General features: G+C 41.5%; 5 protein-coding genes and 1 long non-coding RNA gene across 9 annotated transcripts in view; all 6 read right to left on the minus strand.

Moving 5' to 3' along the window:
* The window catches only part of rorb (RAR-related orphan receptor B), a 22,252-nt gene extending 16,292 nt beyond the window's left edge, over positions 1-5,960 (minus strand). Inside the window, exon 1 of the mRNA XM_086110945.1 lies at positions 5,665-5,960. Coding sequence (XP_085967071.1) covers positions 5,665-5,671 — 7 coding nt within the window. The 5' untranslated portion in view covers positions 5,672-5,960. The remainder of the gene's footprint in view (positions 1-5,664) is intronic.
* A 56,516-nt stretch (positions 5,961-62,476) lies between these two features.
* On the minus strand, positions 62,477-80,255 carry slc33a2 (solute carrier family 33 member 2). The gene is made up of 6 exons (XM_086112259.1): positions 80,114-80,255; positions 78,960-79,751; positions 70,934-71,081; positions 68,521-68,621; positions 67,249-67,358; positions 62,477-64,550 (listed from the first exon to the last, which is right to left on the minus strand). Exons 2-6 carry the CDS (start codon positions 79,657-79,659, stop codon positions 64,344-64,346), a joined length of 1,266 nt encoding a protein of 421 aa, XP_085968385.1. The 5' UTR covers positions 79,660-79,751; positions 80,114-80,255; the 3' UTR covers positions 62,477-64,343.
* Positions 80,256-80,958: 703 nt separating this feature from the next.
* anxa1a (annexin A1a) lies at positions 80,959-87,014 on the minus strand. The gene is made up of 12 exons (XM_086111295.1): positions 86,909-87,014; positions 86,334-86,414; positions 85,521-85,611; positions 85,133-85,227; positions 84,325-84,438; positions 83,933-84,023; positions 82,459-82,538; positions 82,059-82,203; positions 81,882-81,977; positions 81,731-81,789; positions 81,526-81,648; positions 80,959-81,422 (listed from the first exon to the last, which is right to left on the minus strand). Exons 2-12 carry the CDS (start codon positions 86,391-86,393, stop codon positions 81,363-81,365), a joined length of 1,014 nt encoding a protein of 337 aa, XP_085967421.1. The 5' UTR covers positions 86,394-86,414; positions 86,909-87,014; the 3' UTR covers positions 80,959-81,362.
* Positions 87,015-87,120: 106 nt separating this feature from the next.
* Positions 87,121-94,932, minus strand: LOC147205002 (uncharacterized). Of its 3 annotated transcripts, none has more exons than XR_015100923.1 (3): positions 94,824-94,932; positions 93,886-93,992; positions 87,121-87,805 (listed from the first exon to the last, which is right to left on the minus strand). It is a non-coding gene; the product is annotated as an uncharacterized LOC147205002 (long non-coding RNA). The 3 variants fall into 3 exon arrangements; XR_015100924.1 differs by lacking the exon at positions 94,824-94,932 and adding an exon at positions 94,142-94,366 and having other exon boundaries at positions 93,892-93,992; XR_015100922.1 differs by having other exon boundaries at positions 87,122-87,805; positions 93,892-93,992.
* A 2,106-nt stretch (positions 94,933-97,038) lies between these two features.
* Positions 97,039-107,032, minus strand: tmc2b (transmembrane channel-like 2b). Of its 2 annotated transcripts, XM_086111462.1 has the most exons (21): positions 106,987-107,032; positions 106,859-106,900; positions 105,990-106,392; positions 105,634-105,639; positions 104,990-105,136; positions 103,852-103,942; positions 103,674-103,755; positions 103,481-103,587; positions 103,308-103,406; positions 102,226-102,368; positions 102,004-102,151; positions 101,495-101,689; positions 101,200-101,379; positions 100,388-100,546; positions 100,169-100,297; positions 99,708-99,775; positions 99,388-99,627; positions 99,139-99,264; positions 98,480-98,558; positions 98,286-98,415; positions 97,039-98,198 (listed from the first exon to the last, which is right to left on the minus strand). In XM_086111462.1, exons 1-21 carry the CDS (start codon positions 107,030-107,032, stop codon positions 97,975-97,977), a joined length of 2,844 nt encoding a protein of 947 aa, XP_085967588.1. In that variant the 3' UTR covers positions 97,039-97,974. The 2 variants fall into 2 exon arrangements, with proteins under 2 accessions (XP_085967588.1, XP_085967587.1); XM_086111461.1 differs by lacking the exon at positions 105,634-105,639.
* Positions 107,033-112,122: 5,090 nt separating this feature from the next.
* On the minus strand, positions 112,123-121,487 carry tmc1 (transmembrane channel-like 1). Its single transcript, XM_086110845.1, has 19 exons — positions 121,454-121,487; positions 119,570-119,590; positions 118,301-118,736; positions 118,038-118,226; positions 117,870-117,960; positions 117,472-117,553; positions 117,257-117,363; positions 117,078-117,176; positions 116,866-117,008; positions 116,641-116,785; positions 116,351-116,545; positions 115,089-115,268; positions 114,868-115,017; positions 114,506-114,634; positions 114,333-114,400; positions 113,511-113,750; positions 113,320-113,445; positions 112,948-113,026; positions 112,123-112,257 (listed from the first exon to the last, which is right to left on the minus strand). Exons 1-19 carry the CDS (start codon positions 121,485-121,487, stop codon positions 112,123-112,125), a joined length of 2,649 nt encoding a protein of 882 aa, XP_085966971.1.
* Between the last annotated feature and the right edge of the window lie 409 nt (positions 121,488-121,896).

Genomic DNA, 121,896 nt, shown 5'->3' on the forward strand with positions numbered 1-121,896 from the left:
ATGGATGAATCCACAGTTCATGAAATTGCTCAAATTGCACAAAAAGTATAGAATCGTTAAGAGATTTAGCCAAGGTACTTTGGTTGAACTGTGTGATTTTTGTTCCCACTTGTGACTGTGAAAGCCATCTTCTTCCAGTAACTGTATCTTTTTACACTTGACTGCCTCAAGTTCGGGTTCTTCCACGCCGCTTGTGTGTTTATGTATTCCTGCGAGTGAAGCCAGAGCGAACGCGGGCATATAAATGAGAGGCCGTTGCAGTGTGTTTGAATGCACGCGTGTGCGTTTCTGTTTAAGTGCGAGAGCATGCGATGTGTGTGTCCTCTCTCAGGGATGGCCACTAATAGCTCGCCTCGGGCAACAATTTAACTCAGCCTAACAAGGTTCTCCCCAAAGTGGCCCCAGGGGCATCTCTCACAGAGGCAAATTGATCACAAAGACTCACACACACAGCCTGCTCTGCACTTCACCTGCTTTCTCTCTCTCTCTCTCCCTCTCTTTCCCTCTCTCGTGGCATGATTTAACAGAATACATTATCACCGTTAAATTGGAGTCGAGTGAGTAAAAGCAGCAGCGGTTTTGGTTTCATAATTCCATTCCCTTTACGAAGGAATGATAAGAGACCTCACGTCAACTGCTCTGGCAACTGCGTGTCCTTAGCAGTGGTTGTTCACCCGCGCGCACACACTGGCATGCACATTTGGGCTGGGCGAGGTTGCTCAAGAGAGAGCGATACAGAAAGAGAGAGAGGGGAGGATGAAGAGAAGGAGAGATAGTCCTAATAAGAACCTCTTCAACGGGATTACAAGCACTAAAACTGGCTAATCTTTGTCATTAAGAAAAGATGCAGTTGGCTAAGTCGAAGGCTTATTGTTGCGGCGTTGCAAGCTTTGCATCTGCCAACGCAACACCTTCAGTTAGTGGGAACATGCTTTTAGATTGCACGTGGCAACTAATTGTAATCGAGCTCGACTTCCTCCCTGAGGAAGATCAATTCTTCGATAAACAAATCACTTTTCTGCGCATCATACATACCTGTCAACTTTTCGGAGCGCCAACCTGTATAAACTACCAAAAAAATCCTTATAACATACCAAAGCATTTTATGTCAAAATAACGGCACAGAAAAAAACCCACGAAATTTTCAATGATATTTATTGTAGATCTCCATAATACAATGTCTGGTTAATGTCTAATCATCATTCTACTTAGTGGCATTACTGTGTTCAGAGTTGTATTCCGGAAATGAAAGCATTCGAGTAGACGAGCACCGTTCTGGGCAAAAGCAAACGGAACTACCTGTCGGGGGAGGGAAAAAAACAAAAAACGGAAATTTTCAGAATCCGTATGATTTGTGCGATACGGCCATATACGTAAGATTCACCACAAAATCCGTATGAACTATGGCTAAACCGTATGAGTTGACAGGTATGATCATATGACGAGGCTGTCTTATTTCCAATGTCTAGCTATGCATATTCCTAAAACGAGGCGGAAGTGTAACACTGACACAAACCTACAGTAAATGGAGTAATCTGATTTTGTGTTAGATAAGCAGCAGTTTCCTGGTGTGGACTTTGGATGCCACCGGTATGGGTGCAGGCAGGCGTTCGTTATTCACTGCTGAGGGCAACTCCGGTTTGCAAATGTGATCTGATCACAGTATCTGCATCAGCGTGTGGATGTCTACCATTTAGACTCAATGTCTATTTGGCACATCCAAATGAACTGCACATCCTCCACTTTAAGCACACTTTTGGCAGACGCACACGCATGCACGCGTACTTTATTATGTAACCTTAAGTCTTTTAATTGCTCTCCTTTCTTATCTCAATCTCATTCTCCCTCCCTCCCTTTCTTTTCCTTTTATCTCCCGATTTGAAATCCCCGCTTTCACATTTGTTCACCTCAAATCAGCTCTCCATCTCCAAGTGCAGAAAAGGAAATCATTTCACACATAATCTGGTCGAAATGAAGAGGAAAACAATAATCGCCATAACCCACCGTGCAGTCCTTCTTTTTCACCCTCTTATCGAGTATGATTAGCTGGCCACTTTTGCATTCATGTGATATTTCGGGTCTCATAACTTTTCCTCTTGATATCTCTTTGGACACGGTGGCAATGAAAAACAATAACAGCTGTTCAGCTGGTCTGCATGCAAGATCTTCTTCCAGTAAAACATTTGTGAATATGGAGCGCCTCAATCAAACTTCTGTCTAAATCTGAGAAAAATGATTTGGCTCCACAGAGACATACAGTACTTCCTTCACGGAGCAGTAAAATTGGCAGACGAGGACTTATGACTTCAAGGCAGATTTAGAGTTTAGGAGCGGTTCAGGTCTGAAAATCCCTCATGGCGTAGATAAAGTGGCTACACAAACTCAAGCGCGCCATATAGCCCACGCTTTGTGTGTATTAAGACTTAAAGAAAAAAGAGAGAGAGAATGAGGAAAGACGGGGGACACCGTTCGCCTCATATCCCCGAGATAGCGACGGCGGGATAAAACCAACATGAAGTCTGTGCTGAGCGCCTGCTAAACAAACACGAGCTATGATAGCGGCTCAGTGGGACTACAGGAGTGCCATCAGGCCATACGCACACAGACGCACACAGCGCGGTTGGGCAGAGGAGACTGCGGTATGCGTTAGCGAGTGTGTTGCCAGTGGGATATGAGCCCCACATGTGTGTGTGTGTGTGTGTGTGCGTTGCAACAGCATCCAAGCCGTAGCTCAGTCAGTAGGGCTGCGTTGAGGGATTAACAACGTGGCCTGCATGGGCTTGGGGTAATCTCTCCTCTCTTCTTACATAACACTCGCCATTAGTCAGCACAAACACACAATAAACAACACAATCGACACCGACCGAGTCCAACAAACAGACCACTCGGGGGCCCCGATAATAGCGCACATTGCGTTTTCCACAGTATGAAATTAATTTGGAGCAATGTGAATCAGTAATGGAATGAAAGTGGTCTTTCAAACTCGGAGTGGGTCCAGTGATCCCGGTTCAGCTGTTTTCTCACTTGAGATCTTTTTGTCCATTTGGATTGTCGGTCGGCCCGTACTTCCCACCTTGTATGAAAATATGAAAAAAGAGTCAACGGTTCACAATTCAGGATCACGCGATATGGTTGAAGCAGTGTCAGCTGAGTGATGCACCACAGATTTATCTGAACAGACTGCTTCCGTTGGATTTGATGAAAAATCGATCTCGGGATGCTTCGGAATCGGACGGATCAATGCGCAAACCTCCACGGCAAAACAGGATGGAACTAATTCTATTGGCATGAAGCCGTCATGCGTATTGTTTCAGTGTGTGTGCATGTGTGTGTATGTGTGTGTGCGTGTGCGTGCGCCTGTAGTGATGCTATCTATGTGTATGATTGCATGGGGAGAAAAACACGAGCCAATGGCATATTTTGCAATATCGACAGCATCGCCACACCTGTTGCGACACATCTGACCTCAGCTTGCCTTCACCTGACTCATGTACCGTTCCTCTCTTTTCGTCATCCTGAAGAAGTGCGGGAGATAGCGATTGACACTTATCGCCTATCCAGCGGATCAAATGCCGCTTTGACCGCCCCTCTCCCGCCCTCTCTCCGACCCCCACCACTTCAGCTATCGCATGGTGAACTCTTTGACCGAGGTGCATCGAGGTTGCACCGACGCTGCCTCGACGCTGCAGCAAATGAAAACATGCCCAACACGAAATGAATAAAACTAGTTTGTATTGTTATTATAATTTGTTTGGCTATACAAATGTGATGGGACATTGTGAGCTTCATTTACTTGCAACTTCATAATGAGGTTTTAGATGCAAATGAAAACGGTCAAGTATCAACTTGGTGCTAAATACAGATTTTCATTTTTAAAACATTTTTCAAAGCCACAATATAAAACATGCATTTCTAGAAATGCAAAAAAAAAAAAGGCCCAAATCATATTTTTGGATCAGTTCTTTTTTTCCCCGTTTTTGTTTTCCTGGCCTGAAAATTGGCGGACATCACATTCGGTCCGGAACTTCAGAAGTTGTGGCTACCGTTAAATGATAATTACCACGGCACATGAGAGGCCTCTATTTTTTATAACCTTGTGGTTGTGTGCACAGTTCTATGTAAGGGCAGCTGAGACACACACACAGGTTGAGAGTGGGGGGCGCGCTGCCCACACTGATTTAATTCTATCTGACAAAACCCTTTCGGGCGTGCAGAGGGAGAGAGGAAGATGGAGAGAGCTAGAGACGGAGAAAGAGGGGTGAGAGAGACGCTTCAGGGGCCTCCTCTGCTAACCATGGCTATAAAGTGAAAGCTGGAGCTTCCCGTAGAAACCCCCTGGAAGCCTCCCATGCACAAGCGTGGTCGCTATAATGCGAGGGGGGGGGGGGAACGCAAGGCGCACGACAGAGGAGTTTGGTCTTAAATGACAGAATGAGAGGTGGGCGATGTTTGTCTGTTTTATTTACTTTTTTGTTTTTGTTTTTCTGGCTCAGAGTTGTGGTGGCCTCAAGCAGCAGCCGAAAATGTTAAATGGCATCCAGACACATAAAATATGACAGCGAAAAGAAGACTTATGCAATAGATGCCGTTCTCGATGGCCATTTATATTGTTTGTCATGGAATTCAATCTTGCTGTGGTGATTCATTGTTCATTTTTCAATTGAACTGCAACATTAATGCAACGTTAATGCCACATATAATATGCACGATCACAGCAAATTATTCTGTTAGTATAGAAAATAAAAAGAATTACAATGGATTCTATTTATGTATAACACTCTACTCTTTTTACAGAGTTATTCAGCCTCGGGATATACAGTATATATTTTTTAACATTTTTCCTTAAACATTCACCGATTACACCAAGAATGATCGCATTTAATGGCTACCTATATCCGTACAAAATATTGTTGTCACCGTTAAAATGCTATTTGACATCATTGTTTTCGAAGACAAAATGCAGCAACGCATTTTCATAACGTTCAATGATGCAACTTCGTCTGAGCCTGAATTGCACAATACGTCTCACTATAAAACCAAATCTCCAAAGGGCCGTTAAACATTCCAAATAGGCCACACTGCAAATGTGCTTGAATTGGGAACAGTATACAACACTGTTTTAAATCTGACACTGTTCATGGAGGGGGGGAAAAGTAGGAACGTGCAAGCTTGTGCGTTTGTACGCGCGCGCGTGTGAGCGAGAGAGAGGGAGAGAGCGCCGACAACATGACATTGACGTTGATATTGAACATGCCGGCCACCTTGTAGAGAAATGGGTTAGTGGAGCTCACGGCAATTGGCCCTGGAACATCCCAAAAACTTTTTACACAACCTCGAATCAGCAAGGCAAACTGAAGACGAGTAAAAAGCATATTTCCTGTAACACCATCAGGCGGCAATTTCCGGCCGGCGAGCTGATGTGAATGGACTAAGGTGATTCATCAGACGCCACTTTTAATTTCCAATCGCTTTGCGCGTGGACTTGTTCACCTGCTCATTTGACACACGCAAATAAACTTTGACATACTTTCTTCATTTTGTATCGTGCTGAACCCGACTTCAAGCTAAAACAAACAAACAAAAAGACAACTTTCAAGGTCCAACGTGACATGGAGCAAATCACGCCAATCGGCGTTCGCGCGTGCGTGGAGTTGGTGCGCTTACCTCGCATGATGTTGCTGTTGCGCCTCACTTCCCAAAGCAGCAGTCATGAAGAAACAAACAGAAACACTGAAATAAAAAGGGGCGTCTCGGTGGGCAAGATCCTCTGTTTAAAATAATAACTAAAAGACTGTCGACGATCTGCGTCGACCACCGCTGGCTGCCCTGATTGGAGGCGGCTCGTGCGCTAAAAGCATCCCAGACGCAGGCGTGGGGAGGCGGACGGAGGTCGTTCGGCGTGTCGGTGGTTGCGCTCTGCTCTTGCGGTCGCTTTCATGACATTTGCGCTCTCACCTCGATGGGAGGGTTCCACTGTTTTCTGCCGGCTGAAGGAGGGAAGAGCGTGTTGTAGAAGCTTTGCCCGCCCGCTCGGATTGGACCCGAGCGCTTTCGGCCCCTCCCACTCTCTCCCGCTCAGCCTGCAGCCGACAAGCGCGCGCGCACACGCGTAAGCACACGCACGCAAGCTTGAGCGCACTCCGACGCTAACACTTGACATTTAATCAGCCCAGTACAATATACTGGTGGTTGTTTTCAAACATGCAAAAAAAAAAAAAAAAAGTGTGTCAACCCTTTATCATGTCCAGATTTTCCGACTCCATGATTTAAAAAGAGACTCGTGTTGATCTGGCTTATCAGGTAATTGTGAAAAAGTTAAGATCACAACATGTTTCGTTGGCTCAAGTACAGGAGCTGTATGAAACATTTCTGCCTTTAAAAAGTAAATAATATTCACTTTTGAGTGAATGGATAAACATATTAAACACCATGCTTCTTAGTTTAATGAGCACAATATTGCTCTGCGTCGTAGTGTGAGAGCACGTCCCAAAAGCTAAATATAAAAGACCAACGTCTTGGGCACTTAGAATGACAGCTGTTTTGTGACCAAGAGTCAACGATGCATCTTAATTGTGATTGTCAACTTAAAGTACAATTGAGACACTATTAAAAAGTTGTTGAAGACAACAAGAACGGAATACTGTAGTAGAAGTGGTTATGTACTGTACACGGAGCTTAATGATCTTACTGTATGTCACAGAAAGAAGAGCAGCTCCGATGACACGGCTTGTCTCAGGTATTCCTTGGGGATGGCTTTCAGGGTGGGGTCTTCTACTTCCTCTGAGAAATACTCAAATACTGACCTGGCAACCGGACGATATACAACCTCAACAACTGACACTGTCGGCTTGAGGTGATTTTAACCGTGCTCATTGTGATTTTGGCCCATTGTATCTTTAACTAACAAATTCTCACCACCAGGAATTCGTGATCCTCATTACCATATCAAGTCAAGTACAGCTTTATTGTCAAATGCGCTATATGTGCAACATACAGCACGGATGAAATTTCTTCCCTCTCAACCAGACAACAAGACAACAACAGGAGCCGCTGCGGTATATATAGTGACCAACGGTTGTCCCACTGGGGTTCAAATTTGCAAAGTAAGCATTAACATTGTTTTCTCCGTGCTAATTAAGGAAAAGGGGGAGATAATATGAGATGGATGACAAGGCCCAATATGTGTTTCCAGCTTCAGTAACCTCCGCCACCAGGTCTCCCTCGAGCCCACACAGACGCCTGGTGACTTCCATGGGGTTTGAAGTAAATGTGAAGCAAAGTTAAGAAAATAGTCAATCATGCAGGTGCAGAAATGAGTGTGTGTCTGTTCTGAAACAATCTCCCTCTGTCAGGCTGGGTTAGCATCAGGCCTGGTTCAATGTCTGCCATTGGAGTAGTTGTGTGAGAGCTAACACTGTGGATGCTTATGGCAGTCTGTGCGAGGTAGCAAAGAGGCAGGTGTGGGTTGGAGGCACTTTCAACCCCACTCTCTTAGCCTCTTTAGCTGTGGCCCATGGAGGGAGAGAGATAGATAGAGAGAGAGAGAGAGAGAGACACACACACACACACACACACACACACACTCACACAACCAATGAGAGAGCGAAACTGCCCCGAGCGCATCTCCACTGACCTACATTTTATCTGTCGCTTTTTTTCCACTCCTCCTTTTTCATCCTTTATTTCTCCCATACCAACAGCTCCATAATTGTGATGTAATGACTAAAGCAAGCGTGATAAAATCCCAGACTGGTCAGGATGAAATGCCCCTTCAAGACAGGCAGACAGTGAAAGACAGCAACGGGGAGGGGTTAATCGTTAGTTCTTTAAAATCAAATGATCCCATTTTTCTAAAGGGATTTTTTAAAAATTGTCCTTATTTGTTCTGTGCGCTGTACGAACTTCAATGAATGTGAACATAGGTGAGTCCATGAAAAGGGATTACACCCTATTTGAAACCAGAACCATGAGCGACAATTGGCAATTTACTTTAAATGTGTCCAAGAGTGTAAATTGTGTTGTGAAAGTGAACATAGAGGCAGGACGTCATGAGGTCTGGAGTGTCCATATGGTGGTAAGAGGGAGGAAGGGAGCAGGAGAAGCAGACGGGGCCATGCCTAAGGGCCCAACTTGGAGGAGGAGAAAAGTGCATTCTGCATAGAGATGCAATCTCAGATCCAATTGCTCTGCCTTCATATTCCTTTGCCTGCTTCTTTTCCCCTTTTTTTAATACACTATATGTAACTTATTTGTCCTCAACCTCCATCTCAATCTCTGGAAGAGCAGAATTATTTATTGGTTCCGCTATCTTTCTTATACAGTTTGATGGTGCTTTAGTCCAAAAAATGTGAGGCAAACCCAACTCTTAAAAATAACTCCCTTGACTTGACTTTTCCATAGTCAAGGAGTCCAGATTAGTGCACAGGTAAAAGCACTGGGCCCCAGGTATGCTGCAGGACCTCCATTGAAAAAAAAAAAAGTCATTTAATTTTAAATTGTTGGCAAGCATCGGGGTGTTGGGGCGGGGGCGGGAGCGGGGGGGGGGGGGGGTGGAACCGATCTCAGGTGACATCAGGACGCCCTGGACTGGTCAATCACTGGGCACATAGACACACAATCAGTTGCGCTCACATTTACACTGTCAGAAAGTAAACTCACGCGGTTCAGTGCTTTATTCATTTTGTAGTGAATCAATCATAAAGCAGATTTTTAAGTGATGTTTTTTTTTTTTAGTTTTTCATTTTTTAATTCGTTTTTAGTTTATACGACCAAGCCGGAATTTAAAGTTGCACACCTTCGGTCTATTATCACATGTCGCCGAATGCCAGGCAGCACTCAGGTCTACTGGATGATATGCAACATAATTAGCAGCAAGAAGAAGGGGCAGAGAAGATCCCCAATTAGTACTGTCGTCCCCAGCAGTAACAGTCTTTGATTCAAAGAGCAGATATGAGAATTGTGTGCTCCGCTAGTATGTGTTGCTGCATCATCTGGTTGGAAGTCGCAGTTGGTTAAATGTTTCCAATTACGTTAAGATCTATTCTAATCATCTTATGCTTGTCTGTGGCTATAGAAAGCGGACTTTAATTCTGCGGAATGATATTGTTTGGTTGACAGTTTTGTGTTTCCATACGGGTATATAATGTTCAACTGGGGTGGGCTGAGAGCTTCGGAGGAGCAGGTGGAACAATTGTTTGAAATAGCTTCCAGGAAGATACTTCACTGTATACAGTAACTAATTGCACCATGTAATTTGTGTATAGCTGAAATGATGTGTGTGTGTGACTAATGTTCCTACTGTGACTACTGATGGCTTCTTGCCCGGCACAGGAAATGATGTTTTTAGAGCCCCAGAAATGAGTGTGGGAAATTATTCTGGGCACAATATAGCCTGAGCACCAAATTCTCGTTTGCGGCCACAAATAATTGTTGGTGGCCATGAATATTTGTGGCTCCGTACTGGACAGTTGGGGAAAGCAAATCAAGTGCTCCTTCCCTTGAAACGGTGATGTGGAGGTAGAGGCTGGGGCTAATGGACAGGGTGATGGAATGATTTCATTTTCCTTTAGGCTGGGGCTAAGTTTCAGAGCCATTTTGAAAAATCGGTGATTGCATGCTATGGACGAGAAGAGAATAAGAGTACACACTTGCTTGAAGGACAGCAGGTTTTTAAGGTCTCTAGCCAAAGTGCGCGCAAGTTGCTTTCCGAGATGTCAAAGGTTTTTCATGGGAATGATGTTAAACCCACAAATCAGTACTTAGTGCACACATTATACCTGCTGTGTAGTGCGACCGAAATGAATGAAAATTCATGTCCCAAGCTCTGCAGATACGGATGGATCAATGGAGCTCTTTTTGCCTTTCTTTTCAATGGGCACAGAGTTGGAAAAAAAATGTTGGTCACATCAATAAATTCATAATAGTTCTCATCTCAATTGAATTTACTTAACCACACGTTTAAAATGACAAATGCACTCATGAAAAGTGCACATCCACCAATAAAAAGCAACAATCATAAGATTAATACAAAAAACATATCGAATGATTAATTGGAACAAACATTTCCACACAAACAAATCAAAACCAAACATTATCTTTTTTTTTTTCTTTCACACAGCTCTTTTATTGGGTGCAGTTTAAGTGGTCTGAATGAGCTCCTTATTCATACCAATCAGTGTTGCCCTTGAATCGACCACCAGGAAGTTAACTTAAATATAATTAGATAAGTTTCCTCTTGAAAATAAGAAATTAGGCCACAGGTCTCTGAGGAATCATCGTCTCCAATCTGACATGTTCCGCTCAGCCTCTCCTTCTCCCACTGAAACAAGCAGGTGATTTTCTCTGCAAAGATACGGTAAAAACCCGTTCAGGAGTGGCAGAGTGACAGCACATGAGTTTGAATCGTATTCTTGTTTATGCAGGGATCCGCTTGAGAGCCTTTTGTACACGTGAATACATGACCATATACCTCGGTGATTTAAACACAAGGGTGTTTTGCAGGTGTCAAATACAAAGGCCTCATATAAGATGACATTGACACGTTGACATGTAAAGTGAGAACTCAGGGATAGAGAATGAGAGCCAAAGAGGGGAGAGACGTGAGACACAGCGAAGGAGGGGTAGATATTGACAATACACTTGAGAAATTTGCCAAGAGATACCACAAGTGACATAGGCAATTTCTCTGGAAAAATTACTTCATCATAATTTCAATCCCGAGAAGAATTGAAAGAAAAGCCCTCAAGGAGGAAGGCCAAGTCACCTTGAAAGGCATTAGAAGGAATGCCATAACCCCCCCCCCCCCCCCAACTCCCCACACTTCCTCTCTTCCACTCACTCACACTGAACAGGAGTTCAATTTAATGCATTAATACAAAATCTAAAAGCGATCCTTATGTCTTCCACTAAGGAAGTGACTGCAATTCATTCCCATGCGTGAATCACAGTTCAAATAAAGAGTACGGTACTGTGCAAATGTCATATTGGGGCACAGATAGCTTTGTTGTTTGACATATTAATACAGTCAGTGGTACTTGAAGGGTGGAGTGGATAAAGGAGCAGTAAATGCAAATGATTTTCACTTTTGAGTCGCTGTGGTTATGGTGTTTTCAAATTGGTAAAACATCATCGTCCTCATCATCTCAAAGATTTTGTAGCGCCACAGTAGAAAGATCCGTCGGTCTGTTATTAGCATCAACCCAATCAAAGCTTTAAAAAAAAACCTTTCATGTCTTTACCTCAGTGTCAATCGTCAGATTTTAATTGGATTTCTTCATTTTGAGATTTTTTTTCCCCACTGTTTGCCGTTAGGAAACGGAATCTAGTTTTACTTTGAGTCGTCATTTTCCTCTTCTTGTTCCTCTTAATACACAGTGTACAGTATATCTTTTCCTCAGTAGGCAGGCACGTCGAAAAATGTGTCTTTTGCCCGAGGCACTTTCTCAAAATAATTTAGTTGTCGTTATTTCTTAGCGAGAGCTTAATAAATGTTGGCGTGCAAATGGGGAGGAAATTGCTAACTGTGTGCGGCTTTCATGTTCAGGGCTACTTGATAGTTATGTTGATTTTCTGATGTGGTTCGTACTTGTATAAACTAACAGAGAATACAGCAATGGCTTTGCAAATCACATTCTTGATTTATTTATTCAATGGTGGGCAGCCCTGTCTGTGGGTATGGGGGTGTGACTGGTGCCTGCCCTAAATTCTTAGAGGTATAATTAAATGTCTTTTGACATTTCACAGACATTGTGGGTTTGGGTTACTACGGTTTGGACTTCAAAATGTTCGAATCACATTTTAGTCAGTGAATTTGAAATATTTATACACATCTAATGAAGAGGATAGTTCGAGCGTGTTCTTTTTTTCCCTCTCCCTACCCAGCGTTTTCCTTTCTGAATTCTGATTGTAATTTCCCCATTGCGGGACAAATAAAGGATATCTTATCTTATTCTCTTCATGGAATCACTGGGTCGATGTACAATAATCCCCTTCATCAAAACAAACAGATGTATCTTTTATAACTTTGTAGCCCTCTTAATACACAACCCTTGACCTTTAACCTCGGTCTATCTGTAGGTGTTCAGTTCAGGGGGAGGGGGCTTTTCTAGAAGACCAATAACGGGGCCCAGGAGGACGCCACCCAGAGATCCTCTTACTGTCTGCCACACAGGAGCAACACTAAGCACGATAATCTGGAAGGAGGGGATGGTAGGGTGGAGATGATTTTGTGTGTGTGTGTGTGTGTGTGTGCGCGTGTGTGCGTGCGCAATGATGATGCTGATGATGATGATGGTGTGGGGGTGGGTCTGGACGGCATGTTTTTAACCCCTCCCTCATCTCCATCCCCTCTGCTTAATCTGGAGTCTAGCATGTGGATTAGCACAGCACCACTGTTTGACACAACGCTACGTTTCCTACAGTGCCTGTAAGATTACGTCTTTAAGCAGTTTACGTTCACAGCTCAGTGAGAATATTGGAGTTAGCACATGGGCTAATGACATGTATTGCAATCAGCGCGCTTGTGCATGCTTCATTATCATCATTCACGTTGAAGCATTTAGGGACTGTGCTTTTTGGCATGGAGGCAGAGTGGGTATGGCAAAGCGTTTCCCATCCGATGCTCTGTTGTTTTTGATTTTTCCTCTTGGAGTTGATGCCCGATAGACCACCGGCACCACTTAGCCTGCACCACCCCACAAGCACACTCCGTCTCATCATGTTAATGCGATCATCACCTTTAGCGTTGGATGGATGATTTGACATCTCTCTTTGTTTGGGTCGAGGTAAAATGAGTCTGTTAGTCTGTTAATCCACGGGGATTAAGAAACAACAACAATCCCCCGTGGAGTGTGTGAGTTTTGGTTTTGTGTGAGCGAGAGAGTGAATGTGTGCACTTGCTTCTTACGGCGCGCGTCTTTGAGTTTTGACATCAGCTCTTCTTGGGCTCATATCTGAGCGCAAACTTCAGTATACCTCAGCACCGGTGCGAGATGTGGAGGGTGCTGATGTTGATGGTGCTGATGATGATGAGGAGGAGAAGAATGAATGATGGATGGGGTGGGGTGGGGGGGGTCAAAGGGTAGGAGAGTGTAGGGATTAGTTGATATTTCCCTGGCATTACGTACGCTTTGGCGAACATCTACTTAAGTCCTGCCTTATGCGCCGCTGTCTGGAACACACACACAAAAAGCCCTCTGTCCCATTCACACACACAAAGACTATTAGTACAGTCCAGCTCATCCTCTCAATGCGCAGAAGAAAAGAGAGAAAAACATGTTAAGTCTTTGTCCTCTTCTGTCTGGGCTCATTCATTCTCCCATCCATGGGAGGAAGAGTAATAGGGTGAAGAGAAAGGAAAAAATTGGAAAGACATAGATGATGATTTGTTCATTGCTCTTGTGGTCAAGTTACTTCAGAGTAACTCCAATGGACGCGTGTAAACCTTAACAAAAGGCATACGGTAAATTGTCCTGAAATTATCGTCAATAACCTCATGTTTGGTATCGATTATGATTGTTCTTACAAGACGTGGAACAATGGAAATATGTCAGGACGTCCTCAATTTAATTTTGGTTTGTGTTTGTTTTGTATTATTGGCACAACGTGATCTAACACTGCCTTTTTTTTTTAACTTTTGGAACTTTTTCATCCATTAAATATATAATCATTTGAAAATTGGTGGCTAGATGGATGCTAGATTTGCCAGTGTCAATTAATATACTGTCATTAAGTTTCTTTTCCGATTGGCTGTGGGAGCTGTGTGACATCATTGTTACTCATGTTTAATTTAGCAAATATGGTTTCATCCCCATAACAGACGACAGCAGGGTATACAAACCTCCACTGAAAAGGTCGTTGGTTTGAGCTCAATCCGCAATTAATCAGAATCTGAATCCGATTAATTGGCCAAGTATGCAAGAAACACACAAGGAACTCCCACTTACACACCGTTCAGTTATTTTCTTTCTCGATGGCGAAAATGACGAAGTGTGTATATAGACACACGTATCCAAACTGTATGTGTCGGCCCGTACGTGTGGCGCGCAACTCGCCGGAAATACACAAGAGGGAAACAATCATGGCAAAGCTCAGAGATGCAGCACAGCGGCACACTCAACGCCATCAACATCAACAGATTTTTTGTTTGTTGTTCTAGTTCTGGACAGTATATTGTGAAATTGGCACTCTGATAATTCAATTTTGACATTGCTTACCATGAATGACATAAAAAATTAGGTTTTATTTTAGAATCTATTTGCTTTTTTGCTTGCATATACGTGTGAGATGCTAAGCTCCTGTTTTGCCCTTATCCTTACTTTAAAAATCATGGCATTGAGAGGATTTAGGTCAAGGTTCGTATGTGAACAACAGCCTGTATACATTTTTATCTCTTGTGAGCTGTTTTATTTGGTGTACAAAAGTTTGAGTTGCCTGTCTCAGCTCTGGCATGCCAGGTTGCCAGTGTTGGCATCGGTTTGTTGAATCCTGGAATGCTCACAAAGTGCCAGGCACTTGCATTTTGATGCTCACTGTATTGGTTTAGCACTTTTTATTTGTGACAATTTGATGTAAAAGAAAACAATTACTGCAAACATGACTATGATGTCCTGCTAATAGGCAACTCTTCTCCTTGTGTCAATATTACAACATATATTGTGGGAAAAGGGATTCCCAATGTTTTGGGCACAGGTTGATGTCCAGCCAAGATTGCAGGGAAGCAGCTGACTGTTATGATGCAGAGAAAGGTTCATCCTTCACAAGGGTCTCAAGTTTTTCAAATAGATCCTTTGATGAAACAATGCCCAATTCAGTGCCACTTGATGTGAACCACTCGATAAAGTTGTGGAATTTACAGTTGCGTAGAGGGAGGACTGCAGTTGACTTCATGCATCATGCTTTTTTAGTACATATTGCGACAAAAAAAACAAAAAAACGGGTTGCCACTGTAAACCAAGAAAAACAAAATGTTTACTCACCAGCGAAACACACTCATGGAGTCTTGATGGCGGTTCAAACCGTTTTTGCATGGCTTTCATAGTTTTCCTGAACATTTTTGTATCACCTGTCTGCTGCATTTCAGTTTTGAGGTTTGTGTGTAATTAATCACGCTCACATTGCCAGTCTACATATTATTTACCACCAGTCGAGATTCATGTACGGAGATGGTTTGAAAGGAGAAATGCCGACATTTTGCATATGCAGCTGAGTTTAAGAGTTCATTAATTGTTTATTGATGACCGTTCTTCTTACTGGGGAAATCATTTTTAAATCATGTGAAATGTGCAACAATGAATATCATAATGAGGTCTGGGTAATAATAATGCGTTGGGATGTATGTTCTCGGTGCAGGCCTGCCCTGCGATACTGCAGCGATAATGGGATGTGTCTGCTATCTGCCACCTGGGATGGTTTTCTTCAATGGTCTCTCCTGAGTTTTTTTTTTTCCTATCCGTACTACTTAGACATCGCTCTCCTCACTTTACTTCACTAGCTGCCACTTTCAATATCTCCTCCCATCCCTTCCCCCTTTTAACTCATTCTGAATTATCCATAGCTGCATTGCTGCCTCGCTTCCCCCCCACCCCAGCCCACACCGATTCCCTGTCTGCACGTTTGCTCCCTCCGTCTCCCGTTCTATCGCTTCCCCATCCCTCAATTTATTCTCGTGCTCAGTGGCAGCCTTTCACTCCCCGCACTCTCATCTCTCGTGTCTTTCCCCCCTCCATCTTTCTCTCCATTCGCTCGCTCGTCCCCTCTCTCCCTGTTTTCCCTGCGTCTCTCGCTTAGTGTAACTGTAGGATATAGGTCAGCAGGACGGCTTGGCTGACTCGTGTCTAGACTCAGCCTCAGTCTTGGGGGCATGCAGTCACACAGTGGAGCACATTGACCAACGCAATCAGCGCACCGCGCTGGAGCGCCATTGACTGCCCTGCAGTGCGTGTGCATGCGTGTGTGGGCGCTCGGAGGCGAGCGCACGCTTAGGCTGAGGGGCAAAGTTCTTCTCAGGAGGCCTTGCTGCACGCCAGGCATTACCAAAGACATTAACACCATCTGTGAAGGAAAACAGTGGTAGAAATGTCAGCGCAAATGTCATTTCGTTGCGGGTTGATATTTCAACATGGACAAAGATGACCAGAGGCGCTACTTAGAATTTTAGAATTTCAGACATGCACAAATGCAAAGGCAACACGCAGGAAATACATTTTCTTGTGCTATTATTTGAGTACATTTGGGAACTGTGCAGGACGTGAAATGAAAATTTGATACGGCATGCGTGCAGCTGCCCGGGTTGAGTACACGGTAACCGCTGTAAAAAGGGGGTGGGGTCGGCAGCTGTATGGCGCTGGGTGCTGCAGGGTGCGACGTGCTGTGGGGAAGGGTACATGGGATGACGGTGTGTGCATGCGTACGTGTGTGTGTGTGTGTGTGTGTGTGTGTGTGTGTGTGTTAGGCCAATGATTCATTCAAGTGAGTATGTCATGGCCCGCCCCTCTCAGTCGGGCTGTGGTGCGGATGTGATCCCCCCTCTTTCTCCCTGGAAACTGAGTCAGTGCCCGCACCCAGACTGTAAGTTAGTTCCCTGTTTGCACACCCAATAAGGTTAGCTCTGTAGCACATACTGTATATCTATCTATCTATCTATCTATCTATCTATCTATCTATCTATCTATCTATCTATCTATCTATCTATCTATCTATCTATCTATCTATCTATCTATCTATCTATCAGTACATCTCTCATGATCTGCCTGGCAACAGTGGTGCCCCCCTTTTGTGACCTGCTGAAATATGGATAGAAGAGTCCCGTACTATTGAGAATTGTGTTTGTTGTCAGCAGTTTCAAAGAAAAGTGTGTCGACTTGTTTAGCGGTGGCATTTTGTGTGTATGAAGACAAATCCCATCTTTGATCTGCCTGCACTGTTACCCTACTCAAAGACCTTTGTTGCTATTTCATTCTTGCCATCTAATTTCACTGTAGTTGACTTTCTTTTCCCCCATTAGCATTAAGTTATTCAAGTAGTTAATTATATGGTCATTCTCTCGAAAGACCATTTCATAGGTTAAAAGTTAAAAATAGTTTCCATCTTGATGAAAGGATGATGTTATACCTGAATTATATACACACTGACCTGACATTTAATAAATAATATTCAAACAATTAGACAAATTAACAATTCTTTTCAATTTTCCAAGCTTACCATATCATCCAACAGCGTCCCCATACAGTAATCTGATACATGATGTAAATACACGGATACTGCACACACACACACACACACACACACACACACACACACACACACACACACACACACACACACACACGCAGAATGTGTAATCACACCTGGTTACATCATCCAGATAGTCTCTGTCAATATCAAGCAGTTTGGAAAATCAATCTTTTGTCTCAGTAGTTGACTATTTTTTTTTTTTACTCTCAAGTATATCTTGGTGTCAAAACCAATTTCATTATGTTCTGTCTGAGAGGGTGCCGACAAGCAGGGAATCTCATTACAAGGCATTATTAGGCAGGTACTCGATGTGGTTAGGATTACACAGCAGTGTTGCCTTGGCGCACGCTCCCACTAACGGTAGAACTGAAGGACGTTGCATTTGGTCAAACATATCACTCACATCCTCTCTTGGCGGAACAACAAACAATTTGACTTTCACGTTTTAATTTGGGTTTGTCAATTAATAAACTATGAAAGTCATTCAGTCATTATTATATGTATTGTGCATATTGTGGACCCAACTGGGTTGCATGTATGTACAAGATGAGTCAGGATTTTCTTAGACTGGTGTCAGAAAAGATGTTTCAAAACACTCCGCAAGTTTTCCCTTTCTATGTGTTCGACTGCAAGAGAAATCTTTAGAAAGGAAAACTTTGGAATTGAATTATCTCCTTTGTGACAACAGTCCTGGAACCTTTCTGACACACCATATGCGTATGTATGTATGTATGTATGTACACCGCATATGTATCTATGTGCATTTCAACATGAAATATGCTGATGTAACACCAACAGTAAACATCATCCTTCACTCCCCAATTACTTTTCCATCTCTACCTCCTCCTACTCTCATGTTGCCCCAGCCGCTAATGTCATTTCCCATCATGCCTTGCTCAAGCAACAAACATGACAACACGTCAGTGTGGTCGATCATGGATGTTTTACTGAGTGACTGGGTTATATAACCTTTACATTCTTTGTATTCATATTCATGCTTTTGCTCTCTTTGAAAGTTGCATGATTCATTTTAAATGAGAATTCTTTACACTTTTTTTCCAATTCAGCACATTAATTGCCTGAATGTTGTGTCATGTTCTGCGGATAACCAACATTAGTGGATGTAAAATTGTAATCTTTCTAACTTGTACCAAAACAAATTGATCTGTTCATTCATGAAAAGGCATCGGGCTCATGGGAAAGCCACAGCTGCATAAAATCAATGAGGGTCAATTTACACGCCAGCCATGGGCATTATCCATCCTACCATTAAAGCAAGAGTCACCTCTCTCGTCAGTGCACCTAATTATTCATCTCTATCATTTAGATCGCAACAATTCATTTGTTTCACCGCTGGTGTAGCTGCTTCAGTGAGATTACTGCTAAAATGTTGACGATGCTGATAATGTGATCTGATTTAAAGCGATGGTTCCCAACCACCGGGTTACATGGATGGATTGAGGAAAATAAATGAATCAATAAATACATACCCATTTTTGCAGAGCACATACTGTACGTTCTGATCGGGAATATACTCTGTGACGGCTGCTTGGGTTCAATTCCCACTGATTGAAATTGTGAACGGTTGTTTGTCTCTATGTGGCTTGTGATGGATGGAGACCAGTCTAGTGAAGTCTGCCTTTCACCCAAAGCCTGCTGGGATAGGCTTCAGCTGCCCCATTGACACTGTCAAATAATGAATGGACATTGTATTATTTTGTTCTCTGACTCGGTACATTCTATACACAGTGTTTCATTATTCGCAACCCAACTCTAGTGCAGATTTTTAGGACTGCGACCTGCACTGAGGTTTCCTGGAAAAGATACAGCGTAATTAAAAGTAAGAACAGTGTGTAGAGAAGGTCTTCAACTTAACTCCAGTTGTAGTCATTGTGCCCTGAAAGCAGGTTTGAAAGTTTATAATTACTGTATCATATAAGATACTTCACTTTAGCCCATCTATGGCAGTTCACATTATACGCTAGCATGAAGCTAGCGGACTTTCGTTGGATGACATTTATCGTATGGTTGAACATTTTGCTTGCTCAAATAGGCAATGTCTAATTTTATTTTGTGTTATGTGTCATTTAGCAGCAGTAGTAGTAGTAGTAGTAGTACTAATAGTAGTAGCAGCAATCATGCTTTGCGCCTTGTACGGTGCAAGCAACTGTGCAAGCAAAAGAGTGACACATAGGTGCTAAGAACACTTACAAAGTGTGTTTGAATCAGTTTAAATGTGTCTAAAGTGTGTGGGTATAAAACTGTTTAAAACAACATGGTCTCTCCATTTTGCATATTTGCTTCTATTGCGGGTCTGGAACATATCTCACTCAACTCAACTCAACTCTCAATTCAACTGTATTTATAGAGCACTATAAAATAACTACCACGGGATACAAAGTGCTGTACATGGAGCAAATATATAGATACCTGTATATACAATAATAAACAAGAAAACAATAAATTAATAACAAAGACAGTAGAAAGCACCAAACAGTAAAGCTAAGATCAAGTCTGAGTCATGCTGAGCCAAAAGCTAAAGAATACAAATGAGTTTTGAGACGAGTTTTAAAGATGGGCAGCGAGGGGTCTTGCCGAATGTTCAGTGGGAGGTCATTCCAAAGAGAGGGACCAGAAACGGAAAAGGCTCGTAAATGGGGGTTGACTGTATACAGTTCTTTCTGCTTTCACCACACCCATCATATGCGTCTATCCGTCCATCCTTCACACCCCCACAATCACAGTCGTACGAAACATTAAAGTCAAACTCAGACCATCTATATTTCATATAGCATTTTGCAACCATCAGATGAATAAATGATACGGTTAAAGTGGCCATCACCTCCGCATCAGCATATCACGGTGCGGCGGCCCATTTCTATGCTTTTCTCAATGGCGAGCGTGGCTGCGCGTTTGCGCGTGGGATCGATCTGCGGATGTGAGAGTGTATTCTCTGTATCCCAGTGTATTTCATTGTGCCGGCGTGGAGCATGCGCACGCTGTGTGAGCAAGGTTAGGTGTGTACCCTTAAAGGATTAATGAACGCTCGGCTGTGCCCCCGGCGTGAAAAAGAGCAACGCCGTTATATTCACCAGCTCACCATCACCTCTGTCCTCGACCATTATTACCTCCATAAAGACTCTCTTATATAATATGTTGGACCATTAATGGAAAATCACACTCCTCTCCAACAAAGAACAGACATATAATTACCAATGTGAATGGCACCCCTGCTCCTTATTCTTCCCCGGCAAGAGAGCATGAGAGTGCCACGGAAGGACAGAAAAAGAGGGCAAGAACTGAGAAAATTGAGAAGCATTTAGTGAAAGAGGATGTTTGAACCATAGGAGGGGACTAGCGTTAATAAGAACACATGAGGAGCGGAAATGGAGGATGCATCTCAGTTAATTCCGCTGAGGAAAACTGCATTTAGCCAATCAGTGTTTTTACAGAAAAGGAATACAATACCTCAGCCAATTAGGAAGTCGCCATATTATTATTATTCTTTTGAGCATCATGAAAAGAAATGATCTGTGGAGACGGATGAGGAAAATTAACCATTAGTCATGTTCCTGTTTGCTTTTGGTTTCAGTTATTGGCGGGAGTTGTGGGTGTTTTCCTCTGATGTCACACTTGTCACGTATTGCCATCAGTGGACAACTTAAGGACCGCTACACCGACAATTTACTGTCGGGTTACTTGCCTTGCTTGCAGCCCATGTACCAAGGGCTTATTGTCCAAAGACGTCTGATTCTTGCTCATGCTGTGGTTTGTCTTGTGTTGGAAGTAGTGTTCCTGTTAATTTTTTGTTGCTTATTTTTCCTCCCCATTTGATTTTTCTTGTCCTTTGGTGACAAGTTATTTGCATTATTTATTTCCTTGCCTTGTGCGAAGGCTTTTTGTTTGTTACATTTTCTCCTGGCTTTGTTCGTCGAGTGATCTAATTGGTACTTTGTTGGTTTTGCATAGGCTTTTCTGCCTGATTTTTTATTTTTATTTTTTATCTATAAGATTATTTTTGTCTTGGTCTACATTTGTGGGATCCATTTCTGTTCCAGATTATTCTGAACTGTAACAGAATAATGCACCATTTGAGTCTAACAGAGATCTTGAGTTGCCTTTATTATGAGCCTACTTACGAGTAAGGCGGCACCCGCGTGGGCAATGGCATTGGGTAAGAATAGGAAAATGACAAGCAGTGCTTCTCTGGACCTTAAAAGTCTGGCTGACTATAATGCAGCTCAGGTGTGTGCCGAAGGCTCCGCCCACCCCTGGCAGCACTAGGGGGGGGGGGGGGGGGGAGGGCACAGCACCGGGCATGAACGTAACATCACGTACAGACAACAATCCAGCTGAGTGGTTACGTAATAGTCTGACTCACAAATGTTTGTATTTCATTAACTTTGTGGCTAATTCGATAATTAACTAAACCAGTATATTAGTTGACACGCTAACTAAACTACAACTTACACTGACGACTAGGTTGTTTATTGACTTATCTTGACTACAAAATATAAACTACTATTACACTGATAACATCATCACGGTTATTGCCATCTATCTTGCGAAAAAAAATGGACATGATGGATTTCTCTCTCGGTGTAAAATAGGAACAATAGGAATTTAAAGGCTTCACAGTCAAAACCTAGACTTGAAACATGGATTCTCACCCACAAAAATGTTTTTACAGGGCCACTTCCTCCGGTTTCTTTGCTTGGCCACAGAATGAACATAAAGGTACTTTTGCGTACTATATTCATGTGCAGCATTTGCAGTACCTGTCCAATCTCCTGTGTTGCTTCCTGTTAATCTTTCAGGAGCGAAATATATTGATAATCCCTCATCCCATTTTCTCCTTTTTATTATCATGATTGTGTTTGGAAGTGTTCTGTGTCATATGGATAAGTGTTCATTTTTATCCCTCAAGAGAGTGCTTTTGTGCATTTTTCGAGCCCATCTCTCGGAGAAGCGCACCACACACACCCAAGCATGCAAGCAGAATTGTCAAGAATGTGTAATACAAATCAAACTTTTTTTATGAATTTCATGGGATTGTACAGGTGTATCTTTTCCATAATAAAAATGTCACACAGCTTCTTATTTGTATAGCAAACTGCACTGTCAAGGTACATGCAGTACATTAGTATTTCCATTCTTCCTTGCTTCCATCCATCCATTTTCGAGTGCGCTTATCATCACAAGGGTCGTGGAGTGCTGGAGTCTATCCCGGTTGTCTTCGAGCAGTAGGCGGGGGAACACCCTGAACTGGTTGCCAGCCAATCAGAGGGCTTCTTCCTTGCTTCGATTCCTTAAAATTACCTGATTGTCTCTATAGTGTTTGAGAGAGAACAAGGGGCCCCCGGTCACTGATGTCTGTGAGATTATCTCCATAGCAGACGGTCGAAACACAATCTCACTCTCCCTCACCAAAGGAAAGAAAAAAAGCAAAGGATGCAGAACATGTTGAGTACAAACATGAACTGCTCTTCTGTTAGTCAGTGACATTTTCTGTCACGGTGCTTTATTGAGTGTATGCGTGAGTAAACATGCCATTGGCAAAGGCACAACCATTCAAACATATTGCTCACATCCAGAAGATGGAACTAACAACAATTTGACTCACAGTGGGGGGCAGGTGCGTTTCTACATGTTTATATGTTAGTGTGTGTGTGTGTGTGCGTGTACTGTATGTGTAGGAATTTACATAATATTCATCCTCACCCCCCCCCCCCCCAAGCCTGTCCGCCTGTGTTTATTCATTGCCATGCATCCAAATGTTTATTATGGTGAACAGCAGTGTGCATGGCTGCATTATGACTCATTTGTGTGTTACAAATTCCCTCCTGAACACATCTAACCTTCATGGTTCAACTTCTGGGTGACTTCGTGTGTTAGTCAACACATGGACGTGGGGTACTGACCCCCCCCCCCCCCCCACCACCACCACCACTGTGTAAGTAGATGGAGGGGTGGTAGGTGATCAACACAGTGCCTATATGCTCACTTGCAAGAATTTGCTGTCTTTTCCTTTCTCTCAACATGTCCATTTTTTTTCCCAAGATGGCGCCCGAGTAGGCAGCCTTCGGCAAGTGCTCTTCAAGAGCCTTGCTTTTTTGTTCTTTTTTGGTATTTTTGTCTTTTGTTTTGTCACATGTTGTTTGTTGTTTCATCGTGTGGACCTGATATGGACTGTTTTCAGCGTTTTTTGGCCACGACATTCGTCAAAGGAGAAGTATCTGTGCTTGGTGGTTGCGCCTTCTCGGCAGCACGCCTGTACCAGCACAGATGTTGATTGGGAGGAATGTCGGCGCCATTGACTGTTGGTGCTGGACAGACCTGGGGTGCTTGTGTTTTTTGCGCCTGTAATGGGCAGCATTTTTCACAACCCCGTTTTGTTCAGTGGCTATGTCGGCGCTGTTGGACAGTCGGCGTTGGTGCGGCTGGATGGATGGCTGCTGAAGTTGAGGATGAGGAGAGAGGAGCGTTGGCGCAGAGCGCCGATGCGTATTTGGAACTGAGAGTCGCCGCTTGGAATTGAAATGGATTTCCATGGGACAGGAGAAGTGAACCAATCTCTTTTTTCGTCAATGGATGCTACAGCTTCTTGTTGACTTTGAAACTTAGCTTGTAGCCGACGTGTGCACATTTTGAGCATGACGTCTCTGATCCACTGGTTAAAGGACACTTTGATTCTCTCCTCTTTCATCTCAAACTGCTTCAAACAACAAAGCGTGTGGCGGAAAAGTGGTTAGGACTGCACGACTGTCCGTGTTTTATGTTTTGTGTTTATTATTTTACTTTATGTTAACTGTTTTGTGAAGCGCTTTGTTACAGCTGTCGCTGTGGTGAAAGCGCTATATAAATCAGCATGTATTGTATTGTATTTCCTGCAGCATCAAGAGAGTAAGTGAAAAAGAAGAATATGCTAAGCTGTCGGCCGTCATTAAGCAAAGAGACAGAGAAGTCATCTCAATTGGGATAGTGCTCTGTGTACATTATTGCATTTAATTAACGTCAACAGAATATTTGACTTCCCTCTTTTGGACCCTTTGTCCTCCCATTTCTTCGTGTCTTATTTGGATGAAGAAACATCAGCGATTAAAAATTTAAACATCATTTCCTAAATAATTGATCAAGGAGTGGCATATGTTAAATACGTGTTGAAAGCATGCATTAGATTTGTTTTGTATACAAATCAGCTGCAGGCATTCACCCTTAGGGGGGAAAATCGCAGCCTGGGAGAATTGGCAAATACTGATGGTTGTATTATTTAGATTGCATGGATGCTATTCTTTTGTAGCATCTGTTTATACCATGTGCGTTCGCGCTGGAAAGTAAGTTGGAATAGTGCAAGGTTAGAAAAGCGGTCGAAAAACATGTTGCTGGCGTAAATTGTGTATGACATTTTGAAATATTGAACAGGGTGCAACTTTTCTGGTTTTAATGCCAGTTGTAATTTGGGGTCTTTCTCTCTTTAGTGTTTGTACGTATATGCTTCTGCTAACCGTTCATTGAATTTATTTCACGGGACTTTAGGGTAATATGATGTGAAAGGTGAAATCACAAATTTCTGAATGGGTGGGACAGGCGGATAAAATAAGGCACAAACATTTGTTGATAGTTTATCGGTTCTATCAAAGGATCCGGATTATAAATGGTGCACAAATGGCATGAGCGACCTCTGAAATGCAGCATGTGGGGCATATGCAATGCACAGCTGAGGCTTTATCACTTTAATCACAAATGTTGCCAGTGTCATATTTGGCAATCTGAACTCCTGCCAACATTTGGTACCATCTGTGCCTACTTTAGCGGGACTGATGGATGGCAAATGGCTGAGACATTACGAACCTTATCAAGACGTTCGCCGTGAGCGACAAAGTGTTGAATTTTGAGTGAAAGTGAATACGATGGAAAGTAAAAGAAATAAGAATTGCTGTGAGGTTTGGGCTGGAGAGGGGGGGGGGGGATCCTCGCACTAACACAGATCATGATCATCATGTTGGCAGGATCTGAAAGATTACACACATCAATAGTTGATGAGTCTCTACAGAGTTGTGCTCAATTCCCTCTTCTATAAATTACTAAATAAGGGCATTTACATCACAGTGCCACTGCAAACTTTTTTTTCCTTTTCCCCACTCTTTCTTTTCATCTTTGCTCATTTTAACTTGGACGCAGCCCATTTGACCCTCGTGAACTCATGAGCGATGATAGAGACGAACGGAGAGAAAATTCCAGACAACATCTTCAGTGCTGTTTTAATTTGTGATTGAAGATAGACAGAAAGTGAGGAAGAGTGACTGAATGGAAAAGGAGACGTGGTAGACGCAAACACCTAAAAGACCGACATCATTAATAGATGTGGCCCGCCGATACACATGAATTATGCAACTTTTATATTCAAGAAAATTACAAACACAACCCATCGGGAAAGAATGGAAAGGAATCATTATCTGTCGACTTCAACCTTTGTACAATGCACCGAATTTTTAATTATTCATCTGCATAAACAAATAACACATGAATAAGGGAACTCTGTTCAAGCCACCCAAGCCACAGCAGTTGCGCAAACTTCTTCCGTAACTTTCTTTTTTCCCTGAGAGGATCTTGATGATGAACATCAGGAGAGATGATAATGATACGAGCGTAATGCTGAATTAATGCCTGGTCGTTTTGCTATTGGCTGGAATTAACCTTGAGATGAGCCCTTGGAAGAAATATGCTTTTTTTTTTTTTTAATGCTCTTGATATTTCTTTGTACTCCTCCCACCTATCCATCCACTCATTACAGTCTTCAATTAAATGTGCTAGGAAGACAAGCTCCTGACAGAAAACCCACGCAAGCACAAAGAGAACATGCAAATTCCAGGCAGAAAGGTCAGAGCCGAGATTCAAACCCAGAACCTCAGGGCACATATATCCACCATGTTGCGCCTTTGTTCTGCATATTTATAGACTGTTTTTTTTTTGTGATTGATGAAACCAGTCGATATGATAGGGTGTTGCACAGCAGTTGTGACACTGAGAACCTGCGGGGTTGGTTCCCTTGTTCAAGGGTGCCGTGGTTGCTGAAGCCATCCAGTGTGTTTCTCCAGCAACCAGTCCAAGTACAATGTTGCATTTTATTTTGTCTGGATTTTATATGCAAGTGTGTGTGTGTGTGTGTGTGTGTGTGTGCGTGTGCATGCTCAGAAAGCATTTTATGAAAGATTTTGATCAAAATACACATTGGAAGAGATGAAAGTTAAACAATCTGATTAAATAGGACTCCCATTTTTGCCTGCAAATCTTAAATGATACGTCACCATCACAGTTAAAGGCTTGTGGGGTTTGAGTTGGACACCACAGACACACACACACACACACACACATAGAGGCATCAGACCCATGAGAGCAGGACAGTGAATATGTCAGACAAGGTTAGAGTGGCTGTAGCTGAAGTGAGTGGAGGACAGGAGGACGCCCTGCAGTGACCACACAATGTTGCCCTTTGGGGTTCTGACTGAAAGTGAGCAACAGCACACACACATACACACACTTCCCTGTGTGCAAAGACTATACTGTAGTCACCTTCAACAGAGCATATGTTTCACATTGGAAATACGAAAAAAAAGAAAAAAAGAGGGGAGCCGCTAATTCAGGTACCGGTCATTCGTGCTGGCAGTGTGGTTGTGAGTGTGAACGGTTGACTGTTTCTACATGTACCGAGTGATGGAGCGACAATCACCCCAGGGTGGAGTCTTGTTTTTGCCTCAAGTCTCACGGGATAGATTCCAGATCCCTGCAAACCTGAGCAAGAATCAGTCGGCGGTACTGTTGAAACGAAACCTGCCATTCAGTCAAATATGTTGAAAACTTTATCCACGCACCCGACAGAAGAAGTTTTACTTAAAAAAAAATCCCGACACAGATTAATCAATCTTCAAACAATTACTTGAATCCACTCACATCAATTTGCCTGATCGACTGTCTGCTCAAATTGTATTCATCCGCTGTGTTTTGAGAATGTGAGTGTTTTGTTGTGAACTTTTACCGCGGTTAACTTTTCATATTTGTGGCAAGTAAGATTATTGAATAATGAGTTGCATGAGGCACATCCGCGACACGAATCATATTTTGCATTCAATTTTAGCGTAAGAGGTTTTAGGATCAATTGCCTAGGAAACAATCTAGGGTGTCGACCAAGTATGCTGGCCTGGGCTCCAGTTTGACCCTGGACTCGATCAAATATATTAATTCTGCTAGGACCAAGAGGATTTGAAATCCGAGCGTCCTGGATTAAATTATGTTTGACTCATAGGTTCCACTGTGTTTGTCTTCCTTCACGATTCGTGAAGCCAGCCAGGGTTCAGTCAGCATGGCAGAGTAGGAGGGGCACGTCCAGCTTTTGTCTCGGTGGAGAGCAGCAGTTGTGTGCTTCCTAATTGCTGTGGGCCAAAGAGACTCGGGGAGCCAATCAAAATGGTCAATGTCGAAAGATGAGCCAAAACTAATTTGTTAGCAATATACTTTCCTCCTCCAACTCTCTCTCCTCGCGTCCTCTCGGTCTCATGGTGCTAGTCAAAGGTTCATTTCAGTGCTGCTGTGGTCATGACCTCACTATTCCTCTGGAGCCTCACGCTGAGTTCATCTCTTGTGTCGCTTTGGTCACGACCCGGCTCAGAGAAATACCATGAGGGGAGCAGAAAGCCTGCCGAAATGTCAAGAATAGCAGGACTTTCTGTAGATCACATTCTGGGTGTCTTCATGGGACTTCAACTGCTTCCTTGAAAAGTGTGTATGCGTACATAAGTGGATATTTGTGCATGTGTTTTGGTGCGCATGTGGGACACCTGAGGGGTGTGAGAGTACAGCAGCTGCAGCCAGGGAGAACTCACATTAGCTTTAGGTTTCATTCTTGGTTTGTGCAGCTGGGATTGTGTGTGCGCGAGTGTGTCTGTGTGTGTGGGGGGGGGGGGCATGACATTGCATGCTTGCACATCAATGATCACGTTTGTTGTGCTATACACGTCCTCACGTTTCCTATTTCTCAATTACGGCCCATATATTATATACATGAGCTTTCTGTCAGAGCTCCTGATCAATAACTTGGAAATGCTGCTTCTGATACACACACACACACACACACACACACACACAAACACACACACACACACACACACACACACTGTACAACTATATACAACAATCAGCCCTCAAAATTACCATGAGACTGACATTTAAAACTCATTCACTCCCAATGACGTTTTTAAACGTCTTTTCAGACTTGGTCCAGAATTGGCTGGTACTGAATGAGTTTTAAGGCTGCCTAATCACAAAGCTGTATTTTTAATGTTTGTCGATCTGATTTTGTTGACCGCCTATTTAAATGAATATTTAAGTGACCCATTTGAGTTATCACTGTGTTCATATTTCCTATATACCAGAAGTAGCAAAAGTACTAACACTTTGAATGTACAGTAAGTAAAAGTATAGATATTTGTGGGGAAACAAAGACATTGGTAAAAGTAGTAGTGAAGCACAACTTCTGTACTTAAGAAAAAGTTTTTTTTATTTTTAATGTGCTGAGTACAGTGAAAATGTATGGTTTTAAACACATATTTGTCTCTATTGAATTCCTGTTTAAATTACTTGGCACAGCAGAAAAAAACACATTCCCACAAAGCAGTTTCCCTGTTTTAGAGATTGGTAAAATCCTGTTCGATTGTGAGTGGAAGTGTAATAAACCCAAACCTTGGTTTCCTATCCAATGTCAGATTTGCCACCGATTTGCTGTCACATTCTCTTTCTGTCCACTCAAATCAGGAAGCAGATAATTGCAATTGGAACTTTATTGACCTGGATGACAGCCATTTTTTTTAACTGCAAGTAATTGATTTGAAAGTAATCATGTAATGAAAAAAGAAATATGTTGAAGCCTGTTTTAAATGATCACTTGAAAGTGCCAATCTATTTTAATCTATCGACACCTTGGGAGAGCAGTGCTCCGTTTTTGTGTGGACTAATTGGATTTCAAGATTTATATTGAAAAAAGTCTAATTGGATATTCATCACATGGTGATGGTTGGGGGGGGGGGCGATCCAACGTGAACACATGCTCAAGCGCACGTCCCTCCCTGCAGGTAGGATTCCTTTAGCTGCACTTTCGTCTCGCTTGTGCCACTGGTGTCGCCACTGTGTTTTTCAAACATAAAGGAGGGCTTGACCACTTTGTCACGTTCAACTAACCCCGCTGCTTTGAAAAGATTACAAGCCATTTAAAAACCTGTTTCCACCTCATCACTGTCACTCTATCACTTCTCTATCAGCCGAGAGGGAGGGTGTCTATTGTTAGGTGGTCGAGGGTCCTCCCCGGGGTCGCCAGAGGTCAACACAGACACGGATGACCTTCGTTCAGGTCAGAACCCCTGGAAATCATCATAGAGTAGACTTTGCCATACAGGGAGAGCTTTAGAAAAGGAGGCAATTGAGATTTATGTCGCATTCTCTTGTATTATTTTTAGAGGTGGCAAACATTCACACTCTGCACAAAAGAGCTGACGCTTGTCAAATACGACTCTGATCAAAGTACTGATTCAACTTCTGAATTTAAAGTAAAACTCTTAACTCAGAATTATACTTAAGTACAAAAGTCTAAAGAAAAGTGACACTTCCTCCCAACATTTGTAATATTGACTCTCTTTCCATATTCAAAACCCAGCTCAAAACTCACCTATTCAGACTTGCTTATCCACCTTAAATCTTTCTTTCTTTCTTTATTATTTTATCTGTGGTTTTATTATTGCTCTTGGTTGTAAAGTGTCCCTGAGTGTTGTGAAAGGCGCTTGCAAATGTAATGTATTATTATTATTATTTATTTGTATTTTGATGTCATGTAAGCGATCTTTGCAGTCCTAAATTAGCAAGCAAACGTCCCATAGTCTTTGTGTGGAGATCCTTGAGTGTCAGTCATGAAAGGCAACAATGAAGCTGCCGCCAAAGGGCCTGAAGTGGAGGATGCATGCACGCTGCTCCCTGCAGAATGGCTGTTTAAATAAGATTAGTCTTGACAAGTGAACTTCAGCTGGTAAGAAGAACCCCTTTTTATCTGCAAAGCAAACATTAGAGACGCCCACCCGAATGAATACCTAACTCCAGAATTAGCATAAGAATAGCTCAGCTGAGAACACTCCTCATGCTTAAACTAACAGTGCAGGGCACACACACACCCACACAAATACACACATGCACGCACGCTCACACACACACACACACACACAAACGCATGTGCGCACACACACAACATCCACGCTAATGAGTAGTTTCACTGTTTGAGAATGTTGCCCAGTTAGGGGTGGCGGCCTTGGTGGCAGCGTCACCGTGACGATGAGCAAGAGGAATGTGGAGAAGCAGACAATATTGTTCCGCAGCGTCCATCCAAAACTCCCACAAGGTGTCCACCCCCCCTCCCCGCCCCATCTCCACCCCCACGCTTCTCTACATGCACACATATGAAATGAACATAAATTCTTGCGCCAGTCTTTGGAATAATCAACAATTCTAAAAAGGTAGGACTTGAGCGAACATCTTCATCACTCATCGTCACCGAAGCCTTTGAGACCCATCCTCCAAATTACCCACTCCCATGCGCTCGGGGCTTCAGAACCTCATGGGTGACACTCAGACCATCCAGCGCCAGACCCTGCTTTTCCCTCCACTGTTCCTCACAGCAGCCCCTCACACCAACAGGACCCCACCGGACGCCACAGAGCCACATGATGACCGGAGCTGCAGCAGGGTGCAGAAAGCAGGCCGTTGGTTCCCAGGACTGCTGAGCACTTGTCATGTAAATGAAGAAGTCACAACCAATTAGAGTAATTGCAGAGCGTCACCTCGTCTTCGCTACGGCGGCTGAGCCGAGGAGGGGCATGGGAGACAGGGGGAGACGAGGGAGGGTGGGGGGGTGGAAGTGAAGCAAGGCATGGTGACATCAAGGCGAAAAAGACGGTGCAAAAAATGAAAGAGGGACATTCTGTTGTTTTGTTTGTTTGATGGTCAGCATTTGTGCTTGAAATTTTCAGCAATTGAACCAACTAAATGCTGTGTGGAAATGGGAGATGAACTTTACACTGCTAAGATGCTTTTTGTTTAGTGCTTAAAATAACAGTCATTACATGCAATTTATGGATTACACTTCTAATGTAATTATGTGTACTATTTTTTTTTCCCATTAGGTGACCGTAATAGAGTCTGAAAATACTGTGTGCGCGTGTGTGCGTGTGTGTGTGTGTGCGTGTGTGTGTGTGTGTGTGTGTGTGTGTGTGTGTGTAGAGGGAGAGGATGAGTGAGTGTACCACAGCAGGTGGTAGGGGCTAATGGAACCCCCTCTGGCCTATCAAGAGTAGGGGGTTATGGTGCACGTGTGCGTGTGTTTGTGTGTGCATGTGTGCGCGCACGCATGTGTGAGCATATGATGTGTGTCTGAAAAAGAAAAGTAGCGAGAGCGCAAGTGTTCGCAAAAGAAAAAAAATTGACAAGTGTTTGCTTCTGAATAGCTTTAAATTGAAAAGAGTGACAATAACTTCTAATCATGTAATAGGTGAGGGACAATGAGAAAGAGAATCGAGAGTTTGACCCGAGGCTTCAATCTCCATCTCTGTGGTCAGTGTAATGTCATGCTTCTCGTTCAGCCATCCATCGCTCCTCCGTCCATGCTCAGTCTTTGGGATTTAGCGTGGAGCCTGAAGGCCTGAGGCATCCTATACGGCTTACAAAAACAAAGCATGGGCATTTACTATAAGGAGTGAGTGTGTGTGTGCGTGTGTGTGTGTGTGCGTGTGTGTGTGTAAGAGAGAGAGAGAGAGAGAGAGAGAGAGAAAGAGAGAGAGAGGGAGGGAGTGTGTTTTAATGTGTATGCCTGAATAAAAGCCACTTGTAATGTTCTACAGTCTCCCAAGAGGTCTAGACAGCTCCTTAAAGAGAACACTGCTTTTAGATGCCCCCTACCTCCTCCCCCAGCTCCTCCCACCTCTGCCTCAGAGAAGAACCCGATACTTCCCTCTAGAACGCATACAGTATTAGCAGTCGCTGCACATATACAGTAAAACGCATTTAAGATGTACAGTTGAAGCACATTGAAACGGTAACAAAAAGTCAAGAACAGCATCGTGTTACTCGCAACTGCTCAGTACTAGACTGGTTGGAACACACTCTGCTGCAAGAGGAACCCCAATGACTTACATGAAACCATATAAAGGTATACAGGTATACTGTACTGTATATATATATATCCATTTTCAACACCGCTTATCCTGAACAGGATCACGGGGAGTTGCTGGAGCCTATCCCAGCTGACTTTGGGCGGAAGGCAAACTACACTGTAAATGTAAATAATACTTTATTTGGTCGTTTGACAGCAGCAGTCAGGCCATTCCAGTGTTGAAAATGGTGAACCTTTTCATCTCTCCTGAACTCGATAACGTACAAAAGTAAAGACAAGATGGCATCAAGGTAAGGATATGTGACTTTCCGAAGAGGCCCTTAAGGCCCTTAGTCTTTTGAGTACAGGAAATACTTGCATGGTGTCTATATTGTATGGCTCCTGCTCCCTTGGCAAATCTTTATGTTCGTTCAAAACTGATTGCTGCCATTTTTGTATGTTCTATGTTGTGAAATCAAGAGTTTTAAAAAATGCACGGTGGCTGGCCCTTTGGAACGCAACCCACCAGAAATACACACGCAGAGATAAAGAAACATGTTGAAACTCAGACGCAACATCAGCAGCACACTTTAGGAGCGAGGAGAAAAGCTATTTTATTCATATGATGAGTGACATGAATGTAATCATGGATATTTTTGACTGTAGGAATGAAGAAGCGGAAATGATGTCCGTGCGTCGCGTTGACTGCAAATGGGGACATTCCACTCGATCACAATTAACACGTGTTCAGGGGTAACTCAGTCTGCTCACGCATGTAAACAGATTCTTCCGAATGTTTCAAAAAACTGAATTTTGACCTGAACCGGAATATTGACGGGAAGTAAGCGTAGTCCTTGTCACAATGAATTCAGAACAAGCTGCGTTAAACTCTGTAATTAGGTTATTTGATGATCTTTGTAAGAGCAGGATGGCCACAACTGTGGGGGATTTCAGACACCAGCCAAATTGAATGTCTCCTCTGAAGAAACAACATTGATAAAACAAATCTTTTACTTTTTTTTTTCTCAATATTTTGTACTCCCTCACGGGGGAAATTGAATTTACACTCTGCCTTGCTTGAGAGCAACTCAACATTTGAACAATTTCATTGTCTTCTGTTCCCTACCGATGACCGACTGTTAGTTCAACCACTAACTAAGAACTCATTTAACAACACACACACACACACACACACTATATTTCAATGCCCAACGCATGTGCGTGTTTCAGAGGCCTCTCCCAAAGAGGAGTGAAGATTCAAGATGCCGCCATTTAGGTCCTGAGACATTCATGCAAGTCAGCGCGCACACACCCAGACATATACACGCTTATGGTCTCGTGTACAGAACAAGTATTTCATTTCAAAATGTAAATGAAGTGCCCTATCACAATTAAAACCAAACCTTTGTGCAGACTTGACTTTAAGATAAATTGCAAAGAACTGCAACTTCTCCCTGCGTCTTAAGGCCCAGGAAACCACAGCGACGGTTGGTGTATGTATTTCTCCTCTTATGAATTATGAACGCAGTTAGCTCTTTTGTTTATGAATTATTTCTGATGGTTCTCCCTCCACAGAATTGTTGCTGGAACAAATGCATTTATGTGGTAACCAATCACATGATTACCTTTTTTATTTGCAAACACTCGTATTTTATTTAACATGAGTAGTCTGGGGTCGAACGCGAAACAAAACAGCTAATTTCGCAAACATGCTTTTCATTAGCAAGAAACAAATGTTTATTTTACCAACACTTTGTGGGAAGTCATGAATAAATATGGTGTTTGTCTCAGAGGTGAATAAAACAACAATCCAGAAGTGCAACAGACGAGATGGAGATGCAACAGAAGTGTTGACTGGTGGTTTGGTCCTCCGTGGAGTTTGAGTCACAGCGCAATGTTAAAAGATGTCTTCCATCTCTATTGGAAATTACTCTCACGAGTGAGAAAACAGACCTCAATTCTGACAGAAACAGATCGAGAAATGTATGATGGTGCAAGGGGGTTAATTTAGACAGGAGAGTTTAAAAAAAAATCAAAACAAAAACACAAGGGTCATGAATATGGAATTTGTGTTTCTTGTGGTTTAAATATTCATGAGATGACGATTAGTATGTCATAACGGCATTATCAGCTCCAGCAGCCAAAGATGGCGAAACTCAGGCTTGATTGATCTCATCAGGACATCATCAATAATGGATAACTTCAATCACTGGATAACAGGAGAATGCACACGCACGCACGCACACACACACACACACACACACACACACACACACACACACACACACACACACACACACACACACACAGCTGAAGATTCTTATACAATTATGACACAATCTGCAATTTAAACCTGTAGTTTGATCCGATTTAAATGCACCACTGTCGCACTGTGATTCTATCTTCTGACTCCTCAAAAATTAAATATTTAAAAGGGAAAGGAGAATTCTAACCTAAAACGACAGTGGTCAGTGCACCACAAGTTCAAAGCATGAAAAAAAGTCTTGATAGTGAGGTCATGACCCCAAAAAAACTTTTTAGATCATGTCATTAAACCTTTCATAACTGTTGAAGGTGTTTCCGTGCTTTGAGTCTCATCTACTTAACAGTCTCATCTAGGAACAATTAGCTGCAGGGAAGAGTAAAATAAATTAGACTACCGGTAAGAGGATTCATTTCGCTTCATTTTTACCACCAACAATAAGACCTGTGAAACTTGATTGCGATTAAAAAAAAATAAAAATCCTGTCATCTATTTAGCACTGGTCAAAAGAGATTGCTTTTTGTATCTTCCATATTTTTAGACACAAAATGATGAAAAAATGTCTATACTTTTTTCAAGCACATCAGGTTTTTGAGATACAAATGTATTTTTATTTTTTATGTTTTAAATTTGACTTGTCAAATCTTGCGCAATATGGATTTTAACATGCACTGCAATTTATAGCTATAATGTTTCAGGAAAAAAATTCCACCTGTCGGTGAACCTAGCCCTTAATTCAGAATTATTACAAAATATATACTGTATCACACATTATAATGATGATGATGAGGATGATGTTGATATATTGGTACACTCGCCTCACTTGTGTGCAGGCATCGTGGGACCATTTCCCGCTCATTGATGGTGTGGATGGTTGTTGGTCTGTGTCTGTGCCCTGCGACTGGCTGGTGACCAGTTCAGGTTGTGTCAACTGGAATAGCTGCATCACCACAAAATTGTCTGTATGTGAAGCTTTTCTGGAATGCAAAGAGAAAACGTTTTCTTGGTTTTTGTTGTTTAACTGTAGCTTACACTTCATCTGATCATTGATGGGAAATTTCAAACAAATGTATGCATATGTACAGAATGTACATATGCATAAAATTCCCTTCCAAGCTAATTTTTCCCTCTAAAGTGTTCCATCACTGTTTTGATGTTCCCTGAGTGTCTACGAGACTAACAAGCTAGACCAAACTACGGAAAGCTCAATTTTAGGTTCTTATGCCAACATCACTCTCCCTAAGGCCTCCAAGCACTCTTTCCCTTACCCCAACACACACACACACACACACACACACACACACACACACACACACACACACACACACACACACACACACGCACACACACACACACACACACACACACACACACACACACACACACGCTGAGTATAAAACATGTTTTACAGTCGCAATTAACATTAAAAATGAGACAGTGTTGTATGGACAGTATGATTGCATGCATGTTAAAAGTGAGTTGGGTGTCATCGGCATGTGCAGAAATACCTAATAAACATTCTTGGGTGTGCATTAAAAAAAAATGCTGTGGCATGTTTTTATTTTCAGAACCACAATCGATTGCGTCCATGGTGGTACAAAGCGTACAGTATGGATGAAGCTCTCTAATGGGAGGACAAGCTGTGTGAGGAAACAAAATGTCACCAGGCGGTCTGCACTCCCCTCCCAGCCATCTCCACACTCGGGCCATACTTAGCATTTAAAGCCTTCACCACCCCGCCCTGAAAAAGGCGTGCTAACATTTAGCAGTGGGGGAAGAGAGGTTACGGATGCACAGACGTGCCAGTGCCAGGCAGGCAGGCAGGCAGGCAAGCAGCCGGCAGGTTCCTCGGGCGCTCTAGTGGAGCCGTGGGGAAGTTTTTAATTCCTCCACCCTTATGGTTCATTTGTCCTCTCGATCCCCCATGTGAAGCTCGCCAATGACCACTCAAGTGTTCACTGCTGCTGAATTATTAAGAAGTGAGATAAGGAAGGAAGGAGGTGAAGGCGGAGGGAAGGGGAGAGAGGGAGGTGAGAGGATGACGATGAGGTGTGGTGATGTGGAGGAAAGGTGAGAGGTGGGAGGGGTGGAAGATGGGGGTAATAAAAGAAGGCGAGAAGAGCAAGGGGAACTGAGGCAGAGATGGAAGCCAAGTGAGAGAAGACAGGGGACTGTCAAAAGCTTGTACAATAACCACTTCAATATTACAATTATTTAATGTGCTCTGAAGGTGCACTGCTCTTAAGTAAGTCCTCACAAATGCTGCAACACGGGAAAACGGGAAAATATGATTCCTAAAAAGCTGCTCCATTATCATGATGCAAACTGAGTCAATTATGAGAGCAAACCAAATAAAGGCAACCTATTGGCTCTCAGTAAATCAGTAAACAAGCATCTGTAGAGTGTGCCCCCCACCTAGTGCCCGAGGACAGCTGGGATAGGATCCAGCATGCCCGCGACTCTCGTGAACATAAGCAGATTAGAAAATAAATTGATGGAATATGACACCAGATCGATCGGTGTGAACCCATGCATCCATCCATTTTCTAATCCACTTATCCTCACAGGGGTCGCGGGGTGTGCTGGGGCCCTACCCCAGCTGTCTTCGGGCAGTCGGCCAGCCAATCACATGTTGCACGTAGACAATGGTCCATTTACGATTTTGAATGTTCCATTAATCTACCATGCGTGTTTTTGGAATGTAGTACGAAACTGGAGTACCCGGAGAAAACCCGTACAGGCACGGGGAGAACATGCAAACTCCACACAGGAAGGCTGCAGCCGGAATCGAACCCTGCTCTGTGAGGTGGACGCTCTGACTAGTCACCCACCGGGCCGCCCCATGGTGTGAAGCGTTACATTTATTTTAGCATTGGTCAGTAACTTAGAATATTTACTTTTCATTCTGTAATTAAATTAGTTTGAATAATGTGTGCAAGCTTGTATAACATCCTGCATTTTTTTCCCCCGGATGTGCAACTAAAGTAAAAACACATTTCTAATTTTGCAGTCCTCTTGTGTACCAATTGTATAAGACATATCGTGATGTTCAGTGCATGGAGGGTTGAAAGATAATGCCCTGGCAGTGACCCATTACGTTTCACTGTACACTGAAGTCCTGCTATAGCATTTCTATTGTTACCGTGGGAGACCGGCAGGACCAGGTACCATGTCACACATTGATTTCACTACCGTACTCTGCTACTTTGTGCTGAGATAAGAACACAAGTGGGTCAGATGGTGAAAAAGTGACATGCACTGAGAGTTAACTGAGAACATGTAATACATACACACACACACTTTTACACACTTGCTATAGATTACATACAGGTCAGATTTATGGGAAAATTCCGTACTGCATGTTGCATGTTGTATAGTGCGCACCGGTCCATGTTTGTGGACAAAAAGCCAGACGATCACCACACTGACATGTTAATACATGGCAGATGAAGGTGGGTGATGATTAGTCTCGAAATGTGTTTATTTGCATGGGGGCTGCGAACCTCCTGGGGAGAAGCTAAAGAGATAGACCTCATACACACCCACACACACACACACATACACACTGCATCTCAGAGCAGGCAACAGTAAACCCTCGCAGATTTAATGAAAGGTTCGGATTATTCATTAATAACGAAAGAATGACAACATTACTGTGTGTGTGGGTGTTTGGGGCAAAACAGCGAGCGAGGGGGGAGTGAGGGGAGTTGAGGGCGGGGGATGGTTTCACAGTATTAGACAGTAATTAAATAATCATTTGCATTGCTCTCGTTTCCCCCCCCCCCCCCTTTTTTTTTCCTCCACCTTCTCCTGTAGTGATAGCGGTCACAACACCTGTCACAACTCATCACACTAACACTCGCACGCACGCCCCCCCCCCCCCCACACACACACACACGTGTGCACATGCACAATTATTCATATGCACTCATAAGTGAGTCTGTCGTACATGTGTCCGCAGATGGAAATGTCGATAAAACACACAAACAGGGTGCAATGAGTGAAAAGATTTGGGAGGCAAAGAGGTTGTCAAAACAATCCAAGCCCAGCCTTTAGTCTTCCTCATTTGACCTTTCGCTGTCATCACCTTTCCATGGTCCACCATGTTAGTTGCGGAACTTCTGTACCGCATGAAATGGAGCTGATTCACCACCCAGGTAGCTCCTTGATGTCTTGTAAACCATGAAAAAGCTGAATACTAACTTTGCAATAGCAAATCAATTCCTCAATCCTCAAATTTATCTGCATCCAAACCAAATTCAAAGGCACATCTAGTCCCAGGCAAAAATAAATCAATAAATTGCTCAAGCAGGATTTGTGATAAAGTAAAACCAAATAAAAAGAATCAACTAAATTTTAAACGCTTGCCTCACATTATTTACACACAAGTGAGAATAATCTATGAGACCAATCTGAATTGTGCCATGAAAGTAAACAGCAGGATTTAAGGATGATTACTGCATACAGTACAGTCAAAATTTGCTTGAGGGTCTACTTCATTCAAATTGTTCTCATTTCATTAAATTACATATAATTGAAACCATAAAATGTTTTTTGCTCCTTGTTTAGAGCAACTCACGCTCAAATCAGTTCTTGCATCCTCGAGCATCCTTTAAATTATGCTTACCTTGACAAGCAACTCTAGTATATTTTGTATAAGGCCTTTTTGGACGAAAAAAACAGCCATGTATAGTAAGGCATTTTCGCACGAAATTTTTTGCCGAAAAAAACGACCATGTATATAGTAAGGCGTTTTTAGCCGAAAAAAACGACCGCGTATAGTAAGGCATTTTTGGTCGAAAAAAAACGACCATGTATAGCCAGTCACTTTAGCCGAAAGAAACGAACATGATTGATAAAAAAAGAAAACTCCACTGCTCTATGTGCTGCTTTGGCTCAGTGGTAGAGTGATGGAGTGCCAACCCAGAGGTTGAGGGTTCGATCTCTGGTTGTTGCAACAATGTCTAATCTTTAACCACCATATACAACTTATTTTAGGAAAAACACAAAACAACCCACAGCTTCATTGTGGTGGGTTAGCTCAGTGGGAGAAAGCTAAAGTCCCAAATCCAGCGGTTGGGTGTTCGATTCCCAGTGTTTGCAACAAGGTCACATCTCTCTTTAACCACCATTTGCAGCTTTATTGAAGACAACACAAAACAAACAAGAATTTATGTGAAGGTGTGGCTCAGGGGTAGAGAAACCATGCCCAATACTTGCGGTTGAGTGTTCAATCCCCAGAGGTAGCAACCATATCCCTTTTTTCTTTGACCAGCATGATCAGTTAGGCTCATTGAAGTCATTTTTTGTATAGTATTTTTGTATATTTTTGGACAAAATATTTAGCCGAAAAAAACGACCATGTATAGTAAGGAGTTTTTAGCCGAAAAAAACGACCATGTATAGCAAGGCGTTTTTGGACAAAATCTTTAGCCGAAAAAAAACGACCATGTATAGTAAGGCGTTTTTAGCCGAAAAAAACGACCATGTACAGTAAGGCGTTTTTAGCCGGAAAAAAACCTACCATGTATAGTAAGGCGTTTTTAGCCGAAAAAAAAAGACCATGTATAGTAAGGCGTTTTTGGACAAAATTTTTAGCCGAAAAAAATGACCATGTATAGTAAGGCTGAGAACGCCTTACTATATACATGGTCCTTTTTTTCCGATAAAAACGCCTTACTATACATGGTCGTTTTTTTTTTCCGGCTAAAAACGCCTTACGACACATAGTCGTAATTTTTGGCTAAAAACAGTGAACTAGACATGTTCGTTTTTTTGGGTTAAAACGCCTTTTGACACATGGTCATGATTTTTGGCTATAAACGGCTGACTATATACATGGTCGTTTTTTTTTTCCGGCTAAAAACGCCTGACTATATACTTTATGGTCATCTTTTTCGGCTAAAAACGCCTTACTATACATGGTTGTTTTTTTGGGCTAAAAACGCCTTACTATACATGGTTATTTTTTTCGGCTAAAAACGTCTTACTATACATGGTCAATTTTTTCGGCTAAAAACGGCTTACTATACGTGGTCGTTTTTTTCGGCTTAAATTTTTGTCCAAAAATGCCTTACTATACATGGTCGTTTTTTTCGGTGAAAAATTTTGTCCAAAAATGCCTTACTATACATGGTCGTTTTTTTTTTTTTCGGCTAAAAACGCCTTACTATACATGGTCATTTTTTTCATCCAAAAAGGCCTTACTATACATGGTCTTTTTTTTCATCCAAAAACGCCTTACTATACATGGTCGTTTTTTTTTTCGGTCAAAAACGTCTTCCTATACATGGTCGTTTTTTTTCGGCGAAAATTTTTATCCAAAAATGCCTTACTATACATGGTCGTTTTTTTCATCCAAAAACGCCTTGCTATACATGGACGTTTTTTTTCAGCTAAAAATTTCGTCCAAAAACGCCTTACTGTACCTGGTCGTTTTTTTCGGCTAAAACTTGTGTCCAAAAATGCCTTACTATACATGGTCGTTTTTTTTTCATCAAAAAAGGCCTTACTATACATGGTCGTTTTTTTCGGCTAAAAATTTCGTCCAAACATGCCTCACTATACATGGTCATTTTTTTTCGTCCAAAAAGGCCTTACTATACATGATCGTTTTTTTCATCCAAAACGCCTTACTATACATGGTCGTTTTTTTTCGGTCAAAAACGCCTTACTATAACATGGTCGTTTTTTCCGGCTAAAAATTTTGTCCAAAAATGCCTTACTATACATGGTCATTTTTTTCATCCAAAAACGCCTTACTATACATGGTTGGGGTTTTTTCGGTCAAAAACGCCTTACTATACATGGTCGTTTTTTTTCCCGCTAAAAACGCCTTACTATACATAGTCATTTTTTTTCATCTAAAAAGGCCTATACATGGTCGTTTTTTTCGGCGAAAAATTTTGTCCAAAAACGCCTTGCTATACATGGACGTTTTTTTCAGCTAAAAATTTCTTCCAAAAACGCTTTACTGCACCTGGTCGTTTTTTTCGGTTTAAAACGCCTTACTATACATGGTCATTTTTTTCGTCCAAAAAGGCCTTACTATACATGGTCTTTTTTTTCATCCAAAAACGCCTTACTATACATGGTCGTTTTTTTTTTCGGTCAAAAACGTCTTCCTATACATGGTCGTTTTTTTTCGGCGAAAATTTTTATCCAAAAATGCCTTACTATACATGGTCGTTTTTTTCATCCAAAAACGCCTTGCTATACATGGACGTTTTTTTTCAGCTAAAAATTTCGTCCAAAAACGCCTTACTGTACCTGGTCGTTTTTTTCGGCTAAAACTTGTGTCCAAAAATGCCTTACTATACATGGTCGTTTTTTTTTCATCAAAAAAGGCCTTACTATACATGGTCGTTTTTTTCGGCTAAAAATTTCGTCCAAACATGCCTCACTATACATGGTCATTTTTTTTCGTCCAAAAAGGCCTTACTATACATGATCGTTTTTTTCATCCAAAACGCCTTACTATACATGGTCGTTTTTTTTCGGTCAAAAACGCCTTACTATAACATGGTCGTTTTTTCCGGCTAAAAATTTTGTCCAAAAATGCCTTACTATACATGGTCATTTTTTTCATCCAAAAACGCCTTACTATACATGGTTGGGGTTTTTTCGGTCAAAAACGCCTTACTATACATGGTCGTTTTTTTTCCCGCTAAAAACGCCTTACTATACATAGTCATTTTTTTTCATCTAAAAAGGCCTATACATGGTCGTTTTTTTCGGCGAAAAATTTTGTCCAAAAACGCCTTGCTATACATGGACGTTTTTTTCAGCTAAAAATTTCTTCCAAAAACGCTTTACTGCACCTGGTCGTTTTTTTCGGTTTAAAACGCCTTACTATACATGGTCATTTTTTTCGTCCAAAAAGGCCTTACTATACATGGTCGTTTTTTTCGTCCAAAAACGTCTTACTATACATGGTCGTTTTTTTCGGCTAAAAATGTTGTCCAAAAATGCCTTACTATACATGGTCGGGGGTTTTTTTTCGGCTAAAAACGCCTTACTATACATGGACGTTTTTTTCAGCTAAAAATTTCTTCCAAAAACGCTTTACTGCACCTGGTCGTTTTTTTCGGTTTAAAACGCCTTACTATACATGGTCATTTTTTTTTCGTCCAAAAAGGCCTTACTATACATGATCGTTTTTTTCATCCAAAACGCCTTACTATACATGGTCGTTTTTTTTCAGTCAAAAACGTCTTACTATACATGGTCGTTTTTTTCGCCGAAAAATTTTGTCCAAAAATGCCTTACTATACATGGTCGTTTTTTTCATCCAAAAACGCCTTGCTATACATGGAGGTTTTTTTCAGCTAAAAATTTCGTCCAAAAACGCCTTACTGTACCTGGTCGTTTTTTTCGGCTAAAAATTTTGTCCAAAAAGGCCTTACTATACATGGTCGTTTTTTTTCATCCAAAAAGGCCTTACTATACATGGTCGTTTTTTTCGGCTAAAAATTTCGTCCAAACATGCCTCACTATACATGGTCATTTTTTTCGTCCAAAAAGGCCTTACTGTACATGGTCTTTTTTTTCATCCAAAAACGCCTTACTATACATGGTCGTTTTTTTTCAGTCAAAAACATCTTCCTATACATGGTCGTTTTTTTCGGCGAAAAATTTTGTCCAAAAATGCCTTACTATACATGGTCGTTATTTTCATCCAAAAACGCCTTGCTATACATGGACGTTTTTTTCAGCTAAAATTTTCGTCCAAAAACGCCTTACTGTACCTGGTCGTTTTTTTCGTCCAAAAACGCCTTACTATACATGGTCGTTTTTTTCAGCTAAAAACGCCTTACTATACATGGTCGTTTTTTTCGGCTAAAAACGCCTTACTATACATGGTCGATTTTTTCGGCTAAAAATTTCGTCCAAAAACGCCTTACTATACATGGTCGTTTTTTTTCCGATCAAAAACGCCTTACTATACATGGTCGTTTTTTTCGGCGAAAGATTTTGTCCAAAAATGCCTTACTATACATGGTCGATTTTTTCGGCTAAAAATTTCGTCCAAAAACGCCTTACTATACATGGTGGTTTTTTTCCGATCAAAAACGCCTTACTATACATGGTCGTTTTTTTCGGCGAAAGATTTTGTCCAAAAATGCCTTACTATACATGGTCGTTTTTTTTGTCCAAAAACGCCTTGCTATACATGGACGTTTTTTTCAGCTAAAAATTTCGTCCAAAAACGCCTTACTATACATGGTCGTTTTTTTTTTTTCGTCCAAAAAGGCCTTACTACACATGGTAGTTTTTTTTCGGTCAAAAACGCCTTACTATACATGGTCGTTTTTTTCAGCTAAAAACGCCTTACTATATATACATGGTCGTTTTTTTCGGCTAAAACGCCTTACTATACATGGTGGTTTTTTTCGGCTAAAAATTTCATCCAAAAATGCCTTACTATACATGGTCGGTTTTTTTCAGCTAAAAATTTCGTCCAAAAACGCCTTACTGTACATGGTAGGTTTTTTTTCGGCTAAAAACGCCTTACTATACATTTAGAATTTTAGATTTACTTATTTTGCACATTGCTGCACACGAAAATTGTTTTTTTCCATGTTTATTTCACAGCATTGAAAACAAATGAGTTTTCAAGTTAAAATATAGCCATTGCATTCATCAGCTTCTGACCTTTTGGTTTTGTTTTGGTCATAATGGTTATTTTCTGTCACGCTTTACACTAGTTTCATAATTTCATTGCTTTAAATTGTGTCTGGATAGCAGCAAGGATAGCACTACAATGTGACTAAGGGAGGCTATAGCCGTGCCAGAAATCTGTGTAGGCCCATCTTAGCCCCTGCAGCATTTTAACTGATCTTCTAAAATAATTTTATGAATTATTTTCTCATCTCCGGGTACTCCGGTTTCCGCCCACATTCCAAAAACATGCATGGCAGGCTGATTGAACACTCTAAATTGTCCTTAGGTGTGAGTGTGAGTGATTGGCTGGCAACCAGTTCAGGGTGTCCCCCGCCTATTGCCCAAAGACAGCTGAGATAGGCTCCAGCACCCCCGTGACCCTTGTGAGGATAAAGCGAATCAGAAAATGGATGGATGGATGGATGGAATTCTTTTCTCGGCCCGAAATACTGACGGAAACAGTGACGGACTGACAGACCTTGTGTCAATCTGACGGAATGCCAACCTCTGAGTACTACCACTACTACTACTATTATGACTAATACTACTAATAATAACAACAATAATAACAGTAGTAATGAACACAAGTAAATATATTGTGTCCTGCAATGGGCTGACAGCCTCTTGCCCAAAGTCAGCTGGGATAGGTTCCAGCTCACCCATAATGAGGACAAGTGCTTTAGAACACTATATCTATCTGTGTTGGTGTCTTCAAAGAAATACAGTCCATGCAAAACCTGAATGAAACATATGCCAAAACGTTTTTTATTCAACAGTAGGCAATATTTTCCCTCACCCTAATTTCGATTGTATACTCAGCATTGTCTCAGTAATTTATTTCACATTACTGATGGTGTAGTGGAACATTCACCTAATTTTGGTGCAGCCATCATGGGTACAGATGCACTTCAGTGACAGCGTGAATGGTTCCTCAAAATGTGCTGTATAATTGCAGACCAGTCTCGGGTATAGTTTGCCTTTTGCCCCAAGTCATTTGGGATAGGCCTCAGACACCTCGTGACCTTGAACAAGATACGCAGGATAGAAAATGGATGGATTGTTGTTCCAGAGACTCTAGTTTTAGGCTGCCTTCCAAATTCACTCAGAACAGTCTCATGTAAGAGAATTGCCATTGTTACTCATGTCACAATCCAGGAGTAAGGGAGAAATGTTCCTCTTTTTTGACGCGAACGTATTATTGCTGCTTTGACCCTTTCTAGGCCAGCTTGGACCGTTAGCTAAAACCTAATTTCTGTTGTTTGGTTATGTAAAGCAAGATGGAGATTTTAATTACCCTACAAATGAAAGCATCCTAAAGAAACATAAACACAAGTGGAAAGTGTTGTTGAGACTGCATCTGCAGAAACAGAAAAGCCAGGAAGTGAATATTGGAGAGAATAGGATTCTCCATCTATGTAACATAATGAAAAGGAAATATTCATATTAGGGGAAAACAAACTCTTGAAAAGCTGCTCATTAAAACCCATAAATAAATGCAAATGATCTTAATTAGTTCGAGGACCTTGGGCGCCTCTGAGCTTCTCTCTTCTTCTCTTGTTTTTTTTTCCTTTGTTGTTTGTTTTCTTGCTGATTTTGTTGTTGTTTTTATATTCCTTTACCCCCTCGGTCTCCTCCTCCTCTCCATCTCTGCCATCCCCAAACCTTCTGGTTTGGTAGTTGGCTGTTAGGTCTGCTGGTTCTTTCATCCTTTACAGTAGACCTGGCCTTGCACTCTCCAGATGCCTGACGCTAGGGAGGGTGTGTAAGAGGTTTGGGAGGAGTGCATAGTTGGGGGCGGAATAGTCGGGGTTCTGCTGACATTTTTGGCAGCACGGTCTAATTTGAGTAAGTCTGCATTCAGACTGCAGACATGTCGTTTTCCAATCAGATTCCACTTCAAATATGATTTTTAGTGCTGACTGCGCACGCCGTTCTTTTTTCGTGAGCATCCCAATGGGATCTGGGCCTGTTCAGACTCAGACAAATTATTGACTCATCTGACAGGTTGCTCTAGGAATGATGTTGACGGCGTGGTCCAAAACGTGCAGTGTTTGAGGTCATATAATTGCCACAGGGGCAGCAACAACAAATACATGCCCTCGAGCCTTGCTTGTATGACGTTACCTCGACACAGACCCAAAAGGAAATGCGTTTCCTCTTCCGTCCAGGAACTGCTATTTTCCATTTTTTTGGTGTGCTCCATTTTTTTACTACTTCACACTACGATTGGTACTCTCTGTCTGGTGCATTGGGTCTTGCGTTGAGTAGAGTGATCTCTCGGTCAGTCACAACCGATTAGTGTGTTCGGACCTGTTCAATCTGAAGCCAGGTACACACATAAAGACAATCCGGGCTGTTTTTGTCCCGATTTTATCCCTTTTCGACCAAGCTCTCGACAATCCTATGTCGAATAAGATCGTCTTATAAGATTCAAATTTTGACTGTAAATTGGATTGTAGCCTAAAATCTGTGCCTCATATAGTTGCAAACAAATAAAATTACTCCAGGAGTGCTTCATCGCATTCATACAGAATTGCCCTCCTCCGGTTGGGTCCGAGCCCTAGAGCTTTAATTGGCACACCTTGCTCCGGTGACACATGCAGTTGTGGGAAAATGCAATTTGTAGATTAGACGCATGTGTTGTCACTGGTCTATTAGATTAGGGATGCCTAATTGGTCTCTAGTCTCCTTTGTGATACCTTTACAGTTCTCTAATAGGGCCTTTTGGTAGGCATGGATGCTGAGTGGTCTGCATAATTGGTCCTGAGGTGCCGTAAACACACATGCAATTTACTAGGAGGTTGCACATGCAGTCACACCTACGAGGTACAGTAAATCACAGGGCTCAGCGGGGAGAATGTGCAAAAAATAATAATACAGCAGACACATTTTCATCAGCTGTGTCAGACAAACAAATACCAGCCTGGTGAGTACTTTTTCCTGTTGGGGCCTAAAGGTGCCACTTTGCCCGTGAACAGTAATGAGTGGGCATAAAAAACAACGCTATTATAGTAAAAAAAAGAACTGAGACTAAAATAATTTTTAAAAAAAAGAAGTGTTAGTGCTTTTAAAAAATGATAACTAACTTAAACTACATTTTACATACTGTATATAACACTACAACTATAGTTGTAGTGAATATGTCCTTGTTTTTTGTTTCTTTGTCAATTAATTTCATACTTGAGCTTTTGGGGTTTATTTTAAATGTAATGTACCCGTATTTATTTCAGTATTACTGTACTAGAGGTTAAACAATCCCCAGAATTGTTGTGTACTTTATTTAAAAACTATCGGACCCATTCTAATTAAAATAAAGTATTTAAAACCCCAAAAAGCCGAAACAAAATTAAATTAAACACACACACACACACACACACACACACACAAGGTACAACATGGGTGTCTAATTTTGGGACTCTCACATGTAGCCCAATAACCCCCACTGTGAGGCAGTAGGAAGACCTTTGATTCAATACTCAATACTAATATTCCGTCAATCATGTTGAACCAGAAATGAAATTACATGTGATCTATGTACCCCTCAGATGAGTTTACACCTTCTACTGTTGCCAAAATGAAATCTCTCCACTTACCACATAAAAGGGAACAAAACAAACTGCAAAATACCTGTTGCGCAGGCAGCACAGTGACGAGTGGTTTGCATGTCTGTCTCAAAATTCTGAGATTGGAGGTTCGAATTTTGCCTTTGGCCTTCCTGTGTGGAGCTTACATGAGGCTCCCTTTGCTTCTGTGGGTTTTCTCTGGCTTTTTTTGTGTTAACCAACTGAATCAATGATTATATAAGTGTCGTTGCCAGTCACAGAGTAGCTGTCATTTTTTTTCCAAGTTATGATTATTTCAATGTTACAAAACACCCGGAGGGGGTCTAATTAGATTAAATGACCAATAAGTTAAATATATTAACAGTGCTCCTTAGTTACACCCCTTATAGACCATCTTCTTCCTCTGCGAGCGCCATGTTGTTATTCCCGCTCCAATCAATTATTCAATATTTGTTTGAATAAATGAACATGAAAAATAATCTCAGAATGCTACAGAGGACTGTGGTTAATTGAAATTAAAGGAAAAAAGTTGCAGACTTCTTTGTGTGTGTGTGTGTGTTGTTGTTGTTGTGCTTCTTTTCTCTCGCACTCTTGCCTTTTATACTTTCTCGCATTGTAGCATTGGACTTTTTCCTCTTTCATGTCAGTTCATTGCATTTAATTTATTAATGTCCAATATTTAATGTGCCAAAAATGTCAGATTCAAACAGATGAAAATGGGGCATTTTCTCCTGATATGGAGGATGCTCAAGCTGTTTGCTGCTTCTTGTTGTGACTCTGGGGGCCCGATGAGGGGTGGGAGGGGAAGAAAGAGAGCGAGAGAGCGGCAGAAGGAGGGACAAGAGCGAGGAAGAGTGAACTCTTCAGTCAGACCTGAAGTTTATCTTTAACTGAGCATCAAGCTCCCAAACCACAATGCTGCTTGGTGCCAAAAGGCACAACTTTACACAAACTAACCTCAAAACAAAGCTGCAGTTGGCGGGAGAGACGCACACAACTTTAGTGATGCAAACAAACCTCGCAACCTTACTGTAACTCCAAAAACAACAACTTTCGACAGATTAAACTTGCCGCCGCTCAAATTGACTTGACTTGCCAGTGGTTCAACTTTTCTGCATGCAGGAATCCATATTTAACGGACAAAGACATGTCTTAACGCCACTTTTGTCAGGTTCGGAACCGAACCGAATAATGTTTTGGATTCCAGAAATGCAGGCTCAGACAAAGTGCGATAACAAAAATGTTTGTTACAGAAAAGCGCACCGACAAAGGACAAACTGGAATCGCTGGTCACAAGGAGTCAGGAAAAAACAATGCATAAAACAAAATATCACAGGTCCAATAACGCGAAACCAAAGATCAAGCTCGATACAAAGGAATAATGAACAAAAATTACAAAGTTCTATGACAAAACGAGAGCGACTATGAAAGATATCGAGAGGTCTAGAATAGAACACTCGAAGCACAACAGCGAGCAAGGTCAATAATCTGACAAGTGACTAGGCAGCTTGGCAGTCCTTAAATACATGGCAGGCTTGATGGGTAAATGCAGAACAGGTGCGGCTGCTCGAGGGAAACGCCCTTCACTCCAGCTGGGGCTGAAAACAAAACAGACATGACAACTTTAAATATGAAATGGTTTCCTTCATAGGAGAAAAGCATAGCAACAAGAAGGCAAACTCACATTGTGCAGTGGCAACTATTGATCTCCGAGTGCTGTGTCCTTGAGGTCTGTCCCACTGTCACTCTGTGATCGATGGCCCATTGACTGCCTGGTTCTGACGCGCACACACACATTAGCACGGAAGAGAATGATGTAAACCGGACATAGTGAGTGAATGAGTGACTCAATGAGTGATGAGAGAACGAATGAAAGGGCGAAAGTGAGCAATTGAATATGACTGACCAAGCCAAAGAGTGAGATAAGAGTCAGTTATGAGAGCGAGCAAGTGAGGGACAGAAAGGAAAAGTGAGTGAGTGAGTGAGTGAGTGAGTGAGTGAGTGAGTGAGTGAGTGATAGTAACACTAATGGTGATTAACATTGAGCAAGGGTGAGTCACAGACAATGAATGAATGAACTAAATGAGTGCGTGTGTGTCGTCATGAATGGAAGTATTGATCATGACTGACTCCCAAAATGGACACACACACACACACAAACACACACACACACACACACAAACACACGCACACAAAGCACAAACAAACATACAACAGTAGATGCAAATTTAGTGTTGCTATAGTAACCACGGGGGAGCACAAAGTGTTCAAGGAGCGGTTTCTTGAAGCATTTGCCAATTTGGTTAATTATGTCTTTGTGCCGATGAATAGGCCCCTCGCCTTTTTCCCTCTCGCCCCCCCCTCGGCCGTCCCGACTCGGGCCTGAGCAAGGCCAGCTGACACACACGTACACACTATGTTTAGGTGGGGGCTGCTTTTCCGATAACTGCGAGCGGGCGGCTGGAAGTAGGAAGATGGAAGATAATGAGCCAGTGGCTGTCAGGAATGGTTAGGCGTTTGCGCATGGAGAGGCGGGGCTTGTGGAGGGGTGGAGGCCTTCACACATCAACACACACGATCGACACATGGACAAAATCCATGCACGGAGTGTAAAAGAAATAAAGTGGTCGAGCACGATTTACCACATCTCTCAATGGCTTGACAGCGCTTCTCGCTGTTTCTTTGACACTTTGATTTTCTCCGCTTTCATCTATAACTGCTTCAAACAACAAAGTGTATGCAGAAACAGTGGTTAAGATTGTACCACTGTCTGTGTCTTATATGTTGCGTTGTATTATTTTGTCATTTTATGTTAACTGTTCTATTGACGGCGGTGCTGGCACCCGCAGCGGCTCCTCTCTCTCCTATTGTTGAGAGGAAAGAAATTTCATCTGTGCTATATGTTGCACATCGAGCACATTTGACAATAAAGTTGACTTGAACTTGAACTTTGTTGCGATGACATCTTTTGAGTCCAGGCCACTCCTCGCAGTCTCTAAAACACGTTGAATTACTTCAAAATGACAAAATAAGACTGCAGGATGTGGAAGCACAAAACACCACGTAGCCAATGCACTCAAATACAAGTATGTTAATTGATGTCTTTGGTGTGTGTTGAGAACATGCATGTCTTAGTTCCAGTCAGCGAGTCCTGCTGTCCACTACATATGTTTGCTGTGGTTCTCTACATCTATTACATGAATGTGCACATCAAGTCTCAAACATTGACAACCATCTGTCAATAGAAACACACAAACCAAAACAATTGAGCTCCGCCTTCTAAAAGTTTGAAAGCTGTCCAATAAGTCTGCAGAGAAAAAAATCAATTTGGTTTTGATCGAGGGAAGGAAGTTATGAGGGAGAGCAGCTGGCTATTTCCGTTTGTCACCTTTTCACCAGGTGACGCAATGAGCGCTGATGACATAGTGCAGTGCAGTGACATCATTAAGCCTGTTTTAGGGGGGTTCTCCCCTAGGGAAAAATATTTATCAGCTTTTATTATCAGTCATAATTTCCTTAACATTTCCAACATGAACCAGGTATGCCATCTCTTCATTATTTACAGCTGAGTAGCGTGGCAAATAATTCCCCTCCAAAACATTTGGCCAATCACAATGGATAACAGCATGGAACAGGTCTAAGTTGAGACAAAGTGGCGTAACGCAATTTGGGTGAATTTAATTGAGGTGCAGCAAAACAGATTCTGAGCTCTGTTTATGTGAATGCTGAATGTAATCATTTTTCATTCATAAATATGACAACAGCAATCGATCTATCTATCTATAAGCTGAATGCAATGGTTATTGGTCTTTGTGTGCCCTGCGATTGGCAGTTCAGGGCGCACCCCACCTACTGCCCGAAGTCAGCTGGGATAGGCTCTAGCATGCCCACGACCCTCGTGAGAATAAAGCGGTTCAGATAATATACAGATGATTAAATTTTATATATATACTGTATATATCTATATCTATATCTATATCTATATATATATATAGAGAGAGAGAGAGAGAGAGAGAGGGAGGGAGAGAGAGAGAGAGAGAGAGAGACACACACACACACACACACTAATACACAAAATAAACAAATGACAAAAATGTATCGGGCCGTCACCTGTAAAATTTACTGAGGCGCCGACCTCTGTAACTTTGTACAAGGAAGTTTTCTGTTGTATGGCCAGCATTTCCTCTCCACAATTGATCATTTCCATCTCCTCTGTTTCATGTAGGAACTCTCTTGGATTTTTAGGCTATGCACATGATATATTTTATTTTGATTAGGTTGTCTTGCCAGTTGAAAATGCAGTTCACCAAAAATACACATTCATCGCACTCGTAATTAACGTGGGCAGCGTGGTTGTAAAAGCTCCCCATGAAGAACGTTTGTCCACAGCAGGTTAGACTTTAGAACAGATTGGCACGTTGGTGAAATAAAGGCACAGATGTTATTAATTATCAAGGCCTCGCAGTCATTTGCTGTCCTCTCTGTGCTCAGCAGCCTTTCTCTTTTAATTACAATTTGAACTCGTTTGTGATCCCCCTGTCTCATTAACGATTGGTATGCTCTCTTGTTTGTACGTCCATATGCCTTTCATTGTCATTTCCTGATGTTGCCCTTCAGCGACTTTCTCTGTTTGCCTTGTTCTTGTCTCTATTAGTTCCAGTGATGTGTGCAACATGATTCAATGACGAATGCGTCAACGTTTCTGCCTATTTTCTGCCTTTCTCCTTTTTTTTTCTTGACAGCGGAACAATCTGTGATGGAAAAAGACTGTTAAATTCATGGTTGCCACCTGAGTGAAGTTGAGGATTTCAGTCACTCCCCATCCAGCTAGACAGTAGCCCTGGTGGTGGAACTTTCCGTCTGACTCTGACCTTTTGACCTCTTGCTGCGGAAGAAAGTCTTCTTTCACATTCAGGGTTTGGTTGCCAGGAGGGACACGAAAAAGAGTGGCGGGAATGTTGAATGGCATCACAGAAATGAGATTCAGTGATGATCCTCCATGACTATCAATAGGGGACCATAATGGCGAGACGGAGGAAAGAGATGCGATTAGAGGATGGAGGAGGAAGTTGATGTTGCGAGTCGGCTGTCAGGGAGACTCTTCTAATGATGTACAGATGGCCCGTGAGCCTCCCCTCCCCACACCAGTAATCTAATGAGGAGACGTGGATTACCGTTAACTCCGATTAATTTTTAACATGGTGGAGAACACGGTGGTGACAGCCATGATTATGATCATTATCATAATCATTCCCACTTTGTCTGCCACTCGGTGCGTGCCTGTTGTCACGTGGGCTTTGTAAATACTGTACGCCAGCTCGGGAGAGGTTTTTAGGAACCTCGTTCATTAGCATGGAGTCTAGACATGACATCACGTCATCATCCTTTTGTTTTTCATAAACAATATGTGTTGACCCTCAGTCAGGACGGGGCAACATCTCAACATGTAAGAGCACCAGAAAACACAGCGAAACATAAAAGGCCTATTGTCTCAGTGCGCCGTGATTTTGTCTGTGGAAACCTAATCCCATGTTGTTAAGAATGCATGGATAATGATAGGCGTGTGAGACAGGAAACTTGGGCACTGAAGTTTTTGCCGGGTATTGAACAACAACATAAGAGGTGAACAATAATAACTTCAATAGTTTGCATCAATTCCTGTCAGACAATCGGCCACATTCAGAGGTGCACTGACATTTCCAGATGCTTTCGTGATGCATTACGAGCATGCATTCTATGAGTCATTCTTTATTTGATACCTGTCGGCAGGTCAAACGATAGCCAAATGTTCTCATGCTGTATCAGGAAATCAGATGAGCATTAAAACTGCAAAATACAAAAATGTGTGGGTGAATGGGGAAATTTTGCAAGCATGAGGTGTGTGTGTGTGTGTGTGTGTGTGTGTGTGTGTGTGTGTGTGTGTGTGTGTGTGTGTGTGTGTGTGTGTGTGTGTGCGTGTGCGTGTCTGTGTGCATGCATGAGGCTGGGGGTTAGGCAGAGTCAGACAGTGTCTAATCCTCACATCCCTCTTTCTCTTAAAACAACAATAACAGGGAGCAGATACAGTGAAACAGTCTCGGTCATTGTTGCTTCAGACAATGAGTAAAAGTCTTGTTCATTGTTTGAGTCTGACACTGATCATGTTCCTCATTTATAACCAATAATGGACAAGTATGCACACACACACACACACAGTCACACACACACACACACACACACACACACACACACACACACACACACACACACACACAGAGTCATCACAACTGCTCCTTTTGCCTCAAAATCAATGGAAATGATTTAATGAATCATTTGTTTATGGAATGATTCTGTTTCAATGTGGGTTACAACGCTGGAACTGAAGCTCCTTTTAAATTTTTTAAAATTATTATTATTATTAATATTATCATGACTTCGCACCATCTCCATTTCCCAGCCCAGCACTGTCTAGGTGTCATATTCAAGTACAGTACTGTACAGTTAAATATTGTGTGACCGAGATCACAACATATTCACACTCTTACAGACTGATTCAGAGACCACAAAGGCATGCACGCGGTGGCGAGGAAGAGCTGTCACTTTGCCTGTCTCAGGCGATGCTGAGAGGAGAGTGCGTGCGTGCGTGCGCATATTTGTGCATGTGTGCAGTGGGTTTTTCCTAATAGGCAGGTCCCTAAAAGCGCGTCGATTACCCCAATTAAACAGAGTTCTCATCACCATCTCGGAAACCCGCTTCGCCTGTCTGAAAGACTTGATGAATAGGCCAAGGTGATGTGCGCATGGATACACACATACATACACACACACGGCCGCACATACTGTACGCATACACACGCGCGCACTATCTCTAAAACTGTCCTACCTCATGCTTGGATATTTTTTTTAATGTAAAAATTACCGGTCATTTTTCATCATAATAAAATAAAATGGCCTGATGATAAGCGTTAAATGACAGTAGAGGCAGAGGTTTATGGTGGCCAAAAATAACATATTCACTGTTTTCCAAACTATAAGGGCAGGGTCTTTTTCGGGACATTGTGGCCATCTAGCACCCATCCAGAACGTAGTCCTGCTGTCATTACTGAATACAATTTTACTGAATACAATTTTTGAAATTTGAATATTTGAAAATGTGTCTTCCCGCATTTCTGAAGCCACTGCAAATATTCATCTACTTATGAGACCGGTTAGGGGTAGCAGTTTGAAATGCAATACTGTAAGCCTTTAAAGCAATGGTTCTTAACCTTGTTAGAGATACTGAACCCAACCAGTTCATATGCACATTCACCGAACCCTTCATTAGTGCAAAATAACTTTTTTTTTTTTTTACAAATTCAAGAAACACATTTATTAACAATAGAAAAAAACTTAAATAAAATTTCAAGACATACGTATAGTTTTTTTTTAATTGTGCACAAAATGTATCAGCCAGTGATGGCCAAGCAGGTGTGTCATAACTATTATAATTGACGTGTTGAGTCGAGTGTGTCTTAACCTCCATGGCTGAGGCTCCGTCGAACCCCTGAGACCGATTCACCGAACCCCTAGGGTTCGATCGAACCCAACTTAAGAACCACTGCTTTAAAGTATCCTGCATCGAGACGTTCTTAGGACTCCACAGTGGATTGTGTTTGACTTTTTAAGTTCAATGTATACATTCACATTCTAACACGCAATGGTAGCGTCACTTCTGAGTGCTGTTGTCTCATCCTGCCATTTAGTTGTCACAACCTTGGGGTTGGGCCTGCTATTTTGGAGAAAAGCCTACATTGGGCAGATCCTATTTAGACAGATTCAAAAATCCATGTCCAGCTGTCAGCATGAGTCAACGGTGACTCTCTGATTGTCCCACCAGATACACTTCTGCAGCGTCTTCCCGGTCCAACATCCTTCGCTTTTTATCATGTGCACAATACCCGCTGTGACAATGTGCGTTGATGCCTGCTTTCCCTGTCACCTTAACTCTCATTGTTATTTCTTTAACGTTGTAATTCGGCGCTTGCAGCAACAAGGAGCTGCTGTCACTGGGGTGCTAGTGTTAGATAAGCTTAAGCGGTACGCAACAAATGATGGGGGGGGGGGTGAGTTGGCTTATCGCTTCAGAGTTGCGCTGTAAGCTTTTTTTCCCCTCAAAAACTGCACAGATGAACCAGTGAAGCAGTTTTCAACGTACTGGCTGCTTTTGTTTCTTTGATCTCCACTTAGGCAACATGAGTGCCAGTATGTTATATACCACAAGTATGTAGGGTTGTGTCCCCGAATAAAACATTAGCTACATGACAATATCGTAGCAAAGTATTTTGGGGGGTAGTTTGTTATTTTAAGCCATGCATCAAAATGTTATTGGGTTGGACAGCTCTGTGGTTGCCTATACGGACATCATAGTGTCTGCTTGTCTGGCGTTAAGCAGTACAGCATGCATGAATTGATATTTCCTCATGTGGTGTTCCGTTTCTGTGTTCATGCGTACGTGTGCGTGTGTGTGTGCGCGCACGTGTTTGTGTGTGTGTGTGTGTGCACGTGTACGTGTGTTTGTGTATGCGTGTGTGTGTGTGTGTGTGCGCGCACGTGTACGTGTGTGTATGCGTGTGTAAATGTGTGTGTGTGTGTATGTGCGTGTGTGTGCGTGTGTGTGTGTGGCCCAGGGCTAAACCAGCGATGATGTCAAACAGCAAAGTAATGGTTTTGTCTGCTCAGCCTTCAGAACGTTGTGCTACAGTGATATACGGTGGCCACACAAAAAATAGATTTTCTGGTTAGTCAAATTTTGGGGATGTGTTGGGATGTGCGTGCAGACTTTCTGTTCGGTCAATGTTAATACTGTATTGTGTGTAGTTACATAGCTGATGACTCGAAAATAATACAGACACGTGGTACACTATCCATCCATCCATCCATCCATTTTCTGTTTCGTTTTATCCTCACAAGGGTGGCGGGGGGTGCTGGAGCCAATCCCAGCCGTCTTCGGGAGGTAGGCGGGGGACACCCTGAACCAGCTGCCAGCCAATTGCAGCATGGTACACTACTTTTTTATGAAACATACTGTACATGCACTATATAGACAAGATTATGGGGCATCACATTGCATTACATTGTGGTAATAGGCAAAGATGGATTTCAATATGGCGCCAGCGCATATCATGGTCCGGACTTTGAAAGTCTTGTGCTGAAGGCACTCCAACCACGCCGTGCTCAACTGTCAATCTAAGACCAGTCCACCTTTCTTATGAATACACATGGCTAAAAATATATCCGCTTAAAGCCTCTTCCTTGATGGGGTTTCAGTGGCAGGGAGACCTAAGTGCAGAAACTGGAGGCAACATGCAGATTGAGATGATGGAATATATATTTCAAAAGTCAGGATTGGTATTCAAAAATATCTCAAGCCAAAAAACGTACCGAGGGACTGGATGTACGAATTTATCATAGAGGAGCGACAATCTGGCATCGTGCTGGAGTCAAAAGTCGGCTTCAGAAAGTCAGTTGATTGAGAGGGGAACAGCAGCTGTGTGACGCCAGTGCCACCAGATAGCCACAAATGTGAACAAAGGTACTGTACATGTACATGATTTGTCCAAAAAAGAATGAAAGAAAGGTTACAAAAAAAAGATCGTACCAAACACAATAAATTTGATGGACAGACAATATCGCAAGTAAACTCCAACAATTTTCTGGGAATAAACCTTGATGAATCACTAAACTGTAAAAATCATATTGATTCTCTTGTTTCAAAAACAAAATTGCCAAAATATGTGGGTCTCTTTATTAGCCTCAGATATTTTCTTCCACCTCCCAATACTTCTTGTATGATACAAAACACTATTTGAACCTAACCTAACCTCTTCAGGTTCTTAGTCTGCACATTTTACAGCAATGATCTTCAAGTATAATGTATTTAGAGACAAACCAATGAATTTACTCGACGGTTAACAGGATCTTTCAGGAATAACCTCTTGCATCAAAATCAAAATCAATCACACAAATTAAACTGACATGATTTATCAATTAAAGATAAACAGCAGTGCTGCTTGCTGATTATTCAAATAAGGGGAAGCTCAGCTCCGCCTCAGACAGATCATCCGCTCATTATGCAGAAATCGAGTGCCGATAGATGGATAGATAGAGGAGATGAGGAGATGGATAGATGGCATGACCTAAAAAGGCTCCATCACCAGGAGGCATGGAGTCAGCCAGATAAATAGACAGACCTTTAAAGAGCGCCACAAAGCGTCTTCCCCAACTAGTCCAGACGGGTTGTCTGCATGTGAGGGCAGAGAAGAGATGAGATGGAAGAATGGAGGGCACCAGGAAATAGACAGACAGGAAATAAACACCAAGGAGTGGGGTGCGCACAGGAGAACGAGGCTTCGTCTGTCTTGGCCTTAATGGTCCAAATGAGGCTGGGGGCGGGTGTGATGGGCCACTTGGGGCTATATGCGTAGTGGGACTTTGGACGGAGGTGGGGATCGAGAAGGGAGAGAGTGGGAGCCCAAAGACAGAAGCAGACCAGGGCAAAGTGAGTCAGGCTCAACACCATATGAGCTGGCAGCTTGTCACATTCCAGGTCATCATTGAGGGACTTGATAGCAGAGACTGTTGGACCACAGAGCAGCTTGCATCACTTCAAATACACGAACATACTTGAAATGATCTTAAAGGTTTGTTGTTTTTCCTTCTCCGAAGCTGTGTGAGGGCATTTTCCGCATTTATGCATAAGATAAGATAAGAAAACCTTTATTTGTCTCACAGTGGAGAAATTTGCATAATTCTCAAGGTGTGATGATAAAGCAGTTTAGATAACGGATGAATGGATGTAGGTATTACAGGTGGAAGGAAAACCGACTTGAATCGGAAAATCGTTCCACATGAAAATGTACCGTCCTTGAATCGTATTGCGCCCCATGTACGATTGAGATAACATTGGAGAGATGCACGCCACAATTAACTATTGCTCTGAGCCATGCTTTTTCTTTTTTAAATGGTTGGAATTATCAAGTGTTGTAGGTGTAATGAGTTGATGACCTAGAGCCATTGAGTTATTGTTTAATACAGAATTTTCACATTGTGTTTCTAATATATTGCTTTTAGTTTGGTCAACAGTTGGACTTTTTTTTTTTCATTCAGCATTCGGGCAAAAAGGAAAAAACATGGTTCACTCCAACCAAATAACCAGCAGAGACGAACATGCACTGTCTGCAGGCACTATGGATGACAATCTCAACGGGAAGCGAGGGGGGGGGGGTGGTGGAAGGCTGCAGATTGCATATTTAAGAAAATGTTGTTGTGAAAGTACTTCCTCTTGTTTAAAGCTGTTTATGCAGCTATGTTCATGTCCTGCACATCTTCGTCTCTCATTGGAATATTCATGCCAATTAAAAGGCAGTGACTAAAAATAGGCAACGATGATCATGTTTGCGGGAATCCTGTATGAAAATTAGTTGTGTATTATTGAAATGAGGAAAGAATATACAATGTATCCTGAATTCATTCAGATTGACTTTGGACTTAGTCAAATCTTTGCATTTCAGTAACTTTCTGAATTTTACAGAATGCTTCCGAATTTTCATATTGACATACATTTCAAGCCCTCTCTCTCTCTCTCTCTCTCATGTGGTCATGCATCTGGTTGTGGCATGGAGATGAAAAATTGTGCCCATTCCATCATTTAAATTGTCCATTCCTGCTCCGATCTTCTCAAGGCTAACTGACTGTATCGGTCTCCTCATTCCCACAGTGGTGAAGCGATCACGTGATCTTCACAAAGGTGTGCGTTGTCGTCGGGTCAAAATACCCGCAGAGCACAGAAGCCCTCCTCAGGATAAAGTTACAGCTCAGGCTCTGCATTTAAGCTGAGACCAAAGTGAGCCCTCACAGCTGCGCCATTGACGTTGGTCACTATAAGTCTCCTCTCACATTTTCCTTCATCGCTTTTGAGGAAAATAAGCTTCAAGCTTTCATCTTAATTTACCTACTGTTAAAATCTGGAACATTGTGACGTGACTAAAACAAATTGCTTCCAAATTGGCCTGAATGCTGAATGGCTACAATAAATTGGGAATTTCTCCATTGTGAGACAAATAAAGGTTTTCTTATCTTATCTTAAAACACAACTTTATTTATATTGCACATTTCACAACAGCTACGGCTGTAACAAAGCACTTTCCATAAAAATAACAATAATTAAGAACCATATGATTAGTCCCTGGGTCTGTTCTAAAAACAGCTTATCGGCGATGGGATATTGTGATTTCCTAGAAGTGTTGAAGTGATGATTTAGGAATCTAAACACGAGCAGAGATTTCCAGAAAGAATTGTTGCATATTGCTATGTAAGTGCTTCCTAATTAATCTGAGAAATCGTTAACATGATCAGTCTCTTCACATAACTGAATATCATGAATTATTAATGATAACATATGATAAAAAATAAATGAATAAAAAATAGCAACAATAATATTATTAATAATAATTAAATGATGTGGAAAACAATTGTAAATAGCACTGCGATTTATCCATTTTGTATTTATATTGCACTTAATTGAACGGTGTTTGTTTGTTTTTTCTTCTTCTTTCTGCCTACATTCTTGCTGCTGGAGGCTGTAAATTTCCCCAGTGTGGGACAAATAAAGGATATCTTATCTTATCTTATCTTAAAAGGTCATTTGAGCAGTGTGTATCAAAAGGGTAGCCGCTCGTACTAAACAGTACCCAGGAAGTAGCTCTCACTTTGAAAAACATTGGCGACCCGTGTCCTACAATTATGCCTGATCTTCAATGTGTACCTTGCAGACTGTTATTTGGATATTGTAATGGAGTTGGACAGTGTGATGTCAACAAATAGGATTTTATTAACGTCTTCGTGTGGGTGATGAAAATTAGGTGGCGGTATGAAGGACAACTAAAACAAAGATGAGAGCAGTTGAGCTTGAGCGTGAGGAAGGAGAAAGGTGTCCATGTCGTACATTCTGCAAATAAACAAAAAGTCAACACGGTGGAGGAAACGCTGGAACCCGATGCTGTTGAAGGCTACTCCACAAGCTCATTCAGGTTTCCCAGAATTCCATTCTGCCAGTCAGAGGACAAAAGCAGTGCAAAGAGCCAACACCTCTCTCCCCCTTAGGTGCAGACAGACAAAAGAGGGGGAGCGATACAACACCCATGTTTGCTGAGATTAAAACGTTACATTTTCTGCCTCCCTCCCATCGCAGCGCCGAGCTTTTCCCTCCTCTTCCTTCCCAGATAAGTTAGTGAACTGTCACATAACTCCACTCTTGGAAGATCATAAAATAAGCCCCGTGTTTGTGATCAATTGTTTTGGTGGCATTGTTTTAATGTTGTGATCGTGTGCTTGTGATGTTGAGATGCACGTGTCGATCTTGACGAAGCGTGAATGTCACAAAGATCCAATGGCAAGGCCTTCCGTCCGATGCCAGTCTGGGGAAGTGAAGATCTGTTGACATAATGTAATACAGTACCCACAGTGCATCGTGTCATGAGAACTTTCACATTTGCGATGATCCCGCATGTAGCTGTGTTCCACCTATGATCCACTGGTGGTAAACATGGTAGAGGTGGTGGCATTCAGAGGGCAGCTTCTCCATAGGGATAGTTGATAATCTGGCAACCTCTGTGGGAGGTCGCACTCTCATCAGCATCCTTTTGGCTTGTCTGCGCAGGCTTCACAATCGAGATTACGGGAGGTATGATTTAGCCACACCTGACACAATTTTCATTCAAAAAAAGAATTTCAGGTGGATTTTTATCAACGGGCCTCTCGCTTCTTAAGTTAAAATATCAGCTCTCAAGCCCTCACTCTCAGAACCTGCGTCGTCAATTCCGCTATACACACACAACTGCAGTATGATGTGATGTGGTGAGAAGGGCTAAAGTAGAGGTGCATTGAGGGGACGTGTAAACCGGCCTAATCCCCCTTCGCAGCATTTGTTGTGTCATTCGAGCTGCATGGGACATGCATACGGTGACACAGGACATATTCAGCCTTATAGCCCTCAGTCAGCCACACTACCAGGGAGACTATAGTCTCCTGTTCATAGTGACTCTGAACAACGTTACATTTACAAAGCGAGACTTCCATACCTGTCAACTTGTCTGTTTTCCCCATATTTTATGTTTTTTTATCATTTCAAATCATGTACGGCGTATTACAACTATTATACGGGAAAAAAAAAATTGTGAACCGATCTCACAAAGACCATTTTGGCTCAAGTCCAGATCGTCTCACCTGCTGGTAGCCAACGACAATGCCGTCGTCGATCGCTACTATTGTCATGGCAAACCAGCAAAAGCAATCCTCAATCGTATATTTCTTTTCAGCGCTGCGTACGGTCGGATTGGTAAAGCATGATGTGCGCATGCACGGTAAGCCGTTGTATGGGTTTTCGTTGCTTTGTAAGGGGAATCGTAATCATTTATAAGGTCAGCTATTAGCCGAGGTTGACAGGTATGGACTTCCCCCTTGAATACCTCCCAGGACCCCTCCCATGAGAGTATAGAAATCTGAAATTGGCAGCAGGCAAATTTCAGAAACCACACACACACACACAAAACACCAAAATGCAATTCACCCAGCATCTTTATTTTGAGTGCAAATCTCACAGGAGATGAGATAAGAGATGTGCTTTGCAACAGGCTTTGTCGTCAGATAACTAAACTACACCAGTAATTAGTGTGTCAAGTGTGACATCTACGAAGGAATATTCGAGCCACAATGACAAGAAAACACTCCGAAACAGTGGCGATTTGAACCCCCCAATATCGGATCTGTGAAGCGGATGTGCTAACCACTCGTCCACAGTGCAGCCACTAACCTACATGACACTTTTGCACAATTTTTCGGAACATCAAACCGATGATGGAGTTGACGTGCCAAGGTATTGATTGATTTACTAGTTGCTGTCTGTGTAACAAGCTAGGATATGTTTATACTTGTGAATTTTGACGACATTCACGTACATAGATTGTGTCATATTACAACATTTTTTCCCCTTATAGTATTTTTTCTTGTAATTATGACACTTTCTACATAGATTTCTTTTCCAGCATGGCCCTAATACTCATTTGTAGATGTCCATTAGATTTGTAAAAGCATGTGGCCATTTTAAGAAATGCTGGTTTTACCTAAGACTAACGTTCCTGTAATATATAATTGCATTTGTTCTGGAATCTACAAAGGAAAAACTCGTCACTTAATGATTTAAGCTTGACCAGGATTGCTTGTATACAGTGCCATAGAGAGTTACAGTACACAAGATACAATATACAGTACTTGACAGTGCACACGTCTGTTTCTTCAACATGATCACAGACAGATACAAAATGCCGGTCTTTCAAGTTTCAAAGAACGGTCTTATTGCAGTTGATTCGTTTTACGTTTCATTTCTTTTCATGGAAAAAAATGAGACGCGATGGCACCATGCAGCATTGTAAGGCTGAACTTTGCTACAGGTAGGAAGCTTGAATAACATTGATAGAGCGCCAGTGCGACCCTACAAGGGGCTATTTTGATATCTTGACCTCCTCTTCTAAAGGCAATGCTCCTTAATATCATCTTCTAATCTAGACAACCGACAAAACTCTGGTTGATGGTTCCTGCCTTGATTAATATTGTGCATCTGTTATTTAAGAGTAAGTCTTAGGCCCAGCTACAGCGTTCACATTTTGTGTGTCCATACGAGGTAGTACTCGTGTGTTTTGGCTAAGCCTGTAAGCCATAAATTCAAGACAATGACCAATATCCATATACATTAGACATACTTTGAGGAAACCCATGGAGGACTTGTGATATTGCTTTTGTTTACAGCTCTTATTAGATTATGAACATTAAACTGGATGGCATAATTTAACATACCTTTAATGCTCTAGATCTCAACTGTCAGCACAGCGAGCCAAGTAAGACTTACATGCCACCTCCAACACACAAAAACGTTACGCTCATCACACGAGGTGGCTCCTGCTCCCAGGTTTTATCAAACTACAGCAAATTTTAAGACTGAAGACTTTATTGCAAAGAAAATTAAAGTTTTTGGAGGATTTAAAAGTTGTCAAATTCAAATTTCATCGTGCTTTGCTCCACACGATATCTTAAAATATGATCATATGATATGATCCTTCTCTACATGCAGTATGAAGCCTCTTCTTTCGTATTTATGGTTGGTATTCATGGTATTTATGGCCAGTCTAAAGTTATTTTAAGACTTTGTGCGCTTCTATCAATGTCCACAAAAACACAGGTAACCAACCTAGGTGCTTCTTTGGCACATTCACCTGCTGCCATCTTACCCCACCCTGCAAAGTATTACTCTCCAGCCAGGAAATTCATTTGTGTGCGCATTGTGTGTGGACGTGCACCTTGATGAATAGAGGGTTTAAACGTCTTTAAAACTACTTGTGCGCGTGTGGACTTACAGTCAAGAGCTTAATATTCATTTGGGCTGCTCTTTGAGTTGGTGTTCCCTGAGAGCACCGGTAAAAGTAGCCGTCCACACGTGCAGCGCTGTTCCAGCAGAGAGGGTAAGGAAGAAAAAGAAGGCCGCTTGAAAGCCGAACCAATCCACCACACCCCCGGCCAAAGCGCTGAACGTCAGCTTGCCCAACACCTCCAGAGTTGCCAGGAAACTGTAGTGAGTTGCCTAAAATGGGAGAGCAATGACAGCAACATTTATACAACAATATACAATTGGCAAAATACATTGAACAAACAATTGATCTTTGAAATATCTGTGACAGAAATAGTTGTAGGTTCATGGCAGAGGTGGGCATTCTGTCTAGTATTGAGGGACTGACAGAATGGCCGTTTTGTTGACGGCTGACACAGAAACATCCTCGCCCGTTTGACTCTAATATTTTATGTATGTGTATTTATTTGCATATAACTTTGTATAGTTGTGGTTTTCTGTTCAATTTTGGTGAAATAATTTTTATTCAAGACTGTCCCATGTGTTTGTTCACAGGGGTGAATCGATTACGAGCAGGGTTGCTTCTATTGACTACACTTGGAAATGCTTTGCACTTCCTATACAGTAGATGGCGGTATGCACCAAAAAGCTGAAATTTCAAATGAACCAAGAAGAAGAAGAAGAAGAAGCAGAAGAATCAGGTGAACGGTGTAGGAATTATATATGTGCTTACCACTTTTGAAGGACTAAAAATTAATGGAATAATTAGCAGCTCAGCTGTTCCGTGGCTTTACTGATGATGAGACGGCCTATATTTTTCTTCACATCTCAATGTTAATATATATCACGATGTAATCACCCCCCCCCCCAATATCTCTCTTGTGTGAGTTATACAATTTTTCATTTTTTGGGGGGGGGGGGTTGAAATCAATTACCTGAAGTTGTTTAAATTTAGTGTATGAATAAAACTTAACTTGCACATTGTTTATTGTAATGACAGCATTTCCAATACAAACACTTTGGCACATAATGAATAGCATACATTTTTATTTGTTGTTGTTGGTCCATGGCCTATTGTCAAGCTTTTTGACATCAAGATTTTATTTGATGTAACTTTTGTTGTAATTTTTGATCATTTTATTACTTTAAGAGCTCTGGGATGTTCACGCAGCGACCTCTTTGTACACTTTACTGCACTGCCGATTTGATTTCTTTTTTTAATAAAGGGACAGAAATTGTAATTTTGTTCATCCAATTAATCGATTCATGGAAAACATAATTGACAGATTCATGGATCATGAAAAGAATAGTTAATAGTACCCCTAATGCGTGCACACACACATGGTGGTCAATGACAAAAGTCAAATGTGACATTTATTTCAAGTTGTTCGTAAGATGATTACAACACATATGACAAAGGGAACAATGATGGCTGAAGAAGCACCTCGGAAAAAGAGTGAGCTCATACTGCAGCCTGCAATGATGGGTGGAAGCCAACTAAGAAGAGGATCTGATCTCAGCCTTGCGGCTTTTAGGATGGAGTGCGAATGAAAGATATTAGCTAATCTCTCCCAGCTTTGCCTTTCTTCCCAAGAGCACTGCATTTAGCAGGTAACTACAGCATAACCATTCCAAAGGCAGAATGCCAATAAATGCTGAGCAGTTTCTTGAATATATTTCATGAGAGAAGTCACGGGAAATGTTCCACCACATAGGCCTACTCTATATGTAGATGTGATTTTATGGTCATTTTAAAACATCTCAGCCAAAGTATATGGAGCAGTTCCATCTGTCACCACTTAATCACTGCAAAGGACATCACTCATCGGTAGGATGCGAATGAAATGACTGACGAGTGACGGTGGTGAGTTTGGAGTGACCAAGCATACCGAGGAGCCTGTGCCCATATCTAAGTGACGTTCCTTTCTTCCAAGCAACTTGTTTCACCGATTTTTTTTTTTTGTCCTGGGGATTGTGAACAAGCACTCACACTATCGGCTTTCAGTCACTGGATAGCTCTACCTTCAATAGCACTCACATACTGTACTTCCGTGTGCATGGCCGACTTAACGCGTTCCCTCTACCGTGTGCATGCACACACACATGGTAGACTGAAAAAAACTGTGTGTGTGTGTGTGTGTTTGTGTGTGTGTGTGCATGCGTGCGTGTCACGAGAACCTTTTAAATGCACCATGGTTCATATCATCACAACTTTGGTTGATTCTCTCTGGCTACTTGCTACAGTAACAAAACAAACGTTATGTCAGCTAAACTGTCTGTGATTTTCTTTTCCCCTTTTGAATTTGCCTTTCTTGTGCACTTTAAGCATGCCGGCAATTAAAATGATAATTTGTCACCTTGAGATCGACCGAGTGAATGGCTGCGCTATGACAACGATCACCTCCAGGCAATGATGGCCCAGTTACGACGGGGACAAAAGGAGTTATGTCAAAGAGGAGAAGACGAAAGAGAAGCGGGAAAAAGTCCGAATGGAAAAGGGAGCACTTAAAGGGACCAGAGAATGACAAAGAAATAGAGTGAGGTGGTTTGGGGGGTACTCTTCTGGTGAGGAGGGGGACAAAACAGAACGGGCGGGGAGGGTCAAAGAGGAAGGAAGTACTGAATAGAAAGTGGGTCTGCTAAGACTTTTTGAAATTTTCCAGGTGGAAACAACTGATGAGAAGTGACAGGCAGAGTGGGTGACGGCAGCTAGATGGTTCTCGGTGCGCTGCTGTTAGCCAGGAATTGCCTGACTTCCTCCCATTCGTTGTTACAGGAAGTCACATCCCAAAACGGCACAATTAAACTGAGATCAAAGATGTTTAGCAAAGTGCAAAGAAACAAATTGCCAAGATGAGATGACTTCACACTTAAGAAAAAAAAAAAAGTTCCCTTTTAGCAGTTTGGGCTTCGACAATAACATAACTCTTACCTGAATGCTCTCCTCGGCCCTCTGAGTGCAATGCATCATGGTCGTGAAAGTGAGCGTGGTGATCAGACCGCCCAGGAAATGTTGAACGCTCATACTCAAGACGGCCATACCTTCGGGAGACAAAATTGACAATGTTGCAAAGCAACTCCACAGAAAGACCATCTTTAGCCTGCCAGTGCTTGCTACGACACCTCGCGTCAAACTCAAAGCATGCTGCTGAAAAGTCTTTTCTAACTACCGACGCCCACCCCCACCCCCACCCCCATCTGTCCCCAAAACACATGTAGTGTATCCTCTGAGGGAAAGCGCAGAGAGGTGTCGGTGAGAAACACAGAGGAACCACAGAGCTGATCTGTCACTGCTCCTGCAAACGCTGAATTATTCACTCAAGCTGCAAGAGTTTGTGCACAATAAGACTCTTCAATCACACCACACACACACACACACACAAACGCTACGATCAGACTGGAGCCGTGGAAGTAGAAGGTTATCATGTAATATTGAGAATTCCGAAACTGAATGTTTTTCCCTTTTCTTTTATTTCTGGTTCCTTTTTCCCTGATATTTTTTGTTTCGGCTTTAAAGAGCGGGGGGAGGCATTCACTTCAGTCTGAGAGGCTGAAACGGGAAACAGAGAACTGGTGGAGAAAAGTGGCGCTCATCTTATTCCCAAATGCTTTGAGACGAGCTGTGTAACTCAATAACGTGTCATTCAGGCAATAACGACTGAATGGCTCTCGGGAGAGAGAACACCAACCTCATTTGAATAATTTAGAGGACTTTTATTTTGCTCGATACTTGCAATCATTTGGCTTTAGAATGTTTGTTTTATAGATGTGATTCTTTTTACATTTGAAAGGAATTAGTATGAACAGCTTTCATCATGTGACAAAATTAGTCACTTTAGTTTCAATGAAAAAAAACGCAGCAGGACTTCAACCGTAACTTCTTTAAAGGCAAATAGGACAAGATGAGCCTATGTACTCATTCAAAAACAATGACGAACAAGAATGACCTCTACAATGATAATATTACTCAGCTAAGAATGCTAGAGCAGAGAGTTTTTATTACTTATTATCATGGGTGTCGAGTGGTGCAGTGGTGCAGAATTGCAAAAGCATCATTGCTATTTTGGATGCCTTCTTTGACATCTGAGCACTATTGTGTTTGTCAAGACAGACACTTGTGTTGATGTTTTCGCCGCCTAGTATATTCTACAGTGGAGAAAAAAAAATGCTGAAAGATTTGACTGAATTTCAATCAATATCTCACCTTTCATGAGTGGCGATGGTTCCAACACAGTGAGCAAGGAGCTCTGGAAGACCATACTGACGGTCCGCAAGACGAAAACGCGCCGCATCAGCGCGCCGATGCTAACGGGGGACAAATAAATGATGCAGAGATCAGAACAAAAAGAGTGACAAGTGACAAGACAAGACATTCTCAGTTTCTCTTCATGATTCTCTTCATTCTCTACACACACACACACACACACACACACACACGTACACACAGGCGAGCATGCGCGGGTGCTTAAGTAAACAAGTCCCCAGACACTAATTGATTCGCCGTTAGAGCAAGAAAATCATCCCCCTGTGGTTTTGGTTCATGACGTAATCAATAAACTAAGGAGAACCCCAGCATGGGGAAGATAATTAATCACCCTTAATATAAACAAACAAACATGCATGCACATGAACCCACACTGTTTTTTGACATCAAGGATTAACAATGCCAATCACTCAGGGGATACCTGCCACTCAAAGAGACAGTGTGTGTGTGTTTGCGTGTGTGTGTGTGTGTGTGTGTGTGTGCGCGTGCATGTGCATGTGCATGTGCATGTGCATGTGCATGTGCATGCGCATGCGTGCGCATGCTCGCTATTGTGTGAAAAAAAAGTAGAGATGTAAGAAAGAGGAAAAAAACATCTAAGATGTGAGCACATTTTGTTTTATGTGGCGTAAGATAAAATGAAGACTCAAGTACGGCCTGTCAGACTTTTGCTTGCATTGACATCATTTATTGCATTTTGGCGAATGTTGACACGCTTTAAAAAGGATTGTTTTACGTTAACCAATTGTTACATTGTAATGTAGTTGCAGAATGTTTCATTGAACTCCCATAACCTTGTGTGTTCTACATACTTGGCCAATAAAGATGACTCTGATTCTGATTCTGATAACTGTCCCATACTGTCTATTTTGGTAGACTGGTGCTCGTGATGCAAAACAACCCCTTTCTGGACTGTATAGTGGACACGCGATTCATATTTGCGCTGCTTAGACCCGATTTTCAATGAGCTGTGAAGCATTTTCCCAATTAATGTGCGTTGTTTGCAATTACTGAATCAGAAAATAAGTAATAATAATAATTAACTGGAAAAAACATTTTGAGTGGGGTAAACACAAATCAATTTTTATCACCTTTAACCGATTGTCAATATGTGAAACAGATGAGGAGGAAAAAACTGCCATGTGTATGTGCTTATTGCTCTTATCATGTGTGGTCTAATCGAGATGACCAACACACCACACAGATACCGATGGCTGTCAAGAAGAACTAAAACTGGCCCGTGAGAGGCAGTATTGTGCCACAGGGTATCCAGACGTCCTGAAAATATCAGGAAGAAGAGTAGTCGTAGTCATAGAAGATTTTAGCCAAAGCTGGTAACTACATGAGGTTCCAAACTCTTCTCGTCATTATTATTGCAGTGAATGACTTAGCAGGCACTCAATTTCAGATGGCTTCCGAATTGTCTGCCATTCCATTTCACATCATAATCACAGAGTTTAGTGGCTCGGCCAAACTGTTTTGCGATAACGAATATAGACCGGGTTTTACATTTGTAATTATCGATGACAATCTTTATCGGACCATCGTTGTTGGAATGTGTGTTCACGGTTTGAACAGCATGCAAATAGAAAATAATGACGAACTGCAATAATGGATTCAACAAAATAACTCAGCACAGAAGTCACACTGAACGTTAAAAACAGTCTGGTCTAATTTACGCAGCCCTGGTGAAAGACTAATCAGAAAGTCGAACACGTTTGTATCTGTAAATTCAACAGTGGTGTGTGCACACCCTGAAGAGACTGTGTGTGTGTGTGTGCGTGTGGTTGTGTGTGTGTGTGTGTGTGTGTGTGTGTGTGTGTGTGTGTATTTTGCACATGTACGCATAAGTTTGTGTGTGTAATTGAATTGCTGCTCATGCTGTTCTCACACCACACAACAGACACGAGGGGGTTCCATGAGTTCTCCGACAAGCCGATGTTTACTTAAATGACGGAACATACTGAGCAAGTACGCGTGAGTGCATGCATACACACACAGGAGAGCGTAGCAAAGAAAAATAAAAGAGAAACAGGCAGCATACACCAGAGTGAGTTGTATACAGAAAACAACTTAATAGGAAGAAAAAAGTAAGAACAGAACGAGAAAGAGGGGAAAATAAGTGCAGTTGTATGCATGTTTGTGCATTTGATGTAAAGTGCCTTGCAATCAATGACGCAACACAAAGTGTGAATCTGAAATGAGATGATGACATTAAAATCCATCTACAGAGAGAACAGCTGTATAATGCTACAATAATTGCGGTTTGCGTAAAAGAGAGTGTGTGTGGTCTTGTGCTTCAGACGGACTACAGTTGATGATAAGAAATGACGCATTTGCTGAGGAAAGCTACCTGAACTGAGCGAGCAGCAGGCCTCCCAGTGACGAGCCACAGATGGAGAAGCCCATGGCGATGACGCCGTTCCAGAAGCCGAGCTCCCTGGCGGTCATGTGGTGATCCAGCAGAAACAAGGGAAACATGGTGACTGCACCCTGCTCGCCTGTACACAAGGTCATTTGGGATGGGTTAGGGGGAGTTGTGGATGGACAAATGGGGTGGGGGTGATGACTTCAGCCTCAGTTGAATACTAAATAAATACTGTACATCTTTAGTGTATCAGTGCCGTAGCTTTATATGGGATCATCTCTGTTTTTAAAAATATTAACAACATAATTCTGAAATTTAGGGAGCGGGGGCTGCCATTTACTACATGTGCAGATCATTTTTGCAGTTGACATGAAAACACAGCAGTGAGGAAGGGATCAAAAAAGTGAAGCAGACGGTGGAGATGATTTTTTTTCTTTAATTGCAGGCCTCCTAATAAGTGTGTTTCAACATTTCAATATGTTTGAGGTACAGTAAAGATGTAAAACACCTCCTGAAAGAAGACTCAGTCAGTTGCACTGAGAATGTGATTCCAAGTTGTCAAGCCTGAAAGACCGAACAAAACAAGAGATGATGACTACCGCATCACCTAGAGCAAACCGGCATGCGGTGCACCTCGGCCTATTCCTGGAAAGTGTCAATAATAGATGCCTGACAAGAAAAAGAATGCCCTCAGTCACTATCAAACAGAGGCCTAGCACTTTTTCTAATGCGCAAAAAGGAAAACACAACAAAAACACCACAACTTCCAAGGCGAGGCAGACATCACACAGACCTTTCAGTCAAAATAAAAAGTTTCTGTCAGGCAGTCACACTTCTGTGCGGTGTTGAGTGTGGGGGTAATGTTCTGCTGAACATTACAGTAAAATATTCAGTTGTGCCGACGACACGCCATTATTATATTAATGGAGACTGACTTCAGAAAGACAGTGGGACCAAGGAGCTGCGTGAGTGACAGATTGGCTCCCAGGTTGCTGTCAAAGACGCACAACACCACCAACGAGTCGCTCACTCAGTCAGCCACGAGACAAACAAAAATAGAGAAAGAGGAAGAGAGACAGATGAAACAGACTGCACGGGGAAGAAAAAAAAATCTGAGACGCTCCCAACGATCGGGAGTGCAGGAGCAGAATGTATGTATGTCAATGCTTTAACAGTGGCGTGACAAACCAACAAAAAGAAACGTGGGGAAGGAAATGTGGATTTGTAGGGCTGCTAAGGTAACATGTGTCTTTCTTACACTTCTGTCACTTGTGTTTCCCTGCTGGCAGTTTACACAGTTGTCATAGCCGCTAGTCACTATATACAATTTTTTAAAATATATTAATTGGCTAACAAAGATATTTACTGTTCCTAGGCTACAGTTGTGCACGTTCTGAGCGAGGAAAAAAAAATCAGGGGAGACATTATGAACCCTGTGGAGAGAGGGACATTTCTTAAAGTAATGGTCTGATTAACCGCCAGGTCAATCCTTTGGGAACAAATATCATGTCCTGATTGTTATTCTAACGCTTGGGTTTAGTTAATTCAACAATATAATGAGAAAAGTTGGTTTTCGTGATATTAAGCAAATATAAGAGCCTAATAAGCATGGTTTTTTTTGAGTGGCTCAATTTTGCATAATTGACAGAGAGGGAAACAAAAAGATGAAACAAGATGTAGAAGTAGGAGTTTCAGTCTGAAGGCAAGTACTTACATGATGGCAAAATTCAAACGATACCTACTGTGAAAATAAATTATAAAGGTTTTAAGGGAATTAAAACTACATTCTGCCAGCAAACATGTCATGTAGATATACTGCAATTTCACACTGCTAAACTTCAGTGAATGCAGTTGTAAATAATACACCTTATTAATGCCCTTGAAATCAGCTTGCTCACACCACATGAACACAGAGAAGATGTGATCCTTAATGGGCTTGTTTCCCAGGCTTTGTTCACATTTCAGAGAAATGCAGGTATTTTCTCTGAAATCACCAATTCTTGGAGTGTGAAATTGGGCAAATGTGCTACAAAAGTTTACTAAAATTCGAATTCAGGAAGTCATTTTTTTCAACTCATCCTTCCAATATTGATCACTCTAAGTGGTAACTAGCAGCAGTAGCCATGATGCCGGGGTTGTTTACACATAGTCCTCTGCATGTTCTCCTGTTGTTGAGCTCAGTGCTCGGTGCTTCCACAGACCCGCATTCAACCAATTATTTCTTTCAAAAGATGGGAGCAAGGGGTGTGTGCAGACAAACACAACTGCGCTGATTATTCCATTCTATTAATATTCTCAAAGCAACAAGTGTCCATTTCAGTAGGGATTTCATTAGATGTGCAACGATTAAACCGAGCAGAGGCGAAAGAAAAGGGGGAAAGGACAGAATCAATGAGGAGACTACAAAAATAGATGAAGACATAAACTAAGAGAAATGAAAGAGACACCGGGGACAAAAGATGATTATAGGTGGGAGGCGACAAGAGAAGCTGATAGAAAGCAAGAAATGACATTCATGATGCTTTTTATTTGCTCAAAATGTGACTAAAATATGACTAGAGAGAAAGGAGAGCAGTCAGAGATGGAGACAGTTCGAGACAGAGGAATAGCTAGGGGCGGGGTGGGGGGGCACAACAACAACGCAGACATTGTTACGAGGTTAGTGAGGAGGAAGCAGAGGAGGATGTCAGGCTCAAAGCAACTGTACTGTTTGTGTTTACATTAGAGACAGATGCCACAAAGAAAAATACAGTGGGAGCGACAAAACAAATTTTATTAAGGGGGCAGGGGTGGCACAGAATACTGCAGCTCTAGTCAGATGGTTTGTCCAAGTGACATTTACCTAAACATTGAGACTGTTTTTTGTGTCTGCTCCTTGGAGCACCATGTAGCGGATGTATAACTCCACTCAATCACGCTGACAGGCATTTTAAATACACAATCCACAATGAGCTGCGTACCTAATGTTGCGGTCGGTGAGTGAATGCAGTTCTGGCACAAGGGACAGCCGACACGATGACTTAATTGAGTGTTGAGATTTTTGATGAGTATTGTATTAGAACTCAAGTGGGGTTTTTTTAAATAATTGAAACGTGGGTATATATTTAGGAACACGCAATGAATACTACAAATAACAAAAAACAGAAAGAGTAACAATCGCTGGTTTTCCCCATAATGAATCATGGTTATTCTGTGAATTCTCTTTGCCATTGTGTACGCTACACCTCATTTTAGGTCTTAAATTTAGTCTAATTTTTGTCCAAAATGAAGTTGTGCCCGTGATTTCACATGGGTGTAAAGTTGCCAAAATAGGGCCCTTCATGTCAGGGCATCCTTCAACCCTGTAACAGTTGAAAATGACATTTAACCAAGAAACATCCCTGCCTGGTGTACTTGCTCAACTAATAGACACAATTTGAGAGCATATTTCATTTTATTGACCCCCTGTATGCCCCCTGCAGATTATTTTGAGAGCACGAAGTCAATACTCATTTCATCACACACCAAACCAGAAGAACAGTTTTATAACACATAAATGGTGCACACAGGAGGGGGGGTGCGCTTGTTGTGCGCTGATTAGTTCGATTGGTGTTGTCATAAACGAAATTATTATCCAAGCGCATGTATTCCATGTGTATTATGTATTACATATTTATTACAGAATCACCTTTAAAGGGAACCCTCATTTTTCAGACAAGTGTGACACCATCATATGGTGGGGGGTATTAAGATCTATTTATACGTTTTTGTTTTTTTTAATATGAATATTGAATATTAAATGAGGGAAGCACTTTGACATAACATAACGGTTAATTTGTCTACTTCACAGTTTAGAATCTCAATTTGGGGCTTCCTCTGTGGCGCTTGCATGTTCTCTCTCTGTGCTTGTGCGCATTTTCTATGGGTACTCCAACATTTCAAGTACTTGCATCGGTATCATCCGATCTTACTCGGGGGGGGGGGGGGGGGGGTAATCAGGATCAGAATAAGCAGCATCAAACCCTGAACAGAAGACCCCTAAAATAAATTCAATGTCAATGTCAATGCTTGGTCGATACAGTAAGTAGTAGAACTGATGTATTTAGTTTGAGCCAGGTCTTTTTGTTTTGAACTGTATTTTTAACTTTGGCGGGCAAGACTAAAGTTTTCGTATTCTGGCAGACCTGCCTGTGCGAGCTGGTGCAGCGTGGCACATTTTAAAAAGGGGTGTATTGCACTGAGCGTGAACACAGCTGACTTATTACCCGCCAATCAAAGTGGCATTCCTTTTATATGTTGCGCATGAGAAGCATGATGATCGTCCTCGATATGGTGGAAGAAGACACTGATGTGCTTGAGTCCTGCGGCAAATTAAGGCACGGAAAATACATTTGTAAGGAACTGCAAACAGACCTCCACGGGCGAACGGTATAATGTTGGCCGGTCAGATTGCAGATCTTGAATATGTGCAATAGGAGACCACCTTCCGCCCGGATCAAATGTGTCTGTGCATCACGATGGTGAAAGTGTATGCGTTTATTGTTATCAAAGGCATGGAAAAATGAAGTGATATGAATTGTTTCAACTAGTAGAACTGAGTAATATATCCCCCCAAAAAACTTCAGTCAACATCAGATATTAAAGGATACTGCAAAAATGAAATAATAACAATATAGACTATAAAATAATACTGTATAAAGTTACCTAAGCACAAAACGCAGATACAAGATATTGCGTAAATATAGATGCAAGTGACAGCTTTAAATTTTTATTCCATCCATCCATTTTCCTATCCCCTTATCCTCACAAGGGTCGCGGGGAGTCCTGGAGCCTATCTCAGCTGACTTCAGGCAATAGGCGGGGGACACCCTAAACCGGTTGCCCGCCAATCGCAGGGCACAGAGACAAACAATCCATGCTCACACTCACACCTGTGGACAATTTAGAGAGTTCAATCAGCCTGCCATGTATGTTTTTTGGAATGTGGGAGAAAATCGGAGTATCCGAAGAAAAACCACGCAGGCCTGGGGAGATCATGCAAACTCCACACAGGGAGGCCGAACCTGGTATATTTTAATTGCAGGGGGGGGGACATGCAGGGGCAGGCCTCGAAGAACAAGGTACTGTTTAAGCCACACAAGCATTCATTGTACTTTTCTTGTGTCACTAAGATCAACCAATTTTTATTCTTCACAATTTGGTCACGGAAGTAAGGATGACATGCACCAACACAGTATGTTTCCACATTTCCAAATGTGTTTATTTCTATGCTCATAGTGTTCTTTCTGTCCCTCTCAGGGCACCATGTGGTGCTTGTTCATTAATTCATCCCTTCCATCAGTCTCCCATCCCTGCAAGTCCTTTTCCCCTCTGGAAAATATCCTCCTGTCGCCATAAATTCCTCTCCTCCCCCACAACCGTGCTCGACTAATGCATATCTGTGGAAACAGTCCAGCCTGGACGGTAATACAGATTCGATGTCAATGCTGGGAAGATTTGCATTCTACATTCTGACTATACATTACTATACTACATTCTGAATTTACCTTTGGGGGGGGGGCATTTTTTCTGATGCTCCTCCACATTAGTGTCACAATGTGAAAGCTTGAGCCCACCTCAGCTGGCTTTGAGCGAGGGGCAGTATACACAATGAAAGGGGCACATTCACCTTTTAAGAGTCTTCAGTTAACCCATCATACATGGTTTGGGGTTGAGAGAGGAAGCCAGGATAATACACGTAAAATTGCGAATTTAGTACAATATCAGAAATTGTAACATTTGTGGATAATAAAACTGCAAGGTGCATTTTCACATTTTTAATTGATAAGCAATACATTGGAGAAAGATGATTATCAAGGGCCCATCATATCACTCGTATGTTCGGACAATGGTTAGTTTTCAATGAACATGAGCATACAGACTGTCGTGAATGCATGTTGAGCAGCAGGTTCACTCGTTGCGCTGTAGTTTTTGTCAACGTCACCCTCTGGAATTAGTTTGCGTTCGTACCAGCTATAAACCTTTTCTTTCTCGGACATTCTTTGTTTTTGCTAAATCAGTCCACTTGACAACTCCTGGACAACTCAGAGAGACTGATTTGCTAACAACTGATGTTGAAAAAGTAATGAACCTTAAGCAAGCACATAGACTTGCAACAACATTCACATTAGGGTTTTGTAGGATACATTTTGGCACATTGGCCAACACCAAGTATTAAACTGTCAAGTAAAAAAAAAAAAAAAAAAAAAGTTAAATCAAACCCCCCAGGATGTGGTGTTACTATAGTTCACATTCGAGGTTGTCAGATCACAAGAAGATCATCTTATATATGCTTTTTGTGTTTTCCTGGTTGTTTCGTGCCCTCTTCTTTGCACTGTCCCTCTGCATCTCTGTAAGGTCACACTAATGCCAACATGAGCACATCATGGCTATAGTTATTGGTGACCAAGAGGTTCCACTTCAGAGGAGAGCAGCATTCAATGCAATCAAACTCAAGAGTTCATTAGGCAGAGATGAAAAAGGGCTATCGTCTCATATTTGTGTCTCAACAAAGACGATTGGAAGTGTGAGGGGAGTGGGTCCAGACTGGGAGATCACCGGTCTCACACAAACATACGCCCACACCGCTTCAACAAAAACAAAACAGTCTCTGATTGGAAATTACATCAGAACACTGAGGCCTAAACCATTACAAAGTATTGCTTTTACATGTATAGGTGAGAAATTATTTTGGGCTCTGTTACAGGAAATGCAAACAAGTGATATGGATGTCAATAAATCAGCAGTGCAAAGTAGTAATGATGAAAACACCTAAATTAGAAGCGGCTGATTTCACTCTTGGCCTCATGAGACAAAGTGAGAGAGAGTGCTGTGGGGTGGGGGGTTGCTCCCTAGACAGATTAGGGGCTCCAGCCAGCCTTCATATTCTGTCTAGTAGTGTCGTCTGTTGGGGCTCATCCGATTATGGAACACTCTCTCAAAAACACACATATGACTTCAAAACAAAAGGCCTATGCATTTTCACATATGTATAAGTGAATGTTATGCAAATGGGCACACACAATTGCATTTCCACCACCCACATGGAAACATAGATCAGAATGAAGCGCTCTTCCCTTTCAATTTACCAACGCCGTAAAACAAAGACGCTGTAATCCTCCCATAATCCCCCTCTGCTTCCAAACTTGTACTATTTCACCCACACACACTCACTGAAATGATCATAAACTACTTTTTATTTTTGTTCCCCCCAGAACTATGTTGTTGGTAAAAACCCGCAAGTACTTACACATTACTCAATGCATTATTGGTTTACCTTGAGAAAACAGTCTCCTGGTTTAAACATATAATCTCAAAGCAAACTCTTGACCAGTGTGGCGCGTTCTTGTAAACCATTATTCAAGAAATATCTGCTGTGATTTACCTACAGTCACGTTAAATAGGCAATTCCACAGCGACATCTAGCGGTAGATTTGAACCCTACATACCGACCGAAACCATAAAAAAGACCAATATGGGACAAATAGACCACTATACTATACTACTGTGGAATTTAAAAAAGTGTTAGCTAATAAATTGGATTTTGTTGTCATTTCTATGATCTTTTGGTAGTCACATGCAAATTGCTACACTGATACTGTCAAAGATGTACTTGCCCATGTAAACATAATCAGAGTACAGAGCAGTTTCTAATATTTAGCATTTCATGGTACAGTTAGAAACACCTCTCAGTATGATGGATTGTATGTTTAGATTCAAATTCAAAAACTACAGACAGCAATGTATTGTTCAATTTACTTTAAAAGGGGGATTGGGAACAAAATAAATGATTGCAAGAGTCCAATGTTCATCATCTAGAAGTGAAGGAAATGTGTGATTTTAGTCCAGATTTTAAGAAGAAACAAGACATGCAATGATTTGTTTAGCAGGTCACATACGATGTGGTGGACCATAGCTGAACCCTGAGCCTTGACTTTGACACCTAAGAGCTACAGTATAAGTGCAAATGTGCTTGTTTATACATCAGACTCACCCAGTTTGTATGTGAGAACGTAGAGGACGGTCCAAGCCGTGCCAGGGACAGCCAGCAGCTTCCTCCACACCCTCCATGGCATCAAAGCATCAGCTCCATGTCCTGCTCTTTTACTACAATCAGCCTGTTGGCCCCTCATAGGCTCCTCATCCAAAACAGTAGCCCCCCACACAAACAGGGCCACACCTGCGTACACGAACGTAAGCAGCATAAACATCCAGCTCCACCCGGCCACATCAATCACAGCCAGCAGACCGCCTCCAGCGAACACCGATCCGGCTTTATAGCCCACAACCTGGGCTGTGTTACCAAGCCCAAGCTCCCCACGACCTTTCAAAAGCCCCACTGCAGCTCCATCCACTGCAATATCTTGAACAGAGGCCAGCGTATTCATGGCTAGCAGGGTTCCAGCTACTCCCCAGATGTGCATCTCCGGAGCGAGAGCTGAACTGGCGAGACATGTCAGTGCCAGTCCAGAGACTGTTGCCACCAGCCAACGCCGCTTGGTGCCAATCCTGTCCACCAAAGGGGCCCAAAGCACCTTGAGAACCCATGGGAAATAAAGGACCTTGGTGAAGCCTATGCGTGTCAGGGAGTGGCCAGCTCCACGCAGGTAGACTGGAAGCAGAGAAGACTGGAGACCATATGGGATGCCCTGGACAAAGTACAGCAGGCCCAAGAAGACTAGTTTGTCATTCATGATCTTGCTCCAAACGTGCAGTGGTCCATTGGTCAGGTTGTTGTCATCGTTTAGGCTCCGTCGGGGCAGGAGGAAAGATCGACTCAAATGACCTGGAATGGTAAAAGTCGTATGACATTCATGGTTAATGACGCTAACATTTTCATTGAACCATGCTGCAGTCCTGACAATAGTCGCACATCGAAGTCAATCTTTCTTTAGTGTACCAGCCCTGGTCATCAGAACTATCGCTAACGTTAGCCACACAATCCATGCGTGCATAGCAGGGCGTGAAATATCGATGCCATGTTATATTGTTTCATTCGAAGCAGGTTTTCTCCATCTTAACATTTGTGTTCGTTTTAATTGCGTACTAACGCGTTAGAACCTTCTGTGACATTTCCACAGTTGCATTTAGCTAGCATTCTGGCATGCTCCTTCAGCCAAGCGAATGGATTTAAAATACACACATCACCTTTGTAAACTCTTTTGGACGTTTCTGTTGGTTAGCTTGTTACGTATCTGAGAGCAGATCAATCTTAGCACAAGTGACAACATAAAAGTTGGTTAGGCTAGCCAGCGCTAGCTCACGGTTTCACTCGCTCTCTGCTTGTAATGTTTACATTGGCGCGAGACGAGGTTGCCAGGTAAGGAAGTAAAAGTCCCTCAACTGCTGATACCAAAAGATGGTACAAGTGTATCAAACTTGGCAACCATGGTACTTATCAAAAGGTATGCAGTATAAAAATATTCTGAAATATTAAAACTTGCTTCCCCAGGCTTACAGCTCGAATTCAGACCCTACCAGATAAATGTGATATCTTAACTCTTTAAAAATAACATTTAGAAACTTGCTTTTACATGTCATCTTTCCCCCTTTAGTTATTTTTCATTATATTAAGATAACGATTTTGTTTTCAAATATTTCATTTTCTTGTGGCTTAAAATGTGTACGTATTTATCAAATGTATTCCGCTATATTTATCCTTCCTGATCAGGCCTCTGGTCTCATTTTTTGTCTGGTGGGTTTCAGCAGTTCCTTTTTTGTTTTTGCGTCCCCTCCACCCCCACCCCACGTCCAGATATACTCCAAGAGCATGAGACACTGATTGTATTTTATGTACACTATTCTGTCAGTCAAATCACTTTGTAAACAAGCTTTTCAAGGTGCCATGTAAACACAATTTACATTTTTCTTAAATGTATAATTTGTGTCGATATTGTCCTTCATTATACATGGTTGATTTGTGTCTGAAAATGTGTTGTATCTCCTCCAGATTCATAAACCAAAGTTGTGACGTTTGAAAGAAAGGCGGGTCACACAGAAAAAAAATGCTTTTATTTGCAGAAGCTCCTTCAATTGCACAGGTATACAGTAAAATTGTCACATGAGGAGGATTATTTTGGTTGCAGTGTTGCAATAACTAACTCTCCTTTCAAGCACCTATGTTAAACCAGTCTACCTGTCCAGACAACATGTCTTTTGGCTAACTCAAATCCATGGTCAGATAAGAGCATTTTGGGTCGAGAATTGATTTCTTAAAAGGATCAGATTGTATCTGCTGAGGCAATGCTGATTTGGAATAAGTCTTTTCTCATTGGTGTTTTTTTTTTTAAAAATGTCATGACAGCAGGTTATTTTACAGAGCTGAACTTGGGAGTCGAGCCTTCAGTTAAATTGGCCTTGTCAGCTGTCTGAGAGCTCGTAGTCAGGAGATGAGAAATCAGTTCTCGCTACCGCAGAGAGCTAGCAGAATCTTCTCATAGTCTCCTTTAGTATCATCCTGGAAAAAGAAACCAGTGTTTGATTATTGGAACTCTTGTACTGTCCTGAGCAATTTAGAAACCAAGTGTAGATGGTGACATGTAGAACTGTCTGTTTCTCACCAAAATGTCCTGGTAGAGTGTTTTGCCGTATTTCTTCTTGTACTCAGCCTTGATTAATTTCAAATCTTTTTCAGCACGGCTCACCATGATACGGGTAAGGATGTTTTTGCGGGTTCCGGATCCCTGAAAGAGAACAGTCAAGAGTGAAGACCCTGAGAAGATGGTGCAGATTCCTAAATGTGGTAGCATTCTGTGCATACAACACCTTCATGGACAAGTAGAGCTTCTCAGCAAAGAAAGCAGGCCTGCTCCCAGCACACTTGACTAGAATGATTCAAATGAACCAGATATACTTCACATTTATGACCAATGTATATTCATGGTAATGATGCTTAAGCAGACAGTTGTGCCCTCACCTAATGCTGTGAGACAATTCTCAATATCACCCTTCATCTCCAGGTCAATTGCTTTAGCCACATCCACTTTGCTGTACTTTGAGTACCTCTGAAACACTGAAAAATAAGAGAAAGGACTCATGTAAGACCCGCTCTAAGAGAACAGACACTACAAAGGAAGGCAGCGAGCGAGCTGACCTTCACGGAGATGAGGGGCGCTCCTGACAGTAAGGATTTCAACGAAAACGGAGCAGTCTTTGCCTTTCTTCCCCTCTCCAGCTTCATACAGAGACCTGGCATCGCTGTCAATCAGCTGTTCACACACTCCCTCCGTGCGGTTGGCCTGTGGGAGAAATACACTGTATATACTTTCCACCAATATATACAACAACATAGTTTAAATTCATCATCGTGAATGTTGTGTAAATATTTGCATGTGGGGGATTTATTTTAAGATCCCCTGGCGTTGTGGCAGCTACAATGGGGGAGTGGTATGTTGCCTTAACCTAAGACTATTCTGCAGCTGTGAAAGAAAGGGTGAACAAAATCCGCCTCAAACATCCTGTAACAAAATAAAGAGTGAGGGCACATGCTGTACCTTGCAGAGTGAAAAGAGTGCATTTCTGAAGTCTCCGCTGGTGTCGGATCTGATGTCTTCCTCCAGGTCCTTTTTGTAATCTTAACAGTCATAACAAAAACATTTCAAACATGACTTATTTGGTGTACGTCTTATGTTTCTACCTTTTAACATATATTACAGTGCAACATCTTGAGTTTCTAAGTTTTAACAATGAGATCATGACCGCATTGTATACAACTAAATGTCACCAGAGCAACAGCAAAGTGAAAAAGAAAATGTGGGGCACTGTAATTTGTGTTTGCTTGTCTTTCCTCCTTTCTAAAGCGGGCATGTACTCGAGGGCCGCTGTCAAATGGTCAACTCATCAGCAAGCTCCGAAGAACCTTGATTACCATCCTGCAGTACATCTTACTCTAATTGAGGAAAATTTGATCTGAAAAAGACTACATTTGGACCCAGTCTAAATTGTAATAATGTATGTGGAATTGAAAGACAGAAACATATTTTGAGTAAATGTTTGTTTGTTTGTTTGTTTATTGAACATAAAACATATATACAGTAATAATTTGACAGAAAATAAGGTAGATAAAAAAAGTAAAAAGAAAGAAATCAATCTTCATTCAACACAGTTATTATGTTCAAGGGAGTAGGAAGAAGTAAAAAACTTATCTAGTCCTACCCCGTTATGTGATTGTATCTAATAAATCATTTTTATATCAATCAGAAAAGAAAAAAGTAAGAAGAAAGAAGTCTCCATTAAGGCTCATACTTTACCCTTAACCGTGATATTTTTACAACTTTTGGTTTGTATCGGGATTATATACTTCCACACCCTGACACTCTTGTGTCAATTTTCTCTTAAATTCATAACGGATATTTATATACCTTTCTCTATTTATCAACTTAGTTCTGATTTATCATTATATTTAATGTTTTGAATTTATCATTTTAACTCTGATTGATGTAGGTTGTTTGTACTATTTTTTTGAATTTGTTTTTTAACTCAGAGTAGTGCATTAATTGTACTGCAAACGGTCAAAATCTAATTTTATTTGATGACAACATAAATTACTCACTGGTGAGAGCCTCATGTACCCCGAGTGAATAGATTTTGATGCCTTCTGAATATTTACTCTAGTGACCGGGGTAGGCAATTGTGCCCTAAAATGTTTAAGATGCAACTCAATCAGAGATTAAAAAGAATAGTGACTCTATAAAAATGATTCGGCCTATTTCACGGTGTATACCTACATCCAAATAATAATCCTTGGCCCATGCACCTCCTCTCAAAAAAAAGTTTGATGGAAATCAATTTTGGAGTTTCTGCACGGTCCTGCTAATTGTATTTGTCCGACTATTTACATTCATGGTTTAGTAGGAATGTCAAAAAGCTAATTTCTGTGAAACCACAAACATTTGGAAACCTAATAATTTTGCACAGAACATTCTGAAGGGAATTTAAGATTTCTGCTTGACAATTGGCTGCACACACCTTCCTTGTAGGCCTTCTTTATATCCAGAATCTCTGTATTGGTTCGAGAGGCCAAAATCTCAATAAGGGTGTCCTCATCTGTTCCAAGACCCTAAGACAGGGAGTCAAATTCAAAAGGGTTAATTCGGTACTATTCCATGAGCAGCCGTTCACAACTCCTTTTATTAGCCCAATGGGAAAAGCTAACAAGAATACACGGATGTGGGCGGAGAGCTTCAACAAATGACTTTGAGCTATGGAATTAAATCAGTGTTGACCTCCAAAGTGCAAAAACAGCAGTTTCCTCTTTGCTGATGAGCATGAGAGAAAGGGAAGTGTGTGGGGCAATGAGTGCACATGTGCACATTGGGAATTTCTCCATTGTGAGACAAATAAAGGTTTTGTTATCTTACCTTCATGGCGAGTTTCAGCTGCTGGGCATCATACTGGGCCGGTGTTTTCAGCAGAGCCATGACCACATCCTCCAAATCTCCCTTCAACGCCTTCTTCAGTGCTGCCTCCAGAGGCTTCAAGGGAACAGTACAACCGGAAAATGTTGAAAGTGGCTCTGTGTGTACTTTACATGAGCAAAGGGGTTGAGTAACATGCTAAAGTTACTGAAGTAACTTTATGGATAGGAGTGGTGAAAATGCACCATGTTTATTACTTTTACTGAAATATTTTTGTAGCTGCAGAAACTCTACTTTTAAATCATTAAAGTGAGCAACATCCCGCTTGTTACTTTTGTTAATATCTATTATTGCTTGCGCAATCTTTTATTTTCTTCAGTTTGTCAGTTAGACTTCTGCCTCAGGCGCCGTCACATGACTCTCTTTAGCCCATTCAACATAACCGCTAATGACGCTCAACTCCATTTCACCAATCAAATTGCGCCAGGCAGCCACATGACTGCACACAGTATTTGCGGCCAAACACAGAAGGGAAGACTTCAAAGTGACTCTATGTGAAGCATTGCAGAGACGAGGGAAAGAACAACAGTATGAGACTCACACTCAGGGGAGGCACACCCTCTCTGGCCTTACATGCAATTTAGGTGTACCTTCCACATTAGGAAAAAGAACAGCAATTGTATGTCATGCGTTGTCAGTTGTACTGTATCTGCCTAAAAATGTTTGTTTCTTGAGTATTATTCTAAAGTACTCTTGTTTGAGTACAACTTTTGGATACTCTACAATTCCATGAGTTGGCACCCTTTCCTACCTTCCCGCTGGATTGTTGGTAAGATTCTTTAATCTGCTGCCTCTGCTCATTGCTCCTCTTCACCAGTATTTCAATGATGGTATTCTCATCCACACCTGCACAAAATACATAATGTGAAATAGAGCCATAATTTAGGCTACAATGCAACCGAGTGGAATCCAGATTGTATCACATCCATTTAAACTGTTGACCAAAAGGTCACTGATATCTGGAATGATGTCATTTCTCCAGCTTTTGTGTGGTCATGACACTTGTGAATGCCTACCAGCAGGTGGTGCAGAGTTATAGAAACAAAAAAACAGCCCCAGTTTTTCCAAGATGTCACAATTCTATGACGGGAGAAGTTGGCACAAGCCATCCACAGAGCCCCTCTGAATTTAGAGATCACCTTTAGCCTTGATGGCCTGGTCCAAGACAGCTGCGTCGCCACTGGCGCTGAAGTTTGCTGCTGCCTTCACTGTCCCCTCGTTCTTTAATACCTGAGATCCAACACAGATTAGTGTTTACTAGTAGTGTTTGGTAAATATTGACTATCATCCAGTGGTGTGCATGTGGTTACATTTTCTGTATTGTGTCAAGTTGTCTGCTTTTACTTTAATTTAGTCAATAACAATGAAAAATACAGTAGCAGATGTTATGCTTACTCCACAGGTGTTGTGTGAATCCCTAGCACTTCAGCTTCATGCAAATAAAGCCACAAATAAGCCTTTTAACATAGTGAACATCCTTGTACAGAACAAGAGCATCACGCAAGACAATGATGCCGAATAACCTTGTGCAACCCTCAAGCAGGGGAATGGTGAGAAGCATTTTACTGTTTCAAGACCTTAGATTGGGAGGGGCTCAAATTCCTGTTCCGCTGAGTCACACACTCACAAGACAGATATGCTTCCATATTGCTCTTTTTACTGAGTTTTGAGGAGTGAAAAGAATGTCCATCCGCCATCGTCCCTTTTGTCTTATGAGATCGTGCAGACTGCGTCATTTCTCTGCCCCACCCCTCTCTTCTGTAGCTAAACTTTAAAACATGAACACTCATTCATTCTTTTCCCCACTATCTTTTTATGTTCCCTCCTTTTTCCTTTTCTCTGAACCCTGCCAGGAAAACTTTCCACCCGAGCATACCACAGGAAGAGAAAAAAAAGGGAACAAACATAGTGGTGTTGGCCTTAGCAACTGGAAGAGAACCGCAGTGACTTACTGACTCATCGGGCATGCCCAGATAGACTGTCTGCATCATGAACTCTTTGATGAAAGACATGGTGGGGCTGGCTGCAGGACACTATCGGATGAGGGCACAGAAGAGATAGAGAAATAGATTTGGGGAACAAAAAGGAAAACAGCAGTCGGGAAATTACATGAAGAGGCAATATTGCAATTACAATTAGACTGCCTTCCTATGTATTAACAATGATCATTTACATCTGGTGCACAGTGGTTTTCCATGATGGTAATTACAGTATGTGGAGGCTGCCCGGCCACACCCACGTTTACACTGACGCGGATGTATGTCGTGGGCTGCGTGTATGTGTCAGGCACGTCGTGCATTTATATATGGTCATTCGTCTGCGTAATCACGACCACTTACTGTTGCTTATGTATGTCTAGCGGTATATATATGCATTTCCGGCCACACCCACGCCAATGATACTTAGAAGCGAGGATAGAATGAGTTTAATCCAGCAAAGCAAAGCCGAGAGCTTTCGTGCATTTAAATGTCGCAGGGAGAAGCAAGACAGCATTCTTGAGATTGTTTACTTAAGCAACAAGACTTACCGTGTGGCTGTAGAGTCGTTTATGTGGGTGTGAGTTTTGCAGGGGCGGTTGACAAGCAGAGGGAGTTCATTTATACTCGCGAGAAACTCCACCTAGAACCGAGCCCGGCCCATACTCACCCCCACCCTCCCTTGAGACTTTTAACCCCGCCTTGCCTCCCATCCTGAGCTTCAGTGTACGTGGAAAAAAGGGGAAGACGTCATTTGGTGGAATATAAACAGTATAAAAAAATAGTAAATCAAGAAATAGATAAACAAATATATAAATATAATAAAGGCACACTCAAATGTAATGGTAGCGAGTTTTTTTTCTTTTTAATGGTAGCCAAGTTGTTGCTCCTCCTTATACCGTTTATACGTTTATTCACTGCACTCTTTCTATTCAGGTACTGATAATACAACAAAATAAATGTGCTGATATTTTCCTTCTAAAAACTCAAGTGGCATAGTCTGAAAAGTAATTTGAATGTTAGCCGACATCCTTGATGCATGTCATTCTAGCTCTGTGTAGCGCTTATACACTCTTTATCCTCACATACATTTCAGGGCACTAGTAGAAACTGTCTTGCTAGAACATTAGTTGTGCCATGGGTGACCTGGTGGACCAGTGGTTAGCGCGTCAACCTCACAGTGCAGAGGTCTTGGGTTCAATCCCTCCCTGTGTGGAGTTTGCATGTTCTCCCAGGGCCTGTGTGGCTTTTCTCCGGGTACTCCGGTTTCATCCCACATTCCAAAAACATCCATGGCAGGCTGATTGAACACTCAAAATTGTCCCTAGGTGTGAGTGTGAGCGTCGATCGTTGTTCGTCTCTGTGTGCCCTGCGATTGGCTGGCAGCTGGTTCAGGGTTTCCCCCTGCCTGAAGACGGCTGGGATAGGCTCCAGCACCCCCCGCGACCCTTGTGAGGATAAAGCAGATCGGAAAATGAATGAATGAATAGTTGTGCCATTTTTGTTCTGTTAATGCCACTATTACTGGGAAACTACTGTGCTGCACCAGGTCAACTACTACTAGGCTGAACTAGTAGGCATGTGTGATGGGCTAAGTGCCTCAAAGACCCTGCCCGTAGCCTTAAATAGCCACTTTAAATTGTCCTTAGGTGTTGTTGTGAGTGTGTATGGTTGTTTGTCAATGTATGCCCTGCGATTGGCTGGCAACCAGTTCAGGGTGTACCTAATTTACTGCTCAGTCAGCTGGGAAAGGCTCCAGCACAGCCGCGCCCCTCGTGAGGATAAAGTGGTTCCGATAACGGATGGATATTTAATTTTGAGAAGCAATTGGTAGAGTTTTACAATTAAAAATAATGAGCATGTTTACCTCAATTTTAAGGAATATTTCAGTTGTGGAATGTAATAAAAGTGAGGTAAACTTTACTAAATTTCTGTAAGTATTTCATAGCTTTTCAAATTAAGGTATACTAATTGCCCAAAATGTATTATTCAAATTTACCCAGTTAAAGTGGCTGCAAATTGTTACCCTACATTTATTGTATATATAATGTTGGTCTTTAATGTTTCCCTTTTCATTTAACTAAACACACTGAATCCATAAAAGTATCAATCAAAACACAAAAAAGTGTGATTTGTTATGTTTTTGTTTATATTACATTTGGTTTTGTTCCCTCGTGTCATTTTGGTCTTCACCTGTTCTCGTCATGCGGGTCCCTTGTGTTTTCCAGTCAGCTCCCTCAACACTTTGAGTCTTGTCTAGGTGTTTCTTGTCATCTCGTCTCTTTGCTTGTATTTAGTTCCCTGGGTTCTGACAGTACTCCGGTTTCCTCCCACATTCCAAAAACATGCATGGCAGGCTGATTGAACGCTCTAAATTGTCCCTAGGTGTGAATGTGAGCGTGGATGGTTGTTCGTCTCTGTGTGCCCTGCGATTGGCTGGCAACCGATTCAGGGTGTCCCCCGCCTACTGCTCGAAGACAGCTGGGATAGGCTCCAGCACCCCCGCGACCCTAGTGAGGATCGAGCGGTTCGGGAAATGGATGGATGGACGGACGGTTCTGACAGTCTTTGTTGGATCATTGTGTGTCTGTGAGCTCCTGTGATGTTTCTGCTCCTGTCATATGTTTTTGTTTGTTTGTTACTCTGGGTCCTTGTGGTTTTCAGGATTTTGTTTGTGTTTTTCATTTAGATTTTGCAGTGTACTCTTGCAAGTGTTTTTGTTAATACATTTTGTTCAGCCCACCCTGCTCCTCCTGCCTCCTTGCTTTTTGGGTCCCCTAAATCCACGCAACAATATAACACTATTGTCTTTAAAAAAAAAAAAAAAAAAACTTTTTCATGCATCGTAGAATTGTATCTTGCTATGTTATATACTCAAGCTCATGAAGTGTATTGTGTTTCTCGTAAATAAATATTGTAAACGTTATTGCTTAGGTTATGTTGAGTCAGTCTTTTTTTCATATAAATACCATATTATTTCTGCAATTATGGGTTCTGTAAAACACAACATTAAATAATTTGATATACCCCAGCTGTGTACTGAGAGTATATCCAGCAATATCAGCACAAAGACCCACAAACGTTGGCATGTAGTAATGAATTGTCTCCAGGTGCGGCACGTTGTCATCGCAAGCCATTCAGGAGTTGATGCTCCCTTGAGGCATGATGTCGCAACAAACTAGATGAACTCATCATTGCTGACTGTGATAAACACATTCTGGTGACTGTGTCCTTCCAGCATCATCATGTTGACTGACAACATCACACACCTTTATATGCAAAGGAAAAGAAATCATTGGGTAATTTCCCCAACTAATAAAAATGATATTTCTCTACAAATCACCCACTCTTCTCAAAGGATAATCAGAGTTTTACTGGATTGCGAAAAAAAAAGCCGTACCTTTATTAAAACAGAAAGACCCATGTGATGTTACAAACTGAACTCATCAGGAGCATTCATACTTAACTGGATTTAAATTGAAACTGAAATTTATGTTTTATTATGTAGTATTAGTTTTATATATAACAACAGTGCTTGAGATGGCATTGCTACCTTACTAACGGGTAACCTGAGGACTATTCGGGCGTCCTTTTACCAGCACACTTTGCGTGGTTTAGGCTACTACAGATGAAACTTCATCTGTGGAGGTTTAATATTTAAAGACAGTGGAGAGTTTGGTTCCCCGCTCATGGAACTGGATCAAATCTTGCTTGTTCTCACGGCCAGGACACAGGTTCCCAAAATGAAGCACAGAAAGGAACTTCTCAGATCTGGTTGGCGAACAGGTAATCATTTCATTATGAAACTGCATGCTGATTCAGATTCATTCATAAGCGTTTTTGAGGAGATTTATTTCCAACGATAATAGCATTCTGAGTCGCATTTGAGATTTGAGTTAAACTTCCACAGGACTGGCAATGGAGGTTTCTGTCTAGCACACCGATAGCAGTGATAGCAGAAATGTGCTTTCAATTACTAAGAAAGGAAGAGAAATATTACGCTGATCTTGCATTGTATGATATTGACAGTTTGACTATTCAGAATTAATGCTGATTAACGATTGACATTTTATGAATAATTTGGCAGAGGACTGTTCGCTTTTGAGTGATGTTGATGGCTATCATTGTGGCATTGCAAGTACATTAAGCCTACAGTACAACAAATCTAACAATGAAAACTGTAGATGTACAATCAAACTGTTAGAACAAAAATAGTTGTATGTACAGTATATTTTATTCGAACTCAGTTGCTTGAGTTACTGTTCGTTTGCTTTCAAAATGTATGCAAACTCTTCTGGAGCTGATCCTGGGTCCTTCACATTAACCTTTCTGAGAAAGAAAGTAGGGCAACATCACTATGTGGGCCCCGCAGGCAAGAAATGTGAGTATAAAACTACCAACAAACCAGAAGCATGTGAGTACAAACATAATATATCGTTGTATGATGGAAATTCACTTGTACACCATAATAAAATCCTCAGCATTTTCAGAAGCTTCTCTGAAGTTTTGGGACACTCCTTTTTTGTAAAATAATATTTTTCAATGCATATATGAACCTAAACAAAAGCATTTGAAGCAAACAACTAAATAACCATATACAGTACTGTATTTTTTTTCCCTGCAAATAAATTACAATTCAAGGATGGCACAAGACTGTTGAATGAGAAACTAATTTGCATTTTTTTTCCACAAAAATCATCTCACCTAAAATGTTAATATTAATGAGGCTCTATGTTTTTCCTGCATATCATTGAAAATCGGCAAAAAATATATATTCTACGCACTCACTCTGTAGTGCGGCCCGGTGGTCCAATGGTTAGCGTGTTGACCTCACAGTGTAAAGGTCATGGGTTTGATCCCGGCTCCGGCCTTCCTGTGTGGAGTTTGCATGTTCTCCCCATGCTTGCGTCGGTTTTCTCTGAGTACTCCGGTTTCCTCCCACATTCCAAAAACATGCATGGCAGGCTGATTGAACACTCTCAATTGTCCACAGGTGTGAGTGTGAGCGCGGATGGTTGTTCGTCTGTGTGTGTGCCCTGCGATTGGCTGGCAAACAATTTAGGGTATACCCCACGTACTGCCCATCCCCAATTGAAATAAACATGCCATATTTAACATAGATTTAACATACCAAGTGAAATGTGTAATAAATGCAAAAACAGTATGTGGTTTCAGTTTACGGGTGAGCCAAGGTGTGTTTTCACATGAACGCTGTTCCCGTTAGACCTTATAATTCAATGAAAGACTCTCAGGATACATTGTTGCTCTCCAACCTCCATTCAAACCACCATCATTACTTTTTCCGTCTGTGTTTTCTGCTCATCTGAATCAACATCAATCAAATTCGCATCATATATTCTAAGGTGCCTGGGAGGGAAACAACCCATCCACCTGCCCAGAAGATCCCACAGTGTCTCCGAACCCTGGAATGGTCCCAGTGGCGACACACGACCTGGATCTACCAGGAAGCGTTGCACCATTTATGGATGAGTGCTCATATCAAGAAGCCAGAGTGGGCACAACACACCAAGTCAGATATGCAAACTGCTCATCGTCACTTTAAATTAACTCATAAACCCAAAAAGAATTAAAGATGAATGAAAACGATACGCTTTTTGAATCTCTGGGTCTCCTTTGAAAGGTGTTTCTGGAAAGAAAGTAACACCATGACGACACACCCACATTCCTGATTGATGAAACAGTGAGTATGAGGAGGAAAGGAAATATCACAATGATGAAATTGATGTCATTTAATGACAATAATTACTATATTAGATCAGCCAAAAGTATGGATTACTTTCAAAAGATACATATAAACAGATCAATTTGTTGTACTGGGTGTTTCCCCTGATTCAATTTGCAGCAAGAGTGACCTTTAATAATGAGGATGTATTTACAACTTCATTTACAAATTAACACCCAATAAATGTACTGAACAAGTAATCACACATCATAGCGCTTTAAAACTGATTCTGATGTAAAACAACTGAAATTCAATTTTAGCCATCGTATTGTGTCTGTTTTTTCTATGTTTAAAATATTGCCGTACATGAGAGGCAATAATGAGACACGGACAACTCAATTCAACTCTAACTTTTAACTTTTTTAACTGGAGTTTTCAAATGTATTCTCTTAAATTACAATTATGGACAACTATTCACTTGCCTGGCTTTTGTTCAGACAGTGTTGCTTCAGCTCCCAATCAGCGATGATGTGAATGTGAGAATGCGTGAATGGTTGTCTGTCTCTCTTTGTGCCATTTGTATAACTGAAGACCGATCCAGGACATAGACTGACTTCCTTTGGCGCAAAATCAGCTGGGATAGGTTCCAGCTCCCAGCAACCCTGAACAGGATGGGTCTTACAGACACTGGATGACTACACCCAAACAAGAAACAACTCCCTTAAAATGAAAGCAGTTGCAACATTGGAATGACTTATCTGTATGTTGGGTAATTTCGCAGATTGACAAATAACTGAGAGAATGTGTGCAATGTAGTTTTGTCATCTGGTCATCTGTATGTATTTTTTGTTTTTGTGTCACTCATGAGTGATTTAGATTATGCGGAATCAAACAATAGCACCAACATATCACTTACAGCAATAAAAAACTGGTGTGTTGAATTTACTCATTTTTACTTTGTCAAGTGGTGGCAGACAATGAATCACTTAAAAAATATTTACAATATCTGGATTCAAACGATTTCTTGCAACCACATGAAAAAATAGAATTGATTACTGGTAAATTCAACATACCATTTTTTTTTCCCCGAGTGGCACGGAATCAAGGCCAGTAAGACCTTATGTGATAGCACTGTCACAAGCACTGACCTGCATTTACAACTGAAATTCAGAAGTTTCGTGATCCTGAATGCCTTTATTCTAAGCAGTTTATTCTTTTCATTTTAGAGTATTTCACTTAGCTGCACTGTTTTCAATATTTTTATGTGGATGTTACAGTTTTTTGTCCAATCAGATTTTAGTCTTTAGGTGTTGCCATGTCACTTGAACCTGCTTTCAGAATCAGTGGTGATGGCCATTGTAATTAGTATTGGAACTATTTCTTTAACAAATTAGATTTCAAGTTTGTCCTCACTGGCCCTGGATGACATGAACCTTTTTTTTCCATCTTCAGATTGGCTGGTGATAGCAAAACTTGTTACACCCAAATTCCACAAGCAAAACATGTGTAAAGCAATCTGCATAAAAGAAGACATTTAATAAGCAGCTGGTGAGGCTGATGTACTTTGATGAAATATTTTTTGGGGCATGCCACGAGATACATACTCGTTATGAACTGCACCAGAACATGGATGTGGTGCAGGTGTGTGCTGTTACCTTGCGTCTTTGAAATGATGATTGCTGTACAATTATATAATATTTTCCCCAAGAATCACATAATCCGTAGTGCAAATGAGCACATTCATTTGAAAAACAGTCAATTAATTCATTTTTACAGGCTGATATGACCTGTGTTCAATGTTGACTACTAGTGCTGGCAAACAATAGAGAGTGTGTTCTAACTCACACTCACATGGCCACCCTGGTACAGCTGATGTGGTTCTGTGTGGCATCTGCTCAGGGTGCTGATTCCATGCTAGTGGGCGTAGTTTCCATGTACGAGGAGTACAAACACTGCATGGTACATAGAAAACGGACACGATATAAGTGCATTAGAAGACGACGTGGTGCAAGGTTGTGTCGTTGAAGTCGTTTAAATGCACGAACAAATCAAAATGCAAACAGTGATGCGAAGGTTTGTTCGGGGGATCAAATATCATTACCGGAACTGGGAGGAATCGTGGAAATCTACCAAGAGACCATCGAACAGAGAGGAAGAGTGAAGAGTGCTTGACTAACAAAATGTGTCTTCTATCACGGAACAATTTGTGTTAAGAATATGTACTTTGTCTCTTGTCAGAAAAAAAGAAACTCACAAATCTATGAGGTACTAAATTCTGTACATTGTCAATAATGCTGAAAAAAAGCGATGGTTGTATTTTTCCAGCTTTTGCTCTCGACAGGGTAATGCGTCCCAGAACATCAGATTTATACAGCTGCAAGGGCAGCCAAGGGGAGGAGCAAAGGCGTCATCTTTTAGGGAGGTACTTGTGTTTCGGTCTTTGACCAAACTCAAGCGTTCTCTTGTGGCTAACAGTGTGTATAGCACTAACAGCTTTTTATTACAGTACATTGTATTATTAGTATTTTTTTTTATTATTATCCACAATAGTGTCAACAATAAACACCTTGAAGTGAATACAAGGCTTGGATCTTTACTAAAGAATGTGTATTCTGTCGTATGCTATAATCAAAAAAGTGTCTGCATTTTGGTCCTCTATTTTGGTATTTTATAAGGCTAGCAGTCTGAACTGGTTGCCAGACAAATGCAGGGCACACATGGACAAACAGCCATTCACACTCACAAACACAATAGGGACAAATTAGGGCATTCAATTTTCCTACCCTTTATGTTTTTGGAATGTGGGAGGAAACCAGAGCACCTGGAGATAACCCACGTAGGCACATGAAGAACATGCAAATTCCACACAGCAAGGCCAGAGTCGAATCAAACCCACGACCTTTGTACTGTGAGGTTGATATGCTCATCAGTCATCAACCGGGCTAATGGTTTACTAAAATCACCTATGAGTTCTTTCTTCTTTGAAACAACAACATTGCCCCCCTGGCTCCCCACACTTGAATTGCTTTAGAATTTTGAAATGGCTACTATTCTGATGCCGTACTTCATATTTTCAATCATACAATATGTCGTACAAAAATTTCAAGAATCCAATAATACAGTCAAGAACGATAACATACAGTACATATACAATAAGACTTTCCAACTATATTGCTTTGGAGACAGAAGGGTTACAAACTGCATGTTCAAAAGCATACAGACATTGCATACACCAAATGTTTTTTTTCTATATAGGAAAAAAGGTAGGCTATTGCCTCTGTAAAGAAGGGTGATCAAGACACATTCAAAAAAATTGATTTATTACAAATTGTGTGTGTGTGTGTGTGTGTGTGTGTGTGTGTGTGTGTGTGTGTGTGTGTGTGTGTGTGTGTGTGTGTGTGTGTGTGTGTGTGCGTGTGTATGTATGTTTTATTTTTTTCAAGCTCTAAAACCTTGAGGAGATGGTGATTTTAGACGTGGCTTCTCGTCAGACCAAAATCAGTGCAAAGATCTAGCCGCTGCCCTGAAACACTTTGCAGTCAGAGTCGATGGAGCGATATTGTGAGGAAGACGAACATCTCCAAAAGTGCATACCGATCACCAAGACAACACCTTTTCCCCATGCCAATAATTAGAACCTTCTCTGTGAGCTCCTTGTTCAGACCTCTCGATGAAGCCAAGAAACACTCAGGGTGAAAAACATCTGGGTCACCACAAAAATCACTAGAGGGTGAAACATGAAGCTTATTGATAAACTTCTGAAAGTGTCTAACGATAATTTGGCTGCCGCACACAAGTCATGATTGACTTGATAGTGGTTGGTGAATACAAACGTGTCTTTAGGAATGAAGAAATCATTCAGGACAATGTTGTTTGTCATACTACAGGGACATGCTGATTGAATGGTAACCAGTTCAGGGTGTACCTCACCTTCTGACGTCACATCACTTTGCTTTGACCACACAAATCTACGATCTTTGTTTGAGTGTAATATTTTATGTATATGTATTTGTATAAAGCTTTATCATTGTGGTTTTCTGTTAAATCTTGGTGAAATTATTTTAATTCAAGATTTTTTGTGGGTTTGTTCACTGGGCTGAATTGAATATGAGCAGTTGCTTCCATTGACTATACTGTACTGTGTTTGGAAACACTTTGCACTTCCTGTACAGTAGGTGGTGGTATGCACCAAAAAAAACTGTAATCTGCCAATGAGACAAGAAGAAGAAGAAGGAGAACAAGAAGAACAATAGATCAGTTTCATGTGACGTATGCATACATTAAGTTTGGCTGCGCACGCATCTTGGAGGCAATGTTTGCAAACATTGAAACAATGAGCATTTAAAGACAGGAGTATCTGTGCAGTAGCTGTGCAGGCTGCTTGGGGTGAATTTACCCTTGGCCTCAACACAGAGTTGGATTCTTGTTAAGGTAAGGCATTTTAAACTTGTAATTAAAACCTTGGGTGTTTTAGGAGTTAGAACAGCTGCAGGCAGTCACAAGTGTGCTCCCTCTGACTGTACTTTTACTTTTCAATAAATTGGTAAATAAGGGTATGGGAAATGTACCTGGGTGTGTCTGTGTCTAAAGTTAATTGGTGGGGCACTGTATGATGTAGCTTTACTGATTGATTTTCATCACATTGGATTTTTCATTGATGATGTGGCTTTTGTTTTTCTTTGTTTTGGGCTGATTGACTCATTGACAACTTGTGAAATATAGTTAGAGAATGGCTAAAACACTTTCATTGATACAGTACGATGCAGCAAATAGAGGCACCGTGGCAACAAGTACAATCACCTGGGTTCAAGTAAGATCTGCACTGATGGATGTAATATAGCCATTAACAAATAAAAATAAACTTGCTGCCAGAAATAAATACTTTAATAGATGTCTTACAAAAATAGACATACATTTAAATACTCTTTACACAGATTTCCAAATGATCAATACAAATGCCAATAGACCACATCTTTAACCAGCTAACCCATATTTATTTTCATTTAAGTCAACACATTTTTTTGCTGTGTAGATGGAATATTTATACTTCAAATTTGATGCGGTACAAATCACCTCCATTTCTGCATGAAAATAACTCTGTGGTATATTAGGTCTTTGAGGTCCATAAAGATTTAGACTCCCACGGCTCTATTTTCACGCACAGTACAATTCTAGCATTTGGTCTAATTTTGCACACTTGTAGTGTTTTGCACACTCGTAGTGTTTTGCACACTCGTAGTGTTTTCTTTCTTTTGGTAATTTCTCAGACAAGCACAGTTAGAAACAGGCGTTTGCACGATTGTGGGCATGAACACAGCCAATTATCTTCCCGTCCAATGGAAGGCTCCTTTCGCTCCCTTTAAAATCACTGCGTGAGAGGTGCACAGCCTTTGACCAGAAATAAACTCAGTGGACTCCAGACAAAAGATCGAAGCTTTTATGGAACTGGACGCAGACCTCCACTGGTGGATGATGTAAAGTTGGCCAGGCAATTTACAGATCACCCTTGTGGAGTGGGCACTCGGAGACCACTTCCAACGTGATCGTTCGTGACTGTGTGAGAATGTTGTTGTTGTTGCACACTGTTGTCATATTAATCCATGAAATACGATGACATTCACCACACATATTCGCGGAGCTCAGAATGTGTGTCTCTCCACCTCAATTAAATCCACCAAAATTGCATTACACCACCTGTGCCACAACTTAGACCTGTTTTCAGGTGGTCTAAAATGTTGCCCACTTTCAGCCACCAAATTGTCAGGTGCGCCTTTTGGAAAAGAAAACGCACATTGTCCGCCGGAACGCCCAGCATGGCAAAGCAAGGTCTGCCAAATTAACAAACATGCTAAATGAGGCTTGCACCTGCACGAAAATGAAGATGCATCAGATTTGATCCTCGAGCACACATGTGCTGTCTTTGAGAATAAAGCCCTATTGTCTTGGAGGCCTGCCTCCGCCTCTTCCCCTGCCTTGTCCAGGTTTAGGCCCCCGAGCATTTCCAGGAGGTTGGCTTCTTGGTCCAGGGGCCCGGGTCACCACCCCCCTGGGATTGGAAGCAGCCAGTGACACATCTTTTTGCAGGTTAACCCCTTTCCCATTGGCTGCTGCACCTGGCTTCATTTTTGGAGACTTGGTTCCTTTCTCAATGACAACTTCTGAAAAGATTAACAGAGAGTACAAAAGCGGACATAGGACGACATTCAGAGCAAAAATAGTTAACAGTGCGTACGGTCTGTGCGTACCAGGTGGGTGCGGCTCTTCCGCAGTCGGCGGAAGTATCAGAGATTTGTCTGGCAGCAAGTCCTCCAAATCTTTCATGACTTGATTAGTGCTGTCCGTGTTGTTCCTGCGATTCTTCTCCTCATCTCGAGCCTTACAGGTTGACCAAATGGTTAATGGTCATTTGCTTGTTTCACCTGGAAATGCCAATACTCACCGTTTGCATCTTCTTTTTAAGGTCTACGTTTGCTTGTTGATATCCTTTTGACACTGCATTCAGATAGTAGATGGCCAGCCTGTTGCAGAGAACAAATAAATGCGTCACTGCATGGAGAAAAAGAACACACACTTACTGCACAGTGAAACACAATATCAAAATGTTGACAATACCTTTGCAAAGTTAACCATGTTCACTTTTGAGGTATTCATTTAACGCTGTTTATGACTGTAGTTGTACTTTTCCTCACACTCACCGCTCTTTCCAACGTGATGATGGCATGTGTAAGTAAGGGTCTTGTGAGAACACGTACAGTATTAGAAGCACACATTCACTGCAGTAGTGATTTACAGGCTGCTCCTTGTTCAGGGTTCTATTCCTCCAAAAAGTTTAATGGTCCATCTATTCATTTCCTATAGCGCTCATTAGACTTGCAGCTGAGCTGGAGCCTCTCATTGCTAACTTTGGGCCAAGGTAAATACTGCTCGCCAGCCAGTAGCAGGATTAGTTATAGACCAACAACCATTCACTGATGGACAATCTTGAGTTTTTGAGTAACCTAATGCATATGTTTATATCTGGTAGTCTTTGCATAATACTGCTGGTCATGAACGTGAAGCATGACTTCATTTGTGATGGTACATTTAATTTTAACTTACACCATAAGAAGTACAGCAGGCATGATAAGTCCAGGGTTGGTGGCATAGCCAAATATGTCCCCAATGAAGGAAGGAAGATCCTGCTCTATAGTCTCCATGACTACGTCGTACATCTTCTCTTGGCCGCTGCAAGTCAAATAAAATGATCAAATACAATTTATTGTCAGTTTTGTAGCTTAACCTTTAAATGAGAAGTTATTTCATCCACTATTTTTGAATAACATCCAAAGCATACAGCCGATTACTGACCTGAATGGCCCACAGTCAAATGATGGAGACAGAGTCATTATCGTATAGACCACTGGCAGCAGACTAAGGAAGAGCACAAGCAGCAGCAGACCCATGTAGAAGTTGTTGGAGCGTGAGGCCTTGAAGACTCGTTCGTGAGGAACATTACAGGCCATCACAGCCCAACATTGATAGTACATCGAACACAGGAGACGCAATACGTTCAGACCCACCAGCCCTGGAGCATAAAATGCACCCATCCTGAAAGAAAAACCATGGTTAGCAAAGCATATCTTTATCGGGATGCTGCAGTGTTACGTTACGAAATGTTCCCAAATCACCATATCATTCCTTGATTGAAGATGAGACCCAGCACATTTCCACTGATGTCAAACTCACCATATGAAGGCTGGAGTAAACAAATCGCAAGCATTTGAACATAATTTAAAACAGTTCAATTTTAAACATTACTCTCCTCCCTGAGAAGCTGTAATCATGTGTCGCACTTCCTGTAATTAAGTTCGCAGTGCAGTGCAATGTTTCACTCACTTCTTGGGGTCATCTATCTTGATGCCACGTTGGAATGTATCAGGTTAACTTGATGCAATACACGGTGATGTACTCATACATCAATAATACAGTACATCATTAGCATAAACATAGTAAGAGCCCTTTCTGCTGCATGTGTACCAGAAGAAACCTGATCAAGAACAAATTGAGCGTATGGTGACTCCTTAATAATAAGGAATAGACCGTGCTGCTACCTGACTAGTAGATGCCGACACAAATTGTGAGCACTCACAAATCCGGCTTCCAGGTCCCAGCACCAACAGTAGTTGAGGAAGCGGACAATGACAGCTCGCAGGAAGTCCCCAATCAGTATAATCAAGTAGTTCACTTGGATGTCAGAAACAATCAGCTTCACAAATTCCTGCAAAGCAAAATAAACGATGAGAGTGAACAGAGCAGAGGGGCATTGGGATGAGTTCAACAGGAGAATCATGTTGCTACTCTTACTGACAATGCCAACTGCAGTCTCCCAGCAGGGTCCTCTGATGACGTCGGCAGGGTGGACATCAGGAGGAGGAACGTCTGTGGTGTTGAAGTAGCTGCTGTAGTTGCTACGGTACTCTTTTAACGCCCACTCGGTAGCATTCTTGATGGTCTTCTCACTCTCCAACTTAAGAATACCAAGTAGGTGCATAGGCAAGTTAAGTATAAAATCTAGAATTGTTCTTTCATTAATCTTACAAAGGGGGGATTCTCTTAGCTCATTCAGCCAATTCTAGACCAAGTTGGAAAATACGTTTAAAAACGTGTTTGGGAATGAATGAGTTTAATATAGACCCCAAAATGTTTTTTTAAACAAGGGGGAAACACTAACAATTAGTTTCTGATCAGGAATATACATTCAGCCACGAAGACCCCTGAATAGCAAACGGTGTAGCAACTAGTCCTCATTTTGCAACACAAATATGTTGGTCAATAAGTCCACTGTCTTTCTAACTCATTGCTAAATCCCCCCCCCCCCCCCCCCCCCCGCTTCAGCAGAAAAGACTCTCCGGATTATGATTTTTTTTTTTTTCAAATCTCAAATTATTTTTGGATCTTCAAACTCAATGCCAAATCTGCTCTGCTGGCTAAGTGTGCTGTGGTGAATAGATATACTGTAACAAGTGGTGGGATCAGTCATAAACACATCTACTCGGTGCCAACACTTTTTTGTTTGTTTTTTCCTGAATGGCGTGTGAAAGAAAATAGATACAGTAAGAGAATACTGGACAAGCGCGATACAAGGAAACGGCTATTCACACACTGCCACATCAGCCTTACCTTTGCATTGACCTCATCAAAAAGGGCAAAAAGGAAGGTGTAAAGGTTTCCCAGGAAAAGTGCAAAGATGCGTCCCAGTTGCCACTTGAGAGCAATTCGGGGATGATAATCCTCCAGTTCAGCGATGGTTTCAAAAAGAGGAGGACACACCAAGCCCAGCAAAGACATCACAAACTCCACCTAATGGATGTTTTATAGAGGGGTATGACAAACAAACACCATTTTTCATCCCACCTCTGTCCTGAATGAACCCAAGAGTCAGTATATGTGCACAAAATGTTCAGTGTCAACCTGCCTCGTTCTTTTCGAACCAGGAGAGTTCATCGTTATCCATGTCTGCAAATTCTTGGGAGCGCTTTACCACAAAGTAAATGAGGTAGCCACTGCCTCCCAGGCTGCACAGGATCAGAACATTGGCAAGGACCCTGAGGAAGCGACGCAGGTGGATGTTTTCATCCTTCTGGTTTTCCTGTTCATCGACAATGGATTCCTACAGGTTGCATTAAAACAACATTACGACAAATTTTAGGCATAAAGACTTACTTTTGTGGGTTGATATGGATTATATGGACAAAAACATTGATGTGAATTTCAAAAGTGGACCAATCCCTAATCGATAAGATTTTCTGTAGTTATAGAAAACTGAAATGATTCCTTGATGTAAATTCAGATTTTCCATTGTGGACAAAAACATTGATGTGAATTTCAAAAGTGGACCAATCACCCATCGATAACATTTTCTGTAGTTATAGAAAACTGAAATGATTCCTTGATGTAAATTCTGATTTTCCATTGTGGTCTCACCTTGAAGCTGGTGGTAATGGAGGCATACTTATTATCTGCTGTCTCTGGGTTTCCAATTAGGTAATCCCAGCTGGTGAACATCTTCCAGCTGAAGGTGAACTCTCCCTCATCAGCACCGTCGCCTCCTTCGTTTGAGTTACGGGCCATCCTGTAAAGAAGACAAAAATCACATAGGCCACTTCTATTCAATTGACTGCAACACCCTAAAAGTGTGTTTCATACGTTCTAATGACAACCATCAAGCTGTATCCAAAGATGCCAACGCCAACCAGCAAGTATGACAGGGGAAGTCTGAACTGCAGCACACCAATGGTTCGCTTATGGTCATAGTATCCATAGAACAAAAAAGAATATTTGCAGTAACCCTGTGGGCAAGAAATAAAGAGAAAAAGTACTGTAATGGATTGACAAAGGTAGTGGAATAGTGCACCATTACAGAATAGGAATTGAAAATGTAACATGGACTTGGTTCTCCTTTTGGAGCTACAATAGTTTCCACTCTTATGGGACGACCGTACAACATTTTGGAGTGTGTTTGGGATAATGTTTCCCCATTCATCCATAAGAACATTTGTGGGACCAGAGATGACTGACGTTGGACCCGAGAAAAGACTTGGCTCAGTTTCATGGTTTCAATTGATGAGTTTGAGGTCAGGGCAAATTGTTCTACACCCATCCATCCATCCATCCATTTTCCGAACCGCTTGATCCTCAGTAGGGTCGCGGGGGGTGCTGGAGCCCATCCCAGCTGTCTTCGGGCAGTGGGCGGGGGACACCCTGAATCAGTTGCCAGCCAATCGCAGGGCACACAGAGACGAACAACCATCCACGCTCACATTCACACCTAGGGACAATTTAGAGTGTTCAATCAGCCTGCCATGCATGTTTTTGGAATGTGGGAGGAAACCGGAGCACCCGGAGAAAACCCACGCAGACCCGGGGAGAACATGCAAACTCCACACAGGGAGGCCGGAGCTGGAATTGAACCCGGTACCTCTGCGCTGTGAAGTCGACGTGCTAACCACTGGACTACCGGGCCGCCTTTGTTCTACACCCAACTCGTTCAAATAAAACTTGACGGCGCTTTCTTTGTGCACTGGGCCAAACAATTCACACAAAGATGAATGCATAGAATTGCCCAATATGTCCAATTCCTGAGCGACTAAATAAGTGAGTGATTAAGGAAAGTCTGCCAAAAAACACACATAATTAATACGTTTACTGCACCATGTCATTTTGGATTCATTTGTTGATTCCATGAAAGTTGGATAACGACAGTTGATCAATTAAACTCAGATTCTCACACCAAAATCGAAGAGCACAGAGAAGTCCATGGCTTTTGCCTGCTCCTGTCGCGGTACAGTTTTCCTGGGAATGGAGCCATATGGCAGACCCATGAGAATCTAATACACATAATACAGGTTGTCAGACAGGAGGCACTCGATCGCTTTGTCAAATATAAAAGAAAGCGCTGTACCTCAGGCAGGACCACCAAGCCAAACATGAACCCAAACAGGACCAGGTTCAGTCCATACATCCACCTCAAAAATATGAAGTAGGATGCCACAGAGGACCCAAAGTGACCTACGAGCAGACGCCGAACTCAGCAGGGGAACCCAAATGCTTCATGAATTCCATTCTTTCTTGGAGAATATCGTAATGGTACCGACTTTCCACTTCCTTTATCTTCCCCTCCCAGGGTATGAAGGCTGTTTTGAAGTTCTCAAAGTCACGTTTGAACTTGATGAATTTCTAGGGGGAAATGTTGATATCATCACGTCTCAAACCACCAACAGTTGTATTGTCACAGCTTTAACTGTCAACGAATGTGCCGATTAAACACTGTACCTTAGTCATCATGACTTTGAATGCGTACAATTTCTTTCCCTTCCCTTTTCCGAGAGCTCCTTCAAACTTTTCAATAAACTCCTGTGCCTCTCTATTGGAGGAGCGCAAAAAGTCAATCATTAGAAACGGAGAATGCTGGGAATAGGAACCGCTCAACAGTAGTTCATTCCGGTCTGTTAATTAATATTAAAATCGGGAAGTGAAGTGAGAAGGATGGAATGAGTTACTGAGGGATGACGCTTTTCACATGGTGATGGTAGATGGAATGACCAGGGCACAAACCACCACACCACGCACAAAACTGTGTCGAGTTCATGAAAAAGTGATGACAACACACCTATCCTGTTCTGCTTACTTACACACATCTCTACTTTCGCATAAGCCACAAAACTTTATCTATACTTTCTAGTGTAGTGATTGGTTGATTAACTTCTTAATTATCTTTCATTAAGTTCAAGTACCAACTACTAAAAAAAAAAAAAAAAAAAAAAAGCAAGTATATTGTCAAAAAAAAAAGTTTTACACTTGACACTTTCTATTAAACGTGTTACTAGTATTATTTCGGAGACATCACTCCATCAATGGGAATTATTAAAAATGCTCGAAATCCAACACTGTTATCGAAAGTAATTGGAGAAACAACAGTCACGCATACTGTTCGACATGCAGGACTAATCAACCTGAAAGCTCACATTACGATTTCTAGAGACTGCACTAAAACAAGAGGGTGGCACAAATGGTATGCCTCACCATATTTGAAGCCTATGAAGAGGGTTTGGCTTTGAATAACAGACACTACTTAGTTGCTCGGGATTGCAGATACGGTTTACAAACAAAGACTTTGATTTCAATGAAGTACAGTCAGTAGTTTGTAAAGGCTCGTGGCACTGTAAGAGAAGCGAAATAAGCAGTGAAAGCAGCAAACGAGCTTTAATACGCATCACACGCATCACATGTACAGGACGTACGTGATGGTAGGCGCTAAGAAAAGCATGTGAAAGGCTTTGCATGGAACAAATACTTAAAAAGCAAATGCAAAAAAAAAAAGTGACAAAATTTGGGATTTATTTTTTGTTGCAAACGAGAAAGCAACATGAGGACAGGAGTTGAAATGAGCTTTTGGGATTGCATTCTTTACTTGAGTAATATGAGTCTCCTCTTCATACGCCATGGTTTATTCCTTAGTGTGGCAACCAGTTTCTTCTTCTCCTCTACCTCTTCCTTAAGGGCTGCCATCTCTCCTTCAGACAGAGATTCTTCATCAGAGTCAGAGGAGGAAGAAGAGCTGATGAAGGGAAAGAACAGTCATTTGCCGTGGCTTTTTTTTTTTTTTTGCAACTACGACTATTTCTTAAGAAAAATGTAACTGTCGCAGACACCTGCCAGATCTTAGCAGTGCTCATAAAAGTGAGCGGGTGCGTCTTCACTTAAGATTTATGATCAAGCAGTTTAGATCTCTTTTTTTTTCTCAGTGATCAAAATCGCTGATAAGTTACATGTGGATACAGTAACGGTTCATATACAATATAGTGCGGTAGAAGCTATTTTATTTTTAAATAATGTCATAACAATTTTCCAGCAAATAATGCTTGAGCTTTTAATGATGTCGTATGATGACATATTGTGAGCCATTCTCTTTATAAATAATATCTATCTGTCTAAATTTTTAGCAGCATTTAATCTGAAATATAATAAAGCTTGCTGTCTTCATTTAATGCAGCGGATCTTGGACGACAAACTTACGTTCATACATTTGGACAAAAAGGTCGTTCCCCCCGCAACCTCGCGCTCTATTCAAATCCCAAATTTAACTCGGCACATTCAATTTTCATTGTTCCCTGGATGCTACCATCTGTCACGAAACAGATGGGAGGTCGAGTTTACGGAGGGTTTGCCTGAGTGCGGCGGTGAATAATGAATGATTGAGTGAATAATCAGAATAATGGATCATGCTTGACTTGATCTACAGTTTACAGCAATTACAGTGGCAACATTTGATGTGTATGCTGAAAGATTCAAACGGGAGTTTTATCTGTGATTTGATGTTCAACGGTACATTCTTCGGGCATACTGAGCTTTAGAAAAGTTGAAGGTCAGCAAGTATTGTGGGTGAGAGAGTCTCTCAGAGAATACTGCACCTGCTGCTCAACTTTCCCCTCTTCTTTTTGTCCTTCTCACCACCTTTATCATTCCCTTTTTTCCCTTTAGCATCTCCCTTCTTCTCTTTATTCTGCTCCTCTTTGTTCTTTTTTGACACCAACTTTGCTCCCTTTTTCTTCCTCCTGCGGTCCTCCTCACTCTCCTCTTCGCTTTCCTCCCTCGCTGCTTTCTTCCTGGACGCTTTGGAGGCTTTGGTTTTCACACTCTTGTTACCATCCTCATCCTCTTCTTCATCGCTGTCCTGGTGCTGTGCTTTCTTCTGTCTTCCTCTCTTCCTCGGTGCCTCATCCTCCTCTTCTTCACCTTCCTCTTCGGCACTGTACAGCTTGGCTTTACGCTGAGCTTTGGCTTTTCTGCTTTTAATTCTTCTCCTGGCTTTTTCTAAAAAAATTTGAAAATAAATTTTGGGAATTAAAGATTCAGTACATTTGTTTTTTTTTATTGAATTGTGATAAGAGAGACAAACATTTTGTACTATGTAAAATAATTCCGAACTTTAAATGTCAACAAATGCAACCGTTCAACCTGTGCAGTCTCATCTAGATTCAATATCCAATTTCAAACAAGCAACAAAAATGTCTACATACTCATAATAATATTCAATTTGGATCGATGGAGTCAGACATATTTATCGAACAGCATCATACTGGGAGTCAGTTGAAATATTTTTGTCATCTTTTTTACCTACACAATGCAGCAAAATATTCATGAATAAGTGCATCCTTATCATTCTAAAGGCAGAATTTCTGATACAACTCTTGTGTTGAGGCTCAAAAAATTCTGTGAGTGCACTTAGAGTAAAACATGTGGAAAAGACAAGTTCAAGTGGAAAGCAAAACTGACTCACCTTCACTTCCACTGTCGACTACAGCATCCACCTCCATGCCAACTGGAACAAGTAAAAAGTCAAACAAATGATCCCTGACACCAGTTGAGGCTTGTAACATGAAGCGTTTTTGACAAAAGCATTCTCACCGGCTTCAACATCAATAGTTGCATCATTTCTTTTTTTAGAAGGCATTCTGTGTCAGTCGTTGATTATGTATTTGACCGATTTACTTATTCCCTCTTCTGTCTGTTTCAGTCTCTGTCCATGAGTGAGGGAGCCTGACCCACCTGTGAAAGCAAAATATGCACACAAACACACGCACACACACATTCGGGGGGCAAATGTGCTCCAGTTTGGACTGCTCCTTGACAACAAAGGCCATCAGATGACAAGCAGTAGCCCAGGGGGGGAAAAAACAGAATTGAGCAACACTTAAACAGACAATGGCCATGTCAATCAAAATGGTAAATGATACGCTAAGTCAACCTTTAAATGGATCATGTATGTCATACATTGTATGACATGTGCAACAATGTCTGCATGTTGAACATTGGAAAGCGAAGTAACAATGGTTTATTTTAAGATGTCAATGACCTGGAAATGAGACACCAAAGCAAAGAATAAATATTAATTTAAAAAACTATTAAAGTTGGATGACAGGTTTTGTAATGCTGGGTAAAAAGTGAACAGGTATGTTTTTAAATAGTGCCCAAAAATCTTAGTCGTGTTTCTACAAAGTTCATAGTTTGAAGTAGTATAGTTTATACAAACGGGCCATGTGTTTTCTTGCAGCCTAAAATCTTCAAGTAAAAGTTCAAGGTGAGGGGAATTCAATAAGCTACATGAATACCGTCTATATTTAATAGAGTGTATGCAAAATTGAGGAGTAAATGTTGTACTAACGTGTTACAACAACCGTGATGTGAGCCTATAGTCAAATGTCAGGTTGGTCCTTTTGAATAATGCAGTGAAAGAAGAGATATGAAGCAACCCTTCACCTTAACCCCAATATGAAGTCATCCGGAACCTCCTCCTTTTGGTCCATCTAACCTGCACCTCCCAGTTGTCCACTCCGTTTCCATCTATCCTACCTGCTCAACTTTAGTGATAATGCGGTATGCTTCTTCAAACCCCATTTAATTTTCCCACAAAGGTGTTAATAAACCAAAGAAATTCATATTCATGTTTCTTGGTTTAAGCTGCATGGCGAAGTAGTTACCACATCGATCCAGGGGCGCAACTATCTACTTTCTGAGGGGTATGCAGACACATAACAGGCAACCCCTACATGACATTTTTTCTTCCCTTGTTTATGTTTATATGCATCTTATTTTTGGGGACTTTCTGTACAAACTTATTTTAAGTGACATATTACAGCGGGGGGCATAGTGGTCGACTGGTAAGCACATCCGCCTCACGGTACAGAGGTCCAGGGTTTGATTTAGAGCTCCGGCCTTTTTGTGTGGGAAATTTGTTCTCCCCGTGCTTGCGTGGATTTCCTCCCACATTCCAAAAACATGCACGATAGGGTGATGGAACACTCTCAAATCTGAATTGTCCCCCAATCTCAAATATTATCAGGAAGTATTTGAGGGTATTTTTTTTATCTCTGAAGAACTTTCAAAGGTGCTGTCTCTTAATAGACACAAAGCACAGACACAGCCACGGGTTTCCAAATGTCCAGGGCCCAATCTCAATACCCACACTTCTGTTCTTCTGCCCCTGAATTGCAGGTTACCGAAAAGGGTGAGAGCTTGGAGGAGTGTGTAACGACAGACATGATGAGGAGAACAGTGTAAAATGCTCGGAAAAGGCTAATCAAACCCTTGGTGATGGCCAGTGTCACAGAGGAACAATATTCCAAAACTCCAAAACACTGAAGACCATATGTCTTCAGCATTTATTTACACCTGGAACGTTAAGTCCTTACATAACACAATATAACATAACGTAATCCACAATGCACAGTTATTGACGTCTTTTATAAAGCAGCATTAGCCACAAACACCATTTGGAGTTTATAGAGATTGAGAGTTTACTGTACCACGCCATTGAAAAGTTAGTGGTGGTACTTAGCTGTGTTAACTTTAACATCAAGTTGACAGCCGGTTACAGTTAACTGAGTTTTGAACAATATGATAACCGGGGCATTAAATTTAACGGTTGGTTAAATCTACTTAAACATTGGTTATAAAAATACCCAAGTTTTGAACAACCGAGCTCCGGAAACAAGTCCAAAATAGAATTTGTTTTTTTCATTTTGCACTTGATACACTTTTCTCAGACAGGCATGAGCGTTTTCTCACGTCTCTGTTTAATACGGAGCCCCAGACAAGACATTTGAGGAAAAAAAACTGTGCACGAACAACTAATTTGTGCACACAAACTACTTATTTGTGCACACTAATTACTACTTAGTGCACACCGATTACTACTTTGTGTGCACAAACTATTATTTCGTATGCGTGAAATAGTTACAGCGTGCACACAAAATAGTGACACCGTGCACACGAAATAATTACAGTGTGCACATGAAGTGGTAATCGAGCGCACCTTCGCCGACTCACTTCTCACTGAGCTAGCCAGTGCCTTCATAAACACACAAATGATTGCATCTGGCGTTTTTATTTTATACCAACATTAATTTGTGAGATTATGACAAAAAGTTTTCATTTTGTATACAGTACATCCACCAGTAACCATGATCCTTCCCAGAGCACTGCATTTGCTTAATAAGAAAATCGATCCCGGCGTCCAAGTCGTACCTCCGCCGGGATAGCAAGCTGGCTCTCAACAGCCTATTCAAATGTCTCTCGATGATAATGACTCCTTGCAATGCTAAGCTTTTCGTGATGTCTTTGTAACACATCCCGAGCCCAAAAAAAGACTTCGATCACGCTGTCCCTGTCCATTTTGTCGCTTTCCATCGACCTTTCAACTTTAAAAGAAGCTGCGATTGATTTCCTATTCAAGTGACCCGCATGGAGCCACGGCTACTTTGTGCACATCTAACTGTTTTGCGCACACAGTGTAGTAGTCCATGCGCACAAATTAGGATCTTGTGCCCACAAAGTAGTTTCTCATCTGTACATAATAATTCCAGGGTGTGCACAAAATGTTTTTTTTTTTTCCAAAGGTCATGTCTGCGGGTCTATATTTTGAACACTCAAAGTTCACACCTTTGTGGATTTACAATAAAAGCAAAGATTAAAACTTTATTTCAGACCAAAACATTTTTTGGAGAAATAAAAATATAAACGTCTATCGGGCCATTTCCTTCATCTTTATCTGGGCTGAGTATAAGCATTTTCCTGTTAAAAAAAAAAAAAGAAGATGACAATGTCTATGAGCTCACCTTACTTGATTGCGTTTGCTCGACTCTTGGGATTTACACAAAGAACAACCAGATCTCACTCTCAGAAATCAAATCAGTGTATGTTGTGCCACAATGACTTACTCTTCCCTTCATTAAGACTAGGTAATATGAGATGCCTGTGTACAGAGAAAGTTAAGATATCAGATAGTATGCCACTGTGCGGCTCAGTTACCTGGCACAAGCATGGAGGCGGTGTTATGGAGCAGCGGGTCGGTGGTTTTAACCTACAGAGTTTTGAGGATCAAGAACGAGGTATATGGGCACTAGAAGCTCTCGTTATGCAACTTATCATTATCCCCAGGCTTCAGCAAATCATATGATTGACAATCATTTGCCATGATTCCTCCACAAGTGGATCTCAGATGTCAATGCTTCAACAAGGAAGCATCAAGTGAATACTTGATGCTTCCTTGCCATGAATTGATCATGAGCATCCGTGGATAAAGAGTTGATTAGCACGGTAATTTAATTTCTGTAGTGGGCCTAATTATACAAAGCTGCATTTTATTTACATAAACAATTAGGTTTTATATTTCTCATCAACATTCCTTGGTGCACAAGATGCCCTATAGGAATTAGCTCATAAATTAACTTACAGGACGCATCTTAATGTTTGACTAACGGGTAGGCTGAGGGGTTGTTGAGCGACAGGACCACAGAGCAGAACAGCCGCTAGGATATTGGATCTGGCGGGGCACCGTTATCAGATCATTCAAGTCGGACATCCTTGTAACATGATGAAGATCAGATCAGGAGACCATGATGAATAGATTTACAATTAGGGCACACTTGGACATAGTTGAAGTAAACTGGAGTGATCACCTGTCAAAAGACGCCATCGTTCAATGGATGTGGTGCCAAGAAAGAGTCCGTCATATACAGCTCGTTGATTTGATAGAATTCTGGAAACGTATATACTGTACATACTTTGTACATGTCAAGTAAGCTGTTTTTCATTATTTTGACACAAGACTAATTTATTTGTTGAGAATGTCTGAGGTAATCTGATGTAGTCCTTTGCTGCTTTGACAAATAACAAACAATGCAGCTTGAAAACCTGGACTCAGCCCCACTCGCCCATTTTTAATATGCGTACATCTATACTTTATCATTTATATTTATTTATATACTTTTTGTTCTTCTACTTCTCCCTTTCATCATATTTCTGCTGTAAATTGGGAATTTCTCCATTGTGAGACAAATAAAGGTTTTCTTATCTTATCTTGTACAAAGTAGAATAGAGCCAAGGTTTGAAGAGTTTATCAACGTTATTGATGAGCGGCAAAACAAGATCATCCATCACAGAAAAGGAATACAGTTGTCTATGCTGTAGATGAATTGTTACATTATTATCATGTTAATGTTAGTCAATAGTATACTCTTGTGATCTCTTGGATCACTAAATTTCCATCATTTTATTGGTTAGATTTGACTTCAGCAGACCAGAGAAGTCCTTTAACATGAAAATGTGTCCAAACACCCATGGAGTAGGCTACAAAATTTTGTATCACACACTTCTGAAAATGACTTTATAGTAAAGTGCTTTTTTTTTTTTTTAATTCATGCTCACTCACTTAGTGTCTCTGTAAGCCTTGACACGCTGTGCATCTTCCGATCACTTTGCTGAGGGGAACTGGGCAGGTACCTAGAAATGTCATTGTTGCTATGGTGATAACTTCCGGAGGCAGAGGTTCTGGCTGCTGTGCATACTTTGTCTCTGACAGCATTTTTGCCACAATGGGATTTCTGAGCTCGAACGTGGTTTTCTTTCCCATCTAAAGAGGAGGAGGAGGAATCCTTAATCGACCACCAAATATTGAAATCCAACAACCTGTAATTGATGTGAAAATAAAATATTAGCAGCATTTTTTTTGATTATTATTGTTGATTCCAGTATCTTCTCACTTTAATGGTCTTGCGGCAAAGCTTTTTTCTTCTTTTGTTTTTCTGCAGCCTCAGATGCAGCTTTTCTGATTTCTTTCAAATCTATTGCGGCTCTCAGTGCAGCTTGCTTGTTCTTTCTCTTGTTTTCTTCGTTTTGCTTAAATCAAAAACACAAATATCATAAGAACCACTAATGTCATGCTGACAATGTGAAATACATCATAATACAATTAATGAATTAAATCTCTCTAATTCTGATCCAATACAGGACCGCATCTTCATTTTGCTGCTGTCTGCTGGTTAACTGCCACAAGTACAACTACTTTGCATCATCGCTCCTATATTGCATTTCTGCATAAGTGTACTAAAATTGCTCGGAAACACATCACATTTGGCCCAAAATGTTCCCAATTACAGTATGAAAATCAATACCTATCACGTTAAAGTCAGCTTGTTTTTGTTGTGCGATTGTGTATACTACATGGAAGGTGCATTTTATCCTTCCAGCCATCCATTTTCTAATTAGCTGTTGCACAAGAGTATACACTCTGGACTGGTCACCAGGGCACGTATAGATTAAGAACCACTCACATTTACACATCAGGACAATTTAGACTCTTCAATTAGTCTAACATGCGTGTACAGTGTTTGGAATGTGGGCGGGCGTGTGTCATATAACTTGTATGGAGAAAACCCACCTCAGCACATGAAGAATATTCAAACACCACACAGGGGGCCTAATATTCAAATCCAAGATCTCTCAACTGTGCGCTACACTTTAACCACTATTTCACTATGCTAAAGTATTATCATCCACAATTCTGGTAGGGAGAAAAAACAGATTTACCATTTGCAGTTTTTTCTTCAGTTCAACATTTGCTTCTTTGAAGGTTTTGGATGTGGACTGCAGGTAATAAATGGCCAACCTATAAAATAGAGTGATGGATTATTATTTCCTGTGCAGTGTCTTTCTACCTAAAAATTCATATTACATTGTTGATTTATTAGCCCTTTCACAACATAATATTGGTTTATGCTAAGGAAAAAAAGACTGTAACTGCTGGCTGATCCACACACTGATAATGCAAAATTAAGAACAAGTGAAGTTAAGTCTACTCAACCAGATTTGTCATTATGTAGTTTACCCCTCGGTAAGAAATGAAAGTCATGCATCACACATTTTACTGTATGTACAAGACTTTTTATCAATTCTACTCACACCATCAACAACATGAAGGGGAGGACAAGTCCAGGATTTGAGGCATAGCTGAACACTTTTCCAAACCAGGCTGGGAAGTCTGACTCTAGAGTCTCATGGATTATATCGAACATACGATTCTTGCCACTGTGAAGAAAGAAAAAGTGAATGAATACCCATGACCCGCATTTTAAACTGGACGCATTCATTACCTGAATGGTCCGCAATCAAAGGATGGAGGGATTGTGACAATGGTGTACATTGCAGGTAGGGTGGAGAGGAAGAGAATGACCAGTAACATGGCCATGTAGAAGTTGTTGGAGCGAGAGGCCTTGAAGACTCTTTCCTGCGGCACATTACAGCACATGACAGCCCAGCACTGAAGGTACATGGACACATGGAGGCGGAGGACATTCAGGGCAGGCAGGCAGGGAGCATAGAAGGCACCCATCCTGCAAAAAAAGCATGATGTACACACTGACAGGGGAATATTTATAGAATATTGCGATGCATGACAGGATAAATGGAATGCCAGGATGGAACTAGATCAGGGGTGTCAAACTCAGGTCCTGGAGGGCCGCTGTCCTACATGTTTTTCATGTCTCCCTGTTGCAACACACCTGATTCAAATGAACAGGTTCAATGTCAGGCTTCCGCAGAGCTTGCAGGACAGCGGCTCTCCAGGACCTGAGTTTGACACCCCTGGACTAGATGGAATAGAGCAGGATGGGACAGTATCATTTGGGATCAAATGGAACGGGATGTGATGGAATAGGATGGGACATCCATCCATCCATGCATCCATCCATTTCATTTTCCTCATTAGGGTTGCCGGACAATTTAGCATTCTGCAATGTGCTCTGACGTGGACTCCGGGTTGGATGGCATTGACATGGATAGAATGGAATAGAATGGGATACAAATATTGCAGTCATTACTCTGTGCTTTTGAATGTGAACCTCTGGATTTTATCTTTTCACTCGCAGTTCCCTTTTTTATTAGGAAAAAAAAGAAAGAAAAACACTCTCTCTTACCATATCATTCCTTGATTGAAGATCAAGCCAAGGACATTACCGCTGACATCAAACTCAGAGTATGATGGCTTTCAGAAAGTGCAGGGGAAACAGAAGATGAACAAGTCTCCTGACACATATTTTCAGAGCCTCTGTTGACATTTTCAGGAGGTGGTTAGAAAATGCTGACTTACAAATCCGCCCTCCAAGTCCCAGCACCAGCAGTAGTTGAGAAAACGAACAAGCACAGCTCTCAGAAAATCACCAATAAACAGTGTGGCGTAGGTTGTTATGGTGTCAGATATGATGAGCCGCACAAACTCCTGCAAAGGACCATGCTCTGTTTCTGTTTCTTAGTATGCCTAGGAGGAAAATTTCCCTTGTACATACAAGGTACTCATGCATAACGTGTTGAGCAGTTGATGTCTATCTATGAGCAAAACGGTCATCGAAAGGCCCTTAAAGGCACTGGGTCCCTTTAGCTTGTGGCTATGCGAGAGATAATTTTCTGACTGCTCCATGTGATGGTAAGTGTACATACAGTACACTGTCTAACCTGCCCAACCATGGTCTCCCAGCAGGGGCCGCGAGGCACATCGGCAGGATGAACAGCAGGTGGCGCAGTACAGTTTCCTGCTAGAGTGACGTTGTAAAAACTTGCTTCCCACAGTGTTATATTCAATTTTACCATTTTTTCCTCTTCCCTCTGAAACACACGCACACTCTTGAGTTGACAGTTTAATAACATGCCTATCATGTACACATTACAATCCTCACTTTTAGGTTGATCTCATCCATGAGTGCAATGATGAACGTGTAAAGGTTTCCCAAGAAGAGGGCAAAGATGCGCCCCAGCTGCCATTGCAGAGCGACTCGAGGGTGATAGTTCTCCAGGGTGCTAATGATGTCAAACAGCATGGGGCAAAACATCCCCAGTAATGACATGACCATATTTACCTGAAAACAAATACAAAAACACCTCCTGTTATCATCAGTGATGCCCTCTGGAGGTGGACATATTCAGAGGACTAAATCAACCAAATGTTATACAATACAGATTTAAGGAGACTGCAAAATCTTTAGTGTTGCTACTTTGCTTTTCAAGCATATACAGTACTAATACATACATCAGAAATGCAGTCAAGTTACAATTTTAATGCTTGATTTTGAATCATACTATCAGATGAGTATTGCACAATGGCCATATTAGTAGTAGTTTGTGACAGCACGATCTTTTGAATTTACAGCTTCAGGCATGAACAAAAACATTCCGATATTATTTTAGGATTGGATATTGATAATGTGTATGTGAACCTATTGCTGTAATGCAGTGCTTCCCAACCATGGACAAGTGTACCCGAGTGGTATGTGAGCACATTGCAGCGGGTAGGTGAAAACTTTTAATATTCCATTTCCAAGATCAATAAACTGTGGCAAAGCAACACCAAAATTACAACGGCCGTGTCTTGTGTCCCCTCAGATGGCTGGTGAAATGTAAATAAGTAAAACTGCGACAGTGGGTCTGAACTTTGTTCTTGTGCCGTGTTTGTTCCTGAAGTTTAAAAGCCTGTTTTGAGGGGACTTGGTTTAAAGAAGCCCCAGAGGGGGTGGGGGAGAGTGGTTTTGTTTTGGGGGGTTTTGTGCTGAATGTTATGAGTTACACATGACAAAAGTATTTTTTTCTTTGTTTTTATTCCTGTTATTTCTTCATGTTGCTGATTTATTGACATGGCTAGATATTTATTTTTTATGTTTATTGGAGGTTTAAAAACAGATAATGGCAAACAATGAAATGCTCAAATTAAGGATGCAAAATAAAATGATTTGATTTAATAGTTGTGTTACATTCTACCTTTGGAGAATCATCAACATGTTGTCAGGGGGAACTCATGGCATGACAAAAAGGTTCAGGGGTACACAAGTCAAAAAAGGTTGCGAAACACTTCTGTAATGTGTGTCTGTGACCAGGGAGTATATGCAAACAAAAAAGCAGACCATATCTCAATCGTTCATTCCGTGGTCAACTCTTTTATTTGTACCTCATTCCTTTCCCACCAGGAATGATTTTCCAGTCCATCCAAAGCAAACTTCTGAGAGCGCCGCACGACAAAGTAAATGAGGTATCCACTTCCGGCTAGGCAGCACAACACCAGGAAATTGGCCAACACTCGCAGGAAGCGCGTCAGATGGATGTTATCATCCTTATGGCTCTCTTGCTCTTCCAAGATGGCTTCCTGGTGAGACAGCAGGAGGGATACTTAAGGTAGTTGTTAATCTCTCCAAGCTATTACATGCATGCAAACATCAACACCAACGCGTCTGCCTTGACCTTGAAGCTGGTGGTGATTGAGGCAAATTTATTATCTGCGGTTTCGGCGTTCCCAATCAGGTAGTCCCAACTTGTGAATATCTTCCAGCTGAAATTAAAGCTGTTATCATCTCCGACACCGGTCTCATTTGAATTACGGGCCATCCTTTTATCAAAGACAAGACATAGCCACGATAATCATTACATGAAGTATGCATACTCTACGTACAGTAGGGATAAACTCACGTTCTAATGACCACCGTGTAGCTGTAGGCCACTGTTCCCACTCCAACCAGGAAATAAGACAGAGGCATACGAAACTTGAGCCAGCCAATGGCACGCTGGTCATTGTAGTAACCATAGAAGAGGACAGAATACTGAGCATAACCCTGTAGATACATGTTTTAATCCACAAGAGCAAGTAAAATTGACATTGTGTGACATATACATAAACTGACCCCAAAGTCCCACAAAACAGCAAAGTCCATGGCACTCCCTTCCTCAGCTCTCGGGACCGTCTTTCTTGGGATGCTGCCATAAGGCCGCCCCATTAATGCCTGAGTTACAAAAATAGAGTGAACAGCGACAGGTAAAAGAAAACGCAAACACATACAGGGAAACCCTCAAAGCAACAGACCTCTGGCACCATGACCAGACCAAAAGTGAGCCCAAACAAGATCATGTTGATGCCATACATCCACCTGAGGAAGATAAAATAAGAGGCAACAGAAGAGCCAAAGTGACCTGTGATGTGAAAAAACAAATCGCTGTTACCATCATAGTCACTTCAAGGCCGCAAATGCGCTGCAACCACTGTTAGCTTAAACGACTCAGGTGTGACTTTAAACTTACTTTCAATCTCTTTTATTTTCATTTCCCATGGGATGCAAGCAGTTTTGAAGTTTTCAAAGTCCCGTTGAAACTTCATCCATTTCTCGAATTAGAGGGAAAAAAACAAACAAAGGCTAAGACAGGTGGAAGACACCTGAAGACATCTTGATTTGGATCATCAATAAATAAACAGTAGCCATAATAGTTTCTGAATGATTCTAAAAACGAAAATACAGCAATGAGAAGATAACCTCAATACTGGAATGTATTTTACAACTCGTGGACATTTCTTACAAACAGATGAAGATCGAATAGGATGCAATGCCAGAGTTGTGTTAAATATGATGAGTTTACAAAGATGTTGAGTAAATGAACATTGAAATGGTATTTCAGTCATTTAATAGCCACTGTCCTCTTACCTTGGTCATCATGACCTTGAATGCGTAGAGCTTTCTACCTTTTCCTTTGCCCAAAGCCCCCTCATAGTTCTCCACAAACTCCTGAGACTCCCTGCAAGTAAGAAGATGACTTCACTCCAGATTCATGAAAGTCAATAGATCGACCTGTGACTGCTCTGAAGAGGTTACCGTAAGATGAACAGCTTCTTTTTCATGGACCACGACTTGCCCCGGAGTCTCTGGATCAATTTCTTCCTCTCATCCACTTCCTCTTTTAGCTCCTGGAGCTCCTCTGCTGTCAGAGACTCTGGCCTCATCTCTTCCTCATCGCTGTCCTCATCCTCATTGTTGTCTTCCTCACTTGTCTCCTGCTCTGAACTGAGATGTAATTATTTGTTTGTTCACGTATGAACCTTGAGTACACACACACACACAAACTGGAAATGATTTACCTTGTTTCAATTACTTTCTTGTGCTTTTTCATCTTTACCTCCTTCTCCTTCTCAAGTTTACAAACATTCGGTTTTGTCTGTCCCTTTTGGGCTCCTTCATGTTTCTTTTTCCTTTTGACATTTTCATCCTCAGCTCCCCTCACCTTCTGCACCTCTTCTTTTATTATTTTAGTCTTAAGGTTCTTCTTCTTTGCGGCCTTTTCTTTGTCTTCCTTCTCACTCTCCTTTGAGGATTTATTTTCATCACTGTTTCCTCTCCTCCGCTTGCTTTTTTCTTTCCTATCTGATCTGTCCACCAGCTCCTCTTGAGTCTCTGCCGTATGATTTTTCTTCTTTCCATTTCCCTTTTTTCTTTCTCTTTGACCATCCTGCTTCTTTTTTTCTGATTTCTTTCGCTCATATTCATCTGGTATAGTGCAAATGTGATCTTCATCACCTGCAATATAAACAAATTGATAGTTTTTTTGCAGCTGTACTTGTCATGGATCTGTTTCTTTTTGTCTTCAGTAGGGGGAATAGGAGGGCTTTCCTCGTGAACCGTAACTATCATTAATCATGCTTCGTTATCAAATGCCTTTAAAGACTCTGTCACGCCGACAATTGGCTGTTGGATTCTTAAAACTTGCTCCCGACTCTGTTCCCAAGTGCTTCCATTTTTGCCTCATAGTTTTGCCACCTAGTTCATTGTGTTTCTCTTCCATTTTGTCATTACTGTGTAGTCTCTGTGTGTATTCTCGTGTTTTGGATTCTCTTGTCCTATTTGTTGGCGATTTAAATGTTCTCCTTTCTTGGCTTTTGCAAACGCTTTTGGTTTGTTCAGCGATGTCCTGTTTTTTTGTTACCAGCGTCCTGAGTTGTACTTTTGCGATGCTGCTTTGTTTGTTTGTTTGTTTGTTTGTTTGTTAATACACATATTTTTGTCATATGCTTTTATCCTTGCCTTCGTTTGTGGGATCCATTCTTATCCAGATTTATCCGGAGTTGGAACATGTTCGATGTTGGTACATCCCCAACCAAAAGGGTTTGATTTCCACATAATATAATTTAGAATGTCTGTAGTAGCTTGGTCAAGGACGCTGGCTGGAAATTAACCTGTCTCAAATCTGAAGGGTGTTTTTTTTTTCTCCAGACTGCACATTTCAGACAGGACACTTAAATCTTTGCAATCTTGCCATGCATTTATTTATTCATAAAATGATTGACCTTTCTCAGTGAAACAAATCATTTTCAGAGATATAGTAGGCAAAATGATCACAGGCTGACACTTACCTGTATCCAGTCCAATGTGAACTAAGAACAGAGTGTGAAGCGGTATTAGAAATGGTATGAGATAAAGAAATCCTTAACACATTTAACATGCATATGTTGAATGTGTTATGGATTTCTTTATATTCTTTATATACAGTTTTTTTTTTCTGAAGGCTTACACTCTGTGATTCCTATTGCATAGTTTCGAAAACTATCGCAAAACCACTCAGTTTGAAAACTAAAAGCACAAACACAGCATCGTTTAGGTTTGTAATTTGGCAACACAAACTTTGCAAAAGTGTTAGTACAATACACTGCCCAGCACTCTTTACAGAACCGCTATTTTCCAAATGATCAACACACTCATTGCAAAACTACACATTAGTGGTTTATTATTTAGACTAATGCCTGGCCACACCATCACAGAAGAAACTTGTTTTAGATAATTAGCTCACTTTGCAATCAGCCAGAGCACTATAAATTAGCCACATGAAAGCTGTCGGTGTGGAGTACAATGGAGGAAGCAGGAAGAGTGACAAGACTGAGAATTAGAGGAGGCCGAGAAAGAAGATGTGAGGGAGCATGAAGGACAGGAGGAGGAGGACAACAAAGTGAAGCAGGAAGCAGAGTAAAAAATACAATTACTGATGACATGAAAGCTACAATGGTGGTCCATATAATCACCATGGTATGACCCATAAGGACGAGACAATGTAGACAGATTTTTTTTTTCTTGCTATCTCGGGGAAATTATTGGAGAGGGGTGGTGTTTGCGTTTTGACGTGGGAAAAACACAATTCTGTATTTGTTTTGATGTTTACACTAAACATCTTGAATAAAAATACTTGAAATTTGCATCCTCATGTGTTTACAGAACTATGACAAAGTATGATCTTTGACCTTTGCTCCGTAAACGGATTTCTTCAGTGGGTTTTATTCTATCTACATTTGTTACATTACATGCTAGATGTTTGCATTTGATTGCATTTTGTTAAGTGTGATATTAATCAATCAAACATGATCATTTCGGTAGAAACAGAACTGGAAGAGGACATAAACTGCTTGCCAGTGGTAACATTTGATACACTATGACATTTCAAATGGGACTGAATTAATATGTTTAAATGCATATATACAGTATATGTGTGTGTGTGTGTGTGTGTGTGTGTGTGTGTGTGTGTGTGTGTGTGTGTGTGTGTGTGTGTGTGTGTGTGTGTGTGTGTGTGTGTGTGTGTGTGTGTCTAAAACTGAAGCCTACTGAAGCAAAGTAACAGACCAAATCCTGTAAGATTGTCTTTTTCTCTGAATTATTGGGCGAAAGTTTTCTGTTTTCTGTTGTCTGTTTTCTTTTCGCATGTTCATCCAGTAAGCGAATTGTGCTCTTGCTGATTATTGGTTTTCCTTTCAACCTTTGCTTTAAATTTCATCAATCGTGTTTCTTTCTATAATCACAATGCAGCACTGGCTTCATATGAGTTTGCTTCTTTAATGTGTACCCAGCACTGTTTTCAATAAAGGACCATAAATTGAAAACATGGACTGCCACAGATACACTGGAGAGATCAGCCCTTTGGTGTGTGTTCTTTATGAAACTAGAGTCATGGTGTCACAGGTCATTACGGATGTGAGCATCAGAGGAGACAATAGTCTAAAGGAGGGAGACAGGGTGACTAAAAAGGGCTGTAGGGCAGCAACAAAAGTTCAGACAAAGGTCCACATCTTATTTTAACATCTATTTAATGATTTGAGATTGGAATGGAAATGCAAAGATTATTTCATCATGACTCCATTCCAAGGATAGGGCCTTTCTGCACATAACGTATTGGATTTATGCCTTCCAGTGTCCGACTTGTCCAAGTACAGCGGAAACCAAGGTGATCGTGTAGAAAAGAGGCATGCACTTACTGTCATCCACAGTGATCAGTTTGTGGCGAGGCATCTTCCTCTCATGGTCCGAGGTCCAGAGAGCTTAGTGAACATGTGAGATGAAAATGAAGCTGGTTTCTCTTCTATGAAGTGGATGGACACACTGCAATGACAGCAAACAGTGTGGCCATTTGTGCATAGAGAGGCATCTCTATGATGAGCACCTCGCATGAGAAGTTCACTTTTTTCTTGCCACCCATTGACCCAAAACACACACAATGACATCCTGGAAACCTAAGAGCCTTGCAATTTCACTGCCAATCAATTATTCAAAACAGTTATGACCGCCTTTATCCAATGCGATGTGTGTGTGTGTGTGTGTGTGTGTGTGTGTGTGTGTGTGTGTGTGTGTGTGTGTGTGTGTGTGTGTGTGTGTGTGTGTGTGTGTGTGTGTGTGTGTGTGTGTGTGTGTGTGTGTGTGC

The sequence above is a fragment of the Hippocampus guttulatus genome, chromosome 5 (assembly GCF_054856545.1).
Source record: "Hippocampus guttulatus isolate MCC_2025c chromosome 5, RoL_Hgut_1.0, whole genome shotgun sequence".
Taxonomy (NCBI): domain Eukaryota; kingdom Metazoa; phylum Chordata; class Actinopteri; order Syngnathiformes; family Syngnathidae; genus Hippocampus; species Hippocampus guttulatus.

Coding starts and splice junctions, on each gene's coding strand:
- tmc2b (XM_086111462.1), bottom strand. CDS start 107,032: ATGCCTTCTAAAAAAAGAAATGATGCAACTATTGATGTTGAAGCCG. Junction 106,393..106,858: donor AGTCGACAGTGGAAGTGAAG/GTGAGTCAGTTT, acceptor AAATTTTTTTAG/AAAAAGCCAGGAGAAGAATT. Junction 99,776..100,168: donor GGGACCTGGAAGCCGGATTT/GTGAGTGCTCAC, acceptor TGTTTACTCCAG/CCTTCATATGGTGAGTTTGA.
- tmc1 (XM_086110845.1), bottom strand. CDS start 121,487: ATGCCTCGCCACAAACTGATCACTGTGGATGACA. Junction 117,009..117,077: donor CTGTTTTGTGGGACTTTGGG/GTCAGTTTATGT, acceptor ATGTATCTACAG/GGTTATGCTCAGTATTCTGT. Junction 113,446..113,510: donor TTTGATTGCGGACCATTCAG/GTAATGAATGCG, acceptor CTTTCTTCACAG/TGGCAAGAATCGTATGTTCG.
- slc33a2 (XM_086112259.1), bottom strand. CDS start 79,659: ATGAATGACAAACTAGTCTTCTTGGGCCTGCTGTACTTTGTCCAGGGC. Junction 68,622..70,933: donor CTGCTGCTCGCTCAGTTCAG/GTAGCTTTCCTC, acceptor GTCCCCCGTTAG/CATCGGCGCGCTGATGCGGC. Junction 67,359..68,520: donor ACCATCGCCACTCATGAAAG/GTGAGATATTGA, acceptor TGTCTCCCGAAG/GTATGGCCGTCTTGAGTATG.
- anxa1a (XM_086111295.1), bottom strand. CDS start 86,393: ATGTCTTTCATCAAAGAGTTCATGATGCAGACAGTCTATCTGGGCATG. Junction 82,204..82,458: donor CACTCTTTTCACTCTGCAAG/GTACAGCATGTG, acceptor TTTCTCCCACAG/GCCAACCGCACGGAGGGAGT. Junction 81,790..81,881: donor GAATTGTCTCACAGCATTAG/GTGAGGGCACAA, acceptor GAATCATTCTAG/TCAAGTGTGCTGGGAGCAGG.